This window comes from Dicentrarchus labrax, unplaced genomic scaffold, assembly GCF_905237075.1.
Source record: "Dicentrarchus labrax unplaced genomic scaffold, dlabrax2021, whole genome shotgun sequence".
Classification (NCBI taxonomy): Eukaryota; Metazoa; Chordata; class Actinopteri; family Moronidae; genus Dicentrarchus; species Dicentrarchus labrax.
Genome location: NW_026136721.1, coordinates 30,725,652 through 30,831,472, shown reverse-complemented (window position 1 = coordinate 30,831,472; position 105,821 = coordinate 30,725,652). Strand labels below are relative to the sequence as shown.

At 40.9% G+C, this 105,821-nt stretch overlaps 6 protein-coding genes across 9 annotated transcripts; 2 read left to right on the top strand and 4 right to left on the bottom strand.

Moving 5' to 3' along the window:
* Window positions 1-374: 374 nt before the first annotated feature.
* On the top strand, window positions 375-4,685 carry ptcd1 (pentatricopeptide repeat domain 1). Its single transcript, XM_051386603.1, has 8 exons — window positions 375-1,007; window positions 1,086-1,226; window positions 1,411-1,629; window positions 1,738-1,839; window positions 2,219-2,884; window positions 3,042-3,158; window positions 3,344-3,526; window positions 4,241-4,685. Exons 1-8 carry the CDS (start codon window positions 543-545, stop codon window positions 4,472-4,474), a joined length of 2,127 nt encoding a protein of 708 aa, XP_051242563.1. The 5' UTR covers window positions 375-542; the 3' UTR covers window positions 4,475-4,685.
* An 894-nt stretch (window positions 4,686-5,579) lies between these two features.
* On the top strand, window positions 5,580-15,115 carry zgc:112980 (uncharacterized protein LOC503706 homolog). Of its 3 annotated transcripts, none has more exons than XM_051386616.1 (21): window positions 5,580-5,689; window positions 6,017-6,149; window positions 6,243-6,351; window positions 6,461-6,554; window positions 7,713-7,863; window positions 7,985-8,102; window positions 8,345-8,470; window positions 8,612-8,674; window positions 8,784-8,906; window positions 9,133-9,288; window positions 9,411-9,464; window positions 10,466-10,692; window positions 10,787-10,866; window positions 11,436-11,525; window positions 11,629-11,706; window positions 11,806-11,910; window positions 12,122-12,227; window positions 13,239-13,305; window positions 13,551-13,602; window positions 14,518-14,570; window positions 14,692-15,115. In XM_051386616.1, the coding sequence occupies exons 2-19, from the start codon at window positions 6,026-6,028 to the stop codon at window positions 13,567-13,569; spliced, it is 1,890 nt and encodes a 629-aa protein (XP_051242576.1). In that variant the 5' UTR covers window positions 5,580-5,689; window positions 6,017-6,025; the 3' UTR covers window positions 13,570-13,602; window positions 14,518-14,570; window positions 14,692-15,115. The 3 variants fall into 3 exon arrangements, with proteins under 3 accessions (XP_051242576.1, XP_051242575.1, XP_051242574.1); XM_051386615.1 differs by lacking the exon at window positions 14,692-15,115 and adding an exon at window positions 13,400-13,465 and having other exon boundaries at window positions 5,596-5,688; window positions 6,015-6,149; XM_051386614.1 differs by lacking the exon at window positions 13,239-13,305 and having other exon boundaries at window positions 5,596-5,688; window positions 6,015-6,149.
* A 39-nt stretch (window positions 15,116-15,154) lies between these two features.
* On the bottom strand, window positions 15,155-25,654 carry smcr8b (Smith-Magenis syndrome chromosome region, candidate 8b). Of its 2 annotated transcripts, none has more exons than XM_051386577.1 (6): window positions 24,885-25,654; window positions 21,719-22,131; window positions 19,717-20,471; window positions 18,826-19,314; window positions 17,719-18,226; window positions 15,155-16,400 (listed from the first exon to the last, which is right to left on the bottom strand). In XM_051386577.1, the coding sequence occupies exons 1-6, from the start codon at window positions 25,146-25,148 to the stop codon at window positions 15,953-15,955; spliced, it is 2,877 nt and encodes a 958-aa protein (XP_051242537.1). In that variant the 5' UTR covers window positions 25,149-25,654; the 3' UTR covers window positions 15,155-15,952. The 2 variants fall into 2 exon arrangements, with proteins under 2 accessions (XP_051242537.1, XP_051242538.1); XM_051386578.1 differs by having other exon boundaries at window positions 18,826-19,284.
* A 3,878-nt stretch (window positions 25,655-29,532) lies between these two features.
* mief2 (mitochondrial elongation factor 2) lies at window positions 29,533-38,533 on the bottom strand. Its single transcript, XM_051386637.1, has 8 exons — window positions 38,377-38,533; window positions 35,994-36,153; window positions 34,980-35,145; window positions 34,779-34,876; window positions 33,543-33,719; window positions 33,257-33,420; window positions 32,375-32,527; window positions 29,533-30,969 (listed from the first exon to the last, which is right to left on the bottom strand). The coding sequence occupies exons 2-8, from the start codon at window positions 36,129-36,131 to the stop codon at window positions 30,459-30,461; spliced, it is 1,407 nt and encodes a 468-aa protein (XP_051242597.1). The 5' UTR covers window positions 36,132-36,153; window positions 38,377-38,533; the 3' UTR covers window positions 29,533-30,458.
* Window positions 38,534-39,317: 784 nt separating this feature from the next.
* alkbh5 (alkB homolog 5, RNA demethylase) lies at window positions 39,318-43,999 on the bottom strand. Its single transcript, XM_051386646.1, has 4 exons — window positions 42,530-43,999; window positions 42,351-42,431; window positions 42,133-42,255; window positions 39,318-41,313 (listed from the first exon to the last, which is right to left on the bottom strand). Exons 1-4 carry the CDS (start codon window positions 43,246-43,248, stop codon window positions 41,154-41,156), a joined length of 1,083 nt encoding a protein of 360 aa, XP_051242606.1. The 5' UTR covers window positions 43,249-43,999; the 3' UTR covers window positions 39,318-41,153.
* Window positions 44,000-45,268: 1,269 nt separating this feature from the next.
* On the bottom strand, window positions 45,269-90,778 carry myo15ab (myosin XVAb). Its single transcript, XM_051386671.1, has 76 exons — window positions 90,705-90,778; window positions 89,786-89,922; window positions 86,900-89,671; window positions 83,711-86,149; window positions 83,467-83,586; window positions 83,001-83,318; window positions 82,475-82,672; window positions 82,044-82,276; window positions 80,563-80,956; window positions 80,116-80,198; window positions 79,410-79,473; window positions 79,173-79,282; window positions 78,376-78,450; window positions 77,862-77,952; window positions 77,732-77,737; window positions 77,533-77,636; window positions 77,014-77,077; window positions 76,550-76,663; window positions 75,225-75,386; window positions 74,897-75,010; window positions 74,726-74,784; window positions 74,264-74,387; window positions 74,060-74,155; window positions 73,058-73,189; window positions 72,091-72,216; window positions 71,444-71,521; window positions 70,809-70,960; window positions 70,036-70,081; window positions 69,792-69,916; window positions 69,097-69,214; window positions 68,831-69,006; window positions 67,947-68,031; window positions 67,786-67,818; window positions 67,574-67,655; window positions 67,181-67,311; window positions 66,887-66,982; window positions 66,241-66,369; window positions 66,033-66,139; window positions 65,714-65,892; window positions 64,382-64,454; window positions 64,074-64,265; window positions 63,230-63,303; window positions 63,070-63,143; window positions 61,496-61,604; window positions 61,204-61,272; window positions 61,039-61,103; window positions 60,552-60,953; window positions 59,359-59,440; window positions 59,126-59,221; window positions 58,881-58,941; window positions 58,443-58,536; window positions 58,224-58,341; window positions 57,192-57,307; window positions 57,026-57,085; window positions 56,686-56,761; window positions 56,461-56,576; window positions 56,202-56,320; window positions 55,188-55,329; window positions 54,814-54,925; window positions 54,630-54,704; window positions 53,112-53,317; window positions 52,890-53,008; window positions 52,710-52,779; window positions 52,521-52,593; window positions 51,866-51,939; window positions 51,675-51,757; window positions 51,429-51,559; window positions 51,174-51,268; window positions 50,521-50,598; window positions 50,232-50,328; window positions 49,204-49,364; window positions 48,983-49,116; window positions 47,706-47,839; window positions 46,287-46,420; window positions 45,999-46,139; window positions 45,269-45,884 (listed from the first exon to the last, which is right to left on the bottom strand). Exons 3-76 carry the CDS (start codon window positions 89,612-89,614, stop codon window positions 45,783-45,785), a joined length of 13,635 nt encoding a protein of 4,544 aa, XP_051242631.1. The 5' UTR covers window positions 89,615-89,671; window positions 89,786-89,922; window positions 90,705-90,778; the 3' UTR covers window positions 45,269-45,782.
* Between the last annotated feature and the right edge of the window lie 15,043 nt (window positions 90,779-105,821).

Here is a 105,821-nt window from a genome sequence, read left to right as displayed (position 1 = left end):
AGTAGTTTACATCTATTGTGTTGAGCTTGTCCTTGTTTATTTATGCTTATTCTGTGTATGTGCATTGCGTATGAGTCAAATCCCTTGTATGTGTGCACATACCTGGCCAATAAAAGTGATCCTGACCCTGATTCCATCCAGCAAACAGCACAGGCATACTAATCTATCACCGAGGTAGTCGATAGTAATGGGACGTCCTATCCAGAATAGATTAAGCTTTTTTTTTTTTCAACAATGTATGTAACCTAGTAATAAATAGTGATATTTTTAAACTCAATATTTTTGTTAATTCACTTACGGACCAAAGCCCCAGACAGGGTGCTTTTTAAAAAAATATATTTCTTGTTCGGTATCTACTATTCAGGTCTGGTAGGTCAGGTAGTGTGTCATTGAAACATCGTGCTGTACACAACATGCCAGGAGCTACCAAAGCTAGCGACGTGAGTTTGATTAACCGTCTGGTTTTCTGGAAACTGGAAGTAAAGTCATGTTAATTAATAATTAGTAGTTAGTAGTTAACTCGATCTAAAAAAAAACTAAATATGTTAACGTCTGTCGCCTGTTCGTGCGTCCGAAACGGGAGAAAAGTCTCGGTACCCGTTGCTAAGTTGTCCCTGTTGTCAACGGCTTCAACGACCAGAGCCCTGAATCTGACAGCGGTACAACATTTGTCACCACACCGGTCACCCAGGCTCCTCACACCGGCTCTCTGGCAGCTGCCAAGGGGGCTAATCGTTAGATCTGCTTCCCATGGGGGTACCGACCCTCGGGGCTCCCTGTCAGCCGAGAACCACACACCAGACGGGGAGAACTTCGGCTCCCTTTCCAGCGACATTTCCTCCAGGAGGTTGTTCAGGAAAACCAGCCCAGGCATCCAGGATGCGAAGCAGCATGAGGAGGAGGAGGAGGAGGAGGACCCGGTAATACCACGCAGGAGGCCCGGTGGGGGTAAAAACACGCCGTACTGGTACTTCTTACAGTGCAAGAATCTGATCAAAGAGAACAAGGTTGGTCCCTTCCTGAGCAGTCTTGTTCTGGTCTTCTGGTGTCGCTTTAGTGTATAAACCTTATGTGTCCTCCCTCAGCTGCAGGAGGCCTTGGATATGTTCAGCAAAGACATGCTGCAGGGGGAGAGGCTGAAGCCGCAGGAGTACAACTACACTGTCCTGATAGGAGGCTTTGGTCGAGCTGGACAACTCAAGAAGGCCTTCAGGCTCTATAACGACGTAGGAATTTATATAATTCATTCACTGCTGTCATGATTACACGTTCCCTTAGCATTTTTATATATTCCAGATCTTAAAGAGATGGAAAACTGTGTAAAACTTTAATTTCCTGAGCCTCACATTTTTATATACGCCCTTTCCAGATGTAAATTGTGTATAATGTGTGCGTGTGTGTGTCTTCCAGATGAAAAAGCGAGGCCTAGAGGCTTCAGACGCTACCTACACTGCGCTGTTCAATTCCTGCGCCGAGTCACGATCCAGACAAGCCGGCCTCCAGCAAGCGTTGAAGTTGGAGCAGGAGCTCCGTCGCAAGAACTACCCCCTCAGCACCATCACGTACCACGCCCTTCTCAAGACGCACGCCATCGCCAACCACCTTCAAGCCTGTATTCACACAGTCAGGGTATGACATGTGGGCTGACGTTTGTATGGACGTGTGGAAGTGGGAATGGTCGACCGAATTGTGTTAGGTTTGTGTTTCTACATGAGGTTTTGTTTTGTGCGTTTGTAGGAGATGCTGCAGAGCGGCCACGCTGTAAATCAGGAGACGTTTCACTACCTGCTGATGGGCTGTTTAAAGGACAAACAAACAGGATTCAGATTGGCTTTACAGGTAGAGACATGATTCAGAGGCACCAAACTACATTGGTATGGAATATTTTTGAGAGTTAAGGTCCCTTTAAACTTAGGCCCTGTTTAAACTTGGTATTAACATGTAAATGCACTAAAATGCATTCAGATTCAATCACTAAGACAACATTGGGAGGTGGTCTGAGCCGTATGTGACCACATTCGTTTAGTAGTGTGTACACAATGTGTCCTGGACCACGTTGAAAGAGCCTTTACTCAGCTGTACGTACACATGAAACCATATGTATATGTGTTTGGGCTCTCTTACGTGTTTGGGGGCAGCCGATGTTTGTGAATACGCTGTCTGCTTCAACTGATTTTACAAAAGGTGCAATTTTGAGAGTTGAGTGTTTTTGTTTCAGGTTTGGCGCCAGATGTTGAGGTCAGGGATTATGCCAGACTCAAAAAACTATAACCTGCTGTTGCGAACTGCAAGGGATTGTGGGATCGGCGATCCAGCCCTGGCCACTGACGTGCTGCTGAAGCTTGACCAGAAGTACGAGAGGGAACATGCATCACGTGTAAAGTCGGGACGCAAGAGTGTAATAGACATTGACCATCTGGAGAGGCAGTTGTTTATCCAACATGATCCGCTAAGTGACAGACAGCAGGACGGCAGAGACAGTGAGGACAAGTCCTCCAGGGGACGAGACTCGACCGCTTTGATACCAGTCAGACAAACCGTCTCACTGCCTGTAGACGTAGCGGATGATTCTAAAGCCCCCAACCTACTGGACCTTTTTGAGGGTAACAGGGGCGGTGTGGTCTCCTTTGGCACTGTGGACGGAGCGTCAGATAGGCTCGCTCTCCTCGGAGGAGCTAAAGGTTTCCTGGAGAAGATGGAAGCCAGCAAACTCAGTCCAGACCTCAGAACTCTGACCCTGCTGGCCAACATGATGGACCCGGGCCAGGAGTCTCTGCAGCTGCTGCTGAAGGTCGCCAAGCAGCATAAAGTGAAGCTGGATGTTGTGTTCTTTAACTCTGGGATTCAAAGAGCAGCCAAAGCTAATGACCTGGACGGGGCAAAGGTATACACACACACACACACACACACACACACACACACAGAAAATAAGATGTAAAACATGTATCTGCACCACTATATCGCTCTGGATGTAAGTGAGAAAGTGTTTTGTGACTTTGTTGAAGTGTGCGTATTTTTCATGCAGCTCGTTCTCTTTACAGGCTGTGTTGAGTGTGATGCAACAGCGCAAAGTAAAAGTGGATGTGCAGACGTTTGGATGCCTCGCTTTAGCCTGTAAGCGACAGAATGACGGCCTGCAGCTGCTGAAAGACATGAAGGTGAGGAAACGCATCCTAAAAGACTGAATAGATGTTAAATTTAGAACTTGCTCGTTATAATCGAGGATTGTATAGAAACACTACTATAATATGAGCTGTAATCGTATTAAGAGCAGTAGTAGTACCAGTAGAAGACCAATATTATGACTTGATTTCATCTTTACGTGTGTTTTTTTTTTTTGCAGGAGGCGGGACTTAAACCTAACGTCCATGTATTCTCTGCTCTGATTGGCCGAGCAGCTCGAAGACTGGATTACGTCTACCTTAAAACACTCCTCCAAACCATGAGCGGCATGGAGGTGTGGCCTAATGAGGTCATCATCAGACAGCTGGAGTTCGCCTCACAATATCCTCCCAGCTACGACCAGGTGAGTGCACGTACACGAGAACGGGAGGAGTTTCAACTAGTGTGGAGGAACCATCCAGCACATACACACAACCTTTTCAGTATAATATGTGTGGATAGGGAGGTGTACATTGTGATCACTTGTCAACCCTGACTGTTGCCCCAGCAGACAGTTGTTTTTCAGTTAGACATAATAAGTTTATATGATGATAATATGTCAATGTTTTCAGCACATTCATCCAAGTGGTCAAAAAATGAGCGAATGTAGCTTTAAAAAAAAAAAAAAGACACTGATAAAAGTCATACTTTGTTTTAAAGGACAAGTGTGTAGGATTTAGTGGCATCTACTGGTGAAGTTTCATTGCTGGCGTCCGTATTTGACAACCTGGGAATGAGAACGGGCTGTGAAGTGTGTAGGAGAAACTACGGTGCAACAGACCCTATCTGGAGCCAGTGTTTGGTTTTCCTGTTTGGAGCTACTGTAGAAACATGGTGGACTTTATGGAGGGCGACCCGCTGTGTCTGTTAATAAAAAATATAGATAATAATATGATAAAAACAGATTCCTATATTCAGGTTATTATACACTAATGAAAACATACCTATGAGTATTATATAAAATAGATCCTCTTTAATGTTACACACTGGACTTAAACCAGATAAAAAACAGGTTTCTTTACTGATTCTTGTTTTTTGTTCCCCCTCTTTATTTTGCCCCACTATCTTTCGATCCCAGTACAAGTCCAGAAACAACTATCTGGTCCACATCGATGGTTTCCGTGGTTACTACCAGCAGTGGCTGAGAATCACGCCTGCTCATAGCGCTGAGGACGAGCAGGCGGAGGAGGACACTGCAGGGCTGAGAACAGAAGCTAAAGAGGGACCGACAGAGAGCCAAAGGAACAAGAGAGCCGCAGCGGGGACATATAATTCTCGTAACAAGGACAAGAAGAGCGGTGCTGTGCTGTAACAGCACTCTGGAACATATCTCAGATTTCTCTCGTTGATCCTCTGTTGGTCTGTTGACATTCACCTGTGTTACCCTGAGTGTCGACTTTGGACTTCTGTCAGTTAACTTATTACAGATGCATTTTTCTCAAAAGATCAGTGTTATTGTAATTTATATTCCAATTAAATAAAATATATGTTTCAGTACGTGACTGTTGAGACATTTAACTCCATCTCGGTTGTCTATTGCATTATATTTTATTTATTGTAATCATTTTATAGTGAACAATGAGTTTGTGAGTGTAGTAGTAATGAACAATCACATGCACATTATCGAGTGGTCTTTACTATTACTGAATTTATATAATGACAGATATTTAAAAGTTCACTGGACAATGAGGTGTGTCAGATTATGTCATTAATTTATTCATTTTGTTGTCAAAAATGACTGAGAATTCATATCATAAACAACATTTGTTCATTTCTCTACCGTCCTCGCTGTTTTTGGAGCGTATTATTAGACTATTGTCTGATGGGTTTACTATTTAACAGGGAGAGGATAAACTGATTGAACTAATGCTGGGCCTTTACGACTGCTTCTCTGGATGATTATTGTCAGGAACATTCAGATAGAAAAAAAAACGTATTGATGGGGCATTAGCAAGTATTACATTTTCAGATAAATAACAATCCTCAAATTACTTTATTGCATTGAAGGAAATGGACTAAAGAGACCATTTTAAAAAGAAACAGGATGGCAGGAGTACAATAAGGTGCTGTAAAGCCTTAAGGAAGAAGTGGGGGGGAAACAAACTAATGAAAACTTTGCATTTAACAGGAAGCATTCCCTAAAAGGGGACTCAGCAGAACATGTTATCAGAAAAAGTAAATAAGAAATAAGTCCCAAAGAAGTTTTAAATAGATGATCAGGGAGTTATATTTGCTCATGCAACATTGGCTGACAAATAAAATCTAAAATATATATTTTATTTTTATAATTTATTTTAATTTATAGTTAATATTTTTTTTGCCTTCATGTATTTATCCGCTGCTCCACGCAGTAGTCCGCTGGGTGGCGGTAATACACCTATAAACTGGTTTGTCGACCGCTATTAAAGAGGAGAAAGAAGAAGAAGAAGAAGAAAGGATGTGACATCCGGTTGATGCTCACGTTTGAGTCCGGTGGGCGCCATAAAAAAAAAACAACATTTATTTTGGTTAAACGGGAAAAAAAAAGGTAAGAATTATGTCTCTCGCAACACTAATGTTAACACATTTAAATCGGGGTACTTTATTTTACAGTAAAAAACTTACAAACAATAACAAACCGACTGTCTTTAACTTTGTTTCCTGCCGTGGGGAATGCTAGCTAGCTTCTTAAAAGTGAGAAAAAAGTCATGTGGTTTGGTTTGTTTTTGGGAAGTTGTCGCTGGAGAATAACAATACAGGCGTGTCCTTTTAAATTGAACTGACATAAACTCGGTCTCCTCCCAAAACCCCTCACAAACTGGATGAGTATCTGTGAGTTTATTGCTCCTCTTTCTTTCCCTTTTCTTCGCTCTAGGGCTTTCTGATGTGTACAAAGGTGGATAATGAAGAAATAATCATCCTCAGTGATGATGATGATGATGAAGATGACATAACCTGCAGTGAACCCTCAGTTCTCATCGTGGAGGTTGAAGATGTGAAGAAAAATGGTACCAGCTGTGTTTGCTTTGCACCAACCTGCCTGTATGTGTGGGTAGATGATGTTATAAACAGTCACCAGCTGCTCTTCCTCTCTGTTTCAGACTGTCCTTTAACCTCCAGTGCTCTGGATGAAGACCTGGTTGTTACCTTCTCCCGCCGGGCTGAGGTGCTGCCTCACGCTCGCTACGACTGTCCCATACATCCATTCACGTGAGCTGATTGCCTCACACACACACACACATTGTGAAGTACTGATCAATACTTTTATGCCCTTCAAGTTGAGATCAATCACACTTTGCTTCTCTTCTGTCCTGCTCAGAGCTACAGATGATGAGACCATTGGTCCTGTGGCCGGTAACCAGCTCATCTGTGATCAGTGCTTTTGCTACATCTGCGACAAGCTGGCGTCAACAGTATGTATTGATTATGGATGTAGTCTGTGAACTGTACACACAGCCACACGGACTTACCTTCAGGGATAGAACGCAAACAAACACAGACGCATCAAATATTCCCAAACGTGTGTATAGATAAACATAAAAAGGGTGTAGTTATTTTAGTCTTGTTGGATTCACTACACACTTTTCAGATTTAATTTGTGATGTGTGAACTCGCCAAACTGTGCATCGTCACCACAAGTCGCCATAGGAACCAGAAGCATTTTTACCAGATTTCTTTTTGTCACTTGTCATTTTTAAAGTTAATGAGGAGAAACTTTGCTGAGCAGCCAGAAGCAGCAGCGTTATAACGTAATAACTATAACAGTAACACCTTTACAATACAGTTCAGCCCAATGCAAGCACCCTGCAGTGAATGCTACCTTTTGTTATGCTTTTATTATTTAGTTGAGTTTTTTACTCACTTTTGTGGTATCTAATCAAACAACAACAAATGAATACTCTGTTGTATAGTTATACCGAAGCAGATGTTTCCCTCCTTTACTGCAGACTTTAATTGGTTTCACTGGACCAGCCAACAGACTCGCTCATTTTACAGAAATGTTGACTAATGTTTGTTGTCTTTTATAAGTGAAGAAAATGTAATAATATTTTCTCTCTGAGCTGCTCTGACTTTTACCAGTTCACAGCTGTTTGAATTGAAGTGTGGTTCATGCATTTATGTTGCTGTTGGTTTAAAATAACTCTTGTCTACTCCTCGGTACGTTGTTGAATCTCAGCTGTCCATGAAATTTTGTGGAACTGGAGGTTTTCTCCTTCACAAACGCCTTTTTAGAGGCAGTTAAAGAGATGTGATAAATCATTAGTGTCAGTGCTGTCGTGATAACGAGTTACTGAATCGCAGCTGTATGTCTTGATTTATTTTCAACAAAAATCTGTACATTATAAGCTTATAAGACATCTTTTATATTTATTACAGGTCTGATTTTCGCCACATTTATATAATTATTTTTGACATGAAACTGTTACTTGTCGATCTTATATTTGAATAATATTACATTTATTAACGTTCATATTTAGACGATCATTTCAAGTTGTTTTTTCTTGTTAAGAAATAAATCACTTAGAGCTGCATTAATGTTGTTGTTGTTGTGTGTTTGTGTGTGTGTTCAGTGTGTAATGTGGTTTCACAGGGGAGTGTGTCACTGCAACAGCCACAAGAGGAGCATGTTCTGGAACAACCTCAGAAACGGCGCGCTGCTGGGAGAACTGCAGTCTTTCAACCTCACACTATCTGAAATGGATGCTCACCTTCGACTTGCAGGTACTTGCTCTCGCACACACGTGTGGCTATAAACATCATTCACATTTGGAAAACAACTCACTGTTTGACTGGTAGTTACACGTGATTTCACTGCTGTTGGATTTATGTTCTTCTTGTCCAGAGACGATGCTGCAGCGCTTCAAACAAGAGCTCGCTGCAAGGTTTTCTTCCTTCATGGAGGGAAAGAACTTAGAGGAATACGGTCTGAGCCTACCGAACCAGCAAGCCTTCATCTACGAGTGAGTGACAGAGCAGAGCTGTTCATAAAGATGTTAAAAGAGTACTAAAACTAGACTAATCTTACCATCTCCAGAGATAACGTGGATAAAAAAAATACACCACCAAGGTTAAATCCAAGATTGACGCAGTGGCATTTTTACTAGTCTGTACTCAACTTAATATGATGTTTTATTACAAAAACTGACACTGTTAACAAATGCAAAGTGGCATTTTAGTTTCATTTAAATATTCTCTTTTTCAGTTACACACCTGTGTACGAGCTTGTGTCATCATTCCTGGACGAGGCAGATAAACAGGACGGCAGAGCTGCTGCCATCATGAGACTGGGAGCCACTGATTACTTCATCCGACATATTCAACTCTCAGGGTACACACACACACACACACACACATACACACACAAAAGCCAAAGTAGCATTTCCTTTTCTAGATTGTTGTCACTCAGTCAACAGTTGTCTTAAATTTTTTGTGTGTATTAATTTCCCTCATTTAATATGATTCTCTACAGGAATTTCATCTTAAAGTCTCCCATGGCTAATGTTGCTGATGCTAAAGTGGTGTTACTGCAGAGGTACGTGTGCACACACACACACACACACACACACACTTATCTTGTGTCTTGTCTGTAACTCCTTTATTTACATATTTACCTTCTTCTGTGTGTTGTTGGGGTTTTTCAGGGTAATATCATCCATGCAGAGACAGATGGTGACGGCTGATTTTACCACAGAGTTCAGCTTCAAATTGCAAGATTTTTACAAGAAACTCCTCTTCCCCTCTGAGCTGAAGAGCCTGAGGAACAGGTGTGTGTGTGTGTGTGTGTGTGTGTGGGTGTGGGTGTGGGTGTAGGTGGGTGTAGGTGGGTGTAGGTGTGTGTTCAAATTCCCTGCAAGACAACAGTTCATAAGAGCTTGTGTGTATTTCCCTTTTAGGTTGCACATTTGAAGCCTTTTTGTGTATTATTATAACTTTGTGTGTGTGTGTGTGTGTGTGTGTGTGTGTGTGTGTGTGTGTGTGTGCACACTTCAGCCTGTGTGTCCGTCCTTGGGATGATGTCCTGCTGGTGTCTGTGCTGAAGGGGCAGAATGTGTCGGGCGTCCGCAAAGACAAAGGCAAGAAAGACATCCTGACTGAACAAATTTCTATAGTTCTGCTGAGAACAGAAGTACTGCAGCAACAGCGCAGGTACAAAATGGATACACACACACTTTCACACTTATATACATTAGACAGACACACACACACACACACTTGTCTTTTACAACTCCCTATAAAACAAAACCTGGCTGTGTTATCACTGTTTGCAGGTACAGAGAATTGTGTCGTTACCTGCGAGTCGTCCTGGCTGATGATTCCAACCTGTGAGTGTTCAAATAATATTAATATTTAACGGACTGAACTGAAATTCCCTTTCTGCTATAATTAAGTGAGATTTAGGTTTAATCATGTATTTCACTTGGATTGTGTCTTTTTTGAAGAGTCAGCATTGATCCAACACTGAGTATGAAAATGTTTAGTGCGGAGAGAAAAGAGACTGAGACTAATGTGATCGTCACTTTCCACCGTACCTTTTGTCAGTAATCACAAATCAAAGCAGCTCCATAAGAAACATCTGCCTCACAAGTTATTAGAGATGTTATTGGACACATTGCCAGGGATAAACCACCGAAAAAGAAAACATGGAGATGTAAAGAAAAGGTCCCGGAGGTCAGCGTTTTGGTGAGAGGTGGCGTCTGGACGATGCACTAGCCCCAAAATATGAAGCTTAAAACCATTACAACCATTTTATGGCCGGTAAAAAAATAACTTTGAACCCTGATTGTACTGTAATTATTTGTGATCAATAATGTTACTAAAGCTAGAGTATGTGATATAGACTCTATTACAGTTCATTTACAGTGAATGTGAAACTCCCTTATTCTATTTCTGCTTTAATGTCTCAACTATTGGCTGTGTGGTAGCACAATGTTTTCCCAACGTAACTTTTATTTAGTATTTACCATTCAACTTGATCAAAGTTCATATTTAATACCAGGATCAATGGCCTTAAAACATGTATAACCAAACCGATTGCTCCTAATTTGAATCAATCAGATACGTTCCCTGGGCAGTTTAATAAATTATATATCTTTGCCTGAAAAGAGGAAGAAAAAATCAAAATGTTCCTCTGTTTCAGTTTCCATCATTTAAAATTGCTTTTTTTTAAATGACTGATATTTACATACCCCTGATTTAATAGAAAGTAATTATTACAGCTAAAACATTTCAAATAAATAATAAATGCATACATGTATCTATTATTTAGTCCTGGTTGGTGACATGAAGTTGTTGACAGGCTGCATTTGTTTTGTCTCTCCGGTAGCCTCCAGCAGGTACGAGACCTCATCCCTTTCTTCCTGTGCATGGAGGGAGACTTTACGTCCGCTCTGCACAGTTTGTTCACCTCAGTGAGCGCGCCCGCCTCCCGCTTCACTCCACCTCTCTTCCATTTTTATCTCTCCATCTTTGAAACAGCAACAGCGCCAAAGCTGGTGGTTAGTCAGCCAGCACAGCTCTGCTACTCGAACGCAGCGTGGGAGCCAATTAAAGGTCAGCCATGGATAGATTATAGGTTTTCACTTATAACGCCTTTTTTAAAAATACAGATTTTAATATAAAAAGTCAAACTCTCTGCTCTCTGTAGGTGCTGTGCCGCTACCGCGTGATGTGCAGGTGAAGTTTGCTCTCAGGGTTCAGAGGTGCTGCTCTGCTGTCTTTACTGATGTAAGTCTACAACACTCATCGACAACAGATTGAATTGAAAAGAACATCATTATTAAAATCAGACTTGTACAGACTTGTTGTAGTCTTAAAAACAGACTTTAATTGATTTTATTTATGGATTATCAGACACAGCAAAGAAAGGACAAAAAAAAAATAACACATTAAAGTGAAAAGGTTTATTTCTAACATGGTCCCAAAATGTTGGAGCTTGCAGCTATTTCAAAAATAAAATACTTATGGAAATCAGACTTAAAAACAGACTACTGTGATAGTTTTCTGTCTTGTCTTCCTCAGAGGATTGTGGGGCAGAAACAATTTGTTAAACTTAACGTCACCGCACTGACTAACAGGAAACACTAAAATTGATGTTAAACATACTGTGTAACAACGGTGAATGTGTTGTGAGATGTTTGAATTGTGTTTGGCTGGTCACACACTTTACCTTTGTGCATTTTGAGACAAAGTGATTGTGAATTGATTTCCCTCACTATGTGTATGAACTGTGTTCCATAAATACCAGTTTGCCTTGTTTAGTGTGTGATTGTACGTCTGATACCTTTCTGCTCCAGTCTCAGTGTTGGACCACTTTACTCACAGTCGTCAACGCACCTCGTGGTTCACTTACCGCTATACCAGCACCGAGCCCACAGTTTCTACACGTATGTATTTCTTCTCTATTAAAAACTCTTTTGTATATATACTGCATATATAATCTTCCATCTGTTTTTCTTGGTAGTTATTTTAATTCTGTATTTTCTTCAGGAAGCAAAGAATGTTGTAAATTCGATACTGCCCAAGGAACCCTCGTCGAACATACAGATACCTCGATTCTTTCAAGAGGTACGTATGTTATGATCTACACATGTACACTCAAACCCAGGGCTGTTACAAGTGGGTAAGGTCATCGTGTGTTTAATGTATTTGTGTTTGTGTTTACAGGTGTACCCAGATCAGGCCTTGTTGCTGTTGGTAACAGGGGCTTTAGGTTTAAGAATCCTTAATTCTGCTCTGAGTCCAGCCCTCCCTGTGCTCAATACGTTTAAGGTAATGTCTTGTTCCTCTCTCAAATCATGTTTTTAGACATTTAGTCCACAGTTTCTATGTTTCCATATACTTCAATGGCTGAAATAACATGAATGACCTCTCATGAGAGAAGAAAATTTGACTCATTGATTTCGTGAATATGTGCGGAGGAGCAGCAAGGCTGAAATGAGGATTTAGAGATTTTATTCAATAACATTTCTGTGTCTCTCAGGAGAATGTGTGGGCTCTCGAGTGGCTGTGGGACAGTTTGTCCTCGAGTGCAGAACGCCTCAGCTCCTTCCTACAGGAGGTCACACAGGAGTTGGAAAACACAACAGGTGTGTGGGCATCGTCTCTTCATCATCCTTAAAATGAGGTGTTATCAGTAGGACAACACTCAGAAATTCTCTTAATTACTCACAGTGGTGGAAGAAGTATGCAGATCTTTTACAGAAGTAAGGGAACCAATACAACAGTGTAAAATACTGTTATAAGTAAAGGTACTGCATTCATAATCCTGCTTAAGTACATATAGTTATATAATCATATTGATGATACTGACGCATCAATGTATGAGCAGCATTTTAATGTAGCTCGTCGAGTTGCAGCTAGTTTTAGCTACTTTATATTGAGTTGGTTAGTTTAGTCCGGTGGTTCCTGCCCCAGGGGTCGGGTCCCCTCCAAAGAATCACAATATAAATTTGTGGGGTTGTGAGATAATAAATAGGGCAGGAAAGAATTAGAAACTTAATTCTGATAAAGTTGCAGATAAAGCAACAAAATGTAGTATTTTAAGCGTATCATGTGTTTTTATCTAACTAAAGCTGTCAAATAAATGTAGTGTGGAGTAAAAAGTACAACATTTTATTATTAACTGTACTTATGTACAGAACTTGAATATTCAATTCATAACAGAAGTTACCTCAGGACACTTTTCAAATAGAGCAGGTCTAGACCGAACTCCTTACATTCCTCTAGGTTTATCTCAGTTATTGTAATTACAAGTCTGTCTCGTAAATGTCATTCACATTAAATTCAAGTTATAATAATTCCACTTGACATTTAATAATAGTAATAATAATCCTCACATCTGCCTTTATTACAAAGCATCAGGTTTTCATTGTCAAAATCATTTTAACCTGCTGCTCTCTGCAGTCAGCAGAGATTTGTGTAACGTCACCACTTCCCTTGTGGTGTCCATGTACGTCCTGGTGCATGCTTGTGGTGAAAGAAACTCTTCACTGTATCTGTGAATGAAGATGAAACAACTCTTGTGTACAGAAACAATCTGCTTTTGATGTACAACACAGCCACAAAACATACTGTGTCTTTGTTTCTGTCTCTGTCAGATGGGGATAACTTGCTACCCTTTCTTGGCACCGTTGTACCCCCACAGTCTTCTTTAATAGAGAACCAGTGAGTCATATTTAATTTATAACTTGCTGCAACAAAAGAAGAAAGGTTTGAGCTAGAAAAGATCACATTAGAGTTTCTATTTTCCTTCCTAAAGATAGTCTGTGGGTCTGATCTTGTTTTCTGTGACCTCTCCTGATGTGGCGGTGATGGTGCACCTGCTGTAAGTTGCTCTGTCACTCTGCGGTGATCCTTCAGTGTGACCTGAACGTTACGATGCTGATTTAACCTCCTGTTTCCTCCCATAGGCAGTCCAGAGGCTGTTAGGCTCTACTTCTCACAAGTGTTGCGATGTCAGCTGTAAGTCCACTCACTTTCTCTTTCTTTTTTTTAAATTTAGAATCAGCTTTTAAAGAATCTATAGTGTCTCTTTCTTTCCAACGATGGGTAACAAATATTTCTCTTTCAAAGCTAACTGTAAATTAAGGCACCTTGTGGATGTTTGAGTGTCATGTCATTAAAATACATCATGTGAAACATTTAGGCCTTACAAATATGTAATATGTACACAATATAATGCTCATTAACAGCTGTAAAACAGATTTGTCTTCTCCCTTTGCCTTTTGCCACCAGCAAAAGGTGTAGTAAATGTTATTGATGACTATTAAAGAGGCTATAAATTATCCTGACCATTCAAATTAATGCAAAAACTACAAAAACAATGTTATTATACAGACCGACTTTCTCTCAGCGGCCCCGACTCTGACTGACTTTCAGTGTCCCAGCTGTGAAGGCTCGCCAAGGCAATAAATCATCAGGCACCACTTGAACGTTGTGTAATGAATGTGCTCACACAGCGACATCGTGGATAAACCTCCCAAATCTCAGCCTGAGGAAGAATCCCCATGGCCATACTTCAGCACAAACATGACACTGATAAACTCCACCGACAAAACCTTTTTTATTTCCCATTAATAGGGGTTTTTCTGTGTTTTTGGTTTATGTATTACTGTTACAACGGGGCACCTTATGCAATAAACTCAACTGAGTGGCTTTTTTTTTTTTTTTCATATATATTATTTTATATCACATACATTCAATCAAATATAGTTAATTTGATCCCTTTTTTTCCCCAAAGTAGTTCAAAATATGTTGGAAACTGGATATTTCCCCTGTAGTAGGGTAGCTTTGTTGTACTTCACATTGAGAGAACAGGTAGATTGTTCCTAATTGTTGTGTGAATGTGTCGTAACAGTATTTTCTTCCTCCCCTCAGGGCTGATTCTCTCTCGCATTAAACGCTTTGTTTGCACAAAAAACAACCAAACTGTAAGTGTCTCAAGATGAGTGATGCATTAATTTAAAACATTTGATATTAAGCCTTAAACAAAAGCTTCCAACAGCTAGCATGCGTTAACATTTTTCTTTTTTCTTTCCTTGGTGGTTGTAGCTGTCGTCCACGCTGATGGTCCTGGTGGAGGTCGCAGCACTCTTGCCTCTACACTGGGTGGAGTACCGTGGAGAGCTGGACGAATGAATGTGTTTGTCTGAGTTTTCATGGACAAAGCAGGTGTCAATACACAGATGAAGACTTCCTCATTGTTGTATCTAAATTACATTATAGAGACACTTTATGTTGCTTCATTCGTTCATTCAAGGACTTGATCTGGATCTGAACTGGAAGTTTAACTGCACTATAGGATTTTCAAATTTAACAGTGGTGTTTGTGTTCTTCCTGGAAATACTTTATATCCACGGTTGTTATAAAATGCTCATATGAGGCAATTATGTAATGTTGAATAAACTGAAAGAGATACTATTTTATAAAGTGGTTTGGCCACGGTATGAAAAAATAAAGTGTTGGTTGGTCTGGATTGTTGCATTATTGCTTTGATTAAATCAGAATCCCAATGTAAAATATATGACTTTATTTTCAGAGTAAATGTGCACACACTAAAATCGGCTCATATTTGCATCAACAGAGTAACAAACATTAAAGTACAGTAAAACAAGGAGCCTGTGATATTGGAAGTCGACTGAGGGGAAGTTGTAGTCTATTCCCATCAATAGATTTTGACTTTCTTCATGAATTTGTGAAATAAAAGTAAAAAAATCTAAAAAGAACTCAACAGTTTTCTTGTTTACAATCATTGAAAACATGAAAATGTTTTATGAGAGCAGTCATATTAAAATGGTTTACAGCTGGCAGAAACCCTGAGAGGTCAAAGGTTAAAAATGGTGTGTGTGTAAAAGCAAATAATTACAAGTCCATGTAGTTCTTGACCACCGAGATCCACAAACTACAATCCTTAAATGATAGTGTTCATATGTGGCTCAAATATCTTAAAAGTTCACATGTGATCCAGCAATAAGTCATTTTAAACACACACAGACACACACGAAAAAAAAAAAAAAAGTCCAGCACTTCAGCTGTAAAGGCTGCCAGCATGTGAGAGTCACCAGTGCATTTGTGTCCAGTAATCCAGAGATAAACAACCTACAGCATCATGGAGTAAAAATCATGCACACGCACGCACGCACACACACACACACACACGCACACACACATTTAACACTGCAGATAAAACCACATAAGTGTGACTCTTCTTCATGTTTTAACATGTTCACACTGGCAGAGAACTCAACTCTGCATCAATCAATATTCTAGAGAAATCAGTGCACCTAGTCCATTGTTTTTGTTCATCCAGTGTTCATGTTGCATACGTGTTTTTGTGCAGATGCGCCGAACAGTAAGAAAATCTTAAAACCGGTGGTCCACGTCCTGCGTGGTGCTGTTTGATGAGGTCAGACAGGAAGTTCATCACTTTCAAATCGCTCTCACTGCTGCAGAATCCTCGAGTGGACAGGGACTCGTCTTTCTCCGCAGTGTCCTTCCCTCCAGCGGTCTTTGGACGTTGATAAGCAGGATTGAACGTGTACAGCAGAACCTGGTTGGCCAGCGCGGTCAGGCAGCTCTCCAGGTGCAGCAGGTAGGTGATACCTCGGGTGATGCCAGTGTGAGGGTCGGCCAGTCTGCTGATGAGAGAGCCGGAGTATGGCGGACAGTGCAGCGTCCTCTGGTCCAGGTCCAACAGGGACAAGTAACGACTGTAGCGAGTCAGAGAGTGAAGGATGATGGCCGAAGAGCTGGAGTGTGATCTGTCAGTGTCAGAACAGAACAGAGTTAATTAGTTTTCATTTGCTCCTATTATTGTCTCAGAACGTTTTTCTGCTTTAAGCATAAACGGTTGGTTACAGATACGGGGCAAAATAAGGATTTATTTGTGGTTGCATTTCTGCTGTAGTTCAATACACTCTGTTTTGGTCTCCACCACCAGCTCCTGAGGGAAAGATCTGGCTCTTTAGCTGCTAATTGCTAATAACAGTATGTCTGCTGTTTGGTGCTGAGCAGGTCGCGTACAGTCAGAATATTAAAGCTTTCACTGACAACAGCTGACTGCAGGTGGAAATGATGACGATCAGAGCAGTGAGTGAACCACCACCTTAAAAAAGACACTAAAATAGATCTGAGGGAAACTGTGGAGGTAGCGACAGCTTTCACATTACACATAATAATTCCACCCTTTGTCAATATAAAAATACCTATTAAAGCAGTAAACATACACAGTAGCCCTGCAGTTTGGTGTAATTCAAGATTTTTCCCCCTGAATATGAGAGGTGTTCATTTAACATTTTGATGCCATAGTTTGTAGTAGTTGTTGCATTAAGTGACTTTCAGTCAGCCTTGGTAAATCTCTACTTTTTCTTTCTTGTTTTGGTATGTTATTTTCTAATGGACATTAAAGGACCAGTGTTTACGAATTAGTGGAATCTAGCAGTGAAGTTGAGATTGCAACTCTTACTTCACAATCATGTGAAGGAGAAACTACAGTGGCTGTGATAGAAACATGGTGGTTCAACATGGCAGACTCCGGGGAAGGTGAACCAACACAATCATCACATCACACTGGCGTGGGAGATAAATGTTTTAGACGGGGTAGTAAATTTTTTATGGTAGGAGGACGTCTGGTAAGAATCAGTTTACAGTCACACGGTCAGATCAAAGAAACATTTGGGTTGAAGATCTAAAACCTTTGCATGTGATTTACAGCGGTACTGTTAATAAGTCACCAGGGGTTCTTGGATGTACTGGATAGTATTGAAGGCAGATCATTCTGGAAGTAGAGAGAGAACATCTATGCTGAGGTCTTCCCTCTATGCTGCATGAATAAAGGGACTTGATTCATCACACTGGGTTTGTAATTTTTCAGAGAACTAGCAACTCTCAATATTTTGGAAGAATTTCTCCTACACTGGTATTTACTACGTGGATACTAAGTGTGAAGTATTTCTGTTATTCTCTGTACGGCCAGTTTACAAAGGCCCAGTTAAATAAAAGCAAGCAATCAAGAAAATATAACAGGGCATCTCGACATACAAAATAGTTTTGTAATGAAACAAAAACAATTTGTAGTACCTGTGTATTCCTATCAGCCTCCAGGTGAGCAGGTCGGCCAGTTGAAGTGGCATCGTCAAACACGCCATGACAGCATTTCCATCAGGACCAGGAGCAGGCAGGAAGAGGCTCAGAGCGTCCACCAGTTTTCTGACCAAACTCTCGTCTCCTCCGATGACAACCAGCGGCCGGCCGCTCAGGAGACAAAACACGGCATGCTGGGAGAACGAGTTCTGTTTGAGAAACCTGAGGGCTCTGAGTCCAGCCTTCCTCCTCCTCCTCCTCTTATCCAAGCGGGTGCTGCTGTGGATATTTAGAGAGGGAGAGGGCGTGTCTGTGGATCCAGTGAAGCTAGCGCAGTCAGACGCCTCATCGATACTCAGCAGCCTGAGAGGAGCACAGGGCGGAGACCACCGCTCAACCTCAGCCACGGCAACAGGAGGAGCGAAGTTCACGTGAAGGTCAGGCACCGACTGCACCGTCGGACAGACCGCAGGCCACTGAGGCGTCGACTCCACTGCTTCTTCAACTAATAACAGAACAGTTTTACTATGTGCAAATGAGGATATGTTACAACGTGGGTGTTATTTTTGCAGCTTTGTCCCTCATTTCTGTCACTTATAATTCAATTTTACTGATGTTTTCACTGAGATTCTTATATGCAGCAACACCAACAGGGGAAGAACATGAGCAGTCAGAGGATCAGACTGTTGTAAACATCCATCACAGTATAACTGCAAATAGTTTCTATCTGTAATTAATAACCAACTAATTTACTGCGTGAAATAAATGACTGTGTATATCAATATTGAGTGCATCATTTGCTATTGAGACCGACTGATCTCAGCTGGGCTGTTAGGGAAGGACTCTCCTCTCTAAACTCCTACACCTCAACAAACAGCCATTGGTTCAGTTGCTGAACAGCCTATTTCTTAAGGAAAATAAGAAATAATTTCTTCCACTTTAGAAACCAGTGACAACCTCAGCTTTGTTCACTGACTGGCTGCTGTCGTCAGCTGCCATTCAAGTTTAACTCCTTGTTCACTATTTGTACTAAACATTCTTCGAAATTAGCCAAATTAGTGTGGAGTCTTAAATTGTGTTTAAACATTGTAACAGATTTATTACCTTTCAGAAGTCTGGACGTCTTCTCAGGTTTGTCTTCAGGGACTTGATTGCTCTTCAAACACTCAGTGACCTGCTCCTCTCTCATTATAACCTCACCACTGGCAGTCATTTGCTTTAAGGATTCTTCTCTGTCAGCACGACCGTCACCTTCCTGAACAGGCGCTCCTTTTACGCCCTCACTTACTGACATTGTTGCGTTCAACGTCTCTCCCTCTTTGAGGACATTGTCAGATTCACACTGTATCTCATTCTCATTCTCAAAGCCGTTACTCAGAGGTTGGTGCTCTGTTTCTTCCTCCGTGATGGCAGTGAGGTCGTCAGGAAAGATGGACTCAGTCGTACTGAGTACCTCGATGCTGTCCTCGCTGTTGGCTCGTCTGGCGTACGCTCGCACGCGTCTAGAGCCCGCCTCTACTGCAGCTCGTCTGTAAGACGCGTCCGTCATCCCAACCTGTGTTTCTGTTGAAGAGAACGATCTGTCAGCTGGTCCTGTTGTGAGAATGTTTATACTGTTATTAATGTGATTAATCTGTGGATTCTTTTTTTTAAATGAATATATCATTTAATCTAAATGTCACAAAATAGAGAATAATGTTCATCACAATTGTTTGACATAAAGGATTAATAAATTATGAAAAGAGTGGTTGACCGCTTTTCTGTCAACCTATTACCTAACTAATCATGTCGGCACTCTACTGGATTCAGCTAACAAACACTGACATTACAAGCTCTGGTGGTTAATTTTGCACTGTTAGTTATGATTGCTATTAATTATTATTTTATGTTCAATGTAGTCTGTGAAATGTGTGAACAAAGGGATCATATCCCAGCCACCACCAGCCCCCAAACCCAAAGATATTCAACTCAAATCATCCTCTAATTGTTTCATACCTCTGCTGTCAGATCCAGCGACGTCATGCTGCGACCGATAAGACTTCTCCGTCCCGAGCACTTCAATGCTGTCGCCACTGCTTACGCTTCCTGTCATCTCCGTCGCAACATTGGGGTCAGGGGTCACTGTTCCAGCTTCTCCTGCCTCCATTTTGATCGGGATCTCCTCCACACAGGAGAAGAATGACTCCAGGCTCATTGGTTCTGACTGAAACATCTCGCCACTGCTCTTACTCCCTGTCGCCCTCTGTAGCTCTGCCTCTGCGCTCTCTTTCTCCTCCTCATCTCCATCCTCTGGGCTCCACAGCTCAAACAGGAAGTTGATGAGCGTGAGCCTCTTGGACAATGAACGCGTGACACGAGCAGTGCTCAGTATGCTCCTGTCGCCTCGTAGGCGCCGCTCCGTGTCAGCGAGCTGCTCCTTCATCAGTGACAGGAAGTAGGCGTTGCAAAGCTCCTGCAGAGGTTTCAGACGGTGCTCAGACCTGCAGGAGGCGGAGGTGGAGAGAGAGGGACAGGGCTCAGGAGGCAGTAACGCACTCGGATCAGCGAGGGAGTCAGCTGGGTCGTATGGCAGGAAGTCGGGCTGTTTCAGCTTCCTGTTTGGGTAGGAGGTGACCTGGCGGAGAAGATCTCTGTGATTTAAGATTGAACGCTCCACAGCTTCGAGCTCATCTGCTTTTTCTCCCACCTCTGTGAACCCGTTTGCCGTCCTCGAATGTTCTGTCTCCTGGAGCAGAGTCAACCGTGTGTACCTGAAACAGTCAGAGAGGGTTATATTTAGTCAGCAGGTAGAGAGTAACTTGTCAGCAGGCTGAGAAGCAGTGTTTCACCTCTGACCACATCCAGCATCACTGACGGGTGCGGTCAGAAGTGTGCTCTGTTGCAACCACAACAAACAGGGTTGTCACTACAGCAAGGTGAGACATGAAACCACTGTAGGTCAGGCAATATTGTCCGACTTTTGTAACCCGGTATCTACAAGGTCCATGCAGACATCCAAAATCTAAGACTGCGTGGGCCAGATGTGGGGTCATGTCCATATACACAGACTGCCAGTGTAGTAAAAACAGAACTGTGTGCACGTCTGCATCTGTTTGGGAGTTTATCAGGGCCTTTATTTTAGTGACATCAGTACTGAAAAGATTAGTCAGTTATTAAATTATTGGACTGGCTGAAAATGAATCAATGATTTTGATGTTAAAAAGGTCCAGTGGGTAGCATTTGGGCAGAAATGGAATATAATATCTGCAACTACACTGCTAGATGCCACTAAATCCTACACACTGGTCCTTTAATTTACATTTTAAAGTTATTTATTGAGTAAAATTTCCAAATATTCTCTGGTTAAAGCTTCTAAAATGTAAACATTGCCTGCTTTTCTCTGTTTTATGTGAATTTCTGTGAAATTTGAAGATGTCTCCTTAGGCTCAGACAAACTGTGATTGGCAATTTTCATTATTATTTTATATAGCCCAAACAATTCATTAATTTTAAAAGTAATGAAGAGATTAATCATAATAAAATGATCATCGTCATGCTTCTCACAGACTGGGCTTGAGAGAAAGAGGTGGGCTCATACGGGCTCTTATCGTGAACACAGTAAACAGGAACAGTGTGAGTGGACCACTGGTGTGTTAATACGTCGCAGAGCCCAACCAATACAGGAATTTTTAAAGCCAATATCAGAGTTTGAGAAAGAGTTCTGTTCTGCAGTTTCTTGTTAAAATGACTTTTTAGGCTGCATCTTCACAACTAGAAACAAGGAAGTAAATTTGGTGACCTTTTGCATAGGAAACTACAATGATTAGTCAAATTTGAAGAAATGTTCTGCAATTCAAGTCGTACAGAATTTACTGCAATTGGTTGAATTTGCGTTCATTGTGACAACATTGCGGCTTCCTGGAGGTACTGGGCAGTGGTGGGTGCTGATGTATCAGTCAGGCTCTAATACAAAGGTACATAAATATTCTTATTTCAACAAAGCACATCCTGATCTTACTCGAGCTCTTGTAATTTTCTCTGCAGCTCCATAGAAAATGCTTGTCTGTTTCCCGTCTTGAGGCTGTCAGAGGCCTGAGAGAAGCACGTTGACAGTTCAGAGTAGTTCTCCATCAGTTTCGCCTGGTCCGAGCACACGTACGCCATGCAGAAAGGACGCACCATACCCCTGGCTTCCAGGTCATACAGGGTCATGTGGTGAACATATGCAAACGCATCCTCCCCTGAATCTCCCAGAATCACTCTGGAGTCCTCGCTGAAGTTAAGGCGGGGGCCGGGGCACGCAGGAGGGACGTGGGCTGGGCCGGACGCCTGGTAGTCCACAGACATGATGCGAACTGAGAAGTGATTGAGGTCAAACGATCCGATGACTCTTTGGTCATCTGGTATCGTCAGCACAGGTTTGGGTCCCACCTGGAAACATTATTACATTACTTGAGTTTATAAAACATCAGAAAGTGCTGAAAAATTCCTACTGCAGACTTTAAATCACTCAAGATGTCTAAACTAATTAATTATTTGTCATTTTTAGAGCATAAACACCAAACTCTTCTCCATTGTGAGGATTTTCTGTTTCTCTCTGTTAAACTCTGTGAAACTGTCCAGGTTTCTATTTTCTGACATTTTGTAGACAAAACGATTAATCAGTTAATTTGGGAAAAATCTGACAAAATCAATAATGAAAATAATCATTTAGTTGCAGCTCTACTCTACATTCATCACATAATGTAACAGATGGGGTAATGACATAAAACAAAAGGTCCCCAGCTGGACGCGAACTTATTGAAAGGATCAGTGTGTTGGATTTAGTGGCGTCTAGCTGTGAAGTTAGTGAACACAGCTGACGTCTTTATCTGATGACCTGGGAATGAGAAGGGATGTGTGTAGGAGAAACTACGGTGGCTGTGAAAACTGTTTGGTTTGTCCGTTCGGGGCTACTGTAGAAACACGGCAGTTCAACATGGCGGACTCCTGTAGCGTCTGTACATATAAACGACTCATTCTAAGGAAAAAAAATCACAATTGATTGACAATTGAGATGATTTTAAACTAATGAAAACATACCTATGAATATTATATTTAATTTCCGCCAATAGATCCTAAATGTTACACACTGTTACACAATGGACCTAAACATTTCTGTATATCACTGTAAACACTGGGTGATATAGCTGATGAGCACAACAGTTTCAGTTCCTATTTTTAAGACGAGGTGGAGAACCAATGATTTTAGTAATCCTAGGACTGGAAAAAGATTCCAGTAAGGGAAGTCATCATATGCAATACAATAAATGTTGTTTACCTGTTGAAATGTCCATGTAATAAAATCTATGTTGGTAAAACTACCCCCCCCCTCCCCCCTTAATAATAATTAGTGAACACAAAAGTTATATATAACCATCCTGTAGACACTTACACTTATATAGAGCATATCACTTTTTGGGGGTGATGTTTACAGGATGTAAATTAAGTTGGAATTAATAAGTAATTTGGATCCTCTGCTTAGGAACATAATAATATTTGTGATTGTTTTAATCAATGTGTGTCATGGTGCACAATTAGCGTTTCTGTTCACCAGCCAAATAGCTAGTGAATGTTTTAATGTTACCAGCCACTCAATAACTTGCATATTTTACCAGCAGTTGGCTGGTGTTCATTTTCCGTCCTGCTGTGTGTCTGTGTGTGTGTGTGTGTGTGTGTGTGTGTGTGTGTGTGTGTGTGTGTCTCATCTTGTTAAGGTTATTTAAGAAATTTGTTCTCAGAAATTTGAGATCTTAATCTCGTAGAGACTTCCTGAATGAATGAAGTTAAACTCACAGTTGCGACACAACAGCCACAACAAGAACTGAGCTGCAGCATTAATTCTGCTGAGAAAATGCAGCAACGTAACCATAGATACACGTGTGTGTTATGTTGTTGCAAGAAAAAGATATAAATAAATAAAATATTCAAAGACTTAAATGTTTTTATGAACTTAAGAGCTTTGTTAAAAGTAAACAGCTAATCAAAAATAATAAAACTGAGGTAATTCATACAGTAGAGGCCGAACGATAACCAATTCACCGATATGGCGGCAGATTTTTTAGTTAGAATGAAAATAGGCCGATACAATAGCACCGATACGACTCTGCAAAGGTACTCAGGAGTCTGCTTTCTAAACACAAATAATTAACAAATTACTGCTATACTAAAACATGTTTAATTCAATTCAACATGGAGGCTACATTGTCAACCAACTCTAGAAATGAACAAATGAACAGTGAGAAAATAAAATAAATAGCTGAACATAGCACTGTAAAGACCAATATCAGCCGGGATTATCGGCCGATTGGTTGGGCTCTATCATATATGTAAATAAAGCAAAATATATCATTAATGTTACTGAATGCTAGAAGGTTACACTACAGAACAATGACACAGCACATGTATTGTACTCCTAATCTGTTATGTAATTTAATATATCATTATTATGATAATACACACCTCTTATTATATCTACCTATCCTCTTATATCTTGTAATTATTATATACATTATTATATTTTTCACTTCCTCATTTGGCTCAGGAATGAGGAAACTGCACTATTGTTTGAAGAAGTAGGTTTTCAATACCGATCTTCATCCTCAAGCACATTTATGTATATTTTAGTAAATAGCTTTCTTATTTGGATTTACAGTATATTCTTCAACTTAATGTATCTGTATTAAGTTTTTTAATCTATTTTCTGTTTCTTTATCCGGTCTGTTGTAGGTGATCAATAAAGTCTTATCTTCTTTTCTCCTCCACGATAACCTTCTAGTTTTACATCATGAATCTCTAAAACAGGTAACTGAGAGTCCTTCTCACAAATGTTTAAAGATTCCCAATAACACTATATCAGTATCACAGCAGGTACAGTTTTCATTAGAGCTGCACAATTGATGGAAATATTACTGAAATCGCAATATGGCAATAAGAAGCTGCAATTGAATATCTAATTAAAGTAAAATAGGTGATAAAACAGCATTATAATGGTGAGAATAAAGCACCCTGGGCTACAAATATTGTTCTCCAGAGGCAAGAAAACATGTTTTGTCTTAAATTTGTGATGGAAAAATTGTGAATCTTATTGACAGAATAATCGCAATATAACACACACACACACACACACACACACACACACACACCTGCTCTGAGAACTCAGCCACCAGTATGAAGTCTCTGTGGAACTTGGCTGAGGTGGTCCAGGGGTGGGACGGAGGTAGAAGGGGGACCGAAAACTCTTCAGGTAGACCCTGAGCCTCCTCTTCTCCTTCCCCAAACCCCTCAGTGCCGGTGAAGGCCAGCAGGTCCGGTGACCCGATCATCTCCAGACGGTGAGGGGGTTCAGCCCATACAGAAATATATGTATATATACCGGTATATATATATATATTTGATCTATTCAGCATCAAACATTGTCCCGGTGCCGCTGCCCGTCCTTCAGTCGGTGAGTCAGCTGTTCAGACTGGACAACAACAACAACAAACAACCGGAGAGTTTATAAAGTTGTTGCGCAGTTGTCCTCCGCACCCATGAGGCGACAGATCCTTGAAGCTGTAACAAAGTAAAGCTCCCAGGGGTCGGTCGTATCCGCTTCCCTTTCAGCAACAACAACAAGTAAACAAGCGGCGGCGTTTTCGGGAACTTGAGAGAGAGGAGAAAAAAAACTTAACGGAGAAGCGAAAGTTCCCCGCAGGCGAACGCACGGCGGTCACACGACTCACCAACCTTTGTCCCGGGATTTCTGTTCCTCTTTATAATCATTGAGCCAATGTTCAGCCTTTGAAAGCCTCGTATTTCACCGGTAAACCTGAACCCCTTCCTCCTCTCCCTCCTCCTCCTCCACTGTGCGTCCGCGCTGTGCCATGTGACAGATGCCGGACCGGGAGACGCGCCGGCTCACTTCTGTTTTCTTCATGGAGAAAATCAGGCTGCAGGTCCGGAGTCAAGTCACACACGGTCGTGAAGACTTCCGCTCCTCAGTTTCAAAGTTAAAGTCTCTCTTATTGTTGCAGTGAGCTTTTCTGTCGTCTGCTGCAGTTAATTCCCAACTCTTTTTTTTTTTCTATCATTGAGTGAACTGAATAAGTGACATATTTTATTTTATATCCAAAACTGTACAATGAATCCAAATAGTGAACTCAGTGACAGCAGGAAGTTTGTGTAAAACAAGTGATTTTGATTAATTTTGAGCAGCTTATTTACAATTCTCTGTCTGTGTTATGTGTTTAAGAATCATACAGACATATTATTTCTCTCTTTTGACAGATTCAGTGTTTCATTCTCATTGTTTTATTGTTTTATGAGCTCTTTGGTTGTTTTATAATCCAGGACGAGGCTCATGTCTTCACCGTGCCTTTATTCTGTGAGATGTTTTTAAAGTTTGTATCTAAAATTATAATCTAAAATTTAAAAAATAGCAATTTCATTTCGTTTTCATCACAGAAATAAACTAAATCTTGAGATATAGGCCTACTTTTACACCCCTTAAACTCAAGGAGGCTAAGTGACCCCCTGTAAATCTTCCAGACACCTAGTGTGGGTCCCGACCCCCAGGTTGAGAACTGCTGATCTACTGCATATGCGGTCTGCTTAGAGCACTGCAGAGCTATATTTAATCAATTGAAAGCATTATCACCCCTCCTTTATCTATTAACTTACTATATAAACCTTGATTAGTTGTTTGGGACATGATAACTTTAAGACAGCCTAGTGCAGTTAGATCCCAACCTTTTCTTTAAAGGAGCCTTTTCCTATCACTGAATGAACTGATGACCCCTGAATAAGTGACATATTTTATGGATATTTCTTATTATATTCAAAGCATAACAACAAACAGTGAACACAATACAAAATGAGCAATTTGGATGAATTTTGAGCAGATTATTCCCTGTAAATATTGATCAGAGATAAGTTTTCCTGATATTTTTAGGAACTTTTGATACAATTATTTGTCTGTATTATGTATTTTTTCTATTCTATCTAAACTTAAAGAAAAATACAATTTCATTTAGTTTTATTCTAAATTGCTGAGAAATAGGCCTACCATGTAAATATTTAAGTTTTCTTACACCCAAAATGGCCTCACGATCCCCCATGAAGCTCTGGTGACCCCTAGAGGGGGTCCTGACCTCTAGGTTGGGAACCACTGGCCTAGTGCTAGAAATATGAAAAATACAAACAAAGAAAACAAATGGATGTAGACTATTAGTACTCAGGGTTACAGGAAATTATTACAAACATTATTAGGCATGCAAAACTAACTGTAACCTTTTATATTTCCACTGCACGAAGATCCAACATTGAGAGTGTTCCTGGATATAAATACATTCAAATATTATACAGACCATCTTATCATCAAACTATGACAAAAATATAGGAACTAACTTTCTGCTTTTTGTTGAAGCTGTTTGTCTCTGTTATGGATTATGGTGATGTGATTTATAGGCACACCTCTGCCTCTGCTCTTAAGCCACTGGATGCCGGTTATCATTCTGCCCTCAGGTTTATTACTAGTGATGCCAATGGCACTCACCCTTGCAAAGGCTGGGTTGAGAGACATGATAAGCATATGTATTTGTTTATATATAAGGCTGTCATTGGGAAGTTGACAGCCTATATCTCTTCTATGCTAGAATGGTCATCTAGACCTTATTAAACACAATCTAATGACTTTCACTGTAAGTTCCTCCAGTTCGTACGGAGCTTAAAATATCTACTTTTACTTTTTATGCTCAACAACAACATGGAATTCCCCACGAAGCACCCTGAGGATAACTTCTGTACCCTTTTGGTGCATTTAAATCCATGATGAATGATTCAACCTCTGCTTGCACTTATTTTATGTGAATTGTTTTATCTTGTATGAACTGTTTTTATAATTGTTTTAATTCCTTGTTTACTTTTGTCTTATATCTTAGTGTTTAAATCAATACATTTTCCTTCTCATATTTTCTATTTTTTAAATATCTTGTATAGTTATTTTATTTTAAAATGAGATCATTGTAAATAAATAAGTTTAAATAAAGGTATATATATATATATATATATATATATATATATATATATATATATATATATATATATATATATATATATACATACATACATACATACATACATATATATATATATATATATATATATATATATATATATATATATATATATATATATATATACATACATATACCTGTATACTGCAATTATCTGCTCTATCTATATATTTATATCCTATATTTCCCTTATACTTTTTATACGATACAATTATATTGATTTTTATACTGTGCCACTACCTCCTGCTGTAATCCTGGTGAAAATAATCAGTGCAATGTTCCATCAACCACACCTGTATATAAAAACATGTACATATAAGTCTTTCCATTTTCATTGAATGTGTATTTTCTTATCTGTTGTATTGTGTTGTATCTTGAGATGCTGTTACAAGATAATTTCCCCTGTGTAGCATCAATGAAGTCTATGTAATCTTATTTAATTGCTATGAGTGAAGTCTTCTGAACCAAAAAAATCAAAGTTATCTTATAAAATAATTTACAGAGACCCAACAGTTCCCACCACGAGCAAGCACTTAAAAAAAACATCCTTTTAACAGGCAGAAACCTTGAGCAGAACCAGGCTCTGGGTGGGCGGCCGTCTGCCTCGACCGGTTGAGTTGAGACAGAAAGACAGAGGGGGGCAGTTGGTGGCTTTCCATCTTCGATTCAGACTCTACTGCTCCGGAGGCAGAAACACCTACAGAGAGCTTCATAAACAGAGAGGAGAGACAAGAAAGCACACAACTACAGGAGAGAGAGAGAGGAAGTTAGTAACATGCATTCATGGGATAACAATGCATATAGATGGAGAGGAAGAGAGAGGAGCCCAGTGCATCACCTGAGCAAGACTCAACTGTAAGCTTAAAAGGAAAGTCTGAATGAGGAGAGGGTGTCTGCTGGAAGCTCGTTCCACAGGAGAGGAGCTTGGTAGGTGTAGACTCTTGGCTCACGTGGGATAAACAAGTAACAATTCATGCTGGGAACACCCTGTTGTATTAAACCAGTTAAAACTCTTGGAAAAAAGTACAATTTATACATCTGAATTGCTGTGGAGAAGAATAAAGCTGAAAATAATAACACTGTTTAAGATTAAAAGTACCTCATATTGTGCTTGAGTACAGTAACTCACTTACCAGAAATGCAAGTAATCCAATAAAATGTTTTTTTTAAACACATACTAACTTTGTGAAACATACTTTTTTGTGGTTGTTTCAGAAGTTTAAAATTGTTTTTGACATTGGGTCAGCGTGCGTCCACGGTCATCATCATCATCATCACGGCCCTGAAGAGATCCCGTCTGAATGGGATCCCAAAATGATGAGGAACAGAATCCACAATCCATCTAATTTTGCTCATTTCGGAAGGGAATGATTACAGCAATTAATAATTCTTTCAATTTACATGTGGGCAAGTTAGTGTTGTTTTAATAAAGACTTGAACTTAAGTAACTTCTTTATACAGAAGTCCATGGCACATGTTTGTAGTCTTCCATTTATGTTGTTTAGGCAATCAGCTGATGGGAACAATTATCAGCTGACCACATGACATCATTTCAGCATTCTGACATTTCCTTTAACTAGTGCAAGAAGTTTACGTCTCTTCAGTTAATAGTGGAGGGTTGAACACTGATGAACAAAGGTTTCACATGCAAGATCGGTCTGAGGCTTATCTTTGTGACACTTGATTTTACTCAAGTTGGAAAATAAATGAAAAAATTTGGGGAAACTGAACGAGAATCTAAACAAATGATTTAATTTTTTATTTGCAGTTTCACTGCTCAATCACAGAAAACACATTTTCTTTCACTCAGCAAAAAAAAAAAAATACTGAAGAAATGCCCACACCGTTCATACGTATTTAAAAGCGAGTGCATAAAATTATTAGGCAACTTTAGCCATAATTCAAAGGGTTAGTTCACCCAGATAAGATTGGCAACAGACTCAACACTAAACAAGACGAACAAAATACTGCACACTTCAACTCCCAGCATGGCAGAGTATACATGTTGAGTTAAATAAGTCCAACTCAGACGGACTGAGTAGTTTAATAAGTGCACAAAACCCGGTGGCCTTCAGCAGGTAATTATTTTTCTGCATAGTTAGAATATATTAAAAGGAGATTTAGGAAAATGATTCAGAGCACACACTATCAATTAAAAGATATAAAGAATTATGCACTTAAGCAATGAACTGTACTCCTCCACTGCTGTTAATGGATTTACTGGACTGTATAAGGCCATGCTGACCATCACAGACACCCTGTGAAAACTAATAATCACACAAAAACTTCAACGCAGACTTGGCTGGGGTGTGTGTGGGGAGTTATCTATCAGGCACATACTGAAGCATCGTTTCAAACACTTTCTCGGCTCCTTTTCCTTGGCACGTCTCCTTTTTCTCGGAGATATTTGTTTGTAGCTTGATTATCACTTTCACATATCTCCCTGTAGCTTCTCCCCCCGCCAGTGTAGACATGAGTCCATGGTGCCTGCCATTTTGTCATTCCAACTGTACCCTGTTCCTTTGCATCAAAGCAGGATGGAGGAGCTAAACAACGAGAGTAGGCAGTGGGAAGAATCCAACAAATGTCTCGGATGATAAAAGATTACTCCTTTGTTTGTATCAGAGCTTGAGAAACGTGAAGCGTACTGTGTGTGGCAGACAGTTAAATGAGCAGAATTTCAGGCTCTGACACGGCGCAGTAAAGCATGAAGCCCATCTGATCCACCTGGTCCTCGGACAGGCCGCTCAGCAGGTTAACAGCTGGCTTGAAGTAACTGTGCAACGCCCCTTGTTCAAGGTAGCCAATCAGCTCTGTGATACACTGTTGGAATCTCACATCCAGGCTGGTTTCGGACCAGTCGCTCTCACTGTCACTGAGGTGCAGAATGAGGTTGGCCAGCGGGGCGGCTTTGAGCGGTCGCAGGGCGGGGTTCAGTCTGCACACCGCTTTGAGGATTTTGAGTGTCTGTCTGCGGTATCCATCGTCAGCGGTGTCGAGCTGAGTTAGGCGCTGAGTCTCCCACGGGTAGAGAGACAGGTGCCAGGCGTTGACCCACGGAGAGGTGAGCTCAGGCTGAGCAGTCAGAACCACATCCCCCTCCCTCAGCAGAGGCAACATGGAGATAAAAAGGGGCTCATCACTGCTCTCTGCCCCTTGTTTTTCATTTCCAGGCCTGAATGATTACAACAGGAGAAAAGAGAGCAAGCACATCAAGTTTAACACACCACACAGGTTGACTACTATGATCACACAGCATGTTTAAATAGTTTTCTTTGTTCACTTAGGCTGCCTATCAACACAACCAGCAGATAGGAGTAACATTACCAATCATTTGGAGTTGTGTTTCTGGCTACCTCAAGAATGTAAGTCCATTATCTTTCCTTTTAAATCTCTTTTGGTCTTTGGTCTTCTCTTTAGCTGCTTAAGAGAGTGAACATGCTCCACTATGTCCAGAGGCCAGTCACTAACTTTGTCTGTCTACAGTTTGGTGTTTGGCAGGAAGTGTGCAGTTGGTTTATCAGATCTTCCCCACTATAAAATGCTGCCTGCTGCAGTTGAAAACGACACCGATGAGAGCAGTGAGAGTGAAGTTGTACGTCATAAAACAAAAACGATGAGCTGAATAAAACTAAGCAGCTCCTCAGAGCTTTTGGGAACGGCAGGGAACTCTCTGTGGGATTGTCACTAGGGGCGACAAATTCCACATTACACATACTAATTGGAGCCATTGCTCACTTAAAAATATTGATTAACAAGCCTTATGGGGAGAACTAAATTTTTCTAATAGCATCCTGTTTACCCAGAGGATTTGAAGGATGTTTATTTGATTGCCTTTTTTATGCAAGACTACGGGAAGGCTGCATCAGGGACACAAACCTGCAACATCATCAACTGGTTGAAGCAAACTGTTGAACAGAAGCTGAAAGATCAGTTCACGCAAAAGTGGCGAGGTGAGAATCATGGCGCCATGTGATATTTATGTGGAATATAAACAAGAGCTAAGTATTTGTTGTGAAAACCAAAAGAAAAGGCAGGCTATTTTTAATTTCAGAGTAAACAACACCAGATTTCCTAAGGTCAGTGGATGATATAAAGGGCTGGATAGATACCTCTATAATGACAATTGTTTGGAAGAAGAGCATCACATTTGTTTTGAATGTAAGAACGTAAGCATAATGAATTAAATTAATTTTATGACAATAAGATAAAGTTACTTGTAAACTAGGTGCCTTTTTAAAGAATGTCCTTCCTTTGTTTAATAACATTTGTTGCTGTGTGCTGTTATTTTGTTATTCCAGTATTTTCTGTTTATGAGATGCTCAAAACTGAAAGCAAAATTAAGCAAAACATAAATGGGAAACTGATAAATCAACAATATTGTTCTGTCCAAATGAACAGCAGCTTAACAATGAAACTTTACCAGCTTTATAGTTTCTTGGAAAGTCAAGTCAACACTTTATGCTAGTTCATCGCTGCATCCACTATTAAATAATTGTGTCAGCACTGCTTTCTAAACTTCAAATTGTAACATTAATTAGTGCAAAAGGACACAACAGCAATAAAGAACAGACACTTACTGAATCTCCAGCCGCAGGTCTGATCCTCCCAGAACAGGTCTGACGAGACAGTCCAGAGTGCTGCTGATGGACGGCCAGTTTATGGTTTCCATGATAGCTTTACTAAACATGTTCACAACAGCTTCTGCGGACAGGTAACCACCCACCAGGTACCTACAAGACACAAGGAGAGACTGGTTTCAGCTGTGATGCCCTGCCACTGCAAACATCTATTACTGCTGCTTCACTGGAAGTTACAAAGGTTATGTAAAAGGCTTGTAAAGGTAGCATCACCCTTTACTCTCACTATACGAATGAATGAATGAATTCTGTTGCTCAATGATGATGTAAAACTAAATCAGTGAGCTAATAGAGGATAAACGGCTCCATAGATCTGCTGAGTTGAATACAGTATGTGGTTTCATCAGTCACATATCAGTTTGATTCAACGCCAATTCAAAAAGTATGAATAAAAGGCTTTTAAAGATCAGCAACTATATTGATAACGAAAACATTAACGTTTAGTGAAGAAATGCCCAACATGCTCTGATTCTAGCCTCTCAAATGAGAGGATTAGCTGCTTTTCTTTGTCTTATATCATTGTAAACTCAATATTTTGTTGCGATTAGTAATTTTTAACAATTTTGCAATGTAAGACTACGCTATTAATCCGAAAAAAAAAATAAGCAGCAGATTGATTGATAGTGAAAGTAACTGTTATTGGCAACCTTTGTTTTTGTTTTTATTTACCGATTTACACATTAAGTTTGTCGGAGTAAAACAAAAAAAAACTGTAGCTAATTAGCAGGAATAATCTGCCAGTTGCACCATCTGATAAGTGAGTACTAAAAGTTCAGGATGCCGGAAAAATTTAATGTATTTTCTTAATTTGTGTGTGATCACCTGTCCCAATAGCTGCGTCCTCGGGGGAAATATTCCAGATTGACCCGTTTGACCATCCAGTGCAGCGGATGTGTGAGCAGTGTTTCCTCTCCTGGGACAAGACGCCACAGGGAGGCTTCTAGCTGTAGAGGCACCAGGAGACATGCGTGGTCTGCACTGACCACCTACACACACACACACACACACACAAACATACACACACAGAAATAAGCCAAGGTGGTATTCATCAAACATCTTGCTATACGACATCACTGAGGAAGTTATGTCAACGTGTATTATCATATACCTGCAGGTCATCCAGGAGAGAACCTCCGAGGCACATTTCTCCCAGGGGCATGTCAGGATGACGACTGTGCAGAAAGCCCTGGATCTCAGTACAGATGTCCAGAGCTAGAGACTGAGCCCTCTGGACCTCATGTGGAGCTAGAGCAGCCCTCGTGTGATAGTACTGCTGGAGTCGCTCCTAAACACATTTTATACAGTTTTCCCCATGATACATGGCACGCAAAGACTTAACAAAACAAGTCATGTATACAGCTACTGTACTATGCATGCGCATCCTTCAGAGAGGCGCAAACACTGTGTTGAAAAGATAACGACTCTAAACATGAAGTTAAGAAAACAGTTCTGAAGTTTTTACACTTCCTCTGGGAATACACTGTCTCTTGAGTAATATAATATTCAAAGTCATTCAGTGTCTCTAAGCTGACTTAAGAAACACTGGCAGGATGATGTTCTGCCGGTTAAGTTGCTGCGAAGAGGAAGTAAAAACCAGAGAAACGGTGCTGTGTGATTTCTGTTACTGTTGTTGAAGAAGCATTTACAAAAGTGAGCAATAAAACAAGTTTGGTCTTTCATTTACGGTCTTAAAGCCTGTGGCAAAACAAGGACCTAGGAAGCATCTTAAACAATGGATTCCACTGATACTGTTGTGGATGTTGTGCCAATACTGAACAGGACCTGTCGTTATGGAAACAAGTAAGTTAAATAAACACTGTGCTGCCCAAGAAAAATCTAATTTTCAAGGTGTTTCTACACTATCCAGTATCGATTGCAAAAAAAGCTTTCCAGAGATTCAGAAAAGAAAGTTATGATGTGCAACTATCCATGAAAGATACAATTTGCATAAGCTTTCTTTAAAAGGCAAATCCCATTGTTTCAAATCCCCTCTTATGTCCAGTCATGCGTTTGCAGCTGTAGCTCATACAGAACAATCCGCAACACTTCTGATTATGTGGATGTTCTGCACACTACCCTTAAAGCTGTTTCATGCTTGTTTGACTTTTAGACTTCTATATAGACACAAGCACACACAGGGATTTGATTATGCACGGCTCTGGGGGCTCTATGCAGCCCTACCAGTGCATAACAATGCATATCCCCTAAGCAGTGCGCTTTACAAAACATGCTACACATGCATAAATGAATGAGCCAACACTAAGCGGAGCTCTTACAGCAGCTGCTCAGACTGAATGCGTAATCTACGCTTTCAAGAGCTCAGGGGTGAAATGTCTCAGTGTACCTGGAAACTGAGGACGCACAGCTGAAGTCTCTTGGACTTTGACTCAGGCTTAGACTGGACCTCCAGAGAGGACATCTGAGGTTGTTGGCTCAGGTCAGCTGATTGATAAAGAGATGAAAACAGTTGTTAAGCAATATTAGAGAGTGGCAGTCATGTAGAATAACTTCTACATTTTACAACACTTTTGGTTTTGGTCAATACCTTTGTGCTGTTTGGCTGCCTTGGCAACATGTTTCATCACCACACCCTCTAGTCCCTTCTTGATCAGTGTGGGGGAGGCAGAGACCAAACTCAACTCCTCCCAGCTCTCAGCCATCTTCTGTTCCACCTTTTCATCATCCGCTGCACGGCCGGCGCGCTCTATCAGCTAAACACAAACAGTCATCGTCACAGACATGCAGTCATGCATGCACCGCATGACTGATAATGCACTGTCCAAATACAGAGGGCAAACACCAACGTTACCCAAAGGCAAATAAATTAAAGGTACAAAAATAACCTCGGCCTCAAGGAACTTTGAAAAGTTGCATGTTTTAGTCCATTAACTATAATTTACATATTTTACATTACTGCTGACCATTTCTCAAACCATCTTTTGACATATTTCCTGTCGTCTGGGCAGCGGCAGATTTCTATTCATTCCACTACCGTACAAAAATCAACTTAAAATTCATAGAAATTAAAAATTTACATGTTGGAGACACTCTAATTACTCCCATTACTGTGAGCATTTTGCTGCTTTCATTTTCTTTGTCTACTTTAGTTGATGATAATGAGGTTTCTTAGATCTTAACAAACGAGACTCTAGCTAAAAGGCGACTCTGAATCGACTTGAAAAATTCTGATTCAGACCCTACTGACCACATAGCTTGCGAATGCAATCAACCCATATGTATTTAATGAGTAACGAGGGATATTCAGCAACTTTCTGTATGTACTTTCCAACAAAACATGAAACAGGTAATGAAACAGATGTAGGGTGAAGTACCAAACTATAAGTTGGAAAAACTAAACTTACGTCTCAATGAACATACTAGTTATTTTAATGTTAGTATAAAACTTCATGGAGGTTCCAGGACTTTACACCTCCCGCCCTCCACCCAAGTCAGAATTTTTGCAGTAATTAAAGTCTCCGTGTACAGATGGATTTTCCATATTCACAAGAAGAGTGGCTATGCACTGATGCGGTACTAACAACCTCAAAAAAACACTCACCCGTTTCACTGCCAACGTAGCAATTCCTAGCATGGCAGCCCCACCAACTCCCAGAACCAGCCGGGCATTAGACAGCAGGAAGTCAATCACCATGGCAATGCCATCCTCTCCTCGCCTCCGACTGCCCTGGAAGTTCATTGCTTCCTTTTTTGAGGTTAGCCTTGGGAAAGGGAGCATGCATGAATTTAAGTGGGCAAAAAGTTACACAAGACACGACTGTCAGGTAGAGGAGAAATTAACTCTACCTGCAGAATTCTTTCTGAACTTCTACATGAGTGTTATGAAGAGAGTAATATTCAAGTATGAACTGTACTGTATATCTGTTTTTAATTTGCACCAGAGGGGAGACACAGAGCAATAGTCATGCTCAATAAACATGTTTTAATCTTCCTTAAAACAACATCCTGTTCAGTTAAAGAACTAGTGAAACAATAGTTCATCTGTATTAGTTAAATAAACAACGTTATAATAAAGTATAGAAAAACCAAACAGCTTTTTTTTTTTGCTTTGGGAGAATCAAACACATCATAGAAACAGATTGAATGCTTGTAAGTGTAGTTTCGAAACAATCACTGATGTGTGAAGTTATGACGTTATCATGTTTGTGATTTGGGAGATTTTGCGCAATAGAAATACAAGCAACTTATTAATAAGTACAATTTTCCACACTGTTCATGACTTTGTTGACAACTTTAGTTTTGGGAAACTAATCACTCTGCTTCAGCCTCTTCTTAGTCTTAAACAAGGTGCATATGAAGCCATATTTTAGGCCTGTAACAACAATGAATATCTTATTTTTAAAAACATGAAGCTCACAGAATAATCAGACATGTATTCTACTGATAAATTGAGACGTAGGAAGAGCTTTGTCAAGGCAATGGGAAGCTGAAGCAATGGAATATGCGTCTCAAAACTAAAGCCAATAATTAGGTTGTTAAAGATGGGAAACGAAATATGAATTTTTACAAGTGAAAGATTGTGAACCGATCCTTAAAGCTCGCTCCTTTCTGTAGCAGATACATGCGTGACCATGATATCAATATACTGAACGTGTGCACTGTGCTTGACGTTTTTAAGTTCCAAGGCACCTGAGATCCAGAAATGGCCACAGCTGAGTGCATGTCCTCTCTCACTGCCAGAGGTACAGGATCCCAAGAATGGAGACATGATCTATTTATAGCCCCCATTACATGCCTGAGTCATGCCGGGCCAAATGTGCAACAACCTTCCTGAGTCAAGTTACAGCTCAACAAATGTCTGCAAGCACATACAGTACTGAGGTTCAACATCAGAGCAGAGTTAGCTTCTCTGTTAGTTAGTTATTTTACCATCAGGCCAAGCAACAGACTCCTGATGTTGACAGCTGTTACCAAACAGTTGATTACAGCAGCAAACAAATGGTGCAACTGATAAACATATAGATCAGTCAATCAATAATGCTATTAACCAATATGAAGTATATGTTGCTCTACCATACCACCACTTCAAACATAAAGAGTTTACTGTGCAATATACAAAAGATTTTAGTCATACGGCAACAAATTATAACATTAGCAGCATCATACAGCGGACAACAACTTTAGGTGATGGGACAGTAAGAAAGACCGCGTTCACACTGCAGGCACAAGTGGTCCACACAGTTTTGGTCTTATGTGACTCAGATCTTTCATATGTGGTCCAGAACAGATACCAGGCCACATTTCTTGCAATGTGCCCTCGATGTGAGCGGCTAAATCAGACCAGACTTTAATGTTTAATGTTTAATTTATATCAGAGTGAATGTGACTTTCTAGATCACTCTCTAGACTGACATCTGTCGTGAAGGGGGGGGGGTGTCCTGTTCACACTGTAATCTGATACGGGCCAAAAAAAAAAACAGTGAACAAACACAAAAAAGAAAGAACAGAAGTGAGCACTGAGGCTTGCAGTGTGAACATGAGAGTAAGGGTATAAATAAAAATGCTTCCTTTGCCCTGTTTGTCCAAAGGTGGCAGCACTGCGACACAACAACACCGAGCTGTTGCATCAGGACACCGCAGAAAAAGGAGCACCGACTTCTCCTACAAGGATCTTTAAAAAATAAAAAATGACATATCATCCACTTGGCAGCTTAATAACATAAAGTTTATCTTTTTACTTTGCTGATTATCTCCCCTTTGTGGTGGTGATACATCACGCTACAGCTCACAGTCCACCAGTGTAACATCGCACTTAGTTAAAATGTCCCTCTAGGTAACCTAAATGACCTAAATGACCAATAAACCCACAAATATGAGCTATTTTTATTAAACTGTGTCAGCATGAAGAGCAGCAACCAACACCTGCTCGTAGTTAGTTAGCAGTGAGTGACAGCTATTCCTCCACTACTGTTACATGTACTTACCACTCAGTGAGAAGAGGAATATGTCAGTCCGACTCCACACCATTAGCGTTTGATAAAAAGCGTATTTCGATGCTTTTTAACAACTAAAAGTTGTTAAACACGGAGTTGTTATAGCTCAACCAGCTAGCTAACAGCTGCTGGTTGACTCTTCTTCTTCTTCTGCGCTTTAATTGCGGTCGGCGTTCAACGTGAAGGTGCAGTAGCGCCCCCCGGGGTGAGGCTGCGGCACTACCGAGTAACTGCAACAGCAAACTAAAAAAAACTACAAGAAGGTCTATTCAGTTCCCTTGTTACAGAGCTTTTGATCACATAGTCTTCATCAGCAGGTGGAGTTTGCCTCAGCTTCATCTGCAAACATCTGGATCAACTCCAGCAGCTTGAACTTTGAACCTTTATCTCAGAATCGCCCATATTAATGAATTATCTTTCTTCCTATGCAGTGAAGCTCTCTAACATCTGCCGACATTTATCGCAGTCACTTTTTTTGCACTATTTAATATATGTATTATGCAGTTTTACACATATATATAATTTCTTACATTATTAATATTACACACATATTGTATATTCAGTCCTGTCTATAGTCTATATTCTCTAAACTATATTGCTGTATATATTTATGTGCTGTGCAATTATTTTTACACCATGCCACTACCTCCTGCTGTTCCTTATAATTCACACCTGTATATTAAAAAACTGTAATATATATCTGTTGTGTTGAGCTGCTGTAGCGAAGGAATTTCCCCAGTGTGGGATCAATAAAGTCTATCTTATCTTATCAAGACTTGATCAAATCAAATGCTGTGAAGGAGAAGTAAATGAACGTGAGGCTGCCCTCTTTCCCTCGTACTTATTTCCATTTTAATCAGTTTGTGTTGAATCTTCTGATTTTGTTCAGTTTGTTTCCTTTGATTGTACAATTGAAAATATATAAAAGCAGATACATTTGACGTTTTCTTTATTGAATTATAAATAACTCTTGAAATGTCGATGATATATAATATACAAACTAAAATATAAAGAAACACTAGCAGAATTGTCCAAACTTGTTTTCCCCATGTCTTCTCATCTAGAGTGAAAATCATAATTTAACTGATATGATCACTAAAACTTAAATTAACATGAATAAAACAACTATTCCAATGTTAGAAACTGTTCATTTCAATGAGGATGACAACCAACGGAAGAGTTTCCTATCAGGCAAAGATGTGAACAGAAAAGATAGAACATGACAGGGATAGTAGAGACAGTATATACTGCATTGATTCACTCAGTCCACACATTAACAAAAAAAGTAATTTAAGGGAAATGATCTTGTATTCAAGGACTGAGAGAAACATATCTCTGGTATTAAGGTCAACTCAAATATCAATCAGGCTGATTCACTAATAACATGAGAGTAACTCCTGCTCCAGGCTGCAGAAGACACAGTTTGGTTGAGGGACAACTCTGATTTATTTAAAGGCAGACACACTCTGTGGAGACACTTTCAGATTTATTTCATTCAGACTGCACCTTTGTTGTCAAGAAATGTGACCAGTGAAACCACCTCATCTGCCACCACTGTGTCCACAAAGTTAGTGTCCCACTCTTTGAAGAGCTCCAGTATTTGCCCCTTGCAGATAATTACTTTAAACCTTTGCCAACATGTTCACAACTGTCGCAGAGCTTCATTAAACCATAAACACAACTCATCCTGTTATTAGAAAAGTAATTTCTCCTCTCAACCAAGGTTCTTTTTATTCATATGTAACTCCAGACTAAAGTAACAGTCAGCTAATGAGCGCCTCTGCCAAATACGGCTGACTGGGAGCAAAAAACAAATGTATCTGTGTTTACACAGCAAACCACAAGGACAAATACGTCTGGAAATTGAGTTTCTTCTCTGCCTCGTGTTCAGACATAATGGAGATTGCTTTTGCTCACATTAAGTTCTGATTAACCCAAATGTCACCCAATTTAAATGAGGAAGAAAATAGATTTAATACAGAACAGCAGTAACATAGCCTCTGTCACTATATAAGGTAAAGCAACTTCAGACTGAAACAGGAGTGGAAAAACAAGCCCATAAAGCTCACTCCATAAAGCTTCAGTTTAGTTTATGCATCATACTGTGACCTCCACCAAGATGAGCCATAAAGCTGAATCAAATCATAACACAGACTGCATGGCTGCACATCTGCCAGGTTGTTTCAACTTAAACTGCGACAGGTTGACCTTAAGTGAACGAACAGCAAAGATCTGGGATGGCACAGTAAAAAAGGTACGGATCAGAAATGTAGGTGCGAAAAAACAAAAGGTTTCTTTCTTTCTGCATAAAAGTTCCCCCAATCAAAGACTATACAAACGTATTGTACATTATAACAAGTTAGATTACAGCTCAGGTTTTTCTTTTGTACAAGTCCATACATACATTTCTTTTTAGTTCTTGCGGTCTGTACATCTTGGTTACAAAAAATACATGCCATTTTGAAGTATCTATGGACACAGAAACAAGAAACGTAATTAATTTAAGGTTTAACAACAGAGCCTAACTGTAGTGAGTAACTTTGAGGTTCTGTACTGTGTAGCAGAGACGCCAGCTTCGTCTGCCAGAAACAAATATGCACTCAAACTGATCCAAACTCAAAATCAAAACGCAGACAACATGATGACTGTGCTCCCCGTGCCAAAACTGGAGCGAGAAAAATGAAGATTGATCAAAAGAATGTTACAATATTGAAATACATAAAAGAGCGGGTATATTTATATGTGTACATGTGTTGATAGAGAAGTGATCAGTGGCGTCTCATTTTGACTTTGCGTCCTGAACTCTCCCGGTGTTTGTCAGAGTCTTGACCGCGCCTCCAGTAGTTCTCTGAGCTGATGCTGTGACGACGGTGACGCGACACTGACGGGTGTCTGTTCTCCTCTTTGTCCATCTCGAGAACTCTCGGCCTGGTGGAGGAAAAAGATCCGAGATGCCGAGTCAGATTTGGATCATCATTTATCACGTGACTGTACGGCCGCTTCACAACGGCACTTTCCAAAACACCTGCTCTAAGAAGGACCTTTGCTACAATGCAGAAATGTCTTTGCACAAGTGTGTCTTAAAGGTATCTTTTACGTGGATTACACTAATAAATTACTCCTATTTGCTCTTTGTTTGTAAAACATTTTGCTGGATGTTCATTTATTCATCCACACAGTACAAATTAACATTGGAAATATAAGGAGAGAGTGTTTGAGAGAGGGGTTGGATTATTACTGCGTACAAGTTGTTGTTTTGACTTATTCTTCCCTGGTGACACCTTGAGGGAAACTAGTTTTTATACTGATCTGAGAAGATCGATTTTCTCTTAACAATGTTTCATAGTCTGTTAACCTGACAATGTGTATAGGAGGTGATGATTGCCATACGTTCCTTACAGTCATGCACATTTCTCTCTGTGTATAATTAACCTTGTGCTGCTGCGGCCTTTACGTTAATCTGACTGCATTTACTTGTGCCATGTTGAAAGTGATACAGAAATGTTACAAGCTCTGACCTAGTAAGATTGCAGTTGTGACTTCAATGTAACTTGAGACCAACAAATAAAGATGTAGTTGCATCGCTTTCCCGCACAAGTTGAGCCTGGTTCGGTGTTTTTGACAGACAACCGCTGGGATTTTGAGCCGGAGCCCTCCGCTATGGCAACAAAATGACCTCAATATAATGCAACTGGTAGGTTTTCCATGAAGACCTCTGGTGTGCCTGTAGTGCGTGGGTATATATACCTGTGAGCAGCATCAGGGTCTGCTCTGCGATGAGAGCGTTTGGCTTTCAGAGGAGCGTGTCTCTCTACAGGAGAAGAGCTTAAAGGGCTGTCAGAGTCCAGTCGAGGAGCATCCGGTCTGGTCCTGTCAAACAGAGGAGGGAGCACGAGTAGAAACACACGATCAGAGCGAGATTTCACACAAGATAGTTACTTTTTAAAACGTATGTATATACTCACTTTCTAAGGATGATAACGGCACGCCGCTCCTTGATGTCTTGGGGTCTGATGCAATGGGTGATGTCGTCAGCGGCGTAACCACTGAGAAAGAAAGATGTTTTAAGTTACAACAACAACAACAATAACTTCAGCTCTTGGCAGTTCAATCAATGCATGAAGGCAAACACAGCCATAGTCACCTGAGTACCGTGACACTGCCTCTCCTCACAGGCAGAACAAACACAGGCTCCGACACCCGGATCGGTTTGAACTGGAAGCGGCAGCCGAAGCAGAGCGCGCTGTCACTGAAGAAGGACACGGAGACGATGGGCCGGGCGAAGATGTGCAGAGGATCGACGTGTGACACGATGCAGCCACCCGGCTGATAATCATTGATGACTGCACTGTTGACAAATCCTTCTGGGATCACGCCACTGGACACCAGACGCTTGATCACCAGCTCATGCACCCAGCCAGGGATCTCATCCACTTCCCCCTTTCGGTACAGCCTCTCCTGACCCGGTCCACGCTTCTCCAGCTGGGATCCATATGTGTACCCCTCCCCGAAGAAGTACTTGTTGCGGAGGGGTGCTCTGTCCACGGTATGCTCACGGTAAAGTCCAGCCTCTCCCTGAGCAACCACGTCGTCTATCTTCTCCTCGATGAGGGCGCACTCCTCCGGTGTGAAGATGCTCTTCTGCAGGATGCTGCTCCTCACCCGGTGGGCCTCCTGCTCCCGGAGCTCCGCGTTGTCGTCGCTGTGCTCGTACTCATCGTCGTCGGACTCTCTGAGCTTGCGCTTCCGACCTTTCCCGCTGCCATTACTCGTCCCGTCCACGTATTTATTCTTCTCCTCGTCTCTGTGTGGGGTCATGGACTTCAGCTTCTCCCTCAGGTCAGAGTATCCGCTGGCTGCCATGTCAGCCAAAACAATATGACTGGAGTAGTGAGGAGGAGGAGGAGGAAGAGGAGGAGGAGGAGGAGGGTGAGCTCCTAGCTAACAGATAGCATGCATCAGCGTTGCATTTCAGCAGTTTTAAAAAAAAAGGAGTCCGGTTAATATGAAAGGACGAGATGTCAAAAGAAGTCTTTCACGATGGATGTCGCTGGTTTAAAATGAGGAGGAGGAAGAGGAAGAGGAGGAAGAGGAGGAAGAGGGGGGTCACTCTCACTTAAACAGCACACACACAAAAAAAAAGTAGCTAGCATTAGCTACGTAGCTCCGCCGTGCTGTCTGTTCACATTTAAACAGCAGTTTAATGGATGAAACCTTCCGACCGGTTGTCTGATACCACCGGACAAACAACGTGTCACCAAACCCCCCCTGCGTCGATGCCACAACCCGCTGAGCCAGCGCAGACGCTAACCACAGCTAAGCTACCTAGCTCCAGACACTAGCCTGGCTGTGTCTGCCCGTCGCCGCCTGGAAATACCGACAAACCACGCAGCAACATTTCACATGTCGCCGTTCAATTCCCGAAAAAAAACCCTCGCTGCTCCGGAGACGTTTCCCGGTTGTTGTTGTTTTTTTTACCTCCGAGAGTCCAGAGGGAGCATTGTTGTCATCCGCGCAAGGTTGTTTTTGTTTTCTCACAGCATCACATCGCGACTCCGGGAGAGAAAAGACTGAAATAAACTCGTGTAACCTGCTAGACATCTGCGCATGCTCAGTGGTGACCTGCCAGTTTTGGGGACTGAGCGTCTGTCACGTGTTCCTGAACGGGGAAGACACATAAATCCATTTTTGGGATCCTTGAGGTCACACACACTTCAGACTACTGCTAAATCTGTCCCACTAACCTCTGATTTACTTCTAGAAAGTTCTCACTGATCATATAAAGAACTGTTACTGTAGTGTTATTGATTGTTTTGGTTCCTAACAATTAACAATTAAAAAAACTACATTTTATTTATATATATATATAAAGTCATATATATATATAAATAAAATGTAGTTTTTTTTGATTGTTTTGGTTCCTAACAATTAACAATTTAAAAAAATACATTTTATTTATATATATATGGCTTTATATTTTCCTCCCGTGCAAAGAAAGTAGTGCAAATACTGTTTACACGTTTTTCTTTTAATATCAGTAATGTTTGGTGTATCTGAATATCTACATCCAAGTACATGCAGATTTTTTTTTTTTTGCATTATTTTTTTAAAAGTAGAAACCTTATTCAGATTTGTAAATCTTATAAATAACATATAACATTTGTCAGTAATGTTTCTTTCCATAAGCCACCCAGTATTAGTCGTAACTCCTGTACATTGATAGATACTTCTTTAATATTTCTACACATTTTGTATTTACTTTAATTTACATAACTATATTTATATCTGAAATGGTTGCTCATTGATTGCCCCCAAATTAATTTATTAAATTACATTTTTAATAAATGTATCATAATTTACTCACATTTTATATAATTTTAAATGTAATACTTTTGGGTTTCCGACAATTTGAAGATGTTGCCTTGTGACTTGTGATGGTCATGTTGTTGGCCTTTTTGCTTAATCTAGAAAAAAATCCACAGAATAATCAATAATTAAAAAAGAGCCATATAATATAAATATTCAAATGACTTGTTCGGTCCAACCAACAGTCCCAAAGATATTCAGTTAAATATCATTAAAGACAAAGAAAATCAGCCATTATATATAAAGTCTGACTAGCTGTAACAAGTAACTAGTGGAAATTTGCTCAAAAAAGTAACGTAAACAATTAATTCAGAAAAAACTGCTGATTAATTTCATTTAGATTAAGCAATTAGTCATAAAATGAAACAATAAATAATTTTTAAAAATGCTATACTTGCAGGCCAGCATCATCACGTCGATACCTATCAAAACATTTAGTTGTGCAATTTTATACTGATACGTCTTCATGTTGTTTTTGTTGGTGTTCAATCACTTTAATCACAAGTTCTCATATCCCTCTCTTTGAAATTGCTTATTTTATTTTGATAAAATATTCTTTAAAAAACAACAAAGTCGATGCATTATATTGATTGAATACAACAATTGTTTACACTAACGTCAAGTTTTACAGTAAACGGTATCAATAAAAAAAATAAAAAACATGTTACATATCAGTTATAAAACTTTGTAATGACAAGGCACAGGCCTATGAAGCTTCCTCACTGTTCATCAACAGCTTCTGTACAGACACAACATCTTATCAATAATAAATCAGTTAAATCTACAGCAGTAAGTGCAATTATATAGTGTCAACCTGAAAGAAACATACAACAACTTCTCACTGTTTTCAGTTAATGCAGTAAAATAATCAAGTAAAAGTGACTTCAGGGTGCGCACACTTATGTGTTCACATATAATATTAGCGTGTGAACACCTGAAGGCAAGAAGAGGTAGGCTTACGTATATGGGTTTCATCTAATGTATGTGTGTGTTCATACAAGTGTGTGTGTCCAATTAAGCATGAGCACGTGTTATAACATGGTGATTTCGCTGGGTGGCAGGGTGAGTCTCTTCTCCCGCACCGACATCATGTTTTCCACCTGCATGGCGATGACTCGACACAACTCCAGCCCCTGTGGACAAACACGGGCGACGTGAGCACACAGACTGCAACACAACAACTGCAACGCTAAAAAATGATCATGTGTGGCGTCTGAAGAGCGTCATTGTCTGTGTTTGCGTAATACCTGCTCCAGCTGCAGCTGAATCACCCGCTGTGTGTTCATGTCCCCCAGGGTGAGGTCTACATATGGGTAACTCGTTCCAGCAGTGGGCCGCTGGGTGCGGCTGGACTGCACCTCCACCAGGGGGACCACTGTCATCAGCTCCTGCACCACAGAGGCCAAACATTATAACACAACAACTGTCTCACTGAAACTGTGTGACTCTACTTCTGGGCTCATGTTTCAGTCACGATGAGATGAGTCATAGCAGAGCTGCACAATCGTGAATGTGTGCGAGTGTTGGTTCCTTACGTGTGTGTTTTTGTGCAGGAAGTGGAGACCATGCTGATTGACAGCAACAATACAGGGGGCGTAGAAGGTGGTGGAGCTGCTGCTGTGGATGTAGAAGAACGAGGAGCCGAACATAGGGAATGCACTGACCAGCCCTGCACAGACACACAGGCACAGTCACACTGTCACATGTTTTATATTCTTTGAGGAGGAACCACATCTTACTCAGCTATTGATATCTTATATATCAAAGGTCTGCGACCTTTACTATCAAATGAGCCGTTTCTTGGCACAAATAAAATAAAATAAAAAACCGTCTGGAGCTACAACATATTTATGTTCACACACAATAATTCGGAATCCATGGATAGCAAAGGTAACTCAGACTAGTAGCCTGATATTCGGCAAAATACGGAGGAAAAGGTGCCACGTCAGATAAAATGTGTTTTTCTATTCGGAGTGTAATCGCTTTTTTTTTTTACAATTGGAGAATGACAGAATCACGCGAAACAAAAGAAAATGAAAATGTAAAAAATAACGTTTTTAACTATTACTACCTAATTTGTTCGTCAAAGCAACAGGGAGCCCCTGGAGAGGGCTGTATATAGGAACTTGCAGCTTGTCTTGCTTTGAAGACATTGACTTATATTGTTAACGAGAATGACCAGAACTTTGGTGACCACCTCGTCAAGAACAGAAATTTATGTACAATTTAGAAATAATATTCTATACCTTAAAACTCAAATTATAAGATTATTTTATGGAAATATTTGTCAAAAATGTATTTATTCATGAATAATCACCTGGAAGGCCATACGACTTTTTCCTAATAAATATCCAATCAGAAATAAGAACTTAAAGTTATGTACAAAAGATTTTGCAAACTACATATGAAAGTTGCAGTCTATATCTACAAATAACCGAAAACAAAGCTTCATAAGAGCATCATTTATAGAAATGGATAGTAAAGCTTCTCTGAAAACAAGTGTTATACCTGTATGTAATCGTTTTGAGTTATGTTTTGTTACATTTATGTGATAATATACACTGTGATACAATATAAATATGTGAGAGATTTAGCTATTTATTGCATGGTTTTCCTTTAATATCCATGGTTGTATTAGGCCAGTGTGGGCAGGACTGTTTTATGACAATATTGGATTTTTATATGATTCAAGTGTCTTGATTTGTATTCATTATTTTCTTTTCCAGACTTTCCAAAAAATAGACATTACTGTTATTTAATTATTTTTTCAATCAGTATTCCTGAAAAAGTTCCATATCACAATATATTTTGATGTTGAGATACAAAATTAAATACAGTCCAAATGTACAAAGTACGGTTGTTACGCATGTAGGGAAAATATGTAAAAGCTGAACAGTTCAAAATCAGAGTTTTTTGCCTGTAGGCCCTCCTCTTTATGTGAACAGGACTCTTACCCAGAAACTGTGCTCTCGCCTGGTGCGGGTTCAAGGTCTGCACTTGCTGCATGTGCTGCGTCACCATGGTAACCCACTGCTGGGGTGGCTGCTTTTTGAACAGAGGTGCCGCGATGTACTCCGATAGTTCATGTCTGGAGGAGAGAAGAAGAGAAGCGGAATCTAAGATAAACTAAGAGTCTGTTTCACTCAGTGATTCCCCAACTTTTTCTCTGAGTGATTTTACTCAGTGAGCTGTTCTGTTCTGCTGCTGCTGTGTGTGTATGTGTGTATGTGTGTGTGTGTGTGTGTGTGTGTGTGTGTGTGTGTGTGTGTGTGTGTGTGTGTGAGTGGGTGTGTGTGTGTGGGTGGGTGGAAACAGAGAGTGATAACAGTAAGAGCAAGGAAGGACATGAGTTTTTACAGTTGAGAAAAAAAGCGTCACACCGTTTAAACACCAAAACCTACTGACTGCACTGCTTTCTGGTTTCTTCAACAATGAGTTTCTTTCCTGTACGGTTGTTGAACATCAGTAATAAAAAGAAAGTCTAGAAAAACATCCATTGCAGCTTCAGTGCTCCTGTGCTGTAACTATCTAAATGTTGTCATTTGGTGTGTATCTGGAAAAATATACATATAAATAATAAAATAAATAACATTTAACAACACATCTCCAGTAAATGTGCAGAAACAGAGGAACTCTCTTAATAACCTGCAGGTAAAAGAGAAATATATGCTAATTTCACATTTATATTTTGGTCATTCTGGTTAAATTGGATTGGTGTTAATAGGGAAATAGGAAAGGTCTAATGCATCCTGAAATAATAGATAAAAAGTATGAATATTTACTTAGAAAACAGACAATAATTGCTTTAAATGTAATTACAAGAATCGGGAGGCAAAAGGAAGTTCGAAAGAATACAAATGAAAAGAAGGCAAATTAAAAACATGGAGATGCAAGGTTGTTTGGGCTGTCTCAAAACAAGACGGGCGAAATGTGCTGTGTAAATTAAAATCTTTGAGTGAATGAATTAAATTTGGTAGGTGAATGTTTACATGTATGTACATGTATTCCATTTTTATGATTAGATTTTATTCTGCTACACCCTCAACTGTAAAAACACAGTAAATTGGGGGTCTTGAAATCAGCAATGACATATTTAATAAACTAAAATGTTTGACAATAAAGCATAAGAACATATTTTTAGATTTTCTGTGTTATCATTTGGTCACTGAAACGAAAGGTTGTATTGTCAAACATTCTGTAAGAACATCTCAGTTACTTAATGTTTTCTCACATGCTGGGGATGAAGATGATGTCTTTGGCTCTATGCTGCAAAGCTGCCAGTTTGGAGATCTGGTGGAACTGTTGATCGCTCACTTTTCCATGTGGAAGAACATTTAGCAGGCCTTTACGGTAGTCTGGCAGGACCTAAATATACACACAAACACAGTTACATACACATACACACATGCAGGTCACGTATACTGAATGTATGTGAAGCATCGCCTGTCATACCTGGTTATAGTGCATGGCGACACAGAGCTCATTGTCAAACTTGAGCGGCTGAGTCCAGATGACTCGCCTGAACCAGAAACTGTAGTTAGTGTCGACCATCTCCGCCTCTGTCGCAACATCCAGGATGTACTCGTGTTTGTTCAGTGGACGCACATTCTGACCTGGACACAGGCACAGAAAGATGTTTATTACTCAGAGACATGCCTATTTACTTAAAGATTAACCTAAACTACCCCGTTAAAGAATTTATATTTGTTATTATGAAGGATTTGTTAATACTCAGTATAATAGCAAAACCTGTTTAAAATCCACTGCAAACTACTGACGCATAAAACCTGGAAAGTCATGTTAATATTTGTACAGCCACACGTTGTGTGACCTGCTGTGTTTTTGAATAGCATGCGAGCGATGGCAGCTGCCAGCTGTTATCATGTGGAGATATTAAATGCAATAAAATAACAACAACAACAGGATGAAAAGAGTCCAGTGTGAGTGTTGCGAAGGACGGTATCAACGCTGGAGCAATAACCACCATAACAATTCTTCATTTCATCAAAAGACAATGAAGCACAAAGTTCCTTTTTATTAGAAAAAGTTATATAATGTCATATTATGAATGTATTTATTCACTTATAGGATGTAAGTAAATTGTGCTTTGTGTTTTCAAATACAGCGTGTTTAGATACACAGCATGCAAATAAATGGCACACTAACATATGAGCAGATAAGGAAGAGGGAGAACTGTGTATTGGATTTTATTGGCAGAGACTTCGTGTTGTGATATCAGTATCGGAAATGAAGAGGTGATATTGAGCCATGTCTCATTATTTTCCCATGACAGCCCTATCAGAATCATGAACATGAGTGACTTTCTCCCACAGCTAGAAACAAGAGAACAGTCTGATATGTGATCTGTGATTGGATCTGCTTCACTGGCACGGACGAGGAGATTGACTACGTGCGCTAATACATCGTTTAATGTGTGTTTGAGTGTGAGAGGAAAAAGAAATAGACGTCTGTGAGCACACCTCTGTTGGTGACTACAAATATGGCATATTCTTCCATGGCCTCCAGTCGGTGTAAACCCATCTCATAACACAGCTCCTCAATCACTTCCAGGGCAACCTGAAACACACACACACACACACACACACACACACACACACACACACACACACACACACACACACACACACACACACACACACACACACACACACACACACACACACACACACACACACACGTACAGTATATCACAGCTGTTCTTCACAGACACCAGTGCTGCTGAACTTCCAACTTTGGCTGAACACTTACAGAGCACGTTTTGATTTTCGCGTGACGTTCGATGCCTCCAGGAAAGAGAAACAGCTGACGTTTTGAACTACGTCCCGCCTGAGGAAATTACAAACACACTCTTACATGTTGGCCTATGGCTGATTTGTTTAGGGCCTTAGCACATTTAAACCTACATATATAGTGGTGGAAAGTGTGTTGTACATAATATATTACATAGAGATAAAAATATAATTCCTTGTTACATTGTTTTTGGCAAATATTACTCAATTAGGAGTGTTTTTAATGGTTTTTGGACAACAATGGAGCTCTATGGCACAAAGGAATATGCTCCTTATCACACTTTGGATACAGAAAATACTTGTTGGTTTTGGTCTTTTCATGTTGACAATAAGAATACAAAAAGAATATCATCAGTTTAATCCTTTTTAAATTTAAATTTTGCTTTAATTCATCCAGCCACCAAATTAATTTGCTGCTTATATCAATAATAGTAATAATATAACATTCTGCATAATGAGTTTGTTTACTTTGAAGCACATTTTGCTGCTAATACTGTTTTTTTTACATAAATCAATGCAGAACTCTTGTGTCTAATGGAGTATACTTAGTCTGTGTTATTACTATCTTAATTCTTCTTCCACCATTGTGGATACATGCAGTGTGGCACTCACCATCATAGCCTTCAGCTCCATGCTGTTCGGTGGAACGAGGCGGCCACCATATTGGAACGTCTTCTTCAGGTTCTGCTCACATGCTTTAGCAATGCCTAACACATTTGAAGATAACATTACATGCTGGCGGTTTTGGTGATGTATACAGCAGATTAACACTTGGTGATAGTGTATGTGTGCGTGTGTGAGTGTGTGTGTGTGTGTGTGTGTGTGTGTGTGTGTGTGTGTGTGTGTGTGTGTGTGTGTGTGTTTTACCCTGATACTGTGCCCCAGCGCTGCGAGAGGCCTGCTGCAGGTATTTCAGCAGGAAGGGCTTGAGGACCTCCGAGCAGCGATGGAAAGCAGTCAGAATGTACAGCATCCTCCAGCCTCGCTGGCAGCTATCACTGTACAACATAAGAGTGCAAACACACACTCAGGATTACAGGCTCGGGGAAGAAAGAAGAGTTTAGTGTGTGTGGGTTTGTGGTGTGTGTTGTTAATGTGTTAAAGTAGACTTACGGTTTGGAGCTGGTGTTAGCAGTAAGCTGTTTGAGGAGTTGGCAGTAAGCCTCATCCCTCATCAAGGTGAACTCTCCTATGAGCTGAGAGGAGGATACAAACACAAACACAAACAAACATACACAGATTAGTAAAAGAGAAGAGAATATAGTAGATTCCTTGGTAGTAAGAAAAAAACTACATGTATTTACTTTGAGGAAGGTGCTGACCACTTCCTGCTCTGTGGACCCTCTTGATGGAGCGTCACCCATGAAACGCATCACCGCTGCATAAATTACACAAACAGGACACAAACACACACACACACACACACACACACACACACACACACACACACACACACACACACACACACACACACAGACAGGTCAACCATATTTAAGTCTTGAATATCAGATTTTGTAGAGAAATCTTAAAGGACCAGTGTGTAGGATTTAGTGGCATCTAGCGGTGAAGTTGCACATTGCAACTAACGAACACTGCTTGAGTCTGTATTTGACGACCGGACTACGAAGTGTATAGGAGAAACTACAGCCGGTGTTTGGTTTGTCTGTTCTGGGCTACTGTGGAAACATGGCAGTTCAACATGGCGGACTCCATGGAAGGCGACCCGCAGCGTCTGTAGATAAAAATCTAGGTAAAAATCATTCAGGTGATTATACACGAATGATAACATATCTATGAAGATTATATTCCATTTCTGTCAATAGATCCTCCAAAATGTTCCACACTGGACCTTTAAAATCGGATACGAGAACGTCTCATTTTAACACCGATGAATCGGAGCCCAGATGTAATAAGATGATGTAATTAGAGGAGAGATGAGAGAAGGTGAGAACTACTTACACAGGAAGAGGTCAGCTGCCACTCTGTTCATGGCTGGATCCGTAAACTCAATCAGAGACTCAGTCAGAGGATTCTGCAGAGGAAAAAAAACAAAATAAAGTAAACATTTCAATAGATAGAGAAACCACATAGAGCTATGAGAGGATAGACTGCTAATATGCTTTAGGTTATAGGTAGAAGAAAAGGCACCTTGGAGAACCTGATCATTTCAATGGGATCTCTGGAGTCTCTGTTCTTGCTTTTGCTCTTCAGGGAATCTCTGAAAACAAAAATCAGCATTCAGATCATTTTACTTAAGTAAATAGCAAACTTTAAAAATGAGCGAGATTAGTGTTTTCCTGTGTGCATACACAATCTCTTTTGTCTCACCCTTTCCCTTTCGTTTCCTGTCTGAAGTACTTCTTTGCAAACTCCAACATGTCATATTTACTGTCCTGCAGGGCCCTCTCATCCAGATCTCCATCACCAAACTCGTCAAGGGAAACCCTCTGAAAATCAAAGATTGAGAGTAGAAAACAATGGGCCACTAAGATTACTTTGGCAGACAGAAAAATTCATATCTTATGTGAGTGTGTGTGTGTGTGTGTGTACCTCAATTGTTTGATCTATCTCATGTGCAGCCATGGTGGACGCCACGGCGACAGCGATGGCTGATGACACAGCAAACTGTCCCGCTCCTCCTCGAGGCTCTGCCTTGCGGTCCAGTGGCAGGGAAAGGAAGTCAGGAGGAGCGATGGGATGGACGCACTCGGCTGGGAACGCACCGGAGCGGCTGAACACAGCACCGAACTTCCAGCCTGACACACACACACACACACACACACACACACACACACACACACACACACACACACACACACACACACACACACACACATAGACCAGAGGGATTACAATGTCCAATCATACAAACGCACACACGCCTGGGCGGTTTGTGCCCTTATACAACCGTCACCAAGGTCTCGATCACTATCTGCCTTTCCCCTTACAGCAGGTCAGCTTTTCATTTCAACAAGTCAGACCCTTATCTGCATCCCTTTCTCTCTCATTTACAAGACTTAACCCTCCCTTGCGACTCCGCTGATAACCTGGCACATAATGCAGCCTTTGGTCTAATTATAGATACTATACACATGGGTATTTCTGTCACTTGTGAGGACATCGTATTGACTTACATTAAATCCCTGCAGGGTTACCCCAACCTTAGCCACAACCACTACATGCTTGTAATGCAAAAGGAGTCGTGTGAAGTGATTAACTCACAGAGGATTAGGACCTGACTCTGTAGTCCCCCTAACCTTTAGTGTATTTTAGCTCACTATTTTGGTTTTACCGCTCACAACTTTACTGTTCTGCTTCAATTGTACCGCTCTACGAAACTGTCAAAATGAATTGTAAAAAATCATATTAACTCACTGAACACTACCTGCTCAGCAACAGATATAGCAGCTATTGCCCTCAGGAGTTGGTGGGGACCAAAACAGAGGTAAAATGATAGCGAATATTGGACTTGTGTTGGACACGACTCAAAATGAATGCTAGTGTTGCTCTGTATCGGCAGATTGTGTAAATATGCATATTACATTCACATCTGATATTATTAAAGTTTTTTGCGATGTGATGTTAATTCATGGATAGTTTTGAAGTCCAAATGTCTGAGTTAATAAAATAATACATATAGCACAGTAAATTACAGAAATGTGTGAGGAGGCACACGTTGACTTTGTCCTCTCCAGTAACTGTTAAGCGATGGAATGACATATCTTCTCATATGTATTTTATCTTTTGTGTCCTCAAGAAATGACACAAATCAATATTTTTCAAATTGCATCGCCACGTTCCATCTGAAAACAATTTTCTGATACAATATTGTATTTAGAGAATGCTGTGGGCACTGTAACCATCACCGCACCTATTTCTCCTTGGTTTAAAACACCATCACACCTCCAGGGTACACAGACACAGCCTGGGCTAGTAAATCTTTCAAAGCTGTTTGTTTAGTTTTAGGCAATGGCCATGACGCCAACATCTGGTTACCACAAACAAAAAGGTGAAGTTTATCTCTGAGTTAGTTTTAGAATAAAATGAAGGGATTTAATGAATACTCACCAAAGTCTGGAGTGTCTCTTTTTAGGTCCTCCAAATACACCACCTTCTTCCTCACAACACAGCCGTAGATGTAACCTGGAGGAGACACACAGTGTAGAACACATAAACACACACACACATGCTTGGATCACAGATTCCCTCTTAAGATGACAGGATTTCTACTACATGAACCACAGCGTCTCACCCTTCTCCAGCCCGTCCATAACCTGCAGCCTGATGATGTCACCTTTGTGAAAACTGAGCATCGAGCGGTCGTCTGTCACAAAGTTTCGCTCTGCAATCACATAGTCTGAGTCCTACAATCAAAAACACACACACATATAGACACTGTTAGATGTTACTTTAATGTCATTTGCATTCACAGTATTTAGACTCAAGTTCACCCTCAACTTGACACATCTGCTGCTTCAGTCGCTGATCTTTCCAAAGTTCCCATAAAACTCACAAAGTCACCACATCAGCTGCTGACTGACTGATTAATAATTGTTGTACAAGTGGTCCTTATTCCAACTGCAGCTCAGTGTGTGTGTGTGTGTGTGTGTGTGTGTGTGTCTGCACCTTTTTGATCTCATTGATGAAGGTGTCTATAAGATGTTTGACCTGTGGTGCCTTGGCTGAGAACAGGATCAGTTTCTCATTGGTCAGATTGAACTCCAGCATGTTCTCAGAGGGGATGGTTACAAACAGGATGTCTGCATAGCTGAAAAGGTTCAAAAGGTAATGTGATACGGCAAAGTTAGAGATATTTACGGTATAAGCTCCCAACTATTGTATGAAACATAGCTACAGAAATAGTAGAAACTAGTAAAGCTATCAAACATGAATAATGATTAAATAAACTTAAACTAAATATACTAAACTGTAAAATCACTGCTTCCTATAATTAATGACAGTCCATCACTTTCCGTTTATACTAATAATTTGTAAACATGTAAACAAAGCAGTATTTGTCTCTATTCATCCTGTAGGAATGGTGATTTTGTTTTTTCACTGGTGAGGATGTAATATGTATGTATGTAATGTGTTTAGATCCACAGGCCTAAACAACCACTGCTCCTTGACTGATAAATTGACTTATGTTAGCTTCTCGTAGAAAACATATCAGTGTGTATGTTGGCTGATGTACACAAATGCACAACTCTTAAATTGGCCTTAAAAATCCATTATTAAACCCTCTAACCCCTATATACTGTATATTTGGATGTTTAGTTATTTTATTTGTTATAAATCATATTGTTTAGTATCTGTTTTCTTTAATTAGTATTATTTTCTATATTATCTTAGTTTACAGTCTCATTTATGTATCTCTGTTGTACTTACTCCTGTGGTATTATGTAAAACTGTAAGGGATTTCATTGATAATAAAAATAAAGAAAATTGTATTGGGAAGGCTACCCACATAAATCAATCTACTCCTGAGTAAAGTCAGGTAAAACTAGATAATTTGGTATACTTTCTGTGATTTACAACTCACCTGACACTGAAACTGACTCTAAAATACACATACTATGTCTCCAACCAAGAGGAAATAAACGTTAATAAAAAAACAAAGACAGAACAAACAGCACATACGTGTAGGGTCGTAGGACTCGGAAGTAATCTGGAGCGGCGGCGCTGCTTTTTACGGTCTTCAACAGCTTAATACCGCTGTGGGACACTGACAACACCTGTACACCTGTTCCTACACTTCCCTGCACACACACACACACACACACACACACACACACACACACACACACACACACACACACACACACACACACAGAGAGTCAATAAAAATGAAGATAACACACACAGTAATTATTATCCTCTGAGGATTTACCACCCTCACCGACGCAGGGAACAGACGGGAGAAGTATATTTCCCAGGTTTCTCTGGCTGCCGTGACGATTGTTTTCTTCACGTGCTCCTCCACTGGATCCATATTCTGTTCAACCCCGTGTTTAGCTGCCATTCACACAAACAGACACAAGAGCTCATGAATGTCAAAGAGATGTGTTTGCATTGGAGCATACGATATTAAAAAAAAAGTCTGCTGGAAGAACAGACAGACTACCGAAAAGAGCTTTCATTTTCTGCCTTTCATCCCGGGTGATGCGAACACACGCCTCTGACAGAGTGTCATTCACTATCTGCAGGAGAGAACAGAGGAGAGAAGAAAGGAGAGAAGGAAAGAGGAGAGTTAATGTTAGAAATAATTAATTTTGATCTTTCTGTGATTTTTCTGTTGTCAGGTAAAAAATATGGAATTGGTGAGAGGTAAAAAATGTGAATGAACTAAAATGAACTGCCTTTATTTGAAACTTCAAGGATATTAAACGCAAATACATTTATCTGTTGATGTTATATCCATCCATCATTTCATTCTGCATTAATTCAACTGTCTCTTACATTACCTGTTTGAAAATGAGGTCCAGCACCAGAGGATTGTTGAAGCTGTCTTTGGGATAAAAGACCTGTAAAAGAAGAGAAAAACACCCACAATAGAATTGAATACAAACATTTTGACAGTGGATCATGATTAGTTTTTTTGTGTTTTTTTGTATTTGTGTATGTACACACCTCCTTCCTGAGGTAAAGTCTCCAGGGAACATTGGTGTAGGTGTAGTGCTCTTCGTTGGTGCTCTGATGAAGCTGTGTCTGGATGGTCTCTGTCTCTACAGGAAGCTCACGAGAAACTGCACCAAAAAGGTTCAGAGATGGAGAAAAGAACACACATTCGTAGGATACTCAAGTAAAAGTACAGATACTGGTGTAAACAAAGACTCTGGTTAAAGGTGAAGTACTGATTCAAGCCCGTTACTCAAGTAAAAATGAAAAGGGCTAAGAGCTAAAGGTAAAAAGTACTCTCTTGGTTTAATTTTTACTGGCTGTTTCTGTGCAAAGCTAACTGAAACTTCAAACAGTGTCGAATCTCCCTCTGTGTGATTCGTCTTTTACATCTGTCATGCATGATATGTCTTGATGTCAGAAAGGCGTGCAATGAATGATGCAAAAAGTGATTGCTGTCTCGCTCAAGGACAGTTTGACTGTCTTTCACAGCTTTGCTCCACTGTTACTCCAGACCTTTTTATTGTTCTAATATTGTTGTAATCTTGTTTACACAATTGTTTGCGGGTCAAGAGACCACAAAACGACAAGACAGATGTATTTTCACAATCTGCATGTCAGTGGGGTCATGTGGCGCACTGCCACATACCTGCTGTGAGAGTCATTGTGTCCCTGTTTAACTGCCCTTCTGTACTCCTGACCTTGTCTGGAACATGCTAATTGTTAGTAAACAGAATATTTTTGCAAGTGGTGATTTCAGTGAGTTTTTGGTTAAAATAAAAACCTGAAGAGTGTTGGCTCTTCTGAGTAAAAGTTTGCAATATTTTTAAGATGTTTATGGTATAGATAAGCAGTTATATGCTCATACATTCCCTTAAAGGTACCTGATGAAATTGTGACCACAAGGGGAACTGCAGTACAATGAACAGATGATAAACTTTAAATTTAGACAATGTAGTTTTACAGCTTTGGGATATGTCTCATGCAAACAACATATGTACTGTAATATGTGGATGGGTATATAGTTAGAGTGAGTGTGAGTACCTGGAGGAGGTATGGGAAGAGGACGATCAGGTGGTCTCGTCTTTGCACCCTTGGTGGGTTTAAATCCTGTCTCTTTCATTGCAGGTGCAGATGGTGAGGGGGGAACAGGACGTTTGGGCTGGAAGGACACAAAAACCTTTTCTATTAATGTCTGATGTGCATGTCCACAACACTGTATGCACTCTATGACTGTGTATGTGTGTGTGTGTGTGTGTGTACCTGGGGAGCAGGAGGGTGGTCCATCTGGGGTTTCAGGATCTGTAAAGCTTCATCACGAGGAGTTTGCTTCTTCTTAAACTTCCCCTCTGGTCTCCTAAATACATCCACACAGTGTCAACATCAAACATTACAGTTTGCAGGATTTTTCAACTACAAATGTAGTGCCCTGTATAATCTGTGTGTTTGTGCTATATTGCGTGTAAATACAATCATTCTGGTGTTGTGTGCTCGCCGCGAGCAATAGCGTCCCAGTCACTGTCTGTGGGTGGTTAGTTGTAGCCTGGGTTTTACAGTATGCACAGTTAATTCTGAAGATATCATCAACTGCTGTGCTTATTTACTAGCAAAGATACAGCAGTTTAACCAACCATTATCAGACAGTCTGTGTGTGTGTGTGTGTGTGTGTGTGTGTTTATATGTGTGTTTGTGAGCCCTCACCTTTTGCCAGATGGCATCTGGTCTGGTGGTGGAGGTGGGGAGTTGTACCTTTTGATGATTTCTTTAAAAAAATTATAAAAACCATGTATGTAAGTAAGTACGTAGATTACACATTATATTTTCCATTGTTTTAAATCCGAATACCAACCACTGTGTCTCAGTCAAAAAATAAGTAACTTTATCGGCTACATGATCATCATGTTGTATAAACCTTGTTTAATGAATCAGCTTTTAAATTCAGAAACCTTGAATATCTTGGCTGGGGACGACGTGATCTTTGGACTGAGGCGAGTACTTCACCACCTCTGGAGCAGGGGGTGGAGGAGACGTCACCACGGGAGCTGTAACAAACACACACAACAAAATAAAAAAAACACAGCCAATAAGGAGTTATGCTTGAAGTAAAAGTTTGAATTGACTTTCTCTCTCGCTCCTTGCTTGCTCAAGCTCTCTTTTTTTCTTTTTCTCCCACTCTTACCAAATTTCCTGACTGGTGTGTCCTTGTTTACGGGGACGCCTGGAGCCTTCCTCCGAGAGACGCTGTCCTTACCTGACTGCGCCTGAAAAATCCACACAGAAAGGACAGAGAGTTTGCACTCAAGGCTTTGAAAACATTTTGTCTCTTGAGATTTGGTTGGAGTCACGACAAAGTCAGCAAAGAAAAGGGAAGAAAAGGGACATTGTACTTTGCTGTATACATGCAGCAGATTTCTTTTGTTACAGATAGTCGAAATGTGAAGAAAAAAACCTGCAATTTGGCATGATTATTGCTATTTCTATTCTATTTTGTCAACATCAATTGTGCAGTGATTGTTGTGGGGTTTTGAATGTCTTTTTGAAGTTCAGAGGACAAATTAATTTCATGTTGCACTGAACTGCACCCGAATAAAAAACTGGAACCATTAATATGTTTAAACAAAAAATGCTTAAGTAAAATCGACCTGTGTCATCATCTCAAAAATTCTGGACTGTGCAGCAAAACATCACATCATATGATAATGAAACGAATATTTATATGTATATAATATTGTATTTTCCTGAATAGAATATTATAATATTATCACCTTTATAACTGCAGACATTGACTAAACTTCACAAGGAAACAATACCAATTTTTATTTACTAATAATCAGCAAAAGGATATCGGAACAGAAGTAAGGTTGCACCAGACTCAGCAGTAGTTGGAAGAGCTATATTGATATCACCCTTCAGTCCTGTTTTATTTCAATCTGGAGATTTTTAGGTGATATATTTCTCATCCCATTGGCTGATTTTAAACTTTTTAACCTATTTTCTTAATCTATTTAGTGATGTCTGTTTGCTGCATGTGTTTTTTGTTGTTTTGTGATCTTAATGAGACTACCTGATTAAATAAAGGTTATGCATATGATACGTTTGCTTTCCCCTGAATGACTTGATGATTTTATGTTGTTGTTTTATGTTTCTTGGATCTTCTGTTGGTGCACTTCTGAAGATATTCCAGTTCTTTGCTCAACCAGCTTTTGCTCATCATCCTGACTCATTTTGTGCATATTTTATTTCTGGGAAAGTGTTGCTAGTTGTTGTTGGATTTTACAACAACTAGAACATCTTTCATTAATTAAAAAGTACTGAATCATTATTTAATATGTCACAGCGGACTGTTACCTCACATGTCTCAGAGTTACTGACCTGTGCAGCAGCGTTGGCTTTAGGCTGTCCTGTCTCAGTTTTGTTCGTTTTGGTGGAGCTCGGCTGAGGGTTGGGGCGGTGGGCCTGAGGCTGGGCTGTGGGCTCAGCACGAGGCTGAGCTTGTGGCTGTGAGGGAGTTTGTTCCTGCCGTGCAGTAGGAGGATAGGGGCTGGGTGGGATGTTTTCTGCAGCGTATGGAGTGGGAATGAAGTTAGCGTAGGGGCTGGGTGGGATGTTGGCATATGGACTCGGGGGTATGACAACATAGGGGCTAGCCGGGGCGTACGGGCTGGGAGGGTGGTGAAGTAGAGGGCTCATGGGAGGGCTCGTGATCGGGGAGGTAGGGGGGCTTGTCACTGGGCTGCCGACCATGGCCATGGCCTGCATGGTCATCTGCTGGGCCTGAGAAACAAAAAGATGGCGTATTAATTCCAAAACAAGAGCGCAGGAACAAATAAACAGACGCAGACCCAGACGGAGGGCTTACCATGATGATGGCCTGCTGGTTCATGATAGCCTGTTGTTGCTGGGCCATAACAGCATGCTGGGCATCTGGAGGGAAGAGGAGGAGAAACACAGTAAACACGATGGAGGAATAAAAAATATATTTTTTAGTAGTTTTCTCATATTTCTCTTCACACTTGATACGAACCAGGTGTTACAGGTGCCACCGCAGCAACAGGAGGCGACATCACACCTCCCACAGGAAGGACTCTCACAGCTGAGGACAAACACATTCAATTTCAGATTTTAAGTATTTGTTTTATTACACGTGCTAATGATAAATGGAGCTATTGAGCTTCTTCCAGTGTGTGAGTGTCTAAATTACTCCATATGTACTATATAGTGAACTATAATCCACTGTCAGCTATTTTATGTTAGTGCCACCAAGTGTTTATTAAACACTAAATACTTAATGAGTGAGGGGTTGATTTTTGACTGACCCCCAGGTGGAGGTGGGGGGCCGGTCGACTGCCCTTCCTGTTTCCACCCCCCACCAACTCCTCCAGCCCCCTTCATCCTGCTGGACAGTCCTGCAGCTGATTCTATTTCCTGTGAAAAAGACAACATCAGATTACAACATGAATGCTTCTGAGTATCAAATATAATATATAATAGTATATTTGGCAGATGATGGCTGATAATTAACAAGAAACTGCCGTACAGAAGTGCCAAAGATGTGTGTAACAGTGATAATATTACATACTTCTCAACTAAAATACCTTACCTTTTAATTGCAGATTTTTTGAGTGTGATCATCAACATATGATGATAATATTTGTGTAATTAGAGCACTTTTTGACTGTCAGATCAGAGGAGTCCCCCTCTTATGTATGCAGCTGTACCATCAGAAATCAGCCACTTACCCATAAATCCAAAGGAGTGTGTGTGTGTGTGTGTGTGTGTGTGTGTGTGTGTGTGTGTGTGTGTGTGTGTTTGTACGCCATGTCTCATTAAATAATAAGCCCTTCATTTGCCAGAGTGTCAGTTCCTCGTAAGCAGATCCCCGCGTTGCCTGGGTGGGAAATCACCGTGGCGATCTAGTGGCTGTGACAGTTACGGTAACTGCGTAACGTAATAGGTTGCTGGGCGGGAGAGGTCTGTAGAACACATCTGATACATGCTAATTCCTGTCAGCCACATCCGATAGCACGGCTAACATTCACCACATCGCCGTCCCAGCCGAAGACTGATAGATCCAACATGGCCAGCATTCACTGCACCATTGCCCCGGCTAAATACGTGCGGATTTAACCCAGTCAACCATCATCAGATGATATTACAACTGTAATTTATAACAGTGGTGAAGTAATGCGACAGAGATAATGCATCATAAATGAGTTGAGCAGCAATAAGCAGAGAGCAGTGAAAAAAGAAACACACAGTTCCAGGCACAGTTTTACTGCATATTCTACTGCGCTGTGCCTGGAAATGTACATTGAGACTCTGGATTACACATAAATCCCTTTATCTGAAGTAATGGCTCAAACTATAACAAGTATTATCCCACATGAAGCTTTCTCTGAAGAACAAACCTTTCTTATTTTCTATAATCTTGGACCTGTACTTGTGGGCACTGAGGGAGCACAAAGACTGATTTCCATGCTGAGGGATTAACCTGAAAAAGGTCTCTGAGATCTGTAGAAACCATGTTTAGAGACACATTTTTCATGTAACTGTCACTGTTATTGTTACTGTGAATGAAAGACAATTTTTAGTGTTTTTGCATGTTTTTAGTTAACACATATTGTACATGCATCTTTCTCCTTCTTTTGAATTTATGTACTAATTTTTTTGTTCCCTTCCTCTGTCGTGCCCCCCCAAAAAAATCAATAAAAATCAAAATGCATATAAAAAACAATGTGACAAGGCAGCGTACTCATTAAAACGACAGGCTGTCCGCATTTAAACAAGTAAACTCATTATGATGCAACTTCATGGTACCTCTCAAGAAATAGAGCTTTACAGTAACCGACAGTAAATGGTTGAAAGAGGACTCTCAGGTTATGTAACTTACTCCAGTCCCGTCAGACAGTACAGGGTCAAACAGGCTGTCGAGATAACGATCCATCCCTCTTTGAGGCTCAAAGTCTGTGAGAGGAGAGAGGAGCACTTTATGGTCTCCTGTAATCAATGTCTATGTGTGTGAGCGTTCATATGTTTGCTTAAATGCGTACCTTGTCCATCAGAGCCAGGTATGGCTGGAGATAAGAGGTCATTATTCATGTCAAACCCACCACTCAACAGGCTTCTATAAAACAATGAGAAAAAAACAGTTCAGATAACTACAGCCTCTTTATAAGTAATTAGCATTGTCAGCAAAATGTACTTTAAGTATCAAAAGTATAAGAAACTGGCCCCTGCGACTGATAAATATATCATATATATTAAATTATTAGATTGCTAATTAATACATCAATGCAGTAAGTAGCATTTAAATGTTACAGCTAGTTGAGGTGGGGTTAGTTTCATACAGTAGTGGGCAGTAGTAGTTTAGCCCAGTGGTTGAATTTAGGGGTCAGGTTCCCTCCAAAGGCTCACAACATAAATCTGTGGGCTTCTGAGATGATTAATGTGAGAGGAAATAAGAAAAATGTCAAGTTCTACACAAATTTGTATTGTATGTAATTTCTTGGGAATTTGTAATAAATGTGACAACTTTATCCCTTTGGGCCTCAAGCAGTTATTTAAATGAAACCATCTACAAGGTTTATATTGTATTTTATAAGCTTATCATGTTTTTTTGTGTGAAATCTTAATTTTAAAATTAACTACAGCCATTATATAAATGAAGTAGAATTAAAAGTACCATATTTCCCTTTGAACTGTTGTGGAGTATAAAGTATAAAGAAGCATAAAATGGAAATACTCAAGTAAAGTACCTCAAAACGTTACTCTACTCAAGCATATTAATAAGTATGTGCTGAGCTACTTTCCACCACTTGAACCGAGACAGTGACAAACTCAACTTTCTAATGGTTGGTGTGTGTGTGTGTGTGTGTGTGCGTGTGTGTGTCTCACATGCTGGCGTTGGGCCGCACTCTGGTTGGTTCCTGTGCAGAGATGATGAAGTAGCTGCTGTGTTTGGGGAAGTCGGCAGGTAGCTCAAGGTCCGACATCAGATCCAGAACGTAGTCTGAACCCTCCAGCTCCACCCACTGAGCCGGCTCCTTCAGTAGCACCGACCAGCCTCGACGACCCTCCACCACAGCCCTACACACACGCAATCAGTGAAACTCACAAACGTGAACAAAACGTGTTTATTCCTTTCTTTCTTCCTTGTAACCAAACCATATGTTTAGTGCTTATGTTTTACAGTAAGATGATACCTGTGTTGTAAGATGTCTTTGGCCATTTCTTCTCCTGTCGTCCAGGAGTGTAGAGGACACAGGAAGGACACACCTGACGGGCAGAAGACAAACCGCAGATGTGAAAATAACTTCTGACATACAGGTATCACTCAACAAAAACCTCAATTTTTAAAATGTTTCGGTGTGTTTTTTCACTTTATAATGTATTCTGAGCCATTTTAATCACGTTATAAAATAATCCTTGAGCTGTATCAGTAAACCAAATTACTAGCAATGTCTCCTGTTTGTCTGTGAAGATTTACGAAGACACCGGCACCAATAAACAGACACAAACACAGCCAGTGAACCAGAGCGAGTATCAGGTGTTCTAATCCTCAGTAGACTTGCCAAAAGGCCACAGGACAGATTAGCTGGATGAGAGGAGGAAATGAGAGAGAGACAGATAACTCTTTCGTGCTGAATAGTGCACGCATAGACTGGCTCAGGTAAAGAAAACAACTAAAACAAAAAAACAGAAGGGTGAGGTTGGGTCAAAAAGAGTCAATATAATTAGGCTTCAAATTTCCAATATTTCCAACATTACTTTGACATGGACATAAACTGGTGTTTTGTGTTTATGTTATCTGCATATTTACATATTGTGCAGTGTTGATTTAGAGCAACCATAACACAAATGTATTCAAGAAAAGACATTTAATTTCTTGAGACAAATATAATACAAAAGCAAATAGAGTTCAGTTCTCTTTCTGTTGCTGGATGGTAGAAAGTTAGACACAAGCATTCAGCCTTGTTTTTATATTATTTATCAATTCTACTTAACCTTTTCTTAACTAGGACTGAAGAGTGACAGGACAGTGGGAAGAGAGAGAGGGTGACAGCATTAAAGGACCGCAGGTTGGAATCAAAACTGGGCCACTGCATTGAAGACTATATGAGATATATATCTTTTTTTACAAGAGACAAATGGCCAAAATGGCAGCATAAAATGCTTTTAATGGTGACTAGAGATGCAGAAGGTGATCCTGGACCTTGTTCAGTGGCACCACTACAGATGTTGAGCAAATAAATCACTTTGCTGTATCATTTCTATTAATTCAAAACAGGCTTTTTCCACAACAATTCACAATTTTGACATCAAATTGTATGGTAACCACATGTGTTGCCAATGACAACATGCACAATAGCAGCTCCCTGACTTTGTTGAACCTGAATGGAATTAATATCATTAAGTGTTTACCCTTCTACCCTACCTACTAAGGCCTATTCTGCAACTAGATCTGAATATGTAATCAGTTAAAATTCCCTCTTTGTCCACTTAACTACATGTGTTGTGTGTGTGTGTGTTCTCACCATCGAAGCAGTGTATGTGCAGAACAGTGTGAGCTCTCTTGCGATTGGCGGTCCACTCTAGTAGACAGGGTGGGTACGTCCGGACATACTCCGGCCCGACATTCAATCGCTGCAGAGCCTGAAGCAGACGGTGCTGACACACACAGTCGTAGCCCTCCGGCCCATAGTCAGACACAAACCTATAACAACAAGCACAAAGAGCAATGTGCAAAACAGCAACTGATATCATGTACACAGATCAGAGACATGCACAGAAAAGAAGGGAATAAATATACTGTGTAATTAAAAAAAGAGATATTGTCAGTTATGTGTTTCTTACTTCAGCAAGTACTTGGCCAGCCTTTGAGAGGGCAGGAAGGCAGAAAGACAGGAGCAAAGGAGGAGCCAACCACGCTCTGAATTCAAAATGTTAGGATTCCTCCACACCTAATGGAAGGAAGGAGAAAATTAAAGAGATAAAGTGCCATAAAAGTGAAAGATTCTGTTTTATTTGGGCTCTCATTTCTATTCCAGAAAAACAAGCTCACCTGATTGGCTACCTGAGCCAAGATCTCATCTCGGAGGCTGGGATTAGCAAGTCCTCTCTGGATGATGTAGTTCCCAAACAGATTCTCCTGAGCCCCATTCAAGTTAGGATCACCCATAAATCTTAGTATCTATCAAAAGCAAAGACATTTACAACACATACTGTAACCTTACAGGTCAAATTACACCTATAAAGTTGTAAAGTTTCCTAGAGGTCCTCAAGCCTTAGCTTTTCAAATGTATGCTTAGGGTTGCTTGCAGTATACAGTATAAGTATATCTTGTGGCGAGAATAGACTGAATCACTGACTTTTTATGTGTTTGCATATTCAGTAAGCACTGTACATGTGTATACAATTTATATCATATTACTATGTTTATATCATTGTACTATGTCAGTTTCTAAGAGGTTTTAACACACAAAGCATCGTGGTAAAATCAAGTTCAAAAGTAAAAAAAAAAAAGACTCATACACATGCTTTTATTACATGTTTGTAATAACCCTTTTTAAAATTAATTCAAGTAAGAAAATCATCTTAAATTACAGGACATGTTTCTTTGTCTGGGTTTAATTTCTTGACAATATCACTGCTTAGCAGGAGGCCCTGGATGCTGCAGTTTCCCAGCAGCATTTAAATGCAACATGTACCAGAATGAAAACGTTCACGGCTCCTTGTTTTAGCTCCTCATCCATTCGAATCAGAGAATTCTCCAGCGGGGCTGTCAGCATCCCGAACAACGGCTCCTACAACACAGCACACACACACACGCACACACACATACATCAGTGCTTACAACTGATTACACACAGTGGCTGTTTATGTATTTGAAACACTACAACAACACTGTCCTGGGTCCAGTGAAGTTCACCAAGGATAACTTGTGTTTCATTCATGTGTTCACACAGTTTCCAATATGGACGCTGTGATTTCTGTGTGTTTACCCTAAATATGGCCCGGATGTAGTGTGTCATGAGGTAGTTGTTGATATCCAGGGGCAGGGTCAGCTGGGGGTCAACCTGAACCTTTGGAGCCTGGACCACTGCCAAGCAGTCAGAATGCAACTCTTCACCACCTGCACACACACACAACACACACACACAACACACACACACACACACACACACACACACACACACAACACACACACACACAAAAGGCCATGTGTCATCACAGAAATATGACAGCAAATATTGTTGAACCCACCTGCAAACAAGGTGGAACACATCCATCGCATTGTTGATGGAAGTTTATTTATAGCACACACTGACTGCAGATCAGTGTGCTGTATATATATGTGTGTGTGTGTGTGTGTGTCTGTGTGTGTGTGTGCACACCTGAGGCCGCCTGTAGCAAGGCTGCCAGCTCAGCAGGGATAGGCAGTGTTGTCACATTCACTACTTCTCTGTTGATACGATCCTACCCACATTGCAAGCACACACAGAAATACACACTTATATTACACACTAATGCTACATCTTCATCTTTTTCTCAAAATGTGGCTCTCCTCTCTCTCGGACTCTTACACCGTATTTCAGCCTTCTCTCACCTCCTCTGCCTTCCTTGCAGGTTCCACCACTGTCTGACAGAAAGACAACAGTATCACACTTCACACATTTGTTCATTTTTTATTCATTTGTCAAACACAAATACTGCAGACATTCCCAGAAGTTTCCCCCGTTCACACAGACACGAACACAGTGTGCATACCCTCATGTAGCGCTGGCGGTTGACGATGAGCAGCACAGCGGAGCGGAACCTGATGAGGTACTTCCTCCTCAGAGTAAACTTTTTTCTGTTCAGGAAAAGCATTAACCAGAAATGATGGATTATTCACACAGATACATAGAGTAGAGAGAAAGTAAGAGAAAGAAGTTGAAATGTGTAAGAATTTGCATACACACACATTTGGTAAGATAGAAACATTCCCTATGAAAGATGCAGGCACATTTGAGTTTTTAAGTCTGACATTTTACTATAACGTCAATCACTGTAATTAGAACAGACAGCACAGTTGGTGTAGATGTGTGTTAATCACACTTATAGAGTAAGTGATAGCTTTAGTGCATGTGTCACATCCCTGAGTTCATCAAAGCGTGACCAACGATCTCAGAAATATCATTACAGATTGAAAATGTTTGACCTTGAGTTTATTGCCATTTTAGTTTTCTCATTAAGCCAGTAAGGGAATTTTAACACATTCAAATAAAACGCGAATTTGCATCTCCTCTCCAGGTTCTGCCGCACTGGCAGTGAGTGAGAAATCTATCACCTTTGATTGATGAGCACGGCCTCAATCCTCTGGCCCTGTCTCCTCGCATCAAGGGCAAGAAGCAGGTTGCCTGTGATAAGCTTTGACCTATTTGGCTCAGTGAAACCAAACACTACAGCCTACATTGCCAAGCGGGGCACTGACACTCCAGACTCAAGCAGGACAGTGTTCTGCCCACTAAAGAGAGAAAAAAAAGTCACTCTGTACAGCCTGTATATTGTTAAGAGGCATCCCTTTATCGTATTTGCCTTCATTTAAAGGAGTCATGAGCCATTAAGAATTTAAAAAGGTATCCAGGTTATTGACCTCAGGTGAACATTACCTGGCCAGGTAGCCTTTGCAGCGAGCCTGAAACAGGGCCACACGCCGCCGGAACTTGGTGAAGTTCTTTCGGATAAAACACATGCGGGTGTATCTCTGCAGCGTCATGGCAGCGAGGTTCAGCACACGGTCACGCTTCCCCTCCAACAGCTGATATAGCTCCTCTCTCAAGAAAATCTAACACACAAATTTATATTAAACAGTATTTATTTCTTTACTTTATTTGAACCTTATTTTGCACATTTGTATGTTACTGAGAGAGCTCACCTTACTGACTCCCAGCTGATACGAGCCGTTCTTGACCGGGCCGAGCTTGTGGAGCATGATGACACAGTTTTCTCCATCTGCTGGGGGAAGATCCCTCAGGCAGAGCAGGGCTTTATACCTGTGTGCACGTACACAAATTTAAAATGACAATCCAGCACAAATTCGAAAGAGAATGTGAAATCCAAAGCTGCAACAAAAGCTGTGTTTTAACTCCATGTCAGTGTAAGTCTTTAGCTGTGAATCTGAGAGATCTAGCGTGAGGCTAATTGGGATTCTGGGTATTCTGAGTTTTGGTAGTTAAGCATTTGTTTGTGTTTAGTAGTTTTAGTGTGAATCTAATTGACTGTGAATGACTCTGAAGTTGTTTTTCTGTAACACAGTAAGTCAGACTCCTTTGGCAGCCAGTGGTCAGAGGTGCTGTGAGATCAATTGGTTTCAGCTGCTTTCCTACAGCAGGAGCTGGCAAGTACCAGATGGCTATTTCAGCATGAAGAAACTGATGTGTGTGAACTGCCAGAGAAAAAAAAAGCCAATAATTCAGGCTGAATGTTTCGAGTGGTAAGGGAAGCAGAAACAATTACTTTAAGGAAAGAAAGCTGAACGGGAGGCTGAGATAGTCTGTACAATATTTTAGCTCACATGGTTCAATTAGAGCTTACATCGCTCCTCAAATATGCTTAACGTAAGTAACCAACCTTGACAGGAAGCTGTGGAAGTGCATCCTGATTGCATAACCCTCCTTCCTGATATGGATGGTCTCCATTATACCAGAGTAATGTAGCTGAGTGTTGACCAGCTCCATGTCAAACACACCAGGCTCCTACACATACATATACATACACACACACATATAATACACATGAGCTGTATATTTTATATCAATTAAAATGCAGAACAAACACTGCAAACCTGCACACGTCATCCAACTTGCAAATATACCTTATGATGGTTTGGCTTGATGCATCGCACAAAATAAGGGTTACACCTGTCACAGATAGATGAGAACGAATGGATGGATAAATGAATGTAGGATTTGATGAAGGCTCAGTACATTAGTCCTGTGCAAGGAAGTCAACTCTCCAATGTGAGGGAAAAACAACTTTATAAGCAAAAATCGGTAGGACATGGCATGAGTTTACAGTTGACGCTACATGTTAATGGTTGCAGAGCAAAAGATCTCCAGGGGTCTCTGTTTTCATCTATTATGAGACATGACTGAGCTCAAATTAAGACAATAAAACTCATTTTCCGAAGAAGAATGGCACCTACAAACACTGACACTGGAGGCGTATAAGGTTGTTAGAACTAATCTCTAATCACTTTAGTCTAATAGTACACCAAGGAAAAACAAATTATTCATTGTTTATTTAGGCACATGGTCATAATACGGTATGTGTCACTCACACACTAAATTACAGTGTGACTCACCAGTATTTTGCGTCAGCACTGACAGGTTCAATGTCACATAAGTATAATTTACACATCTGCCTTCTCAGGAGCAAAGCACGCAGTTAATGAGGGATAAGGGCACTACATAGTGTTTAAATATAATATCAGGACACACAAATGAGTTGGAGGAAGCCAATTATTATACTTTATACAACCTGGTGGCAAGCAGAACACAACTTTGGCTCTTTCCACTGATGATATAAAGGTGTGTTAGAGGTTTCCACTTTGTCCTAAAGTTTAAATGAGTGTTGTTTTACTCAAACCTTTCCATCTTCTCCAGCAGTTCCTGCAGGCTGCTCTGGAACTTTGCACTGACTGTGTTGGCCTGATAACGACGAGCTGTGCTGCTGCGCCGCACATTAGACCGCTGCTGAGACACAGACTCTGAGTGCTTTAAGAAGAGGCTGGATACCATCTGTATATACACAAACACACAAACACACACAGACACACACAACACAGAGGACGGAAAGGTAAGACAAAGTGTGAACAGTCATCCTGACTATCCTATCCTATCATATAATGGGTTGGTAATATAGTATGTAGTAAGTATGTGTAGTGAATACAGAATGATTTTCAAACAGCAGAATGGAAAAAACCTTTAGCACTGGTACAACTTATTCTTACATCAATTAAAAATGTATTCCTGACTCAAAACAATAATTACTAAATTAATATTTGTACATTTGTGTATTAATTACGTCAAAACACGTAATTGTATTGTGCCACACCACCACAATACAAGATGATGAGCAACAATCATGATATTAAAGTGTAATTGAAGATCAGTTCTCATGCTTACCTTGGGAAATAAAGCATGGGGAAACCAGTGAATATATTATAATAAGACAATCAGAGAGAGAAAGCAATAAGAAAAAAGTTTATTTGGATATCTCACTCTGTTTTTGCTCTGGATGAAGAGGTCTAAAACATCCTGGCGGACCATGTCAAAGTTCTTATCCAAGAATTTGTGCACCTGCAACACAAGTTAGAAGAGTTATCATATAGGTAGTATAACAGTATACCAACTCTGTGCAAATTAATTTTATTAATATTTATGGGAATATATGTTTAACCTTAAAGATTCAGTGAGTAACATTTAGGAGGATCTATTGGCAGAAATGGAATATAATATGCATAACAATGTGTTAGAATGAGCCTTTTAAATCCTTCCATGGTGTCCATGTTGAACAGCCATGTTTCTATAGTAGCCCAGAACAGACAAACCAAACACTGGATCTAGATAGTATTATCTAGATTGTTCGTTTCACACATGTCGCGACCACCGTAGTTTCTCCTTCGCACTTGTAAGAGGAGAGTGTAGCGAACGTGCAGAAACTTATACCCCACTTAGTTCTCATGGTTTGTTGACTTTTGTTTTCCCTTTTCTTTTGTAAAATGTTTTAAATTTGTAAAAATTTAATAAAATTAAAGTTTTTTTAAAATGGTGTACCTTCTAAGAAAGAAAAAAAAAGAAAGAAAGAAAGAAAGAAAGAAAGAAAGAAAGAAAGAAAGAAAGAAAGAAAGAGAAAGGACGAACTGTACCTGGTACGTGACCTTCCCAGCGTAGTGTTTCAGGGTGAACTCTGGCAGTGGCATCTTTGGCCTGGCATATAGCGGGTCGTTTCCATGGTGATAGTGGCACTTCTGAAGGAAGGTGTGGTCTGTTGCCTAGCGATGATCAGAGATGGTTAATGGTTGGTGAGCCATGGAAACTAAATCTCTACAGCACACACACACACACACACACACATACATATGTCGCCTGTGTGTGTTGAGCAGATTGCCTCAGTCAGTTACTCGTGTAACAACGTGTTCGTATTTCACTCTCAGCATCGGAGACACTTCATAATACGTTTATCTCAATACGAGCTCAGTCAGCTTCTTACATTAGGAGCCCCAGGAACAATGATAACAGCAGGTAGGCAATTAAGTGAGCATGTGGGAGAGTTTCGTATTGATCGGAACTCGCTATTATACCCTTCAGACTCCTGGTTTATGAGAAATCCAATAAGTGAGATGTGGGTTGTTTTTTTTTAAACTCAATTTCTCTTTCAAAAACTGAGGTATGAAATATTTGAATCATGAGTTATTGTCAGCTGTTGCTTTTCACAACACACCTACATAATTTAAGATTTCAAAAGTTCCCTATAATCTAATCTAACTTCATTTTAAGGGCAATTTCGATGGAGAAATTAATTATTAATGCCCTTTGTTTTAATTAAGTTATCAGTTATTATAATTTAGTCATTTTGTATTAATCAGTCTTATTTTCTAGTTCAATGCAACATGTAAATCACAGCACCCTGACGTGACTCCAGCCAAAAGAAAATCGTTTGACTGAACAGGAATTACAAATATATGTTGTTTAAAGTGAATATATTGTATACTTCAGGCACTTGGAGGCGGGGTCTTCTCTTGCTTCCCACAGCTATCTGTGTTCATTATTACATTTAAGTGACTTCCCATAACTTTGGCACTGAAGAGTTTAGTTCAACAGGTGCGAATGTACCTGAGGGAAACCGCATTGGTCGTCCAGTATGCGCAGTATCCCATGAGGCTTAGCGGCGATGAGGTCAAGACAGGCCTGGTTGTGGCTGAAGGGCTGCTGCTGCCACTCTATCTGCTCCCGCATGTACTCCTCCTACACACACAATACAAAGGTTCATCAGGCTACTGCATATAAAACTTTTCTACCTCAACTGTTGATTGTTTCCAGTTTTCACTTCAGTTGGAGAATTGCTGTATCCACTATAGTTTGACCATGTGGGTTGATGGAGACTTCTATGAAATGTATGCAAGTCAGGTTACAAACAAGGCTGTTCATTGGGTTCAGATCTCTTAAGATTTAAGGCTCCAGACACACATGTACGAACCCAGTGAGCTTTAATTTGATGTTTTGCAGCTCAAAAGATTTAGAAATTTTGGTTAAAGTGAAGCTAAATTTGGCTGAGAAGAGTTTTCAGTATTTTTACTGTACAAACACACAAGAAAGTTTTATACTAAATCTGATAGTACATTTAAATGCACTATAATACTGCAAGTCTGTGTTTACTGTACATGCAGCAGGTCATTAATCATCTGCTCTAACCTCAACCTTATTTTGGACAAGCTATGATGCACTGGTCCTGACCTGTTTTGTTTGGGCCGAGAATGCAGCGGACCAGCTTTTCTTTACAGCGTGATTGTATCTGAGTGTATAGTCCATTCATGGAAACCCGCTTATTTGTTATTATAGAGGCAAATGTTCGTCAGACTTTCAATTAAATAAGAATGAATGTAAAGATGCTTTGCTACATGCAACAATTATGCACACTGAACACACTATATTTCAATGTGCAGCTAAGACCTGTCTCATGATTATACCTAATTGTCTTCTGTCTGTGTCTTTTCTTTCATACCTCGACTTTTCCATATCTAAGCTGGTTTTAACCTAGATGCCTAGACGTCTTCTGACATGCAAATCCATCCTCACATGGGAAAATAGAATATATCAGCTTTTAGATTCCCTGACCTGCTCCTCCTGGAAGATGACCCTGTTAAAGAAGAACTGCAAAGTTTCATTGGCGTAGTTGATGCACAGCTGCTCAAAACTGTTCACCTGTAGCTCCTGTAGGGTAAAGAGAGGAGACATTGGGGAGTGAGGAAGTTAGTGAACACAGGTCATCTCAAACGCATCAGCGCTGTAATGTTATTGAGCGAGATCATTTAGCTTGACCTCAAATCCATATATGTCCAATATGGAGATGGAGAGAGCTTCGTTGCGAGGGTAGACCCGTCCGTTGATGCGCTCTGTCAGCCAACTAAACAGCAGCGAGTACAGGATCTTGGCAACGGCATCTCTATGAAAAACACACAATAAGGTTTCTATGGAAACAGAAAACCCGGTTCCTATGGAAACAGAGGACATCTGAAAAATCTCTCCCCCAGCCCTGACATCCTTTGTCCTCATATGCCTCTACCAAAGATTGGAAGAGAATATCAAAGACTTTTCACTCCCTCTCAATAGTCTCCTGGTGTGATTTTAGAGAGGGGGGATTAAAAAAAAGAAAAGAGGACATTAAAAAGCCTCAAATAAGACTGTCAGATAAGCTTTTATTTCAGGTCATCCCAAGCAGAAGTAGGTGGGTAGTATTTAATTTAACAGATACTTATTAAGATTTCTTCTTCACTCACTCACCTGGCATCCACAGCACTCTCCACTGTGAGCGGAGTGAAGATCTTCTCCCTTACTGTATCCTGGGGGGTCAAACACATCTGTTATCTGACAACATCTCTGTTGTAAAACCACTCCTTATATCTATGGTATGTGTGAGGCTGCGATTGTTAATGCAAAGCGTGTTCTGCTCACTGTCATTTTGAAGGTGACAGACTTCTGTAGGCCTTCAGGTGAGACCTGCAGCAGCTCAGCTACCACCCTGATCTCCTGTGCGCTCACCACTGACGCAACCTCTTGACCCTCAGCCTGCAGGGATGCACACCCACACATACAGAGTCATTATTACCATCATTTATCAACATCATCATTATCATTCAGCCGTGAAACTACATGCATTTTTGTAGCCTATTTGTGTGTGTGTGTGTGTGTGTGTGTGTGTGTGTGTGTGTGTGTGTGTGTGTGTGTGTGTGTGTGTGTGTGTGTATGTGTGTGTGTGTGTGTGTGTGTGTGACACAGAGACCTGGTGTGGCTGGAAGTAGACGTTCCCCAGATGAAGGACAGAGGACAGCAGTCTGTAGATACCGTTTTGCTCCTCTGGAGTGAAACACAGGATGTCCATGGCACTCAGTAGACGCCTGAAGTCCTCCCCATCATCCTTCCCCACTATGGTACAATCCCCTCCCTGCACTCACACACACACACACACACACACACACACACACACACACACACACACACACACACACACACAGACACAAACAGACACACATACGCACACTGTTATCAACAACAACATACATACCCTCAGCCTGTTTAATCACAGCTAGCTCTAATTAAATACGAACTTATCAGAAGCTCAGGGTCTTGTTTTTGCCGACCTCAAGGGCTTCAACTTCACCTTGATGCAATGATGTATGTCAGTACACCTTGACATCATCGCTGGGTATGGTTCCTGGTGCAACAGAGCACACTTCTGACCACACTTTCAGCCAGAGAGGGCAGACAAGACTTTTCAACCAGGTGTTACTATTTCAAGAATAAACTTTTACAACAACAATGTAAATTGTCAAGTATCTTTAATCAGCAGTGTTGCTTCATGCCAATGCTTTCATCACATCTCTTAAAGTGGTGTGTTAAGCACTCTGTAGTGCAACCTAAGAGCCTGAATACAAACTAATGCAAGGTACATCTGAATGGCTGCAGCAAACTAAGTGTAACATCAGAATAAAAACATGTACATAGCGACAATGCTAACATGCAAGTATGATGTTTACTATGTTGCCCTTCTTAGTTTAGTTAGCACATTAATTGGCTCTAAATCCAAAATACTGCTAAGGCTGATGGGAATGTTTTTCAAAGTATTGGTTACATTGAAATTTAGACCTGATGATGCCACTGAAAGAAAAGTCAGGGGATCAGCAAAGTTCATCTGAGGGGAACAAGAATGTCTGTATAAAATGTTTGTATAAAATTTCATGGCTATCAATCAGATAATTGTGGAGACATTTCAGTGAAACCAGAGCTCATGGTGGCGCTAGAGGAAAAATCAGAGGATCACAATAATTAGTAGAATTCTTCTTCTGTTGGATATGAATGTCCGTGCACAATTTCATGGTAATCCATTTAATAGCTGTAGAGATATTTCAAGTTCCCAACTCTGTATTTGGCGACCACAATAAGTTTCATGTTTGTGTCATTAATCACTTGGTAGAATAAATATCACATTTGACATCTCATTTGTTAATGTGACTATGAAATTGATTACAGTGACCACTCCCAATCTGTGGTCTGTGTGAGTGTGTGTGTGTGTGTGTGTGTGTGTGTGTTTCATATTTCTCTGAGCACCTGATTCAGATAGTAGTAAGTCTCAGCTTCCTGTAGATAGAGTGAGTGCTTCTCATTAGGAGGAAGACCTGCCAACATCTCGTAGAAGATGTGATAGTTCCTCTCCGATTTGGCCTGTGGATGAGCACACACACACACACACACACACACACACACACACACACACACACACATACACACACAGCCACATGACCTACATAAATCAACTATCACATGCACACATATTTAGATACATAATTAAAAAGCTCTATGATTTAGATCTGTACTGAAATAGAAATAGTACTGTAGAAAAGACACCGTAATGGATAAATGGGTGCATGGATGAATGACTGATGAATGTGCAACATGTTTGACACCTCTCATGCTGTTTGCCTCTACAATCTCCTCTTTCTCGCCATGACTCAGTGGTAAGAAGACTCCAACCTGACCTGCTGAGTCTGTGTGTGTGAGCTTGTGTTTTTCACCTGAAAGACAATGCGGGACTTCTCCAACAGGTACTGAGACGTTATGGCACCGCTGATTACACCCCTTGTAAACGACACACAGGTAGACACACACACAATAAGTCTGAGTTAAGTAACAGGTCATGCATGTGTAATGTGCTCGGATCTTCTCTGTCACAGTTCTAGCAGATCAACTACTCATCTAACTGTGTTACTGGGACATGTCAGCATATTCTCCGCTTAGGTCATTATGCATGTGTGTGTGTGTGTGTGTGTGTGTGTGTGTGTGTGTGTGTGTGTGTGTGTGTGTGTGCGCGCACACATGGGTAACATACAGCCTGTTTGCTGCTCAATTGTCTTCAATTGTCCCAAACTACACACTGCATTGGTAAAACACATAATGTCTCTTTAGAAAATCAATTTATACAGTATGTGATCTGATTCTGATTATCTAGAAACGAGAGAAATCCCTGGTTTCTAGATCATCTTGACTCTAGACTGTCTACTTTTCTGTAGCACTGAGTTGTTGTAACTACTCACTCCTCCATGAAGATCTGTGTGTATTTGCCAAAGCGTGAAGAGTTGTCATTGCGCACTGTTTTGGCATTCCCAAAAGACTCCAACAGGGGTGTAGCCTCTAGGATCTGACCAATAACCACAGACAGATATGTTACTATTGCTATCTTCAACAGGGATGGTGGTCGTCATGAGAGCAAAAACAAGGGGAGGAACACTTTACCTCTATCTGATGGGTGATTGTGGAGAAGAAGACAGAAGAGAATAAAGGAAAATAATAAGTATTAGCCTAAATGACCACAGTATGGGCTGTATTTTTTAGCATGCATGTAAGTAATAGTCACCATATTTACCTGTTGTGTGACGTTGCATTTGTGATGTATGGCTGTCAAGTAACGCAGGATCAGTTTAGTAGCTTCAGTCTTTCCTGACCCGCTTTCTCCGCTGTAATTACAAAAACAATTCATGTGACTCTTTGACAGCAGTTTTAATTTTTTTATTATTTTTTTTATTACCCAAAAATCAACCTGAGCATAAGGGAAAATTACTTTTAAAGGACCTGTGTGTAAGATTTAGTGGCATCTAGAAGTGAAGTTGCAGATTTGAATGCCCTCGCCTCATCCTCCTGTTCCAAGTGTGTATGCTGGCCAAAAACTCGGAAAAAATACAAAATGTCTTGTCTAGAGCCAGTGTTGTCTATTCTGGGCTACTGTTAACACTAGATAGCAATGGCTCCTTCTAAGGTAACAAAAACACAATTATTCTTATTATTAGGTGATTATAAACTAAATTATAATGTATTTTTGCCAGTAGATCCTCCTAAATGTTACACAGTGGACCTTTTAACACTCACATAGCATTTCATACCTGATCACAATACACTGGTCCTTTTTGGCATCCATCATGGTGGTATATGAGAGATTAGCAATGGCAAAAAGATGACTGCAACACAACAACAAGAACATTTAATTAAAAAATACACTTTCCTTCTCATTGGTGGTGTGTTTGTGTGTGTCTCTGACTGTGTGTGTGAAGTGATAGTGAAATCCATAACCAAACTCTCCCTTGGCAACCAACCAACAGCATTGTAATAGGAGCCTCTTACTAACACCTGAGAGTGCTGGCATTTACACCTCTATTTACCACAAAACTATATCTTAGTACAGCTTACAACACATGTAGACAGATGTAGTACAACAATACAATCACACACAGGAACACACAGACTCAAAGGTTACAGTTAAAGGTTAGTTTTGTTTTTGTATTCTTTTCAAAACTATAAAGGACTCAGAAAGCTTACACCTCCACCAAGGCTGCACAATCATCTGAATTTAGTAGACAAAAAGACTCTTTTGAACTGCATTTGGACCTGGATATGTTTTAAAATACACATAGGGATTGACAATCACGGCATAGATATTTGTTTTCTATCAAGAGAGAGCAATAGTCCTTGAAAAATAGTGAAAATGGTTTATATTGCAATGCGGAACTCAGTGGGCCTCACTTTCTTACTCATCTCACATTTTGAGATTTCCTGCTTAGTTACACACAGACAGACAAACACACCAGACTAAAAAAATAACCTGCCTTGCTGGAGGTAAAAAGTTCAGGGACTAATTGCCACTAATTGCTCTTACAACCACACAAACACTCCCAGGTCTTACGGAGGGTTGTCACTCAGGCCTCGGCTCCCATACTGAAGAACCATGTCTGTGCCATAAATGTTGAGCAACTTGTAGGGATTCACGGACACAAGGATGCTGCCTATGTAGGTCTGTGCGGAAGAAAAACAGAGAGAAAAAAAGGAGAAGAATGAGAGTGGGTGAGCGGATATAGCAGGCGGTATCCATGACATTTAATGATATTAGTTATTCAATTAGCATATTTGAAATTAAACATACATATACAAGTTCCTGGTCGTAGCGCTTCTTCAGGTTCATCAGAACGGTGGTCTCATTCAGCTCACTGAAATTAAACACAGAGGAAATTAAACACACACGTACAGAGCACATATTGTCACACTGGAGCAGGATTCCCACACTCACTTTGACATCCAAAATTAATTACTTTTCAATGACATTCAAGATCTCTCTCTGTAAAAAACTGGTTACATTACATGATGTACATCAGAGAGTTTTTACCCGCGAGCATGTCAGGAAATGAGGATTTAATTCTTTCAAACTGCTGTTGAAATAACACAAATATCTAATGCAGGGGATTCCTCCGGATATGAAGTGATGCTCATTCAACAGAGATCTACTTGGGTGTTGCATTTTAATAAAATACTTATATACTTAACATATTTAATGCTAGGGATTTCTTTCTGAACTCTACAAATTTTCAAGGATTTTTAAAAAAGCCTGCAGGCACACACACACACACACACACACACACACACACACACACACACACACACACACACACACACACACATACACACACACACATACACACACACACACACTGTACAGTGATGTTAAAAGAAACTGAAAGGATATGCACTAAAATGAACTGTGCTGCTCTACAGTGGGGCAACAAAATGTTTGGCAGTGTGTGACATGAGTGAATGAGCTGTGAGGCTGTTCGTTAATACTGGATCCTGCTTACGGCAGCTGTGTCATGTCCTCCATTCCCTCTGCCCAGCGTTTCACCCTGTGGCCTGTTGTGGGCATGCTTAGGATAGAGTAGATCTGGACACACACACACACACACACACACACACACACACACACACACACACACACACACACACACACACACACACACAATGGTATGTAATTAGTCCAACACTGTCATGCAACATTGTCAAAGCTTGAGGAATATTGTCATCACTTGATGTAGAAAATATATAGAAACTCTACAAATTGTTTTTTGCGGGCCATCCAGCTTCTGTGTCATAATTATTGCTTGAATAATGTGTATATCTCACTCATTGCTATCCCAATTTATTTTCCATTAACTGTGATTAAAAATAATAAAACAAATTTACAATGTAAAACACCCCAATACTCGGTAAATGTTGCCACACACACATATGAATAAACGTTTAGCTACCTTGTCATACCAGCTTTGACCAGGTACTCTATCTCTGTCAGGAGTCCAGTCTGTGTCCTGAGGCTTTCCGTCCACAATTCGAGGTGTGGGGGAATATCCTTCTAACACCCCGTCTTCTCTGTACATGGACCACTTTGACAGATTTTGGATCGTCCCATGGGGTAAAACCCTCTCAGCTGCCCAGACGTCCTCCCCTCCCTGCTCTCCTCCTCGGGCATTTCTAGCCCAGTGTCCTGAGCGTGGCCCATAGGGAGGAATCACAGCATAGCGATTATCCTCACCCTGCAGGGCTGTTGGCACCCTGTATGAAGCATAGCGAAGCTGCTGGTTTTGGACGGCTTCAGACAGGCTTGGGTTGTGGAACCGACGTGTGAGAAGAGAGCCATCCGGCAGCCTGCGGAACAACATATGGTTCTCTTCAAATAAGACCGTGTAACACTGGTACCCCAGTAGCTCACCTCGTAGAGCGCGTACCAGGTAACAAGGCTGAGTTCAAGATGAACCTGGGCCTTTTATTGCATGTCATTCTCCTGTCTTTCCTGCCTTACTGTTTCTCCTAATGTACTGTCAAATAAAGCAAAGTGCCATAAAAAGAGAACATGTAACATGACCCCATTTCGCAGGGGACCAAGAACATTCTGAGGAATTCATAACCAGTACAAATTGTGTAGCACTTCATAAAACAAGGACTGTTAAAACTGTATTGATATTAGGACAGGATGGACATTGGTGTTTACTAAAGTTGAAAACAGCATTAGGCTTTGTTGCTGCCTTCCCAGCTAGTTCACAAAAGAGCGAGAGAAAGAGCGTGAACAACCTGAGAGCACAAGCGAGAGAAAGAGAGAAAGTGTGAACAACCTGAGAGCACAAGCGAGAGAGAGGCCACTGAGGTCGAGAAAGGTAGGGAGTTAATGAGAGAGAGAGAGACAGAGAGAGAGAGAGAGAGAGAGAGAGAGAGAGAGCATTGACGGGAGAAAAAAGGGATAAAACAAGAATAAATACATCTATTTGCAGATAGTTTAATGCTGGTGATGTTCCATGGCATAGCTATCTAATACTTTGTCTACATATTTTCTACTTTGATGATCGGAAGTTTTCAGTCTAATTTCCCTCCTCTGCATGTCTACAACAGTAAGTAACAACAGAACGAGTCTGTGTTGTTGTTTTCTAACATGTAAAAGTAAAAGTATGTTTCAAACACTTAATCCATCATTGGTCTCATTTGCCATAATCATCACTCTTCTTCAGATGTAACGGACACTCCAAAAGAAAGGCAAAAGGGCACTTTTAGTTCATAGTTTAGTTTCTGGTTTTAGTTCCTCTGGTTCTATAGTTACTCTGAGTCTTTGATCGATAAAGGCTAATGTTGCTTTTTCCAATAATAAAAAGTTAATGCCTACCTTGCAATTCTGTGCAACACCTGGACAAACCTATCAGGTAATTTATCTGTCCTAGTTTCCATTTATAGTGCAGTGACCTACCTGAAACGGACATTTTGGAGGTCCTCATTTCTCAGCGCAGAGGTGAGGTTGGGAGTGGTGGGTTTGGGTCGGCCTGACAGTACAGAGTTATCTGACAGTTGATAGAGACCTGTGGACCGCATTCCCTTGTTAAGCCTCAGAGCAGATGAAAGGTTAGGCTTTTGACCAGGGATAACCAGGGAACCATCAGGGAGCTGGTATGATGCATTACGAAGGTTTGCATTCATAAGAGCCTGCAGAGCAAGACAGCGCGTAGTTATTCAAGGCTATAACCACAATTAGCTAAATTTTTAAAATGAATGTCATCAAACTGTGTAATTAAGTAAAAAGTCTCTACTTACTAAAATACTTTTCGAAACAAATACATGGACTGGGTTAGTGAACAAAGAGCCACTAAAACAACAAAGTTAAATTAAGGTAAATTTACACACTTTAGACAGGTCAGGTGTAAGTGGTTTCCGTGGGTCAATGATGATAGTTCCATCAGGCAGGGTGTAGGACACACCCTTTAGATAGGGATTTTGCAGGGCGGCTGTCAGATTGGGGCTCTTTGGTTTCCTTGGGTCCACTATAATAGTTCCATCAGGGAGGGTGTATGAAGCTCCTCTCAAGGCTGGATTGCCGAGGGCCTAAGTATTACAACAGCTGTTTTTAGTTAAAGTAAGCCTGGGAGGTTAAACAAGTGCAATTTAATTAAGTGACGGTAGAATTAACAATTAAATTCGAGCAGCAGCTTAGCATATTTGATTACCAATTATTATTATCAAAACAAGAGCCAAGATCAACAAGATCATTTTTCAAATTATTTAAAATCCCTATATCTGTGCCCGTCTACACAAGTCCCAATATATAGATCATATACTGTACATTAGAAGGGAGGAAAGAGAAAGATAATCAACACACACACATTTACAAGTAAATCCTAAAAAAAACAAAGATTCTGCATCCATAGCTAACCTTAGCCAAGTTTGGTGAAATTGGTGTATTGGGGTCTTGAACCCCTTCCGGTAGTGTGAAGGAGGCGTTCCGGAGAGCAGAGTTTTGAAGTGCACCAGAAAGGTTTGGAGAGACAGGTTTCCGTGGATCGATGATGATAGTCCCATCAGGCAGGGTGTAAGTTGCACTTTTCAGGTAAGGGTTCTGAAGTGCTGCTGTAAGATTCGGGGACTTCTGTGCCTTCGGGTCAATCACAATGGTGCCATCAGGGAGAGAATAGGAGGCTGCTCGCAGAGCTTGGTTATTTAGGGCCCTAGCCAGGTTTGGGGAAATGGGCTGCTGAATGAGCAGAGACATCAGAGCGAGAACAATATTCATCAGATTTAGTTAATAAATGGTTAACAATTAGGCAGAGACAAGAAATGGATACAATACAACAATAGGAGGTAAACTGAATTCATATAAAGAATCATGAGTCATGGATTACTTGCTGTCTTGGGTCTATAATGGTGCCATCAGGGAGAGTATATGAAGCAGTCTTGACATTCTGGTTCTGAAGAGCTCTGGAAAGGTTAGGAGACATTGGCGTCTGGGGTATACGTGGGTCCTGTGTTGGTGAGGGTTGAGAGTGATATAGGAGAGTAGGACTGTAATAACACAATTAACGTTGTTCTGTATGTCGACAAACATACATGTCAGGTTGTATTGTTATATGTCCCTTTTATACCTACCCGGATAATTGATCCATCAGGCAAGGTGTACGAGGCTCCACGGACTTGCCGGTTTTGCAAGGCATGGCCGAGCATCGGGGAGGACCGTGAATCTCCATATGGTGACATCAAGGATCCATCTGGCAGCCGGTAAGATGCTTGCATCAGCTGCTGGTTTTGTAGGGCACTTCCTAACATTGGTGAAGAGACTGGTGGGGGTCCATATGGGGACCGTCTGAGGTGCACAGGGGTCTGAAACGATGCTTGGCGGAGGTTTGGGTTCTGTTGAAGAGCACTGTGGAGCTGAGGTCCAGGTGGTGCATAAGAGTTACGGCGTTGCATCATAGGGGATCTTAAAGATGAGACATTCTGCAAACCAGACCGGTGCTGTAGAGCATCATGAAGTAGTGGTGATGGGCCAGGCTCAGAGATATAATCATATGGAGTGACAACAGTTGGTCCATATGGTGAACGGAGCTGTGGAGTCTGATAAGAAGCCACACCTCTTAGTGCCTGACCATGTCTCATGGCTCCAGAGAGCATTGGAGATGAAGGTACAGATGGGCCATATGGGGACTGAGGCCTTTGAAGAGGAGATGCATAGGAAGCGTCCCTCACTGCCTGGTTTTGTAGAGCTCCAGACAGCATTGGGGAAGAAGGGGGCATAGGCTGTTCATAAGGGGATGCTGGCCTTTGTAAAGGAGAATAATAAGATGCATCTCGTATAGCTTGATTCTGCAGAGCTCCAGACAGCATTGGGGAAGAAGGGGGCATTGGCTGTTCATAAGGGGATGCTGGCCTTTGTAAAGGAGAATAATAAGATGCATCTCGTATAGCTTGATTCTGCAGAGCCCCTGACAGCATGGGAGATGAAGGGGGCATAGGCTGTTCATAAGGGGATGATGGCCTTTGTAAAGGAGAATAATAAGATGCATCTCGTATAGCTTGATTCTGCAGAGCCCCTGACAGCCTGGGAGATGAAGGGGGCATAGGCTGTTCATAAGGCGAAGCTGGCCTCCGCAGTGAGGAAACATAGGACGCATCCCGAATGGCCTGGTTTTGCATTGCACCCGAAAGCATAGGGGATGAGGGAGCATAAGGCTGTATATAGTCCGGCGCCATCTCACCCACCTCTGGGCCAAGAGGGGAACTGTAAGAAGCCTGTCGAATAGCCTGATTCCGCATAGCACCAGATAACATGGGAGAAGAGGGGGCAGCAAACTGATGCAACTGCTCACCATAAGGATCCATATGGGGGCCAGACACATACGTTTCTGGTGCATAAGTGGGTGGATGGGCAACTCGAGGGGGCAGGAGAGGGGAGGACTGACGAGAAGGTCGATGAGAGAGGCGTGGAGATGCAGGATGTGACATGTGTTTAAGGGAGGGCTGTGGAGAGGCAGGAGGCATCCTTCTTATAGAGTGCTGGGACATGAGGGGACGTCCTCGAGCCACAGGGCGAGGAGGAAATCGCCCAGATTCTCTCCTCCCTAGGGGAGCACGATGGACCATATGAGGGGAGTGAAAAGGGGAGGAGTGGAGGGAGTCCACTGTGAGAACAGAAGACCTATTGCTTCGTACGGAGGAGGCACGGAATGGACGCACATTCTGGGTGGGTGGGGGCACTGGGCGCCCTCTGAGACCCATAGGCGAGGGCCGGACAGTACCTAAGGGAACATTTCCCCCCATCCTAGGTCGCGGCAATGGTGTTGGGTCCCTGAGCAGCCGAGTTGAACGGCGAGAGAGGGTAGGGGAAGGTCGGGGCCCTGCAGGGGATACACTGCGATGAGATGGGGAGGGAGAGGGAGCTGGTCTTCTATTGAGCTGTGGAGAGAGAGGAGGAGATGCACGACCAGGGGAGAAGGAAGGGGAGGGTGCCCCGCGCATCTTTCTCCCTCCAAACGGGCTACGGGCTGGAGAGGCAGAGGGTGGGGGACTTCGCCTCCTCATGGAAGCACGGGGTGAGGAAGGTGGAGATTGTCGTCTCATTGACACTCTTGGTGAGGGTGGAGGACTTCGCCGGATCATGGAAGCACGAGGAGAGTGAGGGGGAGAGGGTCTTCGAGCCAGGGGAGATGGTGATCTCTGAGGTTGCATTCTACGACGGGCAAGGGGGGTGGCCATAGGGGAGGAAGGAGGTGAGATGCGTCTCAACATAACAGAGGGGGGTCTTTGGACATTAACAAACCCACCCCTCATGGATGGTTGTGGGGATGGGCTGCGTCTCTGTGCAAGCATAGGAGAAGGTATTGGGGACGCCATGGCAGATGGATGTCGTTGCATCTGTGGGGAGGGCATGATGACAGAGCGGCGGGATGGAGTCGGAGAGGGTTGCATGCGCCTTGCTGGAAGTGGGGACATACTTGCTTGCTTAATAATCATGGCAGTTGGAGTAGGGATTGACACTTGGCCATAACCCTGTTGTTGTGGCATCATCATTGGGTCTGTCATCATCTGCTGCTGGAAAAATAACAAAAATGAATTGTAAAATAAACTGAGAATCAAAAAAGTTAAGAGAACGATACATTTGGTTAAAATGGTATCGCAGTACTGAAAAAAGTATTAAAGTTGTAGGGACAATTTAGGGTATTATAAATGCTTATGGAAAATAAGTTCTGTGAGTTGCAACTCTGCAATTATGCATATATTTCTGTGGACCACATATTGAGGACACAAGAATGCGTTTTTAAAATGACATAATCTTAGCAGAGAAAATTGCATAGTCAAGTTCTGTTTTTAACAGTTACAACAAAACAGTGTTAACTGTGAAAACTGCAAAGAGTAACATCCCCACTCCACCCCAATATGTTGCCTAGTATCACTCATTGTCTTGCACTACACTTACAGATTTATTTATATAGTTGACAGTGATTGTTCACATTGTTAGACATTTCTGTAAATGTGTCATGTGTGATTTCACAATTTGAAAGCTAACAATGTGGTCCAACATTTTGTTATTAGAGCTGCTTTGGCTCTTCCTCTAGGGTGGGATTACTTAAAATAAGGAATTACAGGCTGTGTAGCTCAAGATGGTTGCTTAGCAGGGCAGTGGAGGTGTGCTCTTTAGAATACATTGGGAATTTGGTCACATCTTCACATTCATGTTCAGGAAATAATAGGATAGGAAACGCTCAAGCTGCACTTCTGTGACCCTCTAACACTAAAGACTATGATTATATAAAATCAATGACACAACAGAGCTAGAATTACCTGTGGTGAAATCATTTGGGGAGACACCATCGGCTGCTGCGACATCATCATCTGCTCTTGTGGTGACATCATTTGTTGTGACATCATCATCTGCTCTTGTGGTGACATCATTTGCTGTGACATCATCATTTGCTCTTGTGGTGACATCATTGGTTGTGACATCATCATCTGCTCTTGTGGTGACATCATTTGTTGTGACATCATCATCTGCTCTTGTGGTGACATCATTGGTTGTGACATCATCAACTGCTCTTGTGGTGACATCATTGGTTGTGACATCATCAACTGCTCTTGTGGTGACATCATTGGTTGTGACATCATCAACTGCTCTTGTGGTGACATCGCTTGTTGTGACATCATCTGCTCTTGTGGTGACATCATTTGCTGGGGCATCATCTGCTGCTGTGGTGACATCATCTGTTGCTGTGGTGACATCATTTGCTGTGGCATCATCTGCTGCTGTGGTGACATCATTTGTTGCTGTGGTGACATCATCTGTTGCTGTGGTGACATCATTTGTTGCTGTGCTGACATCATCTGTTGCTGTGGTGACATCATTTGTTGTTGTGGTGACATTCTCATTTGCTGCTGTAATGACATCATGTCACCAAGTTGACCTGGGACAAAAGGCATCTGATCTTCATACTGGATTTCTGACATGTCTTCAAATTCTGGATCAGGTGGCAAAGTTGGTGGAGGGGGCAGGGGCACATCTAGGCGCTCTTTCCCAAATAGGCGCACTTGAGGTCTAGGAACTCTAAATGTCATCTCCCCACCCTGAACTCCAACGGTATCATCCCCATATTGATCGAACTGGTCTGCATACTGGTCCCCATACAGGCCTTGCACCTGATCCATCCCTTGTCCTCCATAGCCAAAGGCCTGCTGGCCTCCTGGTGGGAAGCTGATGGCCTGCTGGGAGCTGTAGTCTTGGTACGGCATGCCAGCATCACTATAACTAAGTTGATAGTCTGGTGGAAAACCCCCTTGCATTCCCATGGTTGCTGCATAAGGGTTCTCATAATAACCTGCCTGACCGTTATCATAGTAACCCCCTTGTCCATCACCGTAGTAAACTCCTTGACTATTTTCATCATAATAACCCTGAGCCTGAGGGTCTATGAATCCATCTACCTCTCCCGCATAAATATGGTCCTCACCCATCAGTGCATAGTAGTCCAGACCCTCATCTCCATACATTGCCATAGCCTGTTGTTGCTGGTAACCATAATAATCAGCCTCCTGGTTGTTATAGTAGCCTTGGGCAGAGGAATGAGGGTTATAGTAGTCCCCCATGCCTTGTTCGTAAAGACCACCATCATATTGTTCTGCATTTACATCATAGAGTCCCTCTTCCTCATAGTAACCCAGGTCTTGGTAGTCTGCTCCCCCTGCTCCATTGTCATAATAACCATACTGACTCTGGCTTCCATATGCTGCAGCTGCCTCGTCTCCATATCCACCATATCCATCATCATAGCCCCCATAACCTTTTTGGTGGGCCGAATGTTGCTGGTTGTATCCGTAAGCCTCCCCATCATACTCGTAACCATCATTATGGTGACCACGGAGATTGCGTCTGGAGCTGGCTTGTCGACTCTGTCCTCTGTTTCCACCCCAGCCGTGGTGTCCTGCATCTCCTCGCATTTTAGTGGACAGGAAGCGTTTGGTCAGCCAGTTGGTTGCAGCTGCAACCTTACCCAGCAGCACACTTCTGTTCTTGAAGTCATCAGCAGGCCCGTCACCCTCCTTTTTCCCAAATAACCCTTTGAAGAAGCCCTTCTTCTGATTTGATTCATTCCCTCCTAGACGAAGCAGCATATAGGTTGGCTTCTTCCCGCCATTTGCCGCCGCCTTCTCTTTGTCCTCTTTCTCCTTTTTCTTCTTTTTGCTGGCCTTAAACCTCATCATGAATCGAGAGGTGTTCTTCAGCATGGACTTGCGGCGTTTCTTCTTAGCGAGGCGGTTCTTTCTCTTCCCCAACCCCAGGAACAAACGTGATGTACTTTTCAGCTTCTTCCTGCTGGTCCTGCGCCTCTTGAAACCAGAAAACTTCATGAACATCCTGGACATGTTCTTCAGACCTTTCTTTGGGATTTCCTTTACTGGAATCTGAGGAGCTTCCTCTTTCTTTTTGCCTTTCTTCTTCTTTGCATCAGCATCAGATTTCCCTCCTTTATGGTGGCGGTCATCTTTAGATTTCTTTTTGGATTTACTGTCTTCGTAATCGTCATCCTCTTCTTCATCTTCATCCTCCTCGTCATCTTCGTCTGAGTAGTCCCCACGTCTGGACTTCCCCCCTTTCTTTCCCTTAGCCCCCTTGCCTCCTCGCCCCTTCCCTTTCCTGTCATCCTCTGAGTCTTCCTCTTCATCGTACTCTTCTTCACTAAACTCTTCGTCCTCTTCTTCATCACTCAGAAGCTCATCCTCTTCCTCTTCAGACTCCACTTTCTTACCTTTGCCTTTGTCTTTTCCTTTCTTTCCATCATCTTTCCCCTTGGGTGGCTCGTCCTTTCCCTTCTTCCCCCCTTTCTTATCATCCTTCCCCCCTTTCTTATCGTCCTTTCCACCTTTCTTATCATCCTTACTGGCTTTCTTCTCATCTTTTCCACCCTTTTTGTCATCCTTCCCTTTCTTTTCCTCCTCTTTCTTTTTCTCTGGTTCAGGTTTTCCACCTTTCTTTGCGTCCTTCTTGGTGTCTTTCTTGCCAGGCATTTTGACAAGTGGCTAGGAGTAAACCATGCCCTCTCTTCAGGATGCAATGCTGTAAACCTTCAAACACAGACATATTACATGGACAATCTTTCAAAGACAGTAATGTATTTGAAGTTCAACATGAACAAAATATGTTGTGATATGTTAAGAAGATATGATCTGGAGTCTGACCTTTAAAAGATTCTTTGGTTTAGATATGCCTAGTTGACTTTGTGCCAGCACTATATGCAGGTTCAGTATCTGTGTGAGGACAGGTCCACCTGGCCAAAGCAGTTGTACACAACCCAAATCTGGTCCCCATGAGGCTCCTGTCCAGACATACATAGCTAAATGACAGCAATATTTTGCCCCAAACACATATAGAGACATATATTTACACTAGCAAACATACATTACTGGCATACACACAACAAAGTAGTTAAGTGAACTCTTCATAGCACTACCCATAAACTGTTTTATATATTTAATGTATATGTATACAGTAATGTCTCAAACAATATCTTGCTGCAAAACGATGTACAAGCCCTAGCAAGGAACATGAAACTTACCAAACCGTAAACCTAACCCTACCTTTCTATAGTTCCTCAACTGTAAACTCTCTAAGCTCTATCACTCTATTTGTGTACACTACCTATGTCCAATTTCAATCTAGAAATCTCTGATTTCAAAGAGCTCTCACTTCTACATAGGAGTTATACAACCCCTACCAAGAGATTGACAATCCCTCTCATCAGTAACCAGGTCAAAGGCCTTAAGGTCAAAGGGTTCCGTGGGTCAGAGCTCTAAACACCTTCTTTAAATCAAATTTTGGTTATACAGGCCTATGTATAGCATTGCCTGTATTATCAGGCTCAACCTCACTGCTAACTCTTACAAAAGATATTTTTAATCTGTTGGTTTTACTAATTTCCACACAGTGTGCTCCCTATGGAATTTGCTTTCTGTAAAACTGCATACAAATATTAAAAACACACAAACAAAACATGCAGCTGTTATTCCAGCTCAAGCTCTACCCTCCCTATGGTCCAGCCTTTCTCTTGTGTCAGTGTTACCGCACTCATTCATCAAGGCAATTCGCTGTCATAGTCACCTCCACATTCAATGACAAGCAGTAAAGAAGAGCAAGTGTGGTGGTCGCCAGAATCTTGGCAGTCTTCAAATTCGTTGCATCCTCACAGGAGGTCTCTTCTTTAGCAGTTCAAAAAATAAAAAGTTAAAAACTCGAGGACAAAGTCTTCAGGTCACACTCAGCTTCTTCCTTTGACCTACTCCGTCCTCTGTTGCTCACTACAACACATTTCCTCACTCAACACAGCACTCTGCTCACATTGCCCTCCTCAGAGTGTGTGACAGCTCCTGTGTGTGTGTGTGTGTGTGTGTGTGTGTGTGTGTGTGTGTGTGTGTGAGGGAAGGAGAAAGAGAGAAGGGCAGATGGGTTGCCTGTTTGTGTGTATGTGTGTGCGTTCGCATGTGCGCATATATGTGTATGTGTTTGGCGTGCATTTGAGGAGTTCCTTGTGGCGGGTCGTAGAAGGAGTCTTAATTTGTCATCCGGCTCTACAGGTGAAACTCGAGAGCGCCAGGCGGCTGAGGGGGCGGGGCATAAATAATACAAAAGGTCGAGAGAGAGAAAGAGGGAGAGAGAGACAGACATGGGATGCAGAAGATAAGCCTGATTGGCAGTAGGATGTCATCAAAGCCACAAATATCCAATAATTAACAACCTCTAATTTCGGCATTCCTTAAGGTGTTGCATGTTCACTTGTGAATGGGAAAAGTCGCATAGACAAAGCATCATGCTATCTGACCTCAAATCTACTCCTTCGCTGTTTCCAGAGTATCATATAGGCTACTGTCAAGTGTGTGTATGTGTGTATGAGTGAAGATAACTGATCCATCATTCTAAGAAATATATTTAAACAGCAGCAGTATGAGCAATGCATCAGCCACCAACCTACTTCCACATGCGTAACAGCAGGAGAAGGAGCAGAGGCAGGAGAAACACCCACTTGTTAGATATGTGACGTCTTCGCTCTAGGTATCAATAACAGAGGAATGACTCTCTCAAACACACACACACACACAGCCAGTGAAGGATCGGTAACAGGGCTGTGATTATTAGTGCCATCAACCAAATTATTCCTCTTCCAGAGGGAAGGGGTCGGATTGCCAGATCTGTCCTGTTGCAGGGTATAGGTGTTGGGTTGCCAGATCCTGATCTTTTGGTCTTGGTGTGTAAGTCTATCTGATCATTACCAACCAGCACAGAGCACATGTATTGTGTCTGTGTGTGTGTATGTGCACAGTGTGTTTATTCAGAGTTATGTCTTTGAGTGGGTGCACATATGCGTTAAAAAGACGGAAACCGTGATGAAGAATATTTTTTCCTGGATTTCCCACAGTTTAACCGCACATCTGCCTTTGAAGCAGAATGAAAAGACCCTATCAAACGGGAAAAGCTCTGAGTTGCAGCCAGTCTCACTCTTCCCAAAGCAATCGCTGCTGGCAGGTGGTCTTCCATCTTTTGATAGAATTTGTAGAGAAGAGACAAAAACAGAGAAACTGGGATGCATGCCCGGGAGAGAAAAAGCAGACTTATGACAGAGGTGGACTTGATGAGGCTCATCAAAAGCATTCAGCTCCTGAGGGAAAGCAGTAGACCATCTTTGTCACTTTACACACACACACACACACACACACACACACACACACACACACACACAAAGCAATCTGCTGCTATCTAGTGGACCAGCATTACACCTGCAGCACTACTAATAGTTTGAAGGTGGTTGGATCATCTAAAAGTTTACAGGCCTGTAGCAAGTGTAAGTCTCGCACAAAACAAAGCAATTACCTAATCAATCATTGTTTTTCATGATTTAATAAAGTGTTAAGGAGATGCATCAGGTAGTCTAACTCCAGGATAAAGATTCATCTTGAGAATTAACCAAAAGTGTGCAAACAAACGGATAGGCTCCACAGTTTCATGTGTGGAGGTTCAAGGTGATGGAGGAGGTGTAGGTGCACCCATAAATAAACTCACCTTTCCTCCGGCACACCCAACATGGGAGTTTCTCACGTCACTGGAGCTCCGTAGTCACGTTTCCCCATCATCTTATAGGTCAGAAGGGTCAGAGAAAACAGAAAAAAACACCAAAAAAACTACAACAAATCCCGTTTACATTCTCTTAATCTTCACACAGCTCCACGCATCTGCTGCTCCTCTGGCGGGGCTCGGAGCAGCAGGGGTCGGTCAGTAGAGAGGAAAAGTGTGCCACCGGGAACGGAGGATGAATATTTAACGACCACTATTCTTCGGTGACCGGCCGGGGGCTTGAGTTCCACACACTCCGGTGAGAACTGATGAGCACCGCGGGTGGGCAGTGTCGGTCATACCCGGTGGAATATACACACTAGTAGTGGTAGTGGTAAATAAACAAGGTGGGTAGACTTAATGAAATTAATTATTGTTATATGTAAATATCAGTGTATGCTTGGGTTACAGAGGGTTATGTGGAGGAGGGAAAAAAAGTTGTCTTTCCCTCTGCTACCTGCATGGTTTCGGATAGTTAACATTTCCTCTCACCCGGACTGAACACGGTGGAAAAGTGTGTCATGAGATGGCTCAAGGGGGAGAAATGGAGCATAACAGATGAAGGTGAGAAAATGTACAGTTAACGACTCCACATGAGCAATCCTTCTGTTGCCCACCAGATGGACCCGCCTGACAGCAAACAAACAGCAGAGAGCCGCAAACTGCTGCATCTCCACTGGATTCACTCCATAACCCAGACGACCTTGCCGTCCGTCCGTCCCCCCCCCCGCCATCAAAACAGGTTTTGGCTTTGATATTGAACCAACTGTGGAGAGCCACGATGCAAGATCTAGCTGGGGTTTTTTTTCCGAGAAACGTAAGCCTTTGGGCACGTTTGAGCTATTTTTAGTGCTATTCCTGTAACATTGACTTACATAGACTTCAACCAATCGGCATATTTGCAGTATTTTGAACACATTTTATTGTACTGTTGACATTCTGCAGCTGGCAGCTCTCCTCCCTGCCAGCTTGTTTTCTGACCAAAACCAGGGCACCGCTTTCATTTTTTTGTCCAGTAACAGAAATATAATCACTTATTAGGTTACTTAGACAGTTGTTTGAAATAGCAACTACTGACGTGCAATTAAACAATCCCATCTCCTTTTTTAGTGCTTCCCAATCTGGCAGTCAAGACTCCCAGGGAAGCAGAGAGAACATTTTATGCTCAGAAATTTATGACTTTCATCTAATTTGTTTTTTTTCTTCCTCTTGTAAATGACTTGGTCGTTTTTCATCTTCACACTTATTCAAATTATCAGAATATTTAAAAGAAACAATGAAAAAAATCTATCTTCAATGGTTGAACAGGTCCCAACTGGTGCAACCAGTGCTTTATTTTAAGAGCAGAGGGGTGGCAGCTGTCACCCTTAAAAAGGGCCTGGCCACCGATGTTGCCCCCCTCATTTGGTGTCAAATGCTCTCAAATGTAACACATTAATTCAGATTGATTTAAATAAAACAAAATATTGATTTCTAATGCCACCTTTATATTCAATGCTTTAATAATGTGGCACAATCATGTAATGTTTTTGAGTTCAAATATCTTTATTTGTTTGCAAATATTGATATATGTGATTATTTGTGATTAAATCAGCATATATTTCTGCCACCCCTTTAAGTTTTGACGCCGGCCTCTTGCCACCCCACGAATATTTCAATAGATCCACCGTTTTAAGAGGTGACAAATCAAGAAGGTTGATAATCAGTCGATCAGATGAATGATAGGGTATCGCTCTTTTTCTTTCTGTGTGGGTGCTGTTGTGGTTTTGCAGAGCCACAGGGTGGGAGGTATTTTATTCCTTCTGAAAGCAAGTCTTACCTGAATTATTTGGATTTTTTTAAGGCAGTGTTGCAACCAGGAGTTGCTACTAGAAATCGTTGCCCCATCACAACAGCCCTTAAAGCTCTGTAAATATCTATAATGCTTGGCATGTTCCATGGCCCCTGTCTGGCTCTGGGCTCTGTGAATCATTCAAGGAAAGTAATGGCTTCAGCCTGCAGACACAAGCTACTTTTTTTTTAATAACATACAGGTGGTGATGTTTCTGCAGGAAAAATGTTGTCAAAGGAAAAATATGTCAAGCTGGACCTGCATGGTTAGTTCAGAAAATTAAGGCCAGAGAAGAGAAATGTCATATATATATAATAGATAGATAACTGGAGTGGAGAGTTCAAATTTAAGTAGCCTAAACTTTAAAATTTGAAGAATAAAAGATGAAAAGCAAAATAATGCAAATACTAGTGAGGTGAAAACAGAAAGAGTAGCCACCGGTTACTACTTCTGAGTTTAAAAATGGATGCAATCGTGAGCTTTCCCACCACCAGGCTCTGCTGGTCAGACAGCAGGCAGGAGATCAGTGGGCAGATCACCAACATTAGTTTCTTCCTGAAGGAGTCAGCTGAGTCTGTAGCTGGAGCAGCTGCTCCGAGACACACGGTCTCTGCAGCGGGTTAGAGGGTGACTGTAGACAGCTCCCACTGGGACTGAGACCTGTGCATGAGTGACTCTGTCTGTGTGTGTAAGACAGCAAGAAAGGGAAAATACAAATGCATATAGATAGATAGATAGATAGATAGATAGATAGATAGATAGATAGATAGATAGATAGATAGGGAGTCAAACAGAGTGTTGGGAAGACAGAAAAGCAGCAGGGTACATCCATCCACATCCATTTAATAGAGTCTCCACCTGGATAGGCCGATAAAGGAGGAGCGAGGCTGCTGGAGTACCGACGGTCCTGCTGTGTGTCCATCAGTTTCAAATAATCCCTGCTGCTGCTGAAGTGTCCTTGAGTCACATGTCGAACCCCCGCCTGTTCAGAGACACACCTGACTGCTGTTGCACTCCAAACTACAGTGAATTTCTTCCTGTTCCTCACAAAAATGCTTCTTTTGTGTGTCTGTCTCTTTTATCCACAGTCTACATTACGCCAACCAACCAGCTCAGCAATGGTGCAAGCATGAACCAAACATGCTGAGTCCACAGCCACCATTCTCCCACACACTGCAGGGTGGTATAGTAAGGGTGTGTGTTCCTGTGTTGGTTTATCTGTCTGCGTGTGTGCCTGCGTGTGTGTGTGTGTGTGTGTGTGTGTGTGTGTGTGTGTGTGTGTGTGAGAGGGGATAAGTGTTGACAATTACAAATAGTCTTAAGGAGGATAAGAAGCTGCATTTGTGGAATATTAGATAGAATGTCAGATGAATGTTTAGCAGCAGACAGAGTTTATGGACTTACATAATGAATTATAGGACCCTTACAGGACAGAAATGTAAAATATTTGTATTAGGGAAAGTTGCCTAAGCCTTAAAGTGCTTTAAAGAACAATGCAGGACATTAATCCAAATATGAACAAGAGACAGCAAAAAGAACTTTTGTTATATGCATGACTAAAAACACCACCACACGTGGATCCATGGGAATATACTTTTATCATATACCTGCACATTAAATTTAGTAAATAACAACATATACATACAGTACAGTGGACTGTTATTATATATAAAATATATAGCAGGTAGTAGTCACTGTGCATATACAAAACATGAAAGTATGTTGTATGAAGTCTGGTTTTGTTTCAGGGGATAGGTAATATAAGTTGCATACATGATGCAGCTGCACAAGAAATACTAAACTGTAAATATATTACATGTAAGTATGATGCTACAATCACGTTGGACAAAATGGACATACATTAAAAGGGCGAGTGTGTAGGAATCAGTGGCCTCGGGCAGTGTAGGTTCAGGTTACAACTCACTTGCTTCACCCTCCAGAACATGAGTTGAGACTGTTTAAAGCATAACAAGATACAGTGTACAATCCTGGCAATCATCGGCTGATACAAAAGATTTGCTCACTTTATAGGGCTTTTAATTCACACCAGTGTCTTATTAAAGTGCTGTAGGCTCCGGGGAATAAATTAAATTATGAGTCATTTTGTTCTGACATTGAGCAACAGGGACCTTCAGATGGGAGGAGAGTATTCTGAATGTACAGTAGATGTAGCGGATGTCCAGTAATTAATGTTACATTTCTGTGGCAATTTGGCTTTGTTTTGTAATGAATGGCAACCTCCCATCACTGGATTGATGGATTGATTATAGTGTACAAATATAAACATGTAAAACTGCTAACATGGTAATGCAAAGTGGCAATATTTGTCTTCTCTCCAGGTTTCAGAAATGTGTATGTGTAAATGTGTAAAACATTCTGTGGCATTTATCCACATTCAAAACATTCATTCAACCAAAACTATCAGGATGGGTGAGCATTTCGTTGGCTGTTAAACATGATGATACAGCTTAAAGAATTTAACATCCCTTCCTCCTGGGTGTTTTGAAAACACAACAGACTGAGGATTTCGCTTAGTGCTGCTTTAGATCTGCTCCACTCTCGAGTATATGAGAGCAAAGGGGCAACGGTGATGAAATTATCATGTTGTTTTCTGCACAGCAGGTGATTATTTGATCATCAGGACCCACTTGGTTCTGAGATCATGCTTTAATGTTGGGATGGTGCTGTGGAGTTGAGATAACACCTGTCTTGGCACTCACAAACACAGGAATTCATATGAAAGCTGATGCCTCTCATAAACCTATTAGATTAAGCCAAATTACAATTTAAGATCTTTTTAAATAGAGGAAAGTGGGCAGTCCACCCATAGTTGATATTTTCATATTTAGACACAAAGCGGAGACACGCCGCAGAGGGGACACCTGTGGCCTCAGACTTGGCAGACTTGCTTGTTTGACTAATTGTGCTGCAATTTGAGACATTTATTCATATTATACATAATATGTAGAAGATGTACAGCTGTGATTTATCAAATTGCTTTCTCTTGCTCTCTGCATACTGATGCATTGTGAGCAGGAAAGTTCTGCAAATTTATATTCAGAGGGACTGACTTCAACAGACCTGCAGTGATTCCACACCCTGCCACCTATACTGTGGAAACATTGAAACTAAGTATTCCTGTATGGTCTATAAAGATATTGCATAATCTATTTTTTAAATAGAATGCTTTAAATAAACTTGGCATTTTAATAACCTTAACTTAATGATGAATTTTAATGCGAAATTTAACATTTGGGATTATTTTGTATTTAACCTTAACAGGCTGCAGTAAAACAGCAAGGATATAATAATATCCTCCAGTGCTCTTTATAAGCTTCTGATTCACTGTGTGGAAGTTGCAAATACCACACGTAGCTAAACAATTTTAGTTGGGAAAATACCTCAAACAAAGTGAACTCTTCACAAGAATCAGTTTTATGGTGTTATATTAAATTAAATAATGTATTAGCCAAGGGATGTTGTAGTCCATAGGCAGTCTGAAACTAAAGGTTAGATAAAGATTGAAAAGAAATCCCCAGGTGGAACTGGACCTGGCTGGGGAGACTGGCCTACCTTATTGTGCTGTCACCATGATCTGGACTAAAAAAAGTGGTGAATGGAGATATGGATGGATGAAAATCTGTATAAATGACATTCTTAGACAATACTCTTGCCATTGTTGGCATGGTTTCCATGTTCTCTGCCTGCTACATTTTGGAGCTTTAAAATTTAGCTTATCACTGTTCTATAACAATTATGCACTGAGCCCCAAAAGCAGAATCAGTAGGTAGGAGAACAAAAGCAGGTTTTACTAGTCAAAAGGCAGGATATAGGTCAGCAACAGGTAGGCAGTCAGCGGAGGCAAACAAGACCAGAAGGGATGAGGCAGGCAGCCAAAAGTCTAAAAACTAACTGAGTTCAAAGTCACTAATACAAGCAGGCGTTAGATACAGGGAACAAGGCTTCAAGAGGCAAAATGGAAAATGGCTAGAAATGCTGGGCAGGTTGGGCTGAGGTAATGGGGTAACAAGGTACAGGTACGCAGACTGGAAGAGGATCTGGTGACTGGAAAAGGCTGGAACACAGAGGGTAACTGGTGGACTGGGTGGAAAAGGAAAGGCATTGTCTAAAATCCCAGTGGAGGGTGGATTAAAATCAATATACACTACATTTTTAGACTGCACTACATTGCTCTCACTTTTTTGGTTAATATTGCAGCCTCAAAATCTAGGTATCACTGTAACAGTTGTGGAGACCCAGAAGCAGAATCAGTAAGTCGGAGTTGTAACAGAAAATGATATTTACCAGTAAAAGGGCAGGATATAGGTTGGCAAATGGCAAGCAGTAAGTGGAGGCAAAACAAAAACAAAAACAGGGGAAGAGGCAGGCAGCCAAAAGACCAAAAACTAGCTGCGGTCAAAGTCGCTAAAGTCTGATGTTCCACACAAAACTGGGTAAGGTTTGGTAGGAATTGAGGAAATCTGGCTTTGTGAATGTGATGTTTGTCCAAGAGACAGTCATTTTACCAAATAATGAATTTGATGCCTAGAGAGGTTGCAAAGGTCTTTTTCAGGAATGAAAATAATGAATGATGGCTGAATTCCATTTCAGCATCCTGGTATTGTGCATGTTGGCTCACTGTCATGACTTATGGTATGTGTCCACAGGATAAGTATTTTCCATGCCTCCCATTCATTTTATATGTAAGCAGCCGTCCACGGCATTCTGGCAGCGCCACGTTGTATTTTGAGAAGCCGGGCGTAATGTGGGCTGCTCCTCATTTGCATTTGCATAAGGTAGAGGTCTAGGCAATTTTATGGAAATAAAGGGTGTCTGGCAGCGAGACTTGCCGCCTCTGGAAACTCCTGAAAAACTTTTAAACTAACTATTGTTGATCTAAAATGAAGACAGATTCAGAGTCTGTGTAATGTGTCTTCAAAAAGTTTTCAGAAACACATTTCAGTGAATTATTTTTGTAATACAGGAGCTTTTTGTTGGTCAATATGACTACAAGTGATCAGTGCTGGGAAGCGGCGGAACCCCTTATGTCCAAAAACACCCCTGTGGACACGCACCTATTAGGTGAATATTACTTGACACTTAAATACAACTGTGCCTTTATTAATGTTATTAATGATACCTGTAATTTTCCTACTACTACTTTCCTACTAAGTCAAAAAGTCTCCTGTAAAAAAGGCCTATTGATAAACAAAAGCATTAATCAGATGAAGATGATTGTGAAGATGAAGTTGCTGTCATGACAATCACAGAATATTAAAAGGTATGACTGTTGCACAACTGACACCTGTTGCACTTCTGTTAAATCCATCGGTTATTGTTCCTATATCTGTTTGAAATGGCCTTTTTTTCTCTGCTTTTTACAGACTGACTTTAAATCTCTTAACTGTTTCATATTCATCAGTCATGTATTCTTTTCTATTTACAGCAACTAAACAATAGTTGGAAGGGGAGAACCATGAACCAGTGATGCACTCACAAACCCCCACATCCCACGCTCTCTCTCGCTCTCGCTCTCGCTTTCTCTCTCTCTCTCTCTCTCTCTCTCTCTCTCTCTCTCTCTCTCTCTCTCTCTCTCTCTCTATGGGGAAGGCATGGCTCACTGCTGGCCTTCAGGTCCCAGTTGGGCTCTCATGATGGTCAGTCCACCTACGCCTCTGAGTGTTGTTGCCAGTGGTAGAAATACGCAGGCAGCAACAATCACAATCAGGATACAGATGAGAGGGACCCACCACATGTATTTCTTTAGCAAATATTACCTGCCATCCCCCCTCCCCCTAATCCACACACACACACACACACACACACACACACACACACACACACACACACACACACACACACACACACACACACACACACACACATAACACTGACTTTGGCAGATGACTGATTATCATAAACATTTTGAGAAAGCTGTTTACACTTTCCCTACTTTCTCTGTCTCTCTCTTGCTGCCCCCCTCTGTGGGATGAGTAAATGATTAGGTGTTGCCAGGAGCAGCTGGAGAAAGTCAGAGATAAAGTCAAGACACAGCTGGAGTGAGTTCACCTCATTTAGGCATGACACATTTACTTGTTCACTCATTCACAAGCCCATATTTCTGCTTATGTTCAGTTGTGCTACATGTGAATTCAGCCCAGCTAATGACTTAATTGCTGTGTATATTCTGTGTGTACATCAGTGAGTTTACCAGCAGTGCCAGCATTGTTCTTTATTCTCACACTGAAAACCTGTTAGAGATTTAACCTCCACTTTATATACAGACATACATACATACATATATAAAGCAAGCTTTTTTTATCTATGTATATATATATATACTTACACTCAATACCTTTGTAATAAATATAATTGGTTGGGTTTCAAGTGCAGTAAGATTACGAGTATCCCAGTTATCTTAAATTTGGGGGAATGCCCATTTTAAACCTGGCACTTTCAAGCCTGATTTAAAGAATGTGCTGAAAGTGCACTTACTAAGATTATTGATCTATACAGCAACGACAAGCTCGGCACATTTGAGTAATTAAAACAAAAGTATAAAATTTCCAATACTTTTAAATATAAAAAATATACCACCGGATTTAGATATTGAACAAGGGCCACTGCTCCTTCAACTGCTGCACTGATGTTAACATAACAGATATAGTGCTCTATATTTACTGTTGTATTTACTGTGACTTTTTAGTCTGTAAAAACAGTGTTCACTATATAGTACCCTCAAAAATTCCACAATGAAAGGTAGTGTCTATAAAATGTACACTACTTTCTGCTACCAACCCTGCAATGTAATCAGCTGTATATCATAGATGTGAAAACTACAGTTGTGTCTTCACTATTGAGTAAACCAGTGTCCATACATACATAGGCAGTAGTCAATGAGTGAACAAGGGAGTGACACTATAGTTTACTAATCCACACATATTGTTTGTACTCTACATGTACAAACACATGACAATTTCACACATTTTTTCATATAATTTAATTTTCGTTTTCTACTCTTATCAGTTATAACCAGTGAAATCCCCACACTGACATTACTGTCAAAGATATTGGAGCCATAATGACACTAACAGTGTGACAGTCTATAACAGCCTGTTTGTGCTGTTCTCATGGGTCTGGTGTAACGAGGATAATATTGGCTAGTGGGCATCAGAGTACAAAGTGTCACAGAAGATTACACAGCAGGTGGAAACATGCTGCTTTCCATGAGAGACAAATAGTCCCACTGCAACCATGTTAATGTGGCCTTCACTGATCACATTGACCAGACCATATGTGCCAAGAAAATTCCACAGCAACACCTTAAAAAGGTGTGTGTATGCATGTTTGTGTGTGTGTGTGTGTGTGTGTGTGTGTGTGTGTGTGTGTGTGTGTGTGTGTAAGACTGCATAATATAACCACCCAACTCCCTCGATGGTCCTTCAGGAGATGCAGCAGATGGACAAGTTTCCCATTCAGGAGAAAAATGTCCCAAAAACCAGGCTGCATGAGATTACAAAATGACCAAGCAGAGACTTGGGCTAAAACACACTTGTACACAAACAGAGAGACGGATACAATCAGTATGGAGGCTCATTTGAGAGAAATCAATAGAAAGACATTTTACAATTTTGACATTTTTACAAATCAATAATTTTAATTTCTCCACCCTTCCGATCCTAATCTCCAAAACTCACATTTACCCCACTCCCCATCCAATGGTCGAAGAAATAGTACCAATAACCACAGACAGATGTTATCTTGCCAGTATCTACACATTTATCCACATAGACTAATCTGTATTCATTCATAGTTATCTACACGTCCATCAAAGATCAACTTATTTGCTAGCTGATTTATCAATTAATTATTGAACCGCTCATATACCCCAAAGTGCGTAAGTTTACTGTATGCATGACAAAAGCAGATTTTTTTAATGATGTCTTGATGAATGGAAAATTATAATTACTGATAATGATTTCAGAGTTAACTGAATGTACAACCCATCCCTCTAACCTTACCTCAAGTTCAATCAGGAAGACTACTCAATTCTTAATTATTTCTTTCTTTACTGTTTCAATAATTGCTCCCGTTAAGACTTTTCAAAAACAAGAAGCTAGTCCCTCTGGTTCCCATCGTCTGAGCAAATAAACCGACAACCATTTCTTACCGACAGAGGAGCCAGTTAAGTGATCACTGTGCTCTTTATCAACCCAATATGCTGATGCCAGCATCCAATCACAGCATTCCCCACCACCAGGATAAAGACTTGATCAGCATTTGGCTGATGGCCAAGCTGGGAGTTTATGCTATTGTTTGATTATTGGATTCATCGACATAATCAGGCATTATCCCCAGATAAAGTCTATGCTAATATAATCTGTGTTTAATCAACAACACTACATTTTTAAACTAGTTTGCTGATTGAAATTATTACATGTAGCTCTTTTTTCAGTTTTCGAGTTGCTCCTGTTAATGGAAAACAAGTGAAACAAGTGTACTTATGGCTTTTAGGAGCTCAAAGGGGACCTAAAAATACATCACTGGAGTGGCATAGTTCAGCAGTAAATGTTTGCAGGTTTACGTGTTCGTTCCCACTTTCATCTAGCATCTCACTGGTGTTAATCATGTGTGCTAACAGACAAACTGCCTCACCAACAGTTTACCAAAATCTTGTATTTAGAAGTCATACTGTCTCTCTTTATAAAGAGAGCTTGGTTAATCTGAAAATGAACAATGCTTCAGTCTCACAGTCAGGCTTTTGTTATTGCAAGTAAGATATTCAATGCACCCTCTGGCTATTTTGATAATGGAAAGGCCATAAAAAGTTACAACCCCAAGATGAGCTATTTTAAATTGTTCTGTGGACTGGGCCAATTAGTTTGATTTGGCTACGTCCTCCAGCATTTAAACGCTCTATTGCACCAACTCCTTAGCCGCAGTGCCATAAGTATCCAACGTACACTCTGAGCACCCTGAGAATATAACACTTTGAGTATACAAATGGGATTTCCTCTAGCACTGTGAATTTCCGAGCTGTCAAATTGGGTACCAGATTGTGCCGTGGTGCTTTAAGTGCAAATTAACCAACATAGTCTAAATGTGTACTTCCCCAGATCAACAGAATGACATCATCTCTGCATATATTTAAGTGTGCTCCAGGTTGCTACTCGAGGTAGGTCATTTTCAGGAGTCAGTGTGGTCTCTCTGCTTCTCAGTACTGCTAGGGTAAAATCCTGGTTGTCATGCTGCAGCAGAAGTTGAAAGTATATGACCTCCACATCACTGCTGTGATTGTGAACTTGTGCATCCTTGGATGCCCAAGGTGGAGTCGAGACTTCATGAAACCTGCAGGTTAGTTTTTGAGTGTCGTCAGTTTGACCATTTGGACACTATGCTTATTTGCTTTTAATTATACCACTCTTTGGTCTGTACAGTAAATATAAAGCTACAGCAAGGAGCAGCCAATTAGCTTAGCTTAGCACATAGACCGTAAACGGGGAAACCACTTACCTGGTTCTATCTAAACATAATAAAAACCTCCCTACCAGCAACTAAAATTCACTTTTTGATATCTTTATCTTTATCCTCTTTGATTAAACAACAAAAACTAGACTATTTCTTGTCCAGTAAAGTGTCCACTGGTTGTCTGGCAAAACATCACAGACACACAAAGACAAGAAGAACTTATAACACTGCAACATGTTGATTTCACACTCAGTTTTCTGTATGGCTTTATTTGCGCTGGTAGGTGGCTTTTATTAACATTGCACAGAGCCAGTCTAGCTGTTTCCCCGTTTCCAGTCGTATAAGCTAACAGAGAGTAGCTTCAAAAAGAGAACAAGCTGCAACTATCTTTTCATGCATAATTTCCCCGTATATTTCCCCATTTTGCATCAAAGTTGTATCAATTTTAAGAATCTAGTTGAACGGAGATTTGGGTTTTTTAAAGTGAGGTTATATGAGTGGCTTCCATTGTGAGTGTATTTACCTACAGAAGGCAGCAGTCAGCGCAGCCATTCATTTCCTGGACTGGGAACTGAAGATGTTATATCGCTCTCTCCAAAGCCACCAGACTTCTTTGACATCAGTTTCACTTTCCTGGCCTAAAGGGCTGCCTGACATTAAGGTAAAGCAGAGACAATATTCTAAATATAGCATACACTTAAACCGATATAGATTTTTTTAGACAGCTTTTAGGTGGCTAAAATAAGTTTTTTTCCACCCCATTCACTGCAGTGCATTGCTTCGCTTACATGCTGGTACTCCTATCTGCTTCTCTGAACTGGGCATGCGCTGAGTGCCATCGACTGTGAATAATTCTCTGACTATGGATAAGTACCTCATACAGACCCACTTCAAAAAAATCCAAACTACCTCTTTAACAATGTTCAGTTGTTATATATATATTATTTTATTCTGCACAAAATGTAGTCAAATTATGAATTATTCAAAGATTTTCCAATTTATGCATATTTAGTTCACCTATTTCAGCCGAAAGCGTCTCTAGCCTTTGTTGTGAAAATGAGGACAGATGATTTTCATGAAGAGCGTTCTCACTAAAGCTTCAAAACTTTCTAAATGCTTACTTGAAATTAATTATTAAATTATTGACTGACCTTTTCCAGCTAGAGATAATAGCTGGTGTGGCCAAGTGAAAAAGACACAGCAGTGCATCACTCCCAACTAATTGATTTGGCTGCTGCACTCATGAACTTTTCACTGTGATCAGCACTGTGACAGAAAGTAATCACCTATCAATTTTTGAGAGGAGTGGTTTTCAAAGGTGCCCATAAATTTGAATACGGAGATGATATCGCCGCGGTGGACCCTTGAGAGTCAGCCTAAAGCTTGCCCGAGATCCATGCACTACATACTGCCCCTGTCTGGTTGTAGGAAGCAGTGCTGTCTGTAGGAGAGCTCATTCCAGGTCACCCACTCTCTGTGGGCGAGAGAGCGAGAGAGGGTGGAGAGTGCAAGAGAGGGAGGGAGACAAAGTAAAAAGACAGACTAGAGAGAGATAGAGAGAGAGAGAATATAACTCGATAAATGCCAGCTATCACACTGTTCTGTTCGAGATAGAGAGCCTTGAATACATTTGTGTTTATTTTGTTGCCATTTATTGACAGAGTGATTCATTTCCTGAGTCTATATAAAGCCATGTACTGTAGCTACAATGCACTTGTCTTTTCTGTCTCAGTCTGAGAAAAAAAAAAAAATCAAAGAGTCAAGATCATTGTATAAAAAGACAGAAATTTGTCTTGTAGGCTCATCATACAGTC

What these genes read in the sequence shown, in the direction of transcription:
- ptcd1 (XM_051386603.1), top strand. Translation starts at nt 543, where the DNA reads ATGTTAACGTCTGTCGCCTGTTCGTGCGTCCGAAACGGGAGAAAAGTC. An exon ending in ATGACCTGGACGGGGCAAAG is followed by an intron (nt 2,885 to 3,041) that starts GTATACACACAC and finishes TTCTCTTTACAG; the next exon opens with GCTGTGTTGAGTGTGATGCA. An exon ending in AGCTGCTGAAAGACATGAAG is followed by an intron (nt 3,159 to 3,343) that starts GTGAGGAAACGC and finishes TTTTTTTTGCAG; the next exon opens with GAGGCGGGACTTAAACCTAA.
- zgc:112980 (XM_051386614.1), top strand. Translation starts at nt 5,616, where the DNA reads ATGCTCACGTTTGAGTCCGGTGGGCGCCATAAAAAAAAAACAACATTT. An exon ending in GCGACAAGCTGGCGTCAACA is followed by an intron (nt 6,555 to 7,712) that starts GTATGTATTGAT and finishes GTGTGTGTTCAG; the next exon opens with TGTGTAATGTGGTTTCACAG. An exon ending in CTGTGCTCAATACGTTTAAG is followed by an intron (nt 11,911 to 12,121) that starts GTAATGTCTTGT and finishes TGTGTCTCTCAG; the next exon opens with GAGAATGTGTGGGCTCTCGA.
- smcr8b (XM_051386577.1), bottom strand. Translation starts at nt 25,148, where the DNA reads ATGCTGAATAGATCAAATATATATATATATACCGGTATATATACATAT. An exon ending in GACGTCCAGACTTCTGAAAG is followed by an intron (nt 18,227 to 18,825) that starts GTAATAAATCTG and finishes TTCTGTTATTAG; the next exon opens with TTGAAGAAGCAGTGGAGTCG. An exon ending in AGGCTGATAGGAATACACAG is followed by an intron (nt 16,401 to 17,718) that starts GTACTACAAATT and finishes TGACACTGACAG; the next exon opens with ATCACACTCCAGCTCTTCGG.
- mief2 (XM_051386637.1), bottom strand. Translation starts at nt 36,131, where the DNA reads ATGAACTTCCAGGGCAGTCGGAGGCGAGGAGAGGATGGCATTGCCATG. An exon ending in GGCAGCCAAACAGCACAAAG is followed by an intron (nt 34,877 to 34,979) that starts GTATTGACCAAA and finishes TTTATCAATCAG; the next exon opens with CTGACCTGAGCCAACAACCT. An exon ending in GACCTGCGGCTGGAGATTCA is followed by an intron (nt 30,970 to 32,374) that starts GTAAGTGTCTGT and finishes GTAATCATTCAG; the next exon opens with GCCTGGAAATGAAAAACAAG.
- alkbh5 (XM_051386646.1), bottom strand. Translation starts at nt 43,248, where the DNA reads ATGGCAGCCAGCGGATACTCTGACCTGAGGGAGAAGCTGAAGTCCATG. An exon ending in GGCAGTGTCACGGTACTCAG is followed by an intron (nt 42,432 to 42,529) that starts GTGACTATGGCT and finishes TTTCTTTCTCAG; the next exon opens with TGGTTACGCCGCTGACGACA. An exon ending in GCCGTTATCATCCTTAGAAA is followed by an intron (nt 42,256 to 42,350) that starts GTGAGTATATAC and finishes TCTGTTTGACAG; the next exon opens with GACCAGACCGGATGCTCCTC.
- myo15ab (XM_051386671.1), bottom strand. Translation starts at nt 89,614, where the DNA reads ATGCCTGGCAAGAAAGACACCAAGAAGGACGCAAAGAAAGGTGGAAAA. An exon ending in TCATCTTCCAGGAGGAGCAG is followed by an intron (nt 73,190 to 74,059) that starts GTCAGGGAATCT and finishes TTGTGTGTGTAG; the next exon opens with GAGGAGTACATGCGGGAGCA. An exon ending in TGCAAAGGCTACCTGGCCAG is followed by an intron (nt 68,032 to 68,830) that starts GTAATGTTCACC and finishes TTTCCTGAACAG; the next exon opens with AAAAAAGTTTACTCTGAGGA.